We start from the raw sequence: 111,030 nt of genomic DNA on the forward strand, positions 1-111,030 counted from the left end.
ACTGACACCTTAAGCCTAGATTAGCTGTCACTTAAGCCCAGAATAGGTGCACCTAGATTTTAAACCTAAATTAGTTGGCACCTAAGCCCAAATTATCTGGCATCTAGATTTTAAGCCTAATAAAATTGGCACCAATTATGAAAAATGTTGTGATCAAGTTTTTTTCAAGGTTACTTAGTGGTGATATCTGAATTAATTTACATCTTTATTCAATGGTGATATATGAGTATTCATGCTTGTATATCATTAAAGTTTTTTTTGTGGTGATATCCAAGTAATCATATTTGATTATTATCTGTATATTCACTCGATGGTGATGACCAAGTTCCTTTCGATAATGATACTTGAAATTTAAAAAGTCTTAATAATTTGAATGTTTCTTTATTTTTTTAAGAAATAAACTTTCATGAAAGAATTTGTAAGTCCTCCAGGCAGTACATTTTAAATTTTAAAAGTTTCAGTGCCTCTTTTAAAAGGAGCATTTGTAGACATCAAGATTTGTAAGTTCTCTTAGCATAATATTTTAAATTTTAAAGTTCCAAGACCTTGGAGCATTTGTAGATGTCGAGATTCATAAGTCTTCCGAGGATAACATTTTAAATTTTAAAGTTTCAATACCTCTTTTTAAAGGAGCATTTGTAGATGTCAAGATTTGTATGACCTTCAAGTGTTATCTCTAAATTCTCTAGGAAAGATTTGTAAGTCCTCTGGATAAAATATTTTAAATTTTAAAGTTGTGAAGTCACTATCTAGAAGAGTATTCCTAAAATTAACGCAAAAGAAAAAAATAAAAACAAAACAAAACAAAATAAAACTTTTAAAGAATCCTCACGTTGGCTCTAGATAAAATTGTTATCTATGTCTTTGTCTGATTCCTGATTCTCAATAATGTGTAAAAATGAGTAGCTGTGGATACCTTATTTTATCCAAGTCAATTCAAGTTTAATCAATCTTTTGTATTTAGTTTAAACATTTCGATTCAGGTTAACTAAAGCGTTTTAATTGGATGGAACTCGTTCGAGTTTCTCTCAGATCAACCATTTTTGGATTATATTTCATAATTGAAAACCCAATAAAAATCCAAGTTTAGCTTAAGTTCATTTTAAAACTTAAATTTTATTAAAGTTAATTAATTAAAAAATTATTATTAATTAATAAAAGGAAAACAAAAAATGAAAAAATTAACAAAATGACAAAAACTGAAAGGATCAGGCAAGGCAGCCCTTTCTTTCCTTCACTCTCTTTTTCAACTTGTTTTTCCCAACTCTTTGATTTTTCACCTCTCACTTTACCTATTGACTTCTAGCATGTATCAATAAAAGATTCAATGTCCTAAAATGAGCATGCTTCACTGGTTTCAAAAGCCAGCAGCTCTTCGAACTAAGCTAACAAGAGTCCAAAAGAATAATCTTGAGGCTAAATCAAAACGGCTATTTCTAAGGGCACCAATTGACATCAGGGATTTTTTTTTTTTTCTTTCTAGTGTTTTTCTTCTAACCAAGTTATATAATTCCCACACTCCCAAGAATCAAAATCTACAACAAACACCAAAACTTTTGGCCAAGCAAAACAAACTATAAGGCTAGTAACCCTCCAGATTCCTGCTTCTAGATGAGTGCCCCAACATCTCCATGCCATAAGTCCCCTGACTATGCAAACAAAAGCTCTTACGTGTACGTTTCTGTACACCCAAACCTACCAACCATCAGGCCAATGGCTCCCAGCCCCTTTGCCAAACCACCCTAACCTTTTACAAATCATTTTCAACTAAAACCACCTCTACCATCCATTCCAGACCACCCCTGTGTCCAGCCCCTACTAGTGAGCATATGCCTACCAAACCTCACATTCACCAAAATCCCAAACACAAACACTACCCAAGGCCATATACTTTTATCTTTTTGAATACTACCCATCCTCGGTCCCTACACCCCACCCAACACAGTTCATGTATGCACCTGAACCACACCCTTAAACCAAGCAAACCTTAATCTAGTCGAGACCACCACTATTTATAGGCACCTACATTCTCGCTAACAATAAGAGGTAACCCAACCTATAGCCATAGACACCAAAAAAAAAAAACACAAACCTAAATCTACTTTCAGACCACCCAAACTTACAACATCTTAAAACAAAAAAATCACAACAAAAAACAAACCATTATCTTCATTAGATCAAAGAGAAACCTAGCACCAAGCTTCCACCTAGCAAAAAAAAAAAAGAGTTTGAGTCTCACATAAAAAATAAAAAGAAACAAAACATATTTAGCAAAAAAAAAAAAAGATGGAGAGAAAGGCTTAGGCCCCGATTGAAAAAAAATTAGCAATAAGATCTGATAGAGAAAAAGGAAAAAAAAAACCTATAACTGAAAGATTCGACAAGAAAAAAAGGGAAAAAATAAAAGAGAAAGGAAAAAAAAAAGGGAAGAAAAATGAAGAAAAAAATTGAGAAAAAAAATAAAAAGGAAAAAAAAAGAAAGAAGAAGAAAAAAAGAGAAAAGACGCCAACTAGTGGAGGCACCGATGATAAGAAGATGACGACAACAATGGCAGTCTTGGTCGAAATTTAGAAAGCTGAAAGACTTTTGAATTTTTTTTAAAAGAAAAGGTTTTTTGTAGAATTGAAGAATGAAATGAAATTTATAAAAATCTAGATATTTATGATAATTAAAAAAATTGAAAAAATTTGCTAGATGGGTTTACCTAACCCACACCCAACCCATTAGACTCCAATCAGTTAGCCCAACAACCTATTTACTCTCTTAGCCCAACCGACCTATTTACTCTTCTGGCCCAATTAACCTACTTGCTTCTGTGGCCCTTACCGAATTCATGATCTATTTATTGGAGTTGGGTTGCCAGGCTTGCCCCTCTTTGTTAGTTTTGGATCCAATTCTAAAAGCTCCTTTTAGGGTATATTTCTTCTCTTTTTTTTGTGTTTTTTGTTTGCTCATTTATTTTCATGAACTCTTGATTATTGGTTATGATTGTTAATTATTATTTTCACAAGTGTTTTAGCACTTGTGAAAATAATAATAATAGTGTTTATAGTAATAAATTAAAATGCCAATACGTTATTGAAGATTAATTTGCTTATGGATGATTAATAAATTAAAAAATGAATACTGAATAAAAAGTGAGAGATAGTAATTTAATGATTCAAAAATGATCTTCTTTAGAAAAATATTTTCTCATGGAAACAAAGATAAAAATGATATTTTAAATAAATAATAATAATAATTTTGAAAACCCTTCCTACATGTTGGGGAGAATTCAATATCGTGTTTTAAAATTTTAATTCTGCATAGATGTTGGAGAATTAAAAATTAAAAATTAAAAAATTTCCTTCACAAACCAAAAATTATAAATAAAATTTCTTGCATTTTTAATTTTTGTTTTCGAAAGGAAATTGTAAAAAGCAAATAGGAATAAAATATAAAAGATTCAATTAAATTGGTTGTTCTAATTTTTAACTTTTATATGCATAATTTATTTGTTTTGTGTTGCATCGATATAAAATTGTTAAAGAAAAGGGAAATTACAAAAACTAAACTTGCTTCGAAAATCCTCCTAAATGTGATAGGTAATTGATGGAGTGTGGGTTATCAATAATTCTTATTTTTCTCATAAAAAAAAAACCTAAAACCATAAAATCGAAAACCCCAAAAACATCATTCAAACCCTAAAACTTCAAAATTAAAATCCTAAAATCTAAAACCCTAGAATCGAAAACTCCAAAATCCAAAACCCTAAAACCTCGAAATTAAAACCTTAAAACCTGAGACCCTAAAATCAATACCCTAAAACTCTAAACTCTAAAACTTAAAACCTTGAAACCCTAAATTTAGCCAAACACTAAATTAACTTGCAACCCCGAATCATCACCCAAAATCATCAGTCAAACCCTAAAAACCTCGAACTAAATCCATACAAAAAAATCATTGTAAAATTCTAAGGATATGTATGAAAATCTCATATAAAATAGTTTGTTCCCAAGCACCACCTAGAGAATGGGGTATTTAGAAAATTTTATTTTATCAAGTTTTTTTTTTATGAGTCTTTAACCTGAAATAATAATGAGATTAAATAAAAAAATAAAAAATAAAATTTTAAATATAAATAGTCTCACATAAACTCTACCTAGAGGTTGAAAAGTCCAAATGGTCTCATTATATTTAAGAACCCAATTTCAAAATAGCATTTCATCCTTATACATGTCACCCATTGGTATATACACATTTATTTATTTATTTATTTATTATTACTTGCATTCATTTCGCATATTTATGCCTTTTACTATTGTTTCTTAATTAATTGTAGCATCATTAGTTTTTTTTTTTTTTTGGTATAAAATATTTTTTATGAAAAGTATTATTCAAAAACATAGATTTTTAAATAAAACTAAATTAACATTCTAAAGGAAATAATTTTTTGTACTTTGTCTAGATATTTGAGAGTCACCAACAATTGTAATCTACAAAAAATATTATTTTCATTTTGAAGAATGTTGTGACAAACCTTAGGTAAAAAGAATTATCCATAAATTATGCCTAAACATTGGATAATTTTAAAATAATTTTTTTAACTTAAAGATTTCCTTAATATTCCTAAATAAATAATTTTAATAAAATTATTTTCTTTTTCAAAAAAAATAAATGGAATTATTATTAAATTTCATATCAAAACTATTTTATCCAACATAAAAAATAATACATGATTAATTGGTATCAATTTTTATGGGCGTGATAGGGTGTTAATTTTTTTTCACGCGTAATTGACTCTCGAACTCAATTTCGTTTTCATAGATTGAAAATTATCTTTTTGATAAACGTTAAACTCATTTTATTATTTTATTAAAAAATAAACTTTTTGGATGGACAATTACATACTAAAAAAATTGGTAGTGACTCCCCTCATTTTCTTGATTTTAAAATTTTAAACGTCTAATGGTCTCAAAACTATTATAATATTATAAAAAAATGAATGACAAAACAATAAATAAATATAAATATAAATATAAAAAGTAGATATAAAAAACAAAAAAAATAAATATATAACGTAAAGATAAATGTATATAAAAAATGAAGATTAATTCAACAATAAAAATAAAATAAAAATAACAATCTAAAATTCAACAATATGAACTCGACAAAACTTGAACCTAATCAATTTGTACTCCAAACTAAATAGAACGTCTACCCAAATTATTCAAAAAATGACTGAATCACATCACTCCTTTTTTTTTTTTTCTAATTAAAGAAAAGTCAATAAATAATGATGATTTCAACATCACGTGATCCACGGAAGAGACTTTGATTAACTTTTATTACCATGTGATCAAGTGTATATATTATTTTAAATTTATGGGTTAGTCAAAAGCTTTCACAAGAGTTTGAATAATTTAAATTCTGCAGATAAACGACTCAATTTTAAATGGAAACTTTGAAGGACCAGCTTCAGTGAGGTATATAATAATATGGCCCGTTGACGAGTTTGTTAAACTACTTGATTATTACCCAATATTCAAAATCCTTTTTGTATTTAAATAGTCTTACTTTCCTTGTTCTTTCCCCCATTTTTTCAAAGTTTGGGTGGAAAACACCTTATAACTTTAATCTTAATTATTATTTGTTGGCACTTAAATTTTTTATAAAATTATAACTAAAAAATTATAATCATGATTAAGTATTACACATATGAAATATATAAAAAAACCATTAAATTAAATCAATTAAACAAACCATGACATAATTAAAAATATTAAATTAAAATCAAACCCACACACCATAAAATTTAAATCTAAAAATTTAGAATTTCATAAGATTTTCCTTGCCATTAAGTTACAGCTTAATAATTATGGGAAAATTTCCTTGTGGAAGAAAAGATAAGATTGATGTCATCTCATTTGATCAATTGCCCATTTGTATTTTTTTTTTTTTATTCAATCAATTACCCATTTCTGATTAATCGAGATTATTGACTTGCTGTTTTAAAAGTGAAATAAAAAGTATGAAATGACAAATTGATCATAAACGCCAATCTTCTAATTGGTAATTGAAAATTGGCTATTTGTCAGTTTATGAAGCTGTTAAAATATCACTGATCTCCCCTCTTCCCTCTCCTCCATTAAATATTGTGTGTACTCTAACAGTAATTAGACCGATCAGGGAATGTCGATGAAACCACTTTGGAAGAATATAATTATTCACTTGCAAAGAATGAGAATAATGCCACCAGTGGGCAGTGGCTGTGGCAGTGAGTGGCCCCCTCTGTGTGATCCACATGTTCCGCATCAAGACGTTCTTTTCCGCATTTTAAATTGCTTGTATATCTTTGCTTCTAGTCCTCTAAGTCATCATATATATATATATATATATATATATGTATATATATATATATACATATATATATATAGGTTTATGTATATATATATAGGTTTTAAACGGTGAGTTTGATCCAATATTGAGAGCCTTTTCGTGTCTATAGAGGGACATAATTAATATTATTGTAATATTGCGACAATTGAAAAATATAGATAATAATATAGTATGACTTGATTTTTATAGAAAAAATTGAAATTGCATTCGATTAACTTGTATCAGGGTTACAAAAAGGTATGGCAAATATTTCCACCAAACTCTTTGTGTTCCAACCTCACAAGATGAGTCCCTAGATGCTAACCTCAAAGCTGCCATTTTATCACCAGAATTATAGGCAGCGTCTACATTTATCTTTATTGTCCCCGTCGGAGGAGGTAACCCTGATCGATATGCCCCAGCTTGCTTATCCAATGGAATTCATCTACCATAAAAGATCTTCAGTAGTAGGTAGGATTCCACAAACTATGAAGAACAACCACAACCATCTCCAAGCAGGCAGCCTTTGATGAACCTTAAGCTTTTCCTTACCATGTAATCTCCAAGGCCCTAGCCACATAATACGCCTGCCTAACTGAAAATCGTAACTGAAAGTTTTAAATTCAAATCCTAAACAGGAATTAATGAAGATTTATAAGATTGGATTTCAAATATTGAACAGGAATTAATGAAATAGTAATTTCATTGTTGGTATGAATGTCGGAATACAACTCAAGGACTCTCTAACTTTCTCTATCTTATACGTTATTCGATTAAACTTGATAACAAATAGTTACTACTAAAGATTTTACCCTCAATAATTCCCAAAATATATTATGATTTTTTAAAATCACAAAACATAATATATGAATGATATATTCTAAGCAAATTGTGCTCAATGCATATTGATACTTATTGACATCAGTCAAGTCAAATAATATTTTATCAGAACCCAAGCTCTATTAATTCCACATTAAAAGAGGATTAGAGGAGGATCCTATTGAAATATAACTCAACCTGCTGATCTGTCATGAAGCAATTAAACTATGTTTGAGGGATCATTTAATTTCCTTGATAGAGAAAGAAATGCCAATGGAAATGTTGGGATGATGATCAGCAAAACTTTCAAGTACCCTTCAGTTAAAAACTACAAATGCAGCGATGAAGTGTAGAGCATGGCAATGCAATTATGTCATCCACACAAGTTTCACAATCACAGCAACTGCTGCACGTTTGATCATCTACGTCATTGATGGTAATGGGCAATAATTTAATTTGCTGGTGGTCCAAGTTGTACACTATGAGCTAGACTCGATATAATTTACCATAGTGGTAATGTAGAATCTTTATTGACATATATAATATTATTAATTAATAATAAATTTTAAAATTTATATTTGATACAATATCAGTATATAAATTTTATATACCGCCTGTGAATAAAATAATATCACTTCATTAATAAATAAATATCGACTCTTAAAATAAATAAATAAATAAAAATTAATATTTTTTAAAAAGTTTACTTATTAATGAAATGACCATAACAATATTTAAAATATATATACTAACAATACATTGAATATAAACTCTAAAATTTGCCAAAAAAATAATTAATGATAATTAAAGTCATGGATTACGGCTAATATTTCAACACGTAACTCAAGCTCATGTTACTAAGCACGAAATTGCACACCTTTGCTAGCTACATAGTACAGATATTAATCCTTTTATTTCTAGAAGGAAATTTTAGGTATTCTTTTATTTTTTGAAGACAAATTTTAGGTAAACTTAGATTATGGGTGCATTGGGAATTTCTCAAGAGAGAAATTAATTGATCGAGAGATGAACAAAGTCTCTACAAATAAACATCTTAACAGTTAGATCTGCTCGAAATTAAAATTTCATTTTAAAAATTTTCAATTTAAATCTTAAATATGAATGAGGTATGAAATTTATAAAAAATGTGAGTAAGTAAAGAATTATCTTCGATGATATAACTAATAGATTTTGTATGAACAAACACTCTAATTTAATAAAAATGAATTATCACATGATTGAGATGAACTTCAAAAGATTTTTCACTTGATTTTAATAGAGCTAGAAGTAAAAATTGATTGGTTCAATGATATTACCAAAAGGAAAAAGGTTGTATACCATATATATGTATTTTGTCTATCCTTTCCCTTTGTCTTTTTTTCTCGATGGGTCAGTTATCCTTTCATTTCTACCCTCAATCATGCATCCAACTTCAACTATTTTTCAAAAGCTTTGCCCTCTTTCTTACATATCATTGTAATGTCGTATTGTAAGGTTTATATGTCATGTGCAACTAGAATTCTCCATATTTCTATAAAAGGAAATCAAAGTTTTTTTCGTTACATCATAAAAGTTCAAGGTATCTATTATATACTTTTATATATATATATATATATATATATATATATATTTCATAAAAGGATCGAACTTTAAACATGGTTACTTTAACCTAAAAAAAAAACTCAAGTCTTAAAGCAAAGAGAAGAATTGAAAAATTAAAATGGGCAATGACAAAGATGAAAAGCAAGGCACTAATATTAGTAGTGTTGTGCATTGTTTAAAATGCTCATATATACCACACATGGAGAGAAAGGAATTGCAAATTATTCAAGAATGAAGAAAAAAAAAAAGGAAGAACAAATGTATGATCAAGTTAAAAAAGCTGTCAGTGCTCAATTACATGGATTATATTTGTTTGCTGTTGACTTAGTTAATAAAAATTTGTGTGATCTTAGAATATAAATTAAGCTATATTGCATAATAATTAAAATATAATTTGATTATATAAACAGTAAGCTGGATTAGTAGGATGAAGATTGTATGTTGTAATGTCCTATAGCAAATTACTAGTTCTTTGGATAAATAAAATACAACTTATCCAAAAAAAAAACTTAATGTACCTCTATGATTGATCCTTTTTTATATTTTTTAATTAAACCTATATTTAATTGTTTATTATCATTAATGAATAAGTTTTAAAAAAAATATTAATTTTTTATATATTTATTTTAAAAATTGATATTTATTCATTAATAAAATATTATAATCTAATTTACTAATAGTATATAAAATCTATATATTAATAATATATCATACATAAACCCTTGAAAAAACTTAAATGCAAATTTAAATGCAGAAAAATATTAGTACTTTTAAAAATAATTTTTTATTGATAAAAGATGCATGATTAATTTTTTGTACATGAATTCATTATATTAAAATCAGATACTTGTTGTCTTATATATATATATATATATATATATATATGTATATATTAAAATCGGTGCATTTATGATAGTTTAACAAAAATATATATTCGATCCATTCATATGATTTGTTCAGTGAATTTTCTTAGCAAAGGTAAATTATTGTCGGCCAAACAAGGCAATCACAAATTTACGAGGCTAAAAGTGAAGGGCAACCTATAGCTATATAGTCAAAATATTTTCCTTGTAGATTTTCAATTTAAAGACCATTGGAGACTTGCCGCTACCTCCTTTTGTAAACTCGTGGGCACAGTCAGCTAACCAATTTCTTTTCTAAATTTCTTTGGTAAAGAAGAAAAAAAAGTAGATATAAGATTAAATTTTTTTATTTAAAATGATGAATTTTATTATTATATTTCTTAATTTGTTTTAAAAATATAAAAAATTAAAAGTAACAGAATAAAGTCTATATATTCTTTTATTTCTTTATAAATTAGTTTTTACTGTTATTTTTCTATTTTTTAATCAATTAAAATAATACAATTAAGAGATTAGTAATAAATTTAACTCGCAGTTTACAAAGAGTAAATGAGAAATCAATTTGAATCTTATCTAAAAAAAGAATTAATCGGTACGGTTTAGAATAAAAGCACGTGGGTTGATTGTTCACAATTACATTAGTTGACGGCAAAGTACTGGCAGCAGCAGATGCCACTAGTAACTTTGTTCTTTAGCCCACGAGGGTTTTTTCATTATTTTATTTTTTTTAATTTCACCTTTTTCTTTTTTTTTAAATCTTTTTATTGCTTTTTCTTCGGAAGTGGATAATATTAAAGCGCCACTACTCCCTTGAAAACTATTTTTAACTACATAAAATTTTCTGAATCTGATTCGTAAGACCTTCAATTCCGCTACCTCTTGTCTCCCTCAGTCTCTCTCTCTTTTTCTTGTACCCTTAATCTCTTTTCTTTCTTTTTTTTAATTTGTCTAAAGTTGATTTTTCTCCTATGGAACTTGAAGCTTCCTGGTTCTTTCAACTCCTTCATGCGTCCTTTTGCTTTCTTTTCTTCACTTCTATTACAATCCTTTCTCTTATTTCTGTCGTGTTTTGCTTACTTAGACCAAAGCTGTGTTGCAACTGTGAGATTTGCAGTGCTTATCTCACTTTGAGTTGGTCGAAACAATTTGACAATCTTTGTGATTGGTACACTCACCTGCTAAAGAACTCGCCTGGCAAAACCATCCATATCCATGTTCTTGGCAACACAATCACAGCCAACCCTGACAACGTTGAGTACATGCTTAAAACTAGATTTGAGAATTTCCCAAAAGGGAAACCTTTCTCCATGATCTTGGGTGACTTTCTCGGTCGAGGCATATTCAACGTAGATGGTGATTCCTGGAGGTTTCAGAAGAAGATGGCAAGCCTGGAGCTTGGGAAGCTCTCGATAAGAGAATATGCTTTTGAGATTATCAACTGTGAGATCAAAGACAGGCTTATCCCGTTATTATCATCCGTTGCAGCTGCCAAAGAACAGCGCGTTTTGGATTTTCAAGACGTGTTTAGAAGGTTTTCATTTGATAGCATCTGCCGGTTCTCTTTTGGGTTAGACCCTAGATGCCTAGAGCTTTCCTTACCCATGTCAAAATTCGCAGCGGCCTTTGACTTAGCCTCGAAATTGTCAGCTGAGAGAGCTATGACTGCTTCCCCACTTGTATGGAAGATCAAACGGGTGTTGAATTTAGGCAGTGAGAAGCAATTGAAGAGGGCTATCGAGATTGTTAATATTTTAGCGAAAGAAGTCATAAGGCAAAGGCGTAAAATGGGCTTTTTAACCCATAATGATCTTCTCTCTCGTTTCATGCGTACCATAAACGATGAAACTTACTTAAGAGATATTGTCATAAGCTTTTTATTGGCTGGCCGTGACACGGTAGCATCAGGTTTAACAAGTTTGTTCTGGCTACTGGCAAAGCATCCAAACGTAGGGTCAGCGATTAGACGAGAGGCAGATCGAGTAATTGGAAAAAACCAGGACCTGACAAGCTTTGAGCAGTTGAAAGAACTAAATTTTTTACAAGCAGCAGTGTATGAGAGTATGAGACTCTACCCTCCTATTCAATTCGATTCAAAGTTTTGTCAAGACGAAGATACATTACCCGACGGGTCTTTCTTGAAGAGAGGAACTAGGGTTACTTATCATCCTTACGCTATGGGACGAATGGAAGAGATATGGGGTCCAGATTGCTTGGAATTCAAGCCTGAAAGGTGGTTGAAAGACGGCGGGGTTTTCTATCCTGAAAACCCTTTTAAGTATCCAGTTTTCCAAGCTGGATTTAGGGTGTGTTTGGGGAAAGAGATGGCTCTGGTGGAGCTGAAAAGCGTGGCACTTTCACTCGTCCGAAGGTTCCAAATCGAATTAGTGACACCACATCGGACACCACGATTCTCTCCTGGGCTCACCGCTACTTTTAGTGGTGGACTCCCTGTCCTGGTACGGGAAAGAAAACCTCGTTCATAAATCTCTCTCAAAGTCATAATTACTCATAGTATTATTGTACAATTGTGGCATTAATGCGATCAGGTAACCAAGTGTGTGGCCTTTACCACAGCATATAGACAGATTCATCGTCAGCGGGGTACCAAGTTGCAGGGCCTGACCTATGATACCCAAATTGACGTATGATTAAATAGCCAATAGGTGCTAAAGGAAAAGTGTTCCCTGTATTATTCGTCACTCATTACAATATCCATCTGATGATTTGTATCGATAGGACATTAGATCTTATTCTTGCGCAAAATTATTTGTGGCTGCTGTTTTTTGACTGTAAAACAGATGGATTTATCCAATTGGATGTAGCTTTATCTCTGTTTATCAGTTCAATCGCACACCACGAATCTATCGCAAGTACTCTATTTTTCACTTGTACAAGTTTGGGTTGGAACGTGAATATATATCTTGATATAATCTAATCCAAATTCTAAATATTTACTTTTTATTCCTCGCAATTGATCAAATGGATGCATGGTCTAGTTTCAAGTCTAAATATATATTACACTTTCAGTTCTGATTCTGGCTAGCTTCACTATCGATCAATATAAATATATAAATATATATAAAAATATATATACACAAATTATGCAGTGAATCCCATTAATAATGATTTTTTTTTTTTTTTTGGTGATTGAGAAAAGTTAGATGGAAGAGTGTAAATGAACAATTATCCATAATACCTGAAGAGAATTGCTTGCTGTTAAAAAGAGGATTAGACAGTTCATCAATACCTGGGATAAGCCAAAGAGACAGAAAGTGTGAGGTTTAGTTTGTTAACAAGAAAAAAGTCGGTAGTTGGGAAGCCCTAAACAGGTGAGGAAACCCAATGGAAAAGTAGAGAAAAATATGGTGCAAAATTAAAATAGAAAAAACACTTTTGCCTACAAGGTCTTCACGTGCGTCCTTTTATCAGTTTCCCACAAGGGGCTTTTTCTGTGACTGCCACGAGGGCTGCAGTCTTCGATGTCGGTCCTCTCACTTATATATGCACTGAGATGCTTACTAGGAGGACATGGGGGTATTTTACTTACGTGTGGTTGGTTCGAAAATTCTAAAGAAAAAGTGTTGTAAATTATCCCACATGCGAAAATTGCTTTCTAATAAAGACAAATTGATCGAACTGAAAATTAATATAGTATAATTTGAAGTTTCTTTTGATTGATTAATGCAGTTATACTTAAAAAAATTACATTTAATAAATTTGAAATTAAAATTTCAATATTTATAATTATTTTTTAATTTGATTAAACTCAAAATTTTGATATTTGTGGTTTAATTATGAAAATAAACATATGAAGCTAAAGCTTGAAACATCAAACCAAATAATGAAACATCGACAAAGTCGGTCCAATCGTTTTGAATCCACATTTCTTGGTTGGATTAAAATTTATCCTCTTTTTGAAGAAAATGAAAATTAGACTGTAAAATGAAATACCAACAAATAAAATTAATTGGTCGATGTGCGTGCATTATTTACATTATCTTCATGTATATAGTAATGGTATAGTGTTTCTTTTTCTTCAAGACCTTAAAACAAAGGACTAGTCCTTATAATAAGCTTTCCCATGCAAGCTCTTTCTTCAAAGCCAAAGAGACAATAACAGTGATAAAATCTATGGGCTATGGCGATTAGCAGTTGAGCTATTGGTGCAACCAAGCCATTGGATTATCAGAAGGATATGATAAGTAGTTTCCTCTTTAATATTTGTCGTTTTAATTATTTAATTATTGGGATAAAGTGCTATGTATAATGTATCTAAGTATATATATTAAGATTGCATATAAAATATTTTCTTTCTTTTTGGGAATGAGGAGATCAAGTGTCAAGTTCAAAAAGTTAATTAGTCATAAAACATTATACTTTTTTTATTGTTCTCAAATAGAAATGCCTTTTGTATTACGTGTTGGTTGCAAAGAAATTATATAACATAAAGATCGATATATATATATATAATAAAAAATAAAAGGCAATCTAAGTATTGCTGATAGGCGTTTTTAAATAATTCATTATCTAACATTTCCTAACGATTTACAAAGTCATTTTCAACTTTTAACTAATTGGTCTCCGATTCCGGCCTAAAATTCAGTGGGCCTATTTCTTCTATCCTTGAAGATTGACAATGGTGTAGTCCACTTTAGAGGTATATAACAAATTCCGCAGCCCATTCCTAGTTTGATTTTTGGGGTCTCTTTCCTGATAGATTGGTTGGGCCTAAAAGCCTTGTTTTAGGCTTTCTTTGTTATATCGATGAGCTTCGAAGCATTGTCAATGAGAAACGTACCGTCCTATTCCTCTTTTAACTTGGGGTATAACATAGCAGTAAGGTATAAAATAAGAATTCGATATTTAATTTAGATGATTTATGTAATTATTTTTAAAAATGATATTTAGTAGTTTTAGAATTCAAATCTTAACATTTATATTTTTATTTTTATTTTCATATTAAAATCTCATTTGTAAAAAAATGTATATAAAATAAAAAATGAGGAAGATACGATACCATATAAAAAAGAAAAAGAACTTCCAATATAGAATCAATTAATTTATAATAAGTAGAAAAAAATCAATTATAGAATTTGTGACAATATTCCTAAGCATATTTACCATTGCATTCGTTTATTTTCTTAATTACTACTACTTTTATTGCATGCCAAAGCCGGACATTGGAATATATCAGCCTTGCATCAAAATGAGTTGTAAGGGGAGGGGGGGGGGGGGGTAATAAGAATCATGTTTGGAATAAATCTATCACCGACTAATAGAGATCCCAAATAAAAGCCACTAAAATCTCACTTCCATACAAACCATGCAAAATTCCTTTTACTCATGATAATTAACGTAGTCAAATTTTGACTCTCATCACTCACCATTCTGTGCGGTGGGAACTGATCTGTTGCATGTGTGGAAATGGCACTATTACTACTATTCAAGCTCTCTCATGATATTTTGCCCATGATTGGTATCTATTTATAGCAAAAAAAAAGACACTCTTTTCACTTCGTACTTTGTATGCTTCGATATAGAGAAAATGCAAAACATTGCAGTACCAATGATACATTGTCTTCTGTCTTTTGCCTGTTGTTTTTTATGTCTTGCAGCTACCTTAGTCCAAGGATCAATTGAAAATGAAAGAAAGGTATATATCTCCTGCTGATCTCTTATACAGAGGAACTAAAGAAAACCCTGTTTCCATAACCAAAAGGACCATTTCACCATTTTTCTTCATAATTGTTTGGTTTCATTTGCTTTGAAACATTAATCTTGTTGTTAATTTGATATTATAATACTTTTTAACAACAGCCATCTATTGTGTACATGGGAGAAGTACCACGTCATGGAGCCAGGATTACTGTCATGAATGAACATAATAATCTGCTGCTGAAGGCAGTTGGAGAGTAATTTTCATTGTTTTCTTTTTTGCTAAACGTTTAATACCAATAAATTATCTGTCATTGAGATTGTTCTAAATGATGTTTACCAATATTTTTCTTGTAGTGAGAGCATAGCCAGAGGATCCAAAATATAGAATTATGGAAAAAGCATCAATGCGTTTGTTGCACGGCTTTTGCCAGACGAAGCAAAGAGAATTTCAGGTCTAAAAGAAATTTTAAAGAAGACTATTTTTCAGTTAGTAATGCTGGTTCTGTTATTCCCACTTCAACCATTGCTGTTCACATTGCTTTGCAGGTGAAGATGGGGTTGTATCAGTATTCGAAAACACGAAGCGCAAACTTCTTACAACAAGATCATGTGACTTTCTGGAAATGCCTGCAAGTTCAAAGAAAAGGGATTCCATCGTGGAAAGCAACATCATAGTTGGTGTATTGGACACTGGTAAACGGAACATGTTTTCTCATTCTTCAATTGGGAAGTTCTTTCTCAAATATTTATCTTTTTGCCCCCTTAAAGGACAAGTTTTTTGACGTTTGTTTTAGGTATTTGGCCTGGATCCCCCAGTTTTAATGATAATAAAGGCTATGGTCATCCACCGGCTAAATGGAAGGGTAAATGTTACAAACGAGCTAACTTCACTAGTTGCAACAAGTACTTTCTCTAACTTACAAGAAAACTACAGTCTTCTTGTAATCAGGAATCTGCCTGATCTTTAACTCTTGAACTATATTTGCTGAAAGATTGAGGAACATTGGACAAGGAAAAAGGTCTTGTTGTTTAGGAATTACAACTTTATTCAAATTGGTTTTCCCGGAATTGTATGAGCTATATATATTTTGAACATATTTCTGTCAGATTTTGACGTTGAACCTTTTCTATGATGGGCAGCAAAGTCATTGGTGCAAGATACTATCAACTAGACAGCACTGCTCCTATAATGGATGACCCAACGCCCGTAGACACTGACGGCCATGGCACCGACACTGCGTCCACTGCAGCTGGCATGCCTGTGAAGGGCTCCAGCCTGTATGGCATAGACAAAGGAACGGATCGTGGCGGCGTGCCATCTGCACGTATAGCCATGTACAAAGTTTGCTGGAGTAGTGGATGCAGTGACATGGATTTACTGGTTGCATTTGATGATGCCATCCATGATGGAGTGGACTTGATTTCCCTTTCAATAGGCGGTACCTCCAGGGAGTTTTTCCATGATCTAATTGATATATGAGCTTTCCATGCCATGAGAAAAGGAATTTTGACTTCTTGTGCTGGAGGAAACGAAGGGCCTATGATTGCAACAGTTCAAAATTTTGCACCTTGGATCTTGACCGTGGCTGCTAGTAGCATAGATAGGCAATTCACCTCAACTATTAAGCTTGGTTATGGCACGATAACTTCTATATGTTTTGAATTCTTTGTTTTGTGAATTTCTGCGCTTGATATTGCATAATAATCATTATAAATCTGATCTATTGCACCGCTCAATATAGGGCAATGGAATCAACACATTTAGGACGAAAAAGATGTACCCTTTTACAAACGGAGCCCATGCAGCCAATCTTACTGGAAATTACTACGGAAATATCAGGTATTTGCATTTTGCACAAGGCAAATTTGGCATTACCTGTTTTTTAAATTGCATTACGCTTCTAATTCAATTATGTTTAAACATGATTAAAGTGCTTGCGATTTTGGAACTCTGAGCAAAAACATGGTTAAGGGAAAGATTGTATATTGCCTCGGGGATGCTGGTCAGGACTCTACAATCAACATGCTGGGCGGGGCAGGAACCATAATGGCTGTCGATGCACCAACAGACTATTACTTCCTCACTCTAACTCTTGCAACCACTGTGGTTCGAAGCAAGACTGGTGTAAGCTTGATCGGTATATTAACTCTACAAAGTAAGTCTGCTTTTTGATTCATTCTTCTTTCACTTCAGACTCTTCGATTCAACAATGAGAAAGCTTATAGATAGTGTTGATGACACGAATTTGATAATGCCAGGAACCCTCAAGCTGTCATATAAAAGTCAAGAACTGTTCGTATGGCTGCCCCCTTTATTGCTTCTTTCTCTTCTAGAGGACCTCAATTATTAAGCCGCAACATTCTCAAGGTAAAATCTTGTCGCCAGCCTCGCCCTTGCTCTGTCTTTGTTATCTTTAATACTTTCTAACTTGAGACTTTCCATGGCAGCCCGATATTGCTGCTCCAGGACTAAACATATTGGCTGCGTACGCAAAACTGAATTCAATAACTGGAGAATCAAATGACCATCGCTATTCTGCGTTTTAACTTATTTCAGGGACATCTATGGCTTGCCCTCATGCTTCAGCTGCTGCAGTGTATGTCAAGTCTTTCCATCCAGTCTCGTAGCCAGCAGCAATCAAGTCTGCTCTCATGACTACTGGTAAAACTTCCAAACCACATATCAAGCAATGAGATAGAATCTCAATACTCGAATCTGTCAAATAACAGACAAAATAATAATTTTCTAATTCGATTACCATATCATTTCTTGCTTTAGCAACACCCATGACAATCAGAGACAAGTATGGGGAACTAAGCTCAGGATCAGGCCAGATAAATCCAGTTAGAGCTGTGCACCCTGGGCTCATCTATGACATTAACCAGAGTTCTTACATTAGCTTCCTTTGCAAACAAGGGTACAATAGCACCACCATTGGCCTACTCACTGGTGGCAAGCGAAAATATAATTGCCCAAGCTTTATACCCGCACGAGGCATTGACGGTCTCAACTATCCTTCCATTCTCATCCATCTTAATGGTACAGAATCTATAATTTCAGCAGTGTTTTACAGAACTGTGACATATGTTGTAGATGGAAATTCCGAGTTCAAGGCAAAAGTGACTTCTCCAAAGGAATTTTCTATCATAGTTATCCCAAAAACGTTGAAATTCAATAGGAAGCATCAAAAGCAATCTTTCAGAGTTTTGGTGAAGGGCGGTTCAATGAAGAATGGGACAGAGATCCTATCAGCTACCCTTGATTGGAGTAAAGAGGGGCACAGAGTTAAGAGCCCTCTTCTTATCTTTAAACAACAATCATTTTTTTTTTTTTTTATTTTGGCATTTGCTTAATACTTATAGCTAGAATTGAATAGTTTTTCAGTCGATTCCTTTACTCCTTTTTGGTATATCGTAACTAATTTTGTCTCTATTTCCCATTGTAAAAAGATCGCCGGTTATATATCTAAATCGCTATCCGAAAATCTTTTGAGAGGAATATTAGACATGGCAATGAAGGAAAAGTCTTGATGTAAGCAAGATTGTGTATCATTGTGCAAGAATGAAGATAAGAGAAAGAAAATGCAGGATAGAAAATCAACCAGAAATTTTCAACATCTCAATCACAGATTTGTACACGTCTTTTCCTGCAAGAGGGTGAAAAACTTGCAGCATATATGTTACAAAAACATCAGTTACATTGGTAACTAATATGCAAACTAATTCGCAGCCCTGTTCCAAGTTAAAGCCTATAAAATAGGGGGAGAAAAGGTATCCATCTCCAATCTAAACCAGCAGCTTAACCCAAAAAATTAAAAGAAAAAAAATCTTGGGAGATTATTAGTCTGTTAAGCTAAATGAAAACAACAAACAGGACAATGAATCTGTGTCTTTGTATCCTACCCCCAAAAAGGAAAACAAAAAGCCTGGAGAAAATGCCTGTAGCCTTGAAAATTGACTTGACAGATGTGCATGCAACCATAATTTAGGCTTTCTCCCATTGAAGGCCTTCTCTGCTTCCGTATTTGTATTTCTGCAGGGGTACAAGCTTCTAGGACTCCCTCTAGTTACAATGACCATCCAAATTTTTGCTAATAAGATCAACGGTGTACCCAGGATTGTCGGCCATAGAGGTTCTTTAGCTTTGTAAGTTCTTTCCTTCTCTTTCTTGCCTCAGCAGCAACCATTGCACCCAGTACTTTCTTACTCTTATAATTTGTTGACTCTTGATTCTGAGCCACTTCAGTATTGGCAACATGATCTAGTGCATTCCCCTGCTCAACACCAAATGTAGTCCCTGCAGAACAAAGAGGTGTAGGCACAAGGACCTCCTCTTTAATGTGGAATCTTTTACACTGAACACCTCCATCTGGAGGAAGCCTAACTGGAGTACAATTCAGGTTATTAGGGCTGACTTCAATTGAGCCATAAGCCTCTTTTTCAACTTCCATCTGTAAAGAGGAACTATATTCGTCCTCGTGTACAACAGATTTCAAAGAACACCCAGCACAAAATCCATTATTCACAGAAGTTGCATCTTTGATATTCTTTGGGCCACAAGAAGGTTGGGGATGCAGACCATTCCCATGATCAGGAAGGGAAAAGAACCAAGGGTAAGGCATTACATATATGGGAGTCTTGGGGCCATTGACATTTATGGGATTTTCTTGATCATGAGATGAATCAAGCCTACCATTAGTTGGTGTAGAAATGCTTGATGGAACAAAAATGGCATTTTGGTGTCCACATTGTGATTGTACCAAATGTGAAGACTGAACAATGGGAGGCCAACAAAACGGGGGGAAAGGGTGTTGGTTATAAAAGAAAAATGGATAGTTTCTAGATGGACCAGAAATCTGATGGGCTAACTTAACTTCTCCAGGAGCTTTCGCTTCCTCTGCTTTAACTGCTCTAGCCATCTGCAGAAAAATATAGCATGTTAAAGAGGTAAAGTATTTTCAGGATTAAAAGGTAGTGAAATAGGTAAAGTACTTTCAGGGTTAAATTGTTCATCGATGTTAATTCATGTTACCTCTGCCTTCAGGTTCTTATTGGTGCTCTCTTGAGACTGGTACTCTTTAAGGGCCAACTCCTTTGCCTTCTTAGTAGGAAGGTAATCAAAAGTGAATAAGCTAGCATACGATATTAAAATAAATTCAACAACAACCAAGAAACTCAAAAGGGTAGAGACCTAAAAACTTCTTTACTTATTTGTTTTAAATCTACTAGAACAGACATACCCTTCAATTTCGGAAGGTCAAGTAAAAATAAAAAAATAAATATAAGGCCTCATTGGAACTCAAGCTGATTAGATGGAAGAGGTGCCACTTACCCTCCTCAAATTTTCATTCTCTTGAGTTAAATCAGCAACTTTTAGGGTCAATTTTTCACAAAGAGCCTGAATGAAAGTACAGCATAAGTGCTCAACAGTGTTAAATATCTTCCAGACATTCTCATTAGACAGAAAATATTTACAGTCAAAGCAAGAAAAAGATACAGGTAAATCAACAAATGCAGACTGATAAACCATGTAAAATAAAATCCAAAAACAAACATAACTGAACATGCAATAAATCAATTACCTGCCTTCGGCGAATCGTCTGCCTAGCTGACTCCCTGTTTGCTAATATTCTACGTAATCTTCGTGCTTCCTTTTCAGTCTGATAGAAAAAACTTTCAGTTGAAATGTAAGGACCAATTATAAAGCAAGAAAATCAAATAAAAAGTCGTTCTACCTCAGTTAAATTCTGTCTTGACCTCCCCCCACAACCTGAAATGAATTTTTTGCCACATGTAGAACTTGATTTGACTGATTCAGCATTCTCCTCAACCTTTACTGATTTCATAAGTGTATTGTTGTCTGTCATTTGATCCTGCTGCCTATCCTCCCAAATATCTTTCTCAGGCATTTCCACTATGCTGAATAATATCTATAATTATAGGGAGCAACCAGTATAAGTAAATCAATAAAATCTGGAAATAAACATACATGCACTATATCAAGCAAACACAACCAACCTGCCTTTCACGAATCATCTAACAATCTGATTCCTTATTTGTTAATGTTCTATGCAATCTATGAGTTTCTTTTTCAGCCTTATCCTAAGAACATTCAGTCAAAAAATAGGAGCATTTACAAAGCATAACAGCAAACCAAAGAAGTTATCTACCTCAGTTACATTCTGTCTAGACCTCACCACCCCATTGGAAGTGTATCTTGCAGCACAAGGATGACTCTTGTTAAGCGACTCAGCATTCTGCTCATCTTCTACTGATTCAACAACTACAGTTGTGCTTGTCACTTGAATTTGCTGCTGGCCTACTGTAGCTCGACCCTGCTATAAACAAAAATAATTTTCAAGTCCTGCACAAAATAGTGTGACTTGGTGACAGATCACTAAATGAGGTCCTATTAAGACACAACACAAACAAAAACCCAACTGGTTTAGCCACTCACATTTGCCGCGTCAGTGATTATTACTTATGATCTAAAATTTCCTAACATTAGAAAACTTTCTATTTTCATCAGTTTCTCCCTAGTTTATCTATGTTCTCTTTTGCCCCATGTTTATCTATGTAATTCCTTCAAATCCCAAAAATAGAAAACTGAAACAAAAGCTGGAAAAAAAAAAAAAGCATACTTCAACATTAAGAAATTTGTTACTATTAACTTCAGATTCTTGTATCACATTTCACATATTAAGATCGATATATATGATTAAAAATTTAACAGGTTATAAGAAAATCAAAAAGTTATTTGAGTGGTTATATTTCATTAACAGAACTACCAGTAAAACAATTTCATTTTTTGAATTACATTCAAAATAAGACATTTCCAGCATTCACAATATAGAATCATTTTTATCAAATTAAATTCAAGCATTATGGGAATAAAAAAGTTTCAAAATATTAAATTTATATTTTTAGTTACAATAAAGAAATTTTTTGGCATTTATTATTTCTACATTTTCAATAATGTGTATTACTAATTACGGACGACACAATGAAAAGCGATTGAACCAAAAAGGAAAATCAGAACTGTTTTTTCTTCAAATGGAAAATAAATACATCAATAATCGAAAATATCAATTAAATTAGGGTGATCCACCAGTTAAAACCAACCTCGGCGAGATCCGAACCCGATTGAAGCGAGTGAACCGGGTTCAAACCGATGTCAGAAGGTGGTGACTCACTACTACTGACTCGTTTACTCACTCGCTTCCCCTTGCATCCCCATTTGGCTGCAAATTCCGTGGCGACACCAACCGCATCCTGCTTCTTCGAATGTGCCAACGCGGCCAATGTCTCCGCCGCCTCCATCTCCATCGGATCCGTCGTCACTGCCTCCGCATCCTCCGCCGCATCTCCCGGCGTCGAAGCCAACGAACTCGAAACAAAACCCCTCTCCAAATCCATCCGGAAGAAAAAAATAAAATAAAAACAGAAATTTTCAAAGTACAAAAGGAAAAAAAAATCGAAAGAGGGGAAGCAGAACACCGTTAACTTCTTTGAAAGGAAAGAAAAAAAGTTTCCTTTCAAGTCTCAGCGGCGCCTTGAGGATGTATCTCAGAGTGCCACGTATAACTATTTTGCCACCTAGACAATCTGTGACTCGTGTGTGGGGTATTGCACGTGGGAGGGAAGCGCAGCATGAAGCAGAGATTGGCATCTGACACATGGATAGGGTGACAAAACAGCACGTGGGATTTTGTCATTTCTCTCTCTTTTTAGTTCAACAGGTAGTCGACGTGTTCTCAAGTTGTTTGAGAGATTACGTGGAAATCGGAGGACCAGGTGATTGACGTTAAGGATTTTCTCTTTTTCTTTTGTCTTTTTTTTATTATTTCTTTTTGCTGTTGTTATTGTTTGTTGGGGTGAAAAGTGGATATTATTCATTATTATACGTAGTAAAACAGTAAAAAAGTGATTGAGTGAATACAGCTGTGTCCACTTAGTCCTAGCTGGCAAAACACTGGAGTGGGTCAGATTTCTTTGATTACCTCTTGCACGTGACCATTGTATGTATATTATTGTAAATGATTAAAATTAGGTATGTGAATTTTATTTATATGAAAATTTGATTTTTTATTTGAATGAGATAAAAATAAATATTATATTATAAATATAAGGATATATATGATTTTAAAATTCTTATTATATATAAAAATAGAGATAGATAATATAATATTTGTTTTATATTTATATTCATACTCCACATAAATATTTTGTATATATATTTTAATAAATATATTTTTAATTAAATAATGTAAATTATTATTTTATATTAATTAAAAGTAATATATTTTTATTTAAATATATATTAATATATTTTTAAAAAATTACTAAAATAAAATTTTAATATATTTTATTTTTTTAAGTTACAAATATAAAAATTACACATACCTATTAAATATCTATAAATATGAAAATGAGAATAAATTTAAAATACTTGTTGAATATGAATAAGACAATAAAATATAATATAAAAACCAAAAAATAAAAATGAAAAATATCCTACTCATTTCATATCATTTCCATTGACATCTTTAATTGAAATTAATTTTATAATAATTTGTCTTACTTTTAAAGTTTTTTTAAATTCAATATCATCTTCTCCTTTTATCTATCAAGGTTCTTAGAGTTTAAAATAAAATTTTCTATAAAATTTTTAAACAATTAAGAGTTGATGCAAAAATAGGGATACTCATTCAACTGAAAATTTTTAAATTTTATTATAATAGATCAAATTTAATTCAACGATAATTGAATTAAATTAAATTAATTCAATCAATAATTTGATTGATACTAAAATATGAGCTTCTTTAATGTGCAAATGTTCTCATCGCATTGGAGAATTGTTTTGGGATAGGATACTTTAAAGAACCGAGTCTAAATTTAATATAGTTTTCAAACTTTCAATGATAAAGCTATGGTAAAATGTTTAGATTTAAATTTAAAATTTGTCACATAAGTATTTGGTTCAATTTTATATGAATTTTAGAAATTATTTTAATTCGTTCATTTATTTCTTATATTGAATTAATAATATTTTTTATATTTTTTATCCCAATTAATTAAAAAGAAGAACATAAATCATATTTTATTGATTGTTGGGCTACTTGATGAGTAAGAATTTACAGGGCCTAACATTTTAAAGCTAGAAATCCAAATTTAGTTTTGTATTTTTGGACATATTGATTCAAAACTCCAAATTTAATTCAGCCCATATCTAACTTGCATCTCTATAAGAGAAGACAACAAGGCTTCTAACTTAAAGCCCATTTGGTTTTTTTTTCCTATTTACTTTGAGAGAAGGTACAGGTAATAATTTTTTGTTTGTAAAACGTTGACAATTAAATTCATATAAATATATATATATATATATAATATGCTAAAGATTCAAGTATTTATTTTATGAAAATGAAACGAAAAATGGAAATAATTAGGCCTTGTCATGGCGCACCACTGAGATTAAAAGGATCAAGTTGGAGGTCGGCAAGAAACATGAATGTAATATGAGGATATGGTTGGTGGTCTTATAAGATCTTTCATGACTGTAAAGTGTGGCATATGTAAAGAACCATGAAAATTGATTTAAAAAAAAAAAGGCCAACTTAATATGTAATTAGAGGCAGATGCATTGAACCGCATGTAAAATGTGCAACTATTTTATCAATACTTGAATTTTATGAGTAATAGAAATATCAAAATTCAGCTTTATTTATCAACAAAAATAATTCTCCCTAATTCCCCTTGAAAAGTATAAAGTTTAAATTTTGATTTTGTCTTAAATTTAAAGATTTTTTCTTCGAAATTCAGAGGTAATTAATCATTGTATTTAATGTAGGAATTCTTCCAAAAAAAGTATTTTGCCAAGTAGTTTCAACTATTGAAAAAAAACGTGTTTTTAGGATACTTCATTAAAAAATCCAATATTTTAATTGGTAATCCACTTTCGTGTTTAATTAAAATCAATCTACTAATCCCAAGAGGATTGTGACAAATTGATGAGATTAGGATCAATAAAAGTGACAATGACTTTGACAAATTTGATGGTGGGGTTGAGCATTATCAGATTCTGATGATGGATTTACACAACAATTATTGGAAAAGCAAAGCAAGATAAAGTTATTTTCTATTCTTTCATTGTTTAAAGAGTTGACTTTGAAATCTTTTGTCCCCAGTATAAAAAAAATATTTCTTTTTTTTTTCCTTTTTCATAGCACAAAGGTGAGTGCCTGAGTGGTGCGCCAATTTGCCACTCGCCAAAAGTGTTTAAAAAAATATATAGATGATTCACACAAGAGGGAAGGTGGGCAACTGCACTCACCAAATATTTTTGGAGAAACTGAACTGTTTGACTTTGACTTCTATACGACAAAAGAAAAGTGACTTAAAAAGTAAACAAGGCCGGGAAGATGGCTTTGTAGATATAATCAACCAACTTCCTTTCTCTTAAGAAATTACGAGTAGGGTTATATGACTCTAATCAAATGGCTTTAGCCGCACTCAAAACAGAGCTCAAGAATTTTGTTCAATCTATGTTTGAAGAGGTACCCATGTTTGATGATGTTCCCTTTCATTGTTCTTGTCCTAAAGCATCCTTATAATAGATTTTCATGTAAAAAAATAGTAATAAAAGATTTCATTTCTAGCAAAGAGTTATAGGATTTTATATCTCACTTTCAATTATCTTGCTGGAGAGTAAGCTTTAATTGCTAATACTTAATTCTTTAAGATCATTTGGAATCTGAAATTTATGTAGTAAAATATTTCGTATGCCATTCCATTTGGATTGAGGATTTTGCCAATTTTTTCAAGAAGAATTCCAAAATCGATATGGGTTATTATTGGAAATATTAAATATGGCTTATTTCCTTGTTGTTGAGATGTGTTATGACTTAGATTTTACTATTGAGCTTTTATAATTGTGTTGTTTTCCAGGGAGTGCTGGATAGCCAGTTCAGTCAAATTCAAGCTTTGCAGGATTCGAGTAATCCCAACTTTGTCGATGAAGTGATCACTTCGTTTTGCAGTGATGCAGAAAGGATCATAACCGAATTGAACAGATATTTGTAATCTCAAACCTGAGATGCTACTGTATGCTGTTACCATTAACCTTAGTTAGAATACTTTCTGACTCGATCTTGTATCCTCATCAAATTTCATGTCTGCAGGGGTTATCAAAATGTTGATTTTAGCAAGTTGGATTCTTATGTTCATCAACTTAAAGGAAGTAGCTCAAGGTAATATAGCTGTATCATTTGGCTTCTTAGAGATGATTTCTTTGTGCTTTTGCTAACCTTCCTGTAATTTACATGCACAATTGCTGATGGAAAACTTGTTCATTTTGTCCATTGCAATTGTATCAGATAAGAAATCATTTCCTTCCAAACTTTAAAACACCACTCTGTCAGTTTAAAACACCCCGTGATCGAAAATTTCTAAATGTTTGAAAGTTTTTGCTATAGTTTAAATTATGAGATTTTCTGCTTTTGAGCTATATTTTGGAGTAATTACAACTAATGGATGAGAAATAGCAAACCAGGGGAAGCACATGTTCATGGTAGCTTTTCTGTATTGTCTTTGTCATCCATGATTGAATTTCTTTGTTACAGAAGAAAACAACAGTTTATCTGGTGCCCTTTTTTCTGCCAATCTCAAAGTCTATGTTAGTATCTTACTCATTTGACGATAATTATCCATGGAGATCTAGTTTTTTAACTTTTCTGTATTTGCTCTTCCAGCATTGGTGCACATCGCTTGAAACTTGCTTGTGTTAACCTCCGTCAAGCTTCTGATGACCGGAACAAGGAAGGGTGAGAATGTGCATCCGTTTTTCATATTCGTTCTTCAATATTATAATTTAATACTATTATGCAATTGTTGGCATGTAGCCATGTAGAAACTGCTAGCACACAAGCAAAAACTTAAGACCACCATATCCTTTTCCTTTCCCCATGAAAACTAAACAAACCTTCACCCAATCAACTAGATATATAAATATCATCACTCCTCTTACCTATTTATGTATTATATCAAAACAAGTAATTCCAGAAGTAGATATCTACTGTGATGAATCATGATATTTTTTAGGGGATGTCTACTTATAATATAATATAATATATATAAATAAAACTTACTATAGATTTATCAATTTTATTACTGAAAAGGTATTCGGGGGGAAAATATTGAGAGTATCCAAAGAAAATTTTCCTTCAAATTTTTTTATTTTTCAATATTTGGAGATATATTTAACCTTATCAGACAAATGAGTTTAAGGCATGTAATTCCACTTGTATGATACTTTTGACTGTTAGTAAAATTTTTAATGGTTTTCTCCAATTTGATAAATTTGTCGTCTATGCAGGTGTGTGCGAGCTTTAAATTTAATCACACGCGAATACTGTCTTTTGCGCAGCAAATTCCAGATCGTTATTCAGGTAATGCATGGTTTTATGGTATTAAGAATAATTGGTTTCAGACACTCTGATCTGACAAAAATATAGCATCCATGGTAAAAATTCTGTAAATTTATATAGCAAAAATTAAACAGAATGATGTGCTGCTGTCTGATTTTAACTTTTGCTTGGAAATCAAGTACTTTTTTCTTGTAGTAAATTTACCTGTTCCAATAATTTCCACATTTCTGATGGTGCAGCTGGAGAGGAGTATCATTGCCCTTGAGACCAACCAACAATGAGTAGATAGCATTAAAATGCACTGCCGGTTGTCAACCTAAATTTTGGAGGAACAATTACCATTTATCTTGAAAAGGTCGACATTGTTTCTTCATTTTGGTTTAACTGAATTTATGGCTCTTTGATGTTGAGTTTAGCTTCTTTTTACAATAAGTCACCAAGGAATCAGTTGGTGTTTTATATTGTTATGTATTAGACTTATGGTACAGGTATGGTTAAGAATGTTTGCATGAAGATAGACAATAAAATGTGCTCTTTTTTGCCCTTTTTTTTTTTCTTTTATTGGATTATAGTTGTCAAATGGCCATGGGGTTTGGTTTGATAGGATCATTTATTGCAAATTTTTTTAATATTTTCACTTGCTGCACGTCTTTGTGGCATCCCCATAAAATATAAGCAAGACAGCAAGACTATCAAAGTTTGTAGAGAGCTGGAAAAAAATTTTATAGAACTGAAAAGGATTAAAATTGAACTCTTTGAACTAGACGATAATTGCATTCAGGGGCGACTATAGGGGCAAGCAGGGGCCATGACTTTACAAAAAATTTATAATATTATAGTTACTATTTTGACCCCGGAGCTTGGCCTCACCTTCCCAACTTGGTTTACTGCTCGCTTCGCCCCCTGCCTGCTCTTATAAAAACAAAATTTTAGATTAGAGAGACTTGGAAATGTAATCCAATGGCAAAACATGAGTATAGGGGCGTCAAGCGTGTGGACTGGTAGTTTAAAAGCAACAACGTAACGGGCAGGATATTTTGCAGATGTTAATGCTACAAGTGTCACCTCTTGTACTATGACTTTTCTAGCTTTCCAATCAAGACAAGCAATTTTGGAGTTCGGTCAATCTTTTTTGTGTAGTATCAATTGGTAATGGGGTCCATGGTGTAATTATTGGTACTCGAAACAATTACCAACAGGCTTAGTTGAGGAGTCCCTTTGTCACCTAGTTGAAGTCTCTGAGCTCTGAGATATTAGAAACGGCATGACTGATTTTGTTGATTCCTTGAATAGAGATTAATATTACCAGTTATCTCATTAAAAAAAAAAAAAGGAGCTGGTTTTAGCCTGTTCCGGTACCAGGAGGACTGCAGATAATTTTGTTGATTGATGCATCTCGTAATTATATGAAACATCCACCAAAGCCTGTCAGCATAATGCTATCAGAAAACATGGTGGAACATACAGCAAATGCATACTTATGAAACGCATTAGATGATACCTTGATAATGCTATTACCATTTCAAAAATGCGGAAGTGACATTAAAGCAGATGAGATATTTGCATTCACTAGGGCATCCATTATACTAGACGCACAAAACTTGATGATAAACTAATGGTATATTACAGTCGGATGAGAGAAGTCCTATCAGCATTAGATTCATTGGATGTCGGCTAAGATGCAGTTGGTGCAAGACCACCAAGACGCATGTATGCCGAAGGTGTAGTAGGGGCACGTGGCGTTCTTGGAGACGGGAATGGTGAAGGGGTGTGAGGAGTTCTTGGGGATAGGTTGACAAACTCTAATGCTTGTTGTCTCAGTTCTAGAGGGTAGTCAGCAACGCACCCAATTCGTGGCCCAGCCCCAGTTGACCATTTGAGTGACAGCTGATGTCCTAATTGGTATGATTTGGCTGCCTTCTTCGAGTTGATCCTCTGCAATATAGCATTTTTAGGCACATCAGCTCTAGGACTCTGAAGACCACCAGATAGAGTCCTTTTGTAATTAGTTGTGGTCTCCAGTTGATCAGAAGATTCTAATGACAAATTCTTCTCTTCATTGTCAATTTCAGGTTCAGCAGGAACTGAGCTTGTTGAAAATTCAACTGCAATCCCACCACTGCTGGATTTGCCTTCATCATAGCTATCAGAATCATCAATTGCCCGGCAAATCTGAACACGAGATAAATGTCAGTCATCACTTTTATTATGGGAATGGAAGAAGGAAATGGCATGATCCATTCAACTGAAAACGGAACCAGAGGTTCAAGGATCACAACCAACAAGTATAAGAAATAACCAAGCAGACATGTACTTGTTAAATCTTGCAATTTTTGCCAGAGTGCTAAACAACTGCCATTTTAGGCAACATTTGTATAACACAATTCCTTGATGCAACATTGAAGCATCAAATTTTCAGCTTGACAATTAGTGAAGAGAAAAAGGATAGATTGAAAGGTTACCTGAACTTCACTGAGGTTCACGCCATTCTCCCTCAGAAAGGATAGAAAACTCTCAAGACTATCATTCGTTGGCCGGTAATGTCCACTATATGCAGAGATGGACTGAAAAATGAAGAAAATAAGTTCTCAATACATCAGCCTATTGTATCAGAACCTTAAAAGATTGCCAACAAATAGAAGAAAGAAGACACCGATGAATTAATGATGTCAAATTGATGAACTATCCAGGCATTTAAATACTACCAACACAACGGCAGCAGGTAACATTCATGGTACACTACCAAATCCTAAATAAAAAAGAACCATACCTTTAGTATTCCCCGCTCGGCCACCAGCCTACCAGCTGCTAATGTCGCTCCTCCAGCCAAGAAGCTAGAATGATGAAACATTCCTTTCTTCTTCTGCAAGGTACAAAAGACATTTCAGGTTTTTAGATGTCTTCAAGCTATCAAACCTTGCTCTTCTGAGTCAGATGCTTACCTCGCCAGCATACAATTTCTTGGAGGTACTCATAACAAATATCCATTTACCCTCTTTCAATCCTTGGATTGTATCAAGGACACTTCTAGTTTGTTTATGGATAATCTTTCCTTCAACAACAATGTATTCATAATGCTCCCTCTCTTGCTGTTTCCCCACCAAAAGACAAAAAAAAGAAATCAGCTTTCAGGATTTTACAACAACTGGAATTAACAATTTCATACATCTCATTTCAAAATTTAAATCTAGCTTGAAATCTAACATATCAAGGCACACACAGGTCCAAGATACTTGATGCATTGTTGTCGAAGCTTCGATCTCGGACATTCTTTGAGATCAATTTCTTTCCCATCCCCTATATCTAACCTGTAAATAGCACAAATGAAAAACTCCATGAGCAATCAACTGCTTTTAACACCTACTAACTTAAGCAACCCTTTCCTTCAATAGGGAAATTTCAAGTTAATAGTAAATGAATTCATAGTGTAATTATAAAAGCAAAATTTTTGGGCTTACCAGTAGAAAAATGGCTGACCAGCATCATCTTTACACCACTCATCATAGTAAATATGCAAATTATGCCCATAGCGATGACGTGGATCAATCTACAATTTAAAAAAAAATGTTGGAGTCAATCAATAAAATTATCCAAAATATTTTGTTTCAAAAAGAAAATCTGAGAGTAAAATTACAGCTTCAATCCAATGTTGAAAAGCCAATTTTTGTGCTTTGGCGTCTTTGGACAATCCTTTCCCGACCTGCCAAAATTCCAAATTTGATTATTTATGCACATAAATTAATAAAACAATAATTTGTGAAAAATTACGAAAAAAAGGACAAAACAATGAAAAATCAAGAATAGCCGTCAAACCCAACTTCTAAAAAAACAAAATTTTTTTAATTAAATGATAAAGAAAAATGAAAAAAAAAAAAAACCTTGGAAGCATTTAAGCCAACACGATTCCACCTTGAAGCAGGAGTTTCTGGTTTCAAATAATTAAAAAAAGAAATTGTGCTGTGATTAAGCCTGGCATAATCTAAAACCAGCCACCTGAAAAAAAAAAAATCATACCCCAGAAAATATATTTTTAATTTAAGAAAACATAAATTTTAAATAATATAAAAAGAAAAAAAAAAAAAGACAAAGATTTTATGAACTTACCAGAGTTCTTCAGCGACAACAGCGGAGTCAGCTAACCTACGCCGTGTCCGATAACTCCTGTAAACTTTCTGGACCTTAACCGCCGCGTTGGAATGACAACAAGCACCACCAGGAGCGTGATTCGAACTCGAAAAATCTCGACCGTCGATCATCGACTCAACCGTCATTTCAAAACCACCGCCATTATCCTCCGACGGAGAATCCGATTTGCTTGCTTCTTTCGGACTATCCATAGACGAATAATCGGACGGTTTGGAGCCCCCACGAAACCCATTGTTCTGAAGGTCCGAAGAGGAAATGTTATAAAACGGAGAATTTGACTGGAGATCGAAATTTGAAAAAGCTGTTTGAGTTTCAATTACTTCCATAGTTTTTATTTTACTACAAAACTTATTCAAAATAGTTTAAACCAAACAAAGCCTTAGAATTTGCACGAATTTTCCAGAGAGAAAAGAAAAAAGAAAATCTTGGGGTCGCAGGTTTGGAGAGAAGCAGAGAGCAAACAATATAAATAGCAGAGCCGAAGGTTTTCGGAAAGCCCCCGGGAAACCTACCTGGCAATATTATTATATTCCACTGGGTTTTAGTGAAGTGCGTGTCTCACGCGCTAAGGTTGAGAGTCGGTTTTGCTGTACCTCGCTTGTTGTCGTGACAGAAACTAGAAACTAGGAGAGGGTAAGTCTGTGCATCACGTGGTTAAAATTTTTTATACATATATGATCGAAGTTTTCAGGGTTTCCAAGACACTTTCGGTTTTTTCCTGGAAGGAGAAGACTGGAAAATACTAAAGCATTTGCACCACCACCACCCCCCCCCCCTAAAAAAAAAAAGAAACAAAGAAGTGGAAGATTTTGATAGCGTCCCCTCTGATCACTCTGTTCTTGAATGTTTTTCTTTTTTCATCTGAAGAGAATATTGGAATCTTGAAAGTGTTTTAATTTAGTTTAACTTCTGATTTTTTTTTACTACTTTATTGTGTTTTTCCATTGTCAGATTCAAGGGATTATTTCTTGGTTACTAATATCAAATGTATACTAAACTTTTTTTTATATAATTGTAATGGCAATTATAAATATGCATTCCCAAAAGAAAATTACTGATGGGAAGTTATTGGATAAGCCCTTCCCATTCCAGAGTTAGGATGAAAATGTTTATTCGGTAGAATTAAACTTTAAATTTAATTTAATTAATTTGTATATTCGTTTAGTTTTAAAAAATAGAATCCAACAGATTTATAATTGAAATTTTAACATTTATAATTTTTTTAATTTTCAAACTAATGATATCTTTATACAAAAAAAAAAATATTTAGAATTTTCTTGTATTAGATAATTTGAAGGATCACATATAATCTATTTGAATTAATTATAAATGCAAGGACACTTCGTTCTTTCTTCGAATATGCCTTTTTTACTGTGTAAGTGTGCGCCTCTCCTCATTCGCAGGACATTTCAATATTTTCATAATTTCATGTAGAAGTTGATCACTTTGAGGCAATCATTTCAAAATTCAAATACATAAAATGCAATGTTTCATATATTTTCAACCTTAATTTTCTATATTATTATGTTTTTTTTCCTAATAATTCATACACGCCTCCACAGCAAGAAACTGCCCTTCAATTCCTTTTTTATGATTTATTTGCTAGAATTATTGGTACATGGGTTGTGCCAGTAAAGTCCATTTAACACCAAGAATTATAGTATGGACTGTAATTACAACAAGAATTTAGTAGCTTTTTTTTCTCTAAAATCTCCATTTTTTCCACATTGATATTTTATAGTAGTACTTATGTCTCTATGGGATAAATCCCACATTGAACACACTTTGACGTGCCTTAATCTTTGACTCTCTTGTATTATCTCTTCTCACTTTTTTTCTCATCTATAATCAAATAAAAAAAGATTAATTATTTTCAATAAATACGAATACATACATTTGGAAATTTGACCATGCATTATATTTAAATTAATAATAACTGTTAAATTTTAATAATTTATTTACTCATTTAGTAACATATATATGTGTGATTTTGGTTGATTCTTATTTGGTCATAATTTTGTAGAAAATTTATAGCAACAATTAAACAAATTGCTCAAGTAAATAACAAAAACATACTTACAAGCAAATCACGGCAAAAATATTTTACTATTATATATTTCAAAATGATAAAATAATTTATAACATGATTTCAATGTTTAGCATACGATCATAGTAGGTCAAAAAAATCGAATCCCAATGTGATTCAGTGTTGAATTTTTTGTTTTCTTTTCTTTTTGAAATTTGAATATGTAACATGCATATCTCTTAATAAAAACTAAGTTGACCAACATAGAGGATCTAATAAGGGTTTTTTTTTTCTTTTTTTTTTTTTTTATGGACGGTGCCATGCATCTAACCCTAATTAACCTTTTTTTCACTGGAAAAGGACTCTTCCATCACCAGTCCAACGCCCTCCAACAGACGAAAAAAAAGGGGTTGATTAAAGTGCAGTGTAACGAGGAATCCTTGCTACATTAATGTATTTTACAGTCCATCTAAATATAATTTAAATAAAGTTATATTCAAAAAATAATAATAATAAAGTGTGATTTTGTACACTATCATAATTTTTTTAATTTCACAAATTTGACTATGATGATATTACATGTCCTTTTTTTAATTGTTTTTTATTGTATCTTAATGGATGTATATCTTATTGTTAATTTTGAAGTTTAAAAACTTTACTTATAATTTCTTATCTAAATATACTTTCAATTTGTGGAACTAAAGCCAATGACCATCCTTTTCTTAAAAACCTAAATCCAACAGCCCTAATAAACATGAGAATAAATTCATCCAACGGCGACAATAATATTATATTGTTCAAATTTTATATATTTATATATACTCTAGATTTGATTATGCGATAGTTGTACAAAGAATTAGTATGAATATATTATCAATTTTATAAGTAATATTAAGATTTTTTTATTTTAAAATATATCATAAAAGATTTATGTTATTTTATTAATTTAATTTGTGAAATCTAAAAATTTCACTAGTAATAGATTAAATAAATTTTTTGATATTTTGATTTTACAAATCAAATTACAAAATGACAAAATTTTTTAATGTATATTAAAAATTAAAAAATAAAATATATGTCAACTTTTTATTTCATTTGTAAAATTAAAATTTTTTATTAATTTCAATGAAATTACGAATTAAAAAATTTATAAATATTATCAAATATTATATTTATATTAAAAATAATTAAATAATCAATCAATAAATTAAAAATATAATTAAATAAATTTAATATAAAATTAAACTAATTCCGCGTAATTTAAACCTAAATCATCAGGATTTTAGAAAAAAATTTTTTACTAATTGAAATAACATTTTCGATTGTAAAAAAGAAAACGTACTTAAAGATGTAAATTTCTTGTGGTTGGAGTGTTTTACAGTTTTACTGCTTTGGTGTGACATGCCAAGTCAGCACCACAGAAAGAAGAACTTGGATCAGACGCGCAGACGATAAGTGTGAAAAAGTGAAGGTGGGACAAAATGGCAATTACGTGGGACCTTTGCCTCTCATTGGCGTTTCTCCCACGCGCGAATCTGGCAATAGTTGTTTTAAAGTGTCAGCAAAAACTGAATTTGGCTTTGAAACCACGATGAGCTTTGATTAAACAGTAATTAATTAATTAAAATTAGAAAGACTTTTTGCTGCTTCAAAGTCCACAGCTACTTTGGGCCATAGTATTTTTACGTTTTGGTCAAGCCACGTGATATGGTTGGGTATTAATTAACCTTGGTTATGTATGTTATTACATTTGTGCCATCCACCGTGGATTTTAAAAAACCAATCAAAATCTGTCATTATCTTAAACTAGCAGTTTGCGTTTTGGTCAAGCCACGTGATATGGTTGGGTATTAATTAACCTTGGTTATGTATTTTATTACATTTGTGCCATCCACCGTGGATTTTAAAAAACCAACCAAAATCTTTGTCATTGTCTTAAACTAGCAGTAAAGAAATAGCGACGAGAGACCTAATTTTCCTTATATCATTACCATAGATGCTATCATTTTGATTTGATAATAAAAAATATATATATTCTTAGTTTTATTTTGATAACTTATTAGAACTTTATGTTCAATATATCGAAAAGTAAAAATTAATAATAATAATAATTAAAAAATAGATTCACTTATATTAATATAAGAATTGTATATTTTTTATTTTAAGTCAAAATAATTAAATATAAATATTTTAATTTTAATTTAAAAATAAAAAATTTTGAAAAGTCTTACAAAATTTTTACTCATAATAATAATAATAATAATAATTATTATTATTATTATTATTATATAACATCATAAATTAACATTGACTTAAATGCACAAGGTTCAACCATCATTGTACTACTAATCGACCGGATGTCCAATTAAAACTCAGCCAGTTTTGGGTACAATGTTGTCTACCCATCTTTATGATTGTGCCATATGAACCACATCTGTAGTTGGCTACATTAATATTTAACATTACAAATAGAAATGGAAAGACCAGTGCAGTCAAGGGACCCCATTCACTTAAAATATTAGGTGTGTGAATCACATTTCGTTCACTTTTTTTTTTTTGGTCTCATCAATAATTGATGCATTATTTATTTTTAGCATGCTAACTAATCCTGTAATTCTTTGATTTCTAGATTATGGTTAGGTTGCAGCTCATTAGAAAATGACCCCAAGGCCCCAACTCCCCAACGAAAAAAAAAAAGACAATATTAAAAAAATTTTAAAGGTGATTGTAGGATTAAAAATGATTTTTCGTATTTAAATACATATACATTGGTTAAGGATGGACATGCTACTGCAATAAATAAATATCAATGAAGGTTGAAAACAATCATTTTTTTATTTTCAAAACTCGATCTTGAGCAAAGGATTAGGGTTAGAGAATACATATTACTAATGAATTAAACGTTTTGATACATTTTTTTTTACTTGATGATGATGAAAATGTCTCCTAATTAAACCTTTTCTTATTGAGTGCCAGATTTTAAAGTTTATTTTGTATGTCTGGTCATGTTTCTTTGTCTGTTTACTATGGTGGGAGTCTCAGTCATCACTTTTTAGTTTTGGATGTTTGCAATGTTATTTTATTCCAATGTTTAGGAAACCCAAAACATTAGTATCATTTTAATTAATTTTAATTAAAAAAATAATGGAAAATTAAATTAAGAAATGCATGAGAAAAGATTAAATCTTTGTTTTTATTTCTTTTACCTCGTTTAATTTGGAAAATATTTCTTTTATTTCTTAATCTAATTCTATTATAGAAACTGCTTGGGATTAAAATTAAATTATTTCCATAAAAGAGTGAAAATAATTGGTAGAGCAAAGATGCTCAAGGAAAAAAAAAATAACTTCAAATTATTCAAGCTGGCATATGAACTTTTTTCAAACTTATCACTACAAAACAACCTCTAATAATACTTACTTAAGAACAAAACTATCAGTGACCAATATATTATCTTAATTATCTTTATAGTCTAGTTTAATAATAATAATTATTATATACTCTTAATTACTATAATAATCTAATACAATATAATTATTCCGACAAAGAATCTATGTTTCTGCTCACAAAACTTTTCAAGGTCTTAGTCTTTTGGCCTCATTCTCTTAACTCGCTTTCTTTCTTTAATTTATTTTTCCAACACGATAGAAACTCAATATCAACGAGAGCTTTCCTAGATATTTCATGCAAGTTGAATATGTGTTGTCTTAAGAATATATAATTTATTTATAAAACAAAGTGCACATTTTTATAAGTCATATATCCTTCGTTAACAAAGTACATACGAGCCCAATGTAACGTCCAAAAAACTTCAACGAGAATAATGTTTTTTTTGTTTGATTTTCGACTATTAATTAACTACTTACGAATATCAATATAAGTATAATAAATAGTGATCAAAGCAAGTACTGATGTTATTGACTATTGTTTTCGACTCTCATCATCGTAATAAGAGAAGGTCGGATCGGGTGGGGAAAAAGAAAAGAGAAGAAAACAAGAAAAAGATGGACTCTACTACCGAAAATCTAGGTCTTGAGGCCTGAAGATTTAACAGCTCAGTTTCCTAAATGGAATTGGGCCACTTCAATGGAGGGTGGCTGAGTCATTTTCTCGGACCCGATGGAGGTGGTTCCTCAACTCAGATAGATTTGTGGGCTTGACCCAAACACAATGCTTTTTGAGCGTACTATAGAAAAGAAAAAAGAAATGGAAAATTATCTTATTTTTTATAATTTATAAAATTCTAAATTACAAGGAAAACACGGTCTAATTTAACATTATTATTGCAATTAGATAATTTTTTGATTGAAAAAAGATATGGTACAAAAAATTATTAAAAAAATTTAAGTCTTTAGCATTGTGTTGAAAAACTATTAAAATGAATTAAAATTTCAAAAAATATGTATAAAATAATAAAAATTTTAAAAATACAAGGATAATAAAATTATCTTAACCACAAAAATTATGGTCGGTATAAAATCACATCTCTAGGAGTTTTTGGTTTGGTTTATAAATTAAGTTTTTAAATTGAAAAGTTTCTATTTTTATTATTTAATATTGAAATTAAATGAAAAGTAATTTTAAAATGCAAAAATCACTGTCAATTTTAATACTAAACTAATCCTAAATTTCTTCAAGGATAAACAAAAAGAATATTTTCACTTTGATAGTTTTTTTTAAAATCAATTTTATTAGTATATAAGTATTCACAAATATAATGCTATAACAAAGTACGCAAAACGGTGCGTTGTAGGAAGTATTCAACTGATCTAACATTGGGCTTAAAAAAACCTAAACCCGGATCCATTGTCGTATGACCCTCACTCTTTCTCCAACTGTAACCCTAGAACCTGGTTTTGCATGCGATATAAAGCTGCCAACAGCCATTTATATTCAAGGACTTCTTCCCTCACCGCTCCAGATCCATAGCATCTCTGGTTTTGCCACTCTCCTTTCTTCTTCTCTTGTATTCATTAATTTTCTTTGGTTTTCTCTTTTGAGTTTTTAATTTAACTGTTGTTTTTGTTTATCTCAGTTTACAGGGAAAAAAGAAAAAAGAAAAAGGGAGAGAGAATGAAGGTAGTTGCTGCATATTTGTTGGCAGTATTGGGAGGCAACACCTCCCCTTCTGCTGATGATCTTAAGGACATTCTTGGGTCTGGTACAATTTTTCCTCCCTTACTCTTTTCTTTTTTATTCATTTAATGTCACTTTAACTGTTTTATTTCCTTCATCTGTTTCAACATCTGCAATTGGTAATCCGTTCATTTTTAAATTGTAAACCATGTTTGTATATCTTCTAGATTGAACGTTTTTTTTTTTACCAGGTGGATCTGAAAGTTTATATTTGATGTGCTGAAATCTTTAGTTAATGAATGTCAATTTGATGATGAGGTGGCTTTCAATAAAAATATAAACTTGTATTTGTTTGTGTTTTGGTTTGAGATTTACGTAAATGTTAGAATCCTTTGTGCAAAATATGTTTGATGTATAGTGAATTTGTTGTTTATCTGTTTTTCTATTTTATTCATCAAACAGTGGTTTAACAATTTACTACTGTTGGAGGAAGAAAAGTTGACTTTGTTTCAAATAATTTTGTATACAGTTGGAGCTGAAGCTGAGGATGAAAGGATTCAACTTCTTTTATCTGAGGTCAAGGGAAAAGATATAACAGAGCTTATTGCATCTGGGAGGGAAAAGCTTGCCTCTGTTCCTTCTGGTGGTGGTGTTGCTGTTGCAGCTGCTGCACCAAGTGCTGGTGCTGCTGCCGCTCCAGCTGCTCCTGAGACTAAGAAGGAAGAGAAAGTTGAGGAGAAAGAGGAATCCGATGATGTAATAACTCCAAACCTTAATGTTTTCCTCGTTTGTTATCTTCTTAAGTGTTGTTGCAATCTTGGTATTGTGCATCTAGTACTGTCACAGATATAATTCATCAATTAATTTCTGTTTTATTCTATTTGTTGCAGGATATGGGCTTCAGCCTCTTTGATTAAAATGTTGATTGGTTTCTGCAGAGATTTTTTTTTTTAATTTAAGGCTGGCTTACATTTTAAAGTTTTGTTATCCAGTGTTATGTAGGTTTTTTTTTTTTTGGATTCATAGATTTGGTGGACTTTTTTTTTTTGCTGAAATCTAATGTTGCATGGAATTTTCAGAGTTGGTTATTATGATTTTCTTGAATCTCACGTCTAATGATGATGAAGATTGAAGAAAAGTATATGAATTCTCTGCAATATTATTGTGTAAGTTTTGAAAGAATCACAGTGACTATTCTGTTTTGTGAATTCATGTGCGCCTTATGGTTAAAAAACTGTGGTTGGCAAATAAATTCCAAAATTTGAGGAAACCGAGTAGTTGATGTCAATAATACTAAATGAATATTGAATCATTTGGATGGGGGTAATGTCTATGGTCGAGTGAGGTAAATTTGCCATCCACCAGCAGCAGAGATATTTGGGGTTTATTATCAGATGAGGCTAACGATTTGGAAAACGTTGGGAAAATTTGTAGGAAGCAAGCACTTATGACCAAATGGGTGAATAAAAGAATGCTAAATCACCAATGATATGATAAAGAAAACAAACTGAGTTTTAATAGTTAGCTGCTGCAGTTCGAAGTAAGATGATTTTTACGAAGCATTTGGTATTTATTTGGTACTGCACAGTCGGCAGTGATACCAACCAAAAACAATAGCCTATAGTAAACATGCTATCATATCATTCATCATTCAAAAGAAAATAAAGCAAACCCCAGAATTATGTACTCAATCCAAAGAGCACTAAAAGCACAATCCAATGAAAGACATATCCAAGTCTTTGTCTATATAGTCCTCTTGCAACAAGTAACAGTCATTTTGTTTTGTTTTTGGAAGGGCGCGGGAGCTACTAGTCTTCAAATCTTACAGGCAAAAGAAAGACCTTCATTTGTCAGGGCATCCAAATTCTCAACTGAAGGCTGAAGCTTGGCTACTTTAGCAATAGCCTGGTTTTCTTCTGCAGTGCCACCCTCTAGGAAAGCTCCAACCACCTTGCCATCTTTGATCCAGTAAGATCCGAACTTTGGCTTTGGCGATTGTGGGTTGTTATCTCCAAAAAGCACTGTATCCCCAACATTATCACCATAGAACTGCCATGCTAGATCAAAGGAACGAGAATAGAAGTATGGTAGGTAGTCATATTCATCAACTGATTTCCCCTCCTCACTTGCCTTGATGGCCTGCAAAAATTGTCAGAATGGTTTAACAATTATATACTTTTTTGGAAAGTAACATTTAGCCAATATCCGAGTATAAAGATCAGGCAATAAATATAAATATAGATGAACTAAGTGAGATAACACACCTTTACTGCCTGTTCAGCTGATTTCCGGGCATGATCAACATGTTCAACCCTTCTTAACTCATTGTATAACTTAAGAGGAAAAGTGGCTACATCACCCACAGCATATACATTGGGAACACTTGTTTTGAAAAAAGCATCAGTCTGCAATTAAACAAATTGTGTTATACAATCACATATTGAGCTTAATTACAGTTTATGCTTAATGTATAGTATTCAGAACTAGATGTACAAAAAAATACTTTAACTACTGCAGATTTATACAATATCAACAGAATACTTAAGGTGACCAATTATATGATAAAGTGCAATAAGGATTTCAAGTTGACATTATAGATGAAAAGGCATTTGATATTATGTCACTGATCAAGCCAACCTTTATTCCACCCTTCTCCTCTTCAACCTGCCCTTTAAATAATGTTGAAAGAGGCCTTCCACCGACACCAACAACAACAATGTCAGCTTCCAGAACTCTGCCATCCTTAAGTTTAACTTCCTTCACCTGAACAGTGGGCAAAAGTATCACCATTAAAATGATTTCAGTCGCATAAAAGATTAATAAATGTCAAGCCCTTTGAAAGATGATTGATTACCTCTCCATTTGAGTCAGAGGTGAATCCAACTGCAACTGTCCCCTTTATAATTTTGATCCCTTTATTAGCATAATAACCCTCATAGAAAGCAGCGATGCTAGAGGTGAAAAGCCGGGGCACTACAAGAACAATCTTCCACTTAGAAAAACAAGAAACCACCAGACATCAAGCTCAGTTCATTTATTACATGTCCTGATGGCATATTCAACAGTGCATTGAAAGGCCAACAGTAGGAATCTACTTACTGCACCATGGTTCAGGGTACACCATGCTGACATCAAAATTGTTAATTTTCATTGCTGCACCAAGCTCAAGACCAATATAGCCTCCTCCTACAATAACAGCCTTCCCATTCTTCTTTGCTTTGATTGCTTCTACCAACTTATCAGCATCATCAATTTCTCTTAAGTAGAAGATGTTTTTGGCATCAGCTCCTTGCACTCCGAAATCTGTCAATCTTATAACCTGCAAGAATAATGTGTCAAACTATGCAGGACACGCAAGACAAAGAATGTTTTATTTTTAGATCCCTAGAAACTGTAACTCACTGTGGAACCAGTTGCAATGATCAAAGTTTGATACTTAAATATTTCTCCAGCTGCGCTTACTAGAGTCTTGGCTGGAAGATCTGCTTTTACTATTTCCGTACTAAGGATCAATTCAATCCCTACAAGGATCAGAACACACAAAGTATATCAATGAGGCCATTTCCAGCTTCTAACACAGATATTGAATAAACAATGAATATTAGCTTCAATTCCTTTTAGCAGATCCATTTTCTATTATTTCTGCAATTCTCAAATTTCACATTGAACCTTATGACAAAAAAAAAAATCACATTAAACCAATCCAGGCAGACATATGTTGCAAACCTTTTTCCTTGTACCACTCAGGAAGCAATCTCTCTCCGCCACTTCCAACACAGACATGGAATCCAGGAAGTCTTGCAGCTCCTGCAAAGAACAGATCACCAAATTGGTCCAGGAAACAAACCAACCAGATGACCAACAGAATGATGTGGCAACTAAAAGCATAGTTAAGATTGCAGTTATAGGATTTTAGAATTTATTTGAATTTTGCAAATAGGTATATAAAAAGCATATTAGGCTTACCCTCAGGGAAGAGATATCCCTTACTGAGAGCGGGGCGTTCATATGGAGCAACCTACATGTATAAGAAAGCAAACATCAGGTAATATGCAATATAAATTTATATCTTCAGGGAACCAATAAATGACAACAGTAGCAGTTATAATGAGTGCTGTAACGTAAATACCACCGTTGCTGGCCTCTATTATAGAAGATTTCTACTTAGACAACGTCAGATTGCAAGAGGAGTATCCAGAGGGAGTATTCCCCATTAAGACAGCAGTTTCAAAAGCCAACCAGTGTGCCGAGCAATGAAATTATGTGATACAATATTTTGCCTTTTCTAAGCACATTTGACAAAAAAAAAAACCACCGTAGAGGATGAGAATAGAATAATACATATAGTGATCTAAAACATAAAATGCAATCAAAATAGATTCATGATGCCTAAGCCTAATAAAATGACAAATTTCTTTTGCATGCAATGATAAAAAAAGTTTCCTTAAATATAGTAAAAGGCATACCGCCTCCTTGGAAATAATTGCCAGCTCACCAGGCTGCACTCCTTGCTTGCCAAACTCCCTTGCTGCATATCCCTGTGAAGTCGGAAGATAAAATTTTTAGGAAAAGGGAGCAAAGAGTAAGTAAATCAATCAAAAGTAAATACAGCATAACCCTACTAACAGTGTGACTGTTATATAAAAATGAAAGAAGCTTCATTTTTTTCCATTAACGCATTCTACGTAATGCAAAATAAAACCAAACTATCATTTTGCAACTCACACAACACTCTACACGATTAAAAGCAGCAAAAGATGCATTCCATTGTGTAACAAATCGGCAACATGCTTGATTTCCTAAATATAAATCCATTTTCCAGTTAATAGATAAAATTAAAATTCATTTACCTATTATTTTTCACATAAAACTTTGACAAACATAAAATTTTCAGGGAACTCAATTCAGCAACTATAAATGACTTAAATCAGTCCGTAATTTCTCTTCATCCAGTGTACACATGAACACCAACAAACCTAAGGCTTCAATTTTGCATTTAATTGTTTTTCATTTTTTTGTTCGATTAATATTTGTTTGTCCTTTCCATTTTCGTAGCAACGCCAGATCCATTTTGCTTTAACAGATTAACCAATGAATGATAACACATTGAGAACAATAATTTCAAAAATACAAAAGCAAAGGCATCGATAAACATCATAAACTGAAACCAAAAAATTCAAGAAAAATAATAAATAAAAATTGAAATCGATAAGCCAGAAGTGATCGAGGGAACTTACAGCAGCAACACCACCGCCGAGGATCACGAACTTGAAACTCTTCTCCGCCATCGATTATCGAAGCTTAGCTTTGCTCTGCGACTTCTCTTTCTTCCCTTTCGGAAATGAATCGATTATTTTAAAGTATCATCGAGAATGTGGCCCACGCTCCTCATTGGCTGACCCCTATTGGTGAACATGATTTTGCCACGTGGCAGAAACATTGTCGTCCGTTTCTGCTGACTGTGATCCTTCCACGACCACGACCTACAGGGTTTTGATTTCTAATTTTAAACAGTCTGTTATTATTTTTTTAAAACAATTTTTAAGTTATTATTGTCTATGTCTTGCAAACCACCAGACTGATTGAAGTTAATCTCAAACCATTTTATTGGTTTAAATTATTTTTGTTAAGTTATTTTTGAGTTCGAAGGTGAGTTAATTTGATTGGATTACACGCTCAACCTGTCAAAATTTTTTTTTTTAAAAAAAGATATGCATGTGTTTAAGTAAGTTCAAGTAAATATTTGGCTGAGAAAAAAATTAAAAATTAATTTGAAATGTTAAAAATAAAAATGATCTTATCAATGATCTTTTATGGGAAGTTTTTTTTTTACATATTTTGGGAATAACACGAATCAAATGTTTCATTAAGACAAATAATGTAATTATCAAAATAAATAATACACAAGTGACATCTTAAAAAAATTGACACACAAGTAATATTCTCAAAATCTATTTAAACTAATATCTTTGTGAAATTTCTGAGCCTAAATATTTTTTTATCGAGTCGAAAAGTTTTTTTATTAGTTTTTTTATTGATATCAATAAAAACCTTTTTTTTTTTATTTGATGACTATCAAAAAATTTAAAAATAGATAAATTATTTAATTTTTTAAATTAAAATAAAATATATCGTATCTAATAATTTAAAATAAATAATTATAAATCATATATTTAAAATAATTTTAATAAATAATTATCAATAAAATTCAAATTCAATATCTTTTCGTAAAAAATATAAACTTTAATCAATTAAACCATAATTTTTTTTTACTTTTTTTTCTTACTTAAGTATGAACCGTTAAGTATGTACAGAATCTCATTTTACTAAATATTGAAATTTCTTCGGTCTTCCTTTGAACGTTGACTGCTTTATCTTCATGTGAACGAATATTTAAATTTAAGCTTTTTTTTCGTCTATAAATAACTTACTCAGAGGATTAAGGATTTTTCCAGAAAAAAAAAAAAAGGGGTTATTTTTGGAAGGCAAAGATAGAAGTTAACGTCATTGATGATGTGGCAAGAATCTTTGTCTTTTTCTGATATTCATCCGCGTCAATGATCCCACGCGACCGGTACCATGATTTTATCATCCCATTGGTCAAAACGAATCAACGTTCAAAATAAATAAAGGGCGAGACAGGACAACGTGGTTTGACTACATCGCCCAACAAACATCATGGGAGCCAATCCGCCTTTTTGGAAGCGGCGGGCTGCGAGGGAATTGGACTTGGTCATGGGTTTAAGCCCAAATTTAAAAGCAATAAATATTTTCATATTTTGGGTCTATGCTTTAAACTTGTTGAGAACATCAAGCCCAAATGGTATATTTTTCATTTAAATTTAACAATTCTATGTTTTCATAATATTCATATAAATATATATAATGCTATATAAGTTCAGGAATGGATCAACTTACATTAGCATATGATTTTTTAATTTTACATTTTTTTAAGTATTGAATTTAATAGATCTAACGGATGTAATTAAATCATTTTTTTATTTATCTTTTTCATCTCTTAAATATATTAAAATTAATATTTGAAAAATATAAATTTTTTTGCGTAATTTGATCCCTCTCCTATGATTTCATTCAAATTATACATATATTTAAGGTATTTATCCATACAAATTTTCATTTAATGTGAATTTTGCACAAGAATAAAATCGTTTTTGTAATATAACTATTTAAGATGTGTAAAACTTTTTTAAATCAATTTGTTTTTTTTTTTTCATGTTCATTATTGTTAAATTTATATTGTTTGATATTGAGTGTATGAAATTGTTTTATTTTTCAAACTCATGGCTTAATTAAATCGATTTATACAATTATTTTTAAAAATGATATTCTCATATTAAAAATTTTGTAAAAAAAATGTTATTTTAAAAAAACAAAACTTACCTTGCTTCCCATTTAGTGTGGCATTACAACTTTGCTTATATTCTCTATTATTGTTAGTAATTATTTTAATGTGAAATTTTTCATTTATAATTTTTTACCATGGTCAATTCTCTTAGACTACGAACCCTATTTCCTTAGGAAAAAAAAAAAAGGAAGCAATGCCAATAATTTCCTTGAAATTAATACATTGAAAGTAAACAAAAATGTAAGACTAAGGATAATTAAAATTACCAAAAAAGAAAAAGAAAGGCTAGACATTTGTGCCTCTTGTCAAGATTCAAAGGTTAATTTAATGTTTGACATTGATTTTAAAATATTATTTGCATGCCGGATTATGGAGAACAGGTTTAATTTTGTACTTGTTTAAGTTTGTGCATAACTTTATGAGCACGTCTTCTCACGTGCATGTTGGATTGACTAACACTGCTCTCCTTTAAAACTCTTTTTTTTTTTTTTTTATATTGATTTGTCGATTAGTTGATTTGATGTCTGGTAATTTAAGATAGTTGATTCAAAAATATTTATGTGACTAATTTTTTTACTTAAATAAGTACAAAATATATTAATTTAAAAGTTGATTAGAAATTTTACAAAGCAAATTTTATTAAGACACTTAATAGGAGAATCAAGCGTAAAATTTTTTAAGATATATTTATAATTAAGTATTATATTTATATACTTAATTAAATAATTAATTATTATATTATTAATTAATAAATTATAATATAATTAAATAATTAAATACAAATACATTAAAACTTAATTTTAAAATTTTATAATTTTAAAACTTCTTCTTTATCACAAAACCTAAAATTTCATTTACAAATATTCAAGCGCAGAATTTAAATGTTAAAACTTTAATTTTGCTAGGGTTTACACTTTATTTTAAAACATTTTTTGCGGGACACATTTTTCTTTTATATATATTATTATATGTGGCAAAATGTAAATAACATCTCCATTTCGCCTAATTTTCTGGTAAAAAGCATTAAAGTCGCAGCTTATCAATGTATTATATTTCTATGTACTTTCAAGGTAGTTATCATCAAGAGAATTGATTTGAAACCGACCCTAATTAGTTTTGATTTCATATAAAAAAAATGATGGGAACAGTCGATTGTTTTTCGCCCTTTATATCATAATTAATGATCTCGATAGTCTTTTCTTTGTGGACATCAAAGACAAAGTTGATTATCATTTTTGATATATAATTTTTTTTTTCTATAGTACATTGTAACATCAGTAGGCCTCATGTCGTGCACTGCTTTGCTTTATGTCTCATTTTTTTGGCATAGCATCATTTCTTGATTCCTAAATATTTTTTTAATTATTAATTTATATAATTATTTTTAAAATAGTATGAGATTTAACTTTAAAACTTAGGCATAAGATCGATAAGTTTTAATTCGATTTTATTTAATAAAATTAATTTATAAAAAATATTAAATTTTAAATCAAATCAAATATTATAAAAAAATTAAAATTAAATTTAATAGATATAAAATCAAATTAAATTAAAAAATAACAAAAATTTACTTCCATCCAACCCATTGCCAACCCTTTCCAATCAATCCCCCTACTCTCCCCAAATGACCCTAACAATCTATTCCACGTATAGGGTTGGCTCTTTGCCTCTTTCTTCTAAAGATCCGTACGTAAAAAAATGGGCCCCACACTTTCGAGATATTAAGGCATTAATATTTAGCTCAGTTTATTTTGGCACATTTCAAAATGAAAGTTCTTTAATGGCACATTGGAGGGTCAGAAAAGTGGGGTAAATTTGTCCTTGAGGGACAGAAGAAAACAAAGCTATAACTCCATGGTTTTTTCTTTTAGGACTTAGGGTGGCACCGTTTTAAAGGGGTTTCTTTTTTTTTATTTTTTTATTTTTAATGAAAGTATTGTATATGCCATGGCTTTAAGCCAAAGACAACCAACCATCCTTTTCTGGGGCGGTGGGCTTACCATGTGAGAATGATGGTTCTATTACTTTATGAAAATTTTAATGACATATTTATTTGTGATCCAATAGAATTTTATATTTTTATTTAATTGATTAAATAATATATTATATATAAAAATTCTTTCAAATTTATAAATTTTAAACATTAATTTTGATATCATATTAATTGATTTGAAGATCAATTGATCTAATTTTACTGTACTAAAATCTTAAAAGAATAAAAAAAAACTTAACTTTTTTCTTTTATATTTGCAAATTTTGCATAGCCAAATAAGAAAAACCTCTAAACTTTTTCCTCTCCTTTTATTGGCTTTTAAGGTTTGTACTTTTGTAAGGAGCGAAATAAGTTTGATTTGGTGATTGGTCCCGAGGCTTATTATTTTTTCTTTTTTTTTTTTTTAAGTTAAAATTATGAAAGAAGGCTTAATGGAAATTGATTTTTTGAGCATGAATATGTGTGCATTTGGAAAATTATTTAATATTTTATCGGTCAAATTTTTACATTTCATCAATGAAATTAGAAGATTGAGGTATAATCTATTAAATAAATTAATATAATAAAAATATATAAAATATTTTAATTTTACCTAAAAAATTTAAAATTTTCATTAATGATATATGAAAAAAATCCATGAATTCATCCACATTTGTTAAATTGTTAAAATCATAATTAATTATTACATCATAACTAAATTATAATTATTAAATAATTAATTAATAAATTACAATATAATAAATACCTAAACTCATATATTGTAAAATTTAAAATTAAAATCTTATGATTTTAAGATTTTTTTATCATTAAATCAATATCTTACGCTTTCTTTAAATAAAATGCCCAAGTGGTAACCAAATTTCTTGAATTCTAAAAATATTGTTTGAAATGACATACTTATAATTAAAAACTATAAGAAAAAAAAGAGAGAGAAAAAAAAAAAGAATATATTTGCGTAAATAATGAAAGGTATCGTTGAAAAGGATATAAAGCGAGGTGATGTGACAAAAAAAAAATAGACCAAAATTTGATCAGGAAAAGTCAGGGCATCAAATTCTTTTTTTTTTTTAATATTTCTTCCCCGTTTGCTTTAAATTTTTTAATTTTTAATTTTCCTTATTATATATTTATATTCTTCGGGCGCCGGCATGGGCCATGGAGGATAACGTGGGCATCATATCGTTTTTAGCAATCAAACTTTTTTTTTTTTAATTTTAAAAAATATTAATAATTGATTTCTACAAGAGCAAATTTATATTTTTTATTTTTTATTTTTTGTTGAAAGATGAAATTATGGAAACTAGCACCTATATATAAAAAAATCAGGAAGATGGAATCAAGGAAAGTAATTAATTGTTTATTTTCCTTCTTTTGAATGACTGATTTTTAGTTAAATTATTTACCATTCATTTTATTTAACTAAATTTAATACAAATTCCTTTTATTGTTTTTTTTTTCTAATTTGATATTGAAATTGAATAAATCGAATCAAATTATTTTTTATATTAATTGATTATAGGTTCCAATCGATTAATCTTCACATTTAATCAATATTAGATTTTTGTTTAGAAAAATAATAATTAATAAAGGTGTATTTATAATACCTGGTTGATTTGAATTTCGAAATAAAAATATTTTATTCATTAATTCTAATTCAATTATTAAAGACTTTGATTTTATGTGGTGCAGATAGAAAAAGCCAAAAATGAGTTTTTCACCAGAGTGGAGTGCATCCTAAAGCCGTGCCAGCTCTGACATTTTTTTTTTCCAGCAATTATTGAATGGGTAATTCCCTAGATTTATAACATATCTAATTTACTCATGGTTCATTGGCAAAGAAAAAAAAAATACCCCTGGTAATAACTTACCAACCCAATTTTTTTACTGTCAAATAGGACTGTAAATAAATTAAATATAAATGAATATATATATATATTTATTTTTAAAAATATTTATATTCAATTTATATTCATTAAAAAATTTACTCTATTTATTTATATTCGTTTATTTAAATAATAAAATATTTATATTTAATTTGTGTTCATTCAATTAAATTAAAAGAGTTCATTCATGAATATTAAATAAATATATTTATAAATATATATAAATGAATAATTTATGAAAAATAAATAAATTTAAATAAACAAATCTTAAACGAACATAAATGAACTCAAACAAATATAAACCAATCTTAAAATAAAATTTAAGTAAAAAATAAAAATATAATTTTATTAGTATTATTATATACGAATAACAAACTAACAACAAATGAACAATAAACAAATAAGTTTTCAACAAATAGTAAACGAATTTGTTTGTAAATATAAATTATTCAACAAACAGTTATTCGTATTCGGTTCGTTTAATAAACGAACACACAAATAATACTCAAAATTATTTGTTAAATTTAATAAACAAACAAAAATTAAATATGTTCACGAATGATTTATCGAAAACTCAATTCACTTACACTCTTACTATCAAAATTGAAATTAACTACTTGCATACAGTTAATAATAATAACATTAATTTCATAAAAAATCACTTTACCTTATATCATATAAGAAATTTTTGATAATTTACGTATTAATAAATAAAATGTCTTTGCTTTAATCAAGCATATTTGAATGCTTTAAGGTTTTGAATTAAATAAAAAAAATAATTGTGGGTATTAATAGTTACATATGCATGTATATATTATGTTACACCAATAGAATATATATTTATCTATTCATATATGTTAATACATATATATATGTGTATAAATAAAAAAAATGATTTACTAGAGATGTTTGTTGCAATTAATGAAGCAAAATTTTTTTTGGGTGACTTTTTCAAAATCTTTGACGGTCTAAGAAAGAAATTTATTGCAATCGAAGAAATGGTGTTAATGTCCCTAACAGTGACTCATTGTCCTTCCTTCCTCGTTAATTTGCCTTGTTGCCTTCCGTTAAGATTGACCTTGACAACTTGTTTAGTTGGTGGAAAATTAAAATAAATAAATAAATAAAATAGATAATTAATATGAATATATAGCCGTTTAAGATTATCAAAATTAACGGCACATGCTTCTTTACTAAGTCTTCATTAATCCTTAAAACCTAATCATTTTTAATATTTTTTTAGCTGCAAGTTGAGGATAAAATAATTACAAATATTAAAATTTAAAATTTAAACTCACTAAATTTAATATTTTAAAAATAATTATTTGAATTAAATAAACTAAATATCGGAGTCTAATCATTTTAGTACTTTAACCTTATATTACGGTAAGTTATCAAATTGGTATATTTATTCGAAGTTTCTTTTTTCTTTTGCTAAATAAATTATGAATATTTAAAATAATAATTATATAAAAACAAAAACAGGGGCATCCAAAGAAATCGAAGTAAAGTAAAAAAAAGATATTCTGTCACTATCTAATTATTTAAATAATAATAATAAAAAATAAAATATTCAATTGTTAAATCTAAGTAGCCAGTGTCCACATCTAGCCTGCCAAAAACTTTCCCCCTTCGCTGCTTCTACAGACTATGTGAAACACACTTCAAAATATGGTGGGTCCATTTTCATCCTTCAAAATAATCAGAGCCCAAAGAGTAAAAAGAAGAAAGAAACCAACGCAGTTTTTTTATTCTCTCTCCTTTTTTTGTTCTTCAATGGTTTTAGGGTTTCAATCCCTAAACATAGGTTTGTTAGCTTTCTCGTTCCTCACATTTTAGTCCCAGAATCTATTCCTCAATGCTTTCAGTTCTCTCGTCTTTCTTAAGGTACTGTTTCTTTCTCTTGATTCAAGTTTTGGCTTGTTCTTTTGGTTTCTTTGTTGTTGGGATTTTGGATCTTTGTTTTTTTGGGTTGGATTTGATACATGCAAGAAACATTAAGGATGTTTGAGCTTTCTCTTTTTGGGTTTGTTGTGATTTTTAGTTGTTCTTTTTTTTTTTTTTGGTGTTGGGGCTTTGTTTTTGGTATGTTTGCTGGATCTGTAGTTTAATTTTATTTTCCTTAAGCTGGAAATGGAACAAAATTTAGTTTGCAATTTGGATTTGGCTTTAGTTTTAATTTCTGATCCATTGCATCTGGAAGGGAAACAAAACTAATGTAAAAAAATGAAAAATGATTCAGAAAATTTTATTGGCAATTTTATTTTAATGTGATTTGCTTATATTTTGATATCAATTGATATACATATATCCTTACAATTTGTTTTGTGGCCTTTCTATATACTTCTGGTTTTAATGGTTTTGTAATTTGGTGACTTTGTTTAGGTACTTGGAATATATGAGCTTTAAAATTGTTTTGATGAAAGAAAGGTCACAAGTTGCTATGAATTCGGATCTTTGAAGTTGGTCCAAACGGAAACATGAATTAGTATAAATTTGGAGGGTGATATCATTACTTTTGTTTTAGGACACAGCTGAGAAAATTTAGTACTTTGTAACAGTTAGAATGGGTTCATATTCTGGTACTCGTGAAATAGTTGAAGTGGGCGAAGAACTTAAACCCGCACAACAATCTAGAGGGGCATACCGACCACATTATGGATTGGGTGTGGGTGAAAAAGATCGAAAGCCTCCTGTGCTGAAACTGGGATACAAGGATTCTCTAGAAGATGATATTAATCAGCTTTTTCAGGCTATCAATCTTAAAGGTCCCAAAGGTTTAAGTGTTTCTTACCAAGGAGGCGCAAGCTCAAGCTCTCCAAAGAAAAATGCTTTGAAGAAACCAATTACAGTGGGGATGCCCCAGTCCCCGAGAATTGGTGGTTCAGAGCCGTTGTCACTGAAGCAGGCTTTAAGGGATCTTTGCATTTCTAAGGCATCAGAAATGGCTGCTATGAAGCGGTTATCAATGTCAACTAGTTCTCCTGGGGTCTCTGAAGCCGGAAGGATAAAAAGTTTGTTCAATTCAGTTGTCGTTGAAACTGCCAGTGGATCTGGTCTTCCCAGAGATGAAGAAGATAAGAGGAGCATGGTTGAAATATCTTTGGTGCCTGAAGAAAGCAAATCAGCTTCTTCTCGGATGATGGCTGTGTCACATGAAGCTCTCAAGAATAAGTCATTGAGCCAAAGTGCTAATTCTTCACCTCAATTTGCCCTTGCAACCAGACAAATTAGCACTGGAAGTCCTTCATCAACTCAAACTGATGTTTCTGCCTCAAGAAAAGTTGGGAATCAAGCACCAAAAGCAGAGCTGCATCAGAAAGAGAAGCACACTTCTGCATCTTCTCCATCTTGTTCTTACGCTGATGATAATATGTTAGAAACGGACAATACAGTGCCTACTTCAAACAAGTTATTGAAAAAAATATCAACACCAAAGTTGGGAGGAAAGGGCAGGCTGCATGCTGTTGCTTCTTCTAGCTCAATAAATGGCAACAGAGTAAGTAGGGTAACAAGAAATGCACCGCGGGTGGCCAAAACAGTTGTCAGGAACAAAAGTTCTGTCAAGAAGAAAACAAAGCAGGATTCCTCTTCTGTGGCATGTGCTGCTAATGCTTTCAATGAAGTTAATAGCAGCTTGGATTCCACTGCGAGTCAGTTAGTTTGTCAGAGATGCCAGTGCTCTCTGAAGAGTTCAAGTAATGAATCTAATCAAGATTCTGTGAAGTCACAGTCAGCTGGGATTATTGCTGAAGTCAGCTCAAGGCATGTGAATTCTGATGTTCACAAACCAACCTTGGCTGAAAGTAACTCTAACAGAAGCCAAGCTGCTGGTCCAAGGGCTAAAAGGAGCGCTAAATCAAGAGAAAAGGGAGACTTCTCCCAAAGTTCAAGTAGCCTTGGTGATAGTAGTAGCACAAGCATCAGTGATGACAGCAATTTAAGTGGGTCTAGCTGCAGTAACAGACCTCACATGTCAAAGGATGTGAGGTGGGAAGCCATCCGCCACGCTGGGATGCAGGATGGAGTCTTGGGTTTGAGACATTTCAATCTTTTAAAGAAGCTTGGTTGTGGAGATATTGGCACGGTATATCTTGCTGAGCTTATTGGTACGAACTGCTTGTTTGCTATAAAGGTCATGGACAATAAATTTTTGGCAAGAAGGAAGAAAATGCCAAGGGCCCAAACAGAAAGAGAAATATTAAGGATGCTTGATCACCCTTTTCTCCCTACTTTATATATGCAATTCACATCAGATAACTTATCATGTTTAGTTATGGAGTACTGTCCAGGTGGAGACCTGCATGTCCTCCGGCAAAAGCAGCCTGGAAGATGTTTTCCTGAGCCAGCAGCTAGGTAAGATGCTTAGACTTTGACAAGTCAATTTAAATTAGGATTACCTTCTAATAGTTTGAAATATCTTCACAATTGAGAACCAAAAGGAACAAAGTAAGATACTTCAAATTTAAGTTCTGAAAACGTGTTTGGATTTGTCATGTTAACAGTCAGAACTTTGGTCTTGCATGTCGCTGGTCATTCGATCACTTTCAACATCTAAAGCACAATAAGTTGTGCATTGCATTGCTAGCATACATGGTTCAAGTTATGAAATGGTTCAGATGTGGCTATGATAGGTGCTTCCACCTAATTCACCTTGGAATTCCCCTTAAATCCAAATGAACGATTCCTTATCTTTACTTTAGGGTCATTCTATCTTTGAAAGTTTTACTTGTCTTAATTGACTTGCTTAACATCAGTTTTGAGTTGATTATGCTAATCTCAAGCTTGGGTGCTTTTACTACTTCTCTTTGTTGTGGTGACTGGTGTAGTATGACATAAGAGAACTAGTGTGTTGAATGAGAGTGTTCCATGCTTTAGTTCATTTTTTCATTCAATCTGACTTATTTATATCTCTGAACTGGTTATATATGTATTGTGCAGGTTTTATGTGGCTGAGGTACTTCTTGCTTTGGAGTACTTGCACATGCTTGGAATTGTTTACCGCGATTTGAAACCTGAAAACATTCTGGTTCGAGAAGATGGCCACATAATGCTCACAGATTTTGACCTTTCACTTAGATGCACAGTTAGTCCAACTCTCCTGAAATCTTCATCAAATTTGGATCCAGCAAGGATATCTGGTCCATGCACAGCTTCCAGCTGCGCAGAACCCTTTTGCATCGTACCATCTTGTCAAGTCCCATGCTTCAGTCCTAGGTTCTTGCCTGCTGCTGCAAAAGCAAAGAGAAAGGCTAAGGCAGACGTCGCTGCACAAGTTAGATCACTGCCACAGCTTGTGGCTGAGCCTACTGATGCAAGATCTAATTCCTTTGTTGGGACCCATGAGTACTTGGCTCCTGAGATCATTAAAGGAGAGGGTCATGGAGCCGCCGTTGATTGGTGGACCCTCGGTGTCTTTCTTTACGAGCTTCTCTATGGTAGGACACCCTTCAAAGGTGCAGGGAATGAAGAAACTTTGGCTAATGTTTTGCTACAGAGCCTTAAGTTCCCGGACAGTCCTTTTGTTAGTTTCCAGGCAAGGGATCTCATCAGAGGGCTGTTGGTAAAGGAGCCAGAGAATCGGCTGGGAACAGAAAAAGGGGCAGCTGAGATCAAGCAACATCCATTCTTTGAAGGCTTGAATTGGGCTTTGATTCGATGTGCTGTTCCACCAGAACTACCTCGGTTCTATGAATCTGAGGTTCCGAGCATGATATGCCCGGAAACAAAGAGCAACGATTTGGAATGTAAAGCTACAGGAGAGCACCTTGAATTTGAGCTGTTTTGATGAAAACATCTACTTTAAGAGAAAGTTTCCATAAGATACCACCCCATAATGAGACCTTGAGCCCTTTAATCAAAAGATCTCCCTCCCCTTGTTGTAATTATATATGAAGCTCATAATGTAAATTTAATTGAAAATATTTGAAGCCGTCACCACATTTTGTCATATCAGACGCCGAAATCTTTTCATTCAGCAATTAGTTACTATGAAGTTGTCCCACAAATTGAAGATGACGACCCATCTTTCTCCCCTCAATCCATACTTTCATCACTTTTTAGAAGTAATTAAAAGGACAATGTTTGTCAAGTAGGACTGATCTTTGAAGAGTTAATATATAATTTGGTTCTTGAATTATATTATTTTAAATAGTTTGATATTTATAAAAAATTTCACAATTAAGTACTCTAATTTATTTTTTGACAAACATTTTGCAATAGTTAAAATGTTGATGTGTCAAATATTGATTATTAAAAATATGACATGTCACAATATTATTTATGTTTTTTGGCCACATCTTTTTATCATTACTAGAATTAATATATGAAGTAAAATGTTTGACAAAAGTAAGGTTCGACATTTAATCATGAACTTTTCTGTAGATATCTAATTGTAAAAATGATTTAGGGCTTAAATCACACAAAAACCCATATTTAAAAGAACGAAAGAAACCAGAAATAAGAAAAAGGGTTGCCCTTCGGCCTTGGGCCTTAGGGCTTTGGAAAAGGGCAAGGGAAAATTTTGAAGCGCTGCTTTATGGGTAAGAAACTTCATTTTCTTTCATCTCCGTAAAATCAAGGAGCAGCTTATTTATTTATTAATTACCGTTGGAGCTCCTTGCCAAGTTCGTTCGCTTTTATGGCGTCAAGCTCCGACGACGATGAGTTCGTTATTCTCGTATGCACCGATCCCAATAACCAAATCGGAGCTGATATCTCCAATGAAGAAATCGTTATTTCCACTACGGATATCTCCCACTGGGATTTCCCTTCCATTCTCTCATTCCAAACATTCAAAATCCAGGCTCATCGCAATAGGCAAATCCAATTTTCTTCTCAATCATTTCATTCATTCTCACTGTTTTGGATGAATTGACCTTTAATTTAATGTTGAGTTTCATATTTTTGTAGGCTTATTGAAGAATCTTCATACTTCCGTGGCCTCCTCAGTGGAAGTTTCAGGTTTGTTAATTTTTTAAAGAAATTTTAATTTTGTTTATTCTTGGTAAATCCTTTGATACATAATTACTTAAGTATTTTTTTAACTGCAAATTTTTTGACTGAATAATGGAATTAAGGGTTAATGACCTTATTTGAATTTGAATTATTTGTTCACAACTCGTGCAGTGAGTCATGCTCGGACTGCATATCAATCGAGTGGCAATTGGAAACGTTTTTGAATGTTCTTAGATGTATGTTTCGCTGCCCCTTAGACATTACTTCTAGGAATTTCATCCCTCTTTTCGAGGTAAACATTTGGTTACTCCAAACATTTCTGCTAGTATTTTTCTTGGTGTTCACTCGGTGTACTGTTAGTATTATTATATGGAAGTGAAAGAACCAATAACTTTCTTCTTATCGATCTCCTATTTTGGAAATCAGAATTGTAACTTGTTAGTTGCTGAATTTATAGTATGTAAAGTGTTAAAGCTATTACATCTCAATGCATCATAGACAAAATAAGAATTTCTATTCATGGGGTACTCCAACGTTGAAATATCTAACGGGATCACCTGAAAATGTAGATGTAGTCCCATTGCAACATGAAAATATCCAAAAGAAAGAATACTTACATTGCTGTAAGTTTGAAGTATGAACTCACCATATCATATCTATTTGTAAAAATTAAGTTGGATGTCTCATGTCTTTAAATTTCTTGACTACCTTCCAGGCTGCACTTTATTTCGGAGTGGAGATGCTTCTGTTGCAGTTGAAATCTTGGTTTTCTGAGGTCTCCTTGTCCAAAGATCCTGGGCTACTTAAAATACAATTGGATGATCTGATTCGTATATGGAATTTTGGTTTAGAACATGGTAAGGACTTACTGTGTATTTAGAGATTACTAGCAATGAACGAAAATACATGGTGTTGGTATTACATTTGAAGTTAATATGATGTATCCACTTTAATAGATATGTTTTGAATATGTTGCAGCTAATGGTTTTGTTCAAGAATTATGTGCAAGCTACCTTGCAAGAAATTTTGTACGTGCTAAACTTCCATTCAGCTTTTGAGCAGTCACCATGTAGGGTCAGCTTGTGATCTTGCTACAAGTTTCTGATTGATCAAATCTTCTATCGAGGAGTCAAAATGTCGTTTGAAATTTTGATACTAACACACACACACATACACACACGCTGCATATCATTTGGCTAGTCCTTTCTCTGTAATAGAATGTTGCTTAATGAGTGGAACAACTTTGATTATTATGACAGTTGGGGGGAATTAGCTGGTCTTCGTAGTTGTTAGACTAAGCTTAGTCATTTCAACAGTCTCCTTGAGGATTCCAATTAGTTAGAAAAGGAATAAATATTAAAAAATTACACTCATTCAGTTTTGTTCTTAACTTATTATCTGTGCACTTTTCGAGAAAAAAAGGAAGGTTGCTTTAGCCTCTTAAGCTAGCATGATGGTGGCAAAGGACATTGCACTGGCAAGGGAGACATGTTTGCAAAGGATTAAATTAAAGATTTCATGTCAATTTAGATGAAGTTATAGGACATTCCTATGATTGATTCTTCATTTGAATTATTGTCTCTTTTGTAGGCTTTTTTTAAACTCAACTTGCTTCTGTTCTTTGGGGTTAAACCTAGGTTGGTGCATATGGCAAGGTCTAACGTGACTGTCTTATCATGATAAAATCCTCATCATCATATCATTTTTAATGGAAGTCTTTTATTGCATTGGCTTGGCTGTGCATTTGAGTTTTGTGATTCATTTGTTTCAACCTTAATAGAAGTTGATTAATTATGGTTCATTTCCTGCAGATGTGGACCATGTCTAGTAATTTTTTTGAAGATGTGCCATATGACTTATTGTTACTTTGCATTAAGCATCCCCATTTAACAGTAGACAGGTTAGTTATTACCTTTAAATTGTTGTAGTATTCACCTGTACAAAGTATTTTCTGAAGTTTGATGTTTTTGTGAACTTCCACAGTGAGAAGCACCTTTCCGATGCACTATTCATTTGGCTTGATTCTAATACAAAACAATTGGAAGGATCAAGTAAAACAGAAAATGAATTTTCTGACATTTTAAAACAGGTAGAGACTTATGTTTTCCATTTCCATGATTTAAAGTTTATCAAATTTCTGTGTTAGTAGATCCTAGTGTTGCAGAATGGATGGATATAAGATTTTTCCACTGGAGATGCAAAAGTTTTAATTATGAAGAGTTATTTTAAAATGAAAGATAAAATCTTGTTGTTTGAGTAAAATTTTCAATTGATTTTATTTGATTATGATATGTTGTGAAATTATTCATTATTGATGTTGGGCAGATCCGCATTAGCCTTTTGCCATTGTGGTTTGCTTCAGGTAATGCTCAGTTTTGTTGTTGCTTTATTTATTGCATGATAGGATTTGAATTTTCTTTTCATCAAATCTAATAAATATGTTACTCAAATTAATTCATATTTCAGGGAAAAGAAGTTCTGGCTGTTTTTCTGAGCTTGCAAATGAGAGTGTCAACTCAATTTTTAGACTTATGAAAGTTACAACCACAGGATCAATAAATGCATTAGGTGACAGTGACTTGAGTCATCTCAGGATTCGACTGACAGAATATTCCAAGGTCTTTACTACTCTATCTTTATGGATGTCTTGGCCCTTGATGCCATCTGTTGACTTGAGATTTACAAGAGGATTAATCCAAAAATATTGTCAGATTTCAAATTTAAGAGATATTGTCAGAACTTAGCTCTTCCAGGGCTTTCATTTGTATATGGTACTTATTACACATAATTTGCATAATTTTCTGCAATTACTACTTCTTGAAGCATTGATTTTTAATTCTGCATGCCTTGCTTTGGCTGCATAAATAATTGTTGTTGAGAGCATATGCATTTTTCTGGGTATTTAAACTGCCATTCTTTTGGAGCTGCGGAGGCACATAGCTTCGTGTACACCTTTGTTACTTAAAAAAGGAAAAAAGAGAGAAAAGGCAACAAAATGCTTGTGTTGGATTTTTTATAAGCGTCATTGAAATATTTTATCAGAGTGCACGTAAAATTTATTAGCTTTTGGAGTTTCCAGCACTTATGGAAAATGGAATTATGGATGCCTTGAATGAATTCTGCATGGTAGGGATCTCAAGTACTCTTAGATCATGCCATTAACTGGGATTGCCATCATCGCTTACCTTTATCTATGTCCAACCTGCTTGTTGTTACACGTCTTCTTTATTTTCAAAGAGTGTTCATTTATATTTTTTTCTCCATGCAGAGAATGGACCTTTCTGGTTGTCCACAGATAACACCAATGATTCTGCTCTTGTCTCTTCTTCCTAATACCCATAGTTTTGCTTTGGCATTGAGAAAAAGTATTAAAGAAGCTGTAAGTAACCTTGAACAGGCTGATGGAAGTAAATATCAAATCTCACAGGGATTGCTGCCAACTTTATCTTTTGAGGCAGTACAAGAGGTGGATATATCGGGTTGTCTGAAGCTACATCTTGAAGTTGCAATTGAGTGCTTTTCCAAGTCATTTCCATGTTTAAGAAAGGTGAAAGCTGCTTATCTTTTGAACTTCAGGACAACCACTTTGTATAAGTTGGTTCAGAAGTGTCCTTTGGTATCTGAAGTTGATATAACCATTGACATGAATCCACTTATTTCATCACAAGTCTCAGTTATATCCTCAACCTCAAGTTCACCTGTAATACCATTGGCACCAAATAGGCCATATATTGTTGATCATAGCTTTTCGATGACATATCCTTATCATTTGGGACCTTCACTAGCAAATATCACAAAGTTGACAATGGAGGGCAGAAGCGATGTCTGTGGTGAGATATTTTTCTGCTTCTTTGATGATAACAGTTTTGCCAAATTAAATATAAAAATGTTATAATTGCTCTGCTGAAGAAGACTTTGGCAATTTGGAGATTATTCTTGGCCTCAGCAAGTTCCATTAGCATACAGTTTTCTATTTTATAATTTTCCTTGGTAGAAAGACACTCCATACATACACCACTTCACTTATGGAGACCAGTGGATAAAATTCATTGTTGTCCAAATATGTTGGAAGTGTCTTTGTTATTGATATTTTCTTTAACAGTGAAACATTGACCGGGGAATCTTTTACACAGCCATAAAATGGTTTTGGGAATTTAAATCAACTTGTGATTCTGTTTGTTCCTCTTTTCCCTATTCATTTAGCATGTTCTGTTTTTCTTCATTGACAAGTGTTCTAATGTTTTCCCAAATGTTTGTTCCAGATTCAGATGTGCAGTATTTCTCAAAATTCTGTGTCTCCTTATGTTATTTGAATCTTAAAGGGTGTATCTCATTGACAGATGTCTGTATAGCAAATCTTATTCGAAGATGTACAAAGCTACACTCGATTCTAGTTTGTCATACTTCTTTTGGAATGAATTCAATTCTAGCTCTTTGCACTGCTAGTCGTAGTTTTAGTAATTCTCTGACTGCAAAGTTTGGAAAGATGCATTTGGATTCATTGGCCTCTAATCTTCAATTACTGCACATGGGTGGCTGCAAGTGTAAGCCATCATTTCCCCTTTAAATGAATTATGTATTGAACTGCTGTTAGTCTGTATTTTACCCCCTAGTTATTGGCCCTGAGTTATTTGTTTATGGTTTCTTACATTGCCCCTTCTCTGCCTTTTGCTGTCAATTGAAATTTTGATCCCCTTACATTTAATGTTAATATGAAGAACATCACTTGAGGTAGGATGTCATTGATTATGATTAAATGGATGATGCAGCCATATAGGGGTGCAATGCAATTAAATTGCTTGTGTAACTAATATCTAATAAAGCCATATTTTGGTGACTTAAGCTAGCCTATCATGTTCTTCTTTGTCTTTGATTAAATTTGAGGCTGTAACATGGGCTTCGTTCGCTGTTCAACCTCGCACACCTTACGGGGACATTGGCATCAAAGAAAACTCACTTGAGGAAAAATCTGATCGGCTAGGATCTAGCTTTAGATGTTGCACTGAAGTTAATGCATATTGTTAGAGGGGTTATGATTATCTAGCTGAGTTGATTTCTTTCTTTCATCTTTTCAATTAAAATTAGTTTAGCTATTTTGATGCCAATAAAGATATGAGTAGTCTGTTCTTCCACAGCTGCTGATGAAGCATCTCTACTAGAGCTTTTGTCTCAAACACAAATGCTGAAGAGCCTTTGCTTGAGGGACACCAACCTTGTTGACAATGCTCTTTGTAACTTCTCAGGTTCTCTCTTGGAGATGCTTGATGTTTCGAATACAATGGTTAGTTAGCAACTTACTGAGCCTGTTTTTCTCTCTTTTCTTTTTCTTATCAGTGTGTGACTGATTTTGCATTTAAAAATGGAAGAAGCATAGAATAAGTTACAAACTAACAAATTTTGTTTTTTGATACGCTTTTCCTTACCCTGATATGTGATTTATTATCAATAGATGTGCTCTCCATATAGAGTTTGAATTTCTATTTAGGTATCTAAGGCATTTGATGTCAATGCACTTAAACTTCATATGGAGTTTGTTGTGGGCTAATAGATATTTTTGGCATCTTATGCAACTAAGTCTAAAAGGCATAAAATGCAGTGTTGTTGGATTTTCCGCCAAAATAGATGCTGTAAAATGAAAACACAGTTGTCTTACCAAAGGAAATTGTCCTCTCAAAATTTCAGATTTCTGGTGCTGCTTTAAATCTTGTTGTCCGCGCAAATCCTGGCCTGAAGTGCTTGAACGCAAGAGGCTGTAAAAATTTGTTTTGGACAGAAAATAAGACAAAAGGGGCAAAATTTTCTTCCTCATATTCATGTGGAGAACTCTTAACAGACCTTGGAAAGACGTGCAGATTGGAAGAAATTGCTCTAGGATGGGGATTTTCTTACTTTTCTCTACAAGATCTAAAACCTGCAATTTTGTCGTTGAGGGCAATGACTGTGGGTTTGGGTGGAACATTACCTGAAGATGCACTGATATTACTACCTACCATATGTCCTTTGCTGGAGTCTTTAGTTCTTTATTTTCAGGTACCTATTAACTAATTTTGGCATATTACAGGGTGACATATTATATCCCTATTGGGTTTTGTGTGCAATAGTTCCAGGCTTTCAGTGTCTCAGTGATTAAAATCCACTCATGTTTCCTTTTTCTTGTTAGCCGCTTTGAGAATTTAACCATGCAATAATTTTTCGCGGCCTGTAGATTTAACTAAAAGACTATGTCATGTAGAGATTCTCTTTGAGGATGGTTAAACTGCCCTCTCTTGCATTTACTTTTTCCTATGTGTGGGAAAGAAAAGCCTCATTTTCTTTATATCCTGGGAAATTTGTTGACTGGGATAGTATTCTTATGCTTAAGATGTCTTCTAAAGGGTGGATTTTCTTTTCCATGTTAGGTCAAATCTTTTCCTTGCCTTTGCATGAAGAAATTAACATGTGATTTCTTAAATTTGTGATATAACAAGTACATTAATTTTGTTAAATTTGTTGAGGATGGGGCCAACAGTGTGTTGCACGTCAAACTTTAGCCTTTCTTGACTCTTGAGTGTACTCCATTGGCATCTGTTTTTTTCATTTTATATAATTGTTGAACCCACTTATATACAGATTTTTGTTTAATTTTAATCATTAAGGTCTTTGTAGGTAATATCTGATTGCACCATAATCAACATGATCACATCCTTGAGGCAATTGCGAACACTGTCTTTGTGCTACTGTCTTGGTGATATATCCATATCAAGCTTCAACTTGTCTATGCCAAGTCTGCGGAAATTGAGGCTTGAAAGAGTAACTCCTTGGATGACTAATAATGACTTGGTTCTTCTAACTCAGAACTGTACAAAATTGGTTGAGCTTGCATTGTTAGGATGCAAACTTCTTAATTCAGGTAAGTGTTGTTATTTCTAAAACATACATTTGACATGCTACTATTCTTTACGTGTAATGTTTAGACATTTTTTTCTCTTTTCTTGTTTCATGTGTTAGATTTTCAATATGATTCCAGAAAATAACGAGTTTTTGATGTGACTCTAAATATTGTGTTTGTATTTAACTCAGTATAACAAAGGTAAGTGATTGATGCAGTCACCAATATTATCTGTGTTATTATTTTGTTTCCTCAGATGCTCAATGTATCATCTCACGTGGATGGCCAGGCTTGATTTCTATCCATCTAGAGGTTTGTTATGATCTGTACTCTAGAATTTGGACAATATTTTCTTGGTTCTTCCGTTTTCTTCAAGAGGACACCGTGAAGGTTTGATGTACTTAATACATCAGTGTAAAATATGCTGTGCTATACTTACATGTTGGTTTTAAACAATCTCTGTTGTAAGTATAGAGATATAGAAACAGATGTAATACGTTAAGGACACTTTACCTTGGGCTTCTCTTGCTGGCTGAATGCGTGTTGAGGATGTCTTGTAATTTTTCATTTTTATGATATTTACTGGTACTTTATCACAAAAGATCAATGACCACTTTCCAAATGTTCAACCCAACTTACTTTAGCGTGAAGATCTTTTATTTGACAAAACTTTTGATGGTATAGGATGTTATAAAATTGAAATAATTGAGGCTAGACTGATGAGTTGAAATAGTATATGCTGAGCATGCATGGATGTCAGCAATGCTGCGGGACTTACTGGGAAGTATGGTCAAAATTGTTTCTATAATTCGGAGAGGTCTTTTTGCTGTAGTTGTCATTAAGCAATGATAAAAAATTTTATTTAAATGTGGCCTTGTACTTAAATGAATGAAGTTATGGCATCCGGAGTTAAATTCTCCAAGCCAGTATTAGCTTTTTTGTCAAGTGACAATTCATGGCTTCCTCTTTCTTTTTAAAGATATAAAATGATATTCTTCTGGCAATATGAGTACTTTCCTGATGCCAATTGATGGCTTCCTTATGTTCTCTTACTCTCATACCTAGAATTGAATGATCTAATTAAGTGCATAATCATTGTGCAAGGTATGGTATATGTTATGACTTGATCCTTTTGTCACATAGGACTGTGGTGAATTGACCAAAAAGGGCATTTCTTCTCTCTTCAACTGCACTGCACTTGAAGATCTCTTGCTGCGCCATAATGTGAGTATTTATCACTGCTCATTCTGTTGTAGTTTGCATGCACATTTACTGTTGTCAGATATGGGCCTATTTTGTACAGTAACTATGCTGCATATTTCTACTTGAGTCTTCAATGCAGACATTTTATTATCAAATGGTTGCTTTTATAATTTTTCTGATCTTAAGTGGAGGCTTGGATTATATGGCTCTAATGATATTATTCAAAATTTAAAAGAGCAATTGCTATTTAATGTCCTTGTAGAATATAGCGAAAATCCCCAATCTGTTTGCAATTCACTATGTATCCCCAAAATGGTTAGATGTTAGTCAGCAGTCTGTCTAATGTTCTGTGGTTGACAGACATGACCAGGTGCACAGATCTATACTGTTATTGGATGGTTTTTCACCCGCCTCATATGTATATGGTATTACCATAATTTCTGTTAGTGATATGTACTCTAATTGCATGTTAGCAGCAGGCAATTGTTCTTAAGATGGGAATCGGAAGCTGTATATTGTTCATTGAATTTTTCCAGATTTAATGTCACGGGATTCTTTAGCGTCAATAGCTGACCGCATTGCCTTTATTCAATCAGGGCCCTGGGGTACAAAGAAACTTCATCCTTGATGCTGCTTTAAAGGTAATCTCTTTAACAAAATAAACATGCTAGTTTGCATTTTCCTTTATTTAACTACTTTTTATATCATTTTAGTAAATAATACAGATTAACGTGCCTTACATGATAACTACAGTTACCGATGCTTCGGCAAGTATCGCTAGACTTGTGTGATGCAAGTGAAGGTGATTTTGACCTTCCTGATGTAAGTTAAAAGTCTACTTTTTTCTCAGTTATTACTTTGCAGGTGCTGAATAAGTTTGGACGTTGTATGTATAAAATTTACTTAATCCATAGTGTCAATGTCTCTGCTATTCTCTTTATTAAGTTTCATGACGCTTTGTTGATTTACTATGATCCTTTACAACTTTTAATCGGTTACTGACAGATATTGAAGCGAAACAAATGATCATGATTCTTTAGTTTGTTTGTTTGGGCAATTTAGTTCATCCTAGGCCAATGAACTTAACTTTGTATTGTGATTAAAGGTATAAATGACACATTAGTATTTGCAAGCTACTTAAATTCGATTGGAATAAAGCTCGAATTTGATTCGATTATTATTGAGTCGAGCTCGAATTCAAGTAGTTTGACTTATCGATTGAGTTAAATTTGAGCATTTTTATATCTGGCTTAAGTAATTCGCAAGCTTAATCAAATTTTTATATTTTAATATATTTTTGTTATTTCAATTAATAAAATTTTTCAAACTCTAGTTCAAGCTTAAACACAAATAATTGAGATTTTGTTAAATATAAGAATCGAGTTTATTTTTATATATTAATCGAATTTAATCAAGTGAGTTTGAGTAACTTGATTTCTAATTGAGCGAGTTTGAATAGTTTTATTTTTATTTTGAGTTGAACTCGAGCTTAATATTATATCGGTTCGAATTTAATTGATTACACCCCTAATTGTGATATTGTTAAATCTATCTCAGGATGAGGATGAGTCTGACAGGTATTCTTTAAGAAGTGTGAAAATAGCGAGATGCAAGTCTGGAAGATGCAATGCAGGCTCCCACTTTGCAGAGGTTCTTGCAAAGCCAGCGCATAGGGAGACATTAGTACTGGTATGGAACAGCAGAAATCTAGTTAGAACAGTGGTGAAGGAAAGACTATAGCCTTTGTCTACTTTTGGAATCAAACCCAATGCAAACTTTGAATCTCAACTCCTCAACACTGATTTTTTATTATTATTATTATTATTATTATTATTATTATTATTTGTGGATACTTTATTTTGTTACTAATATTTTATTCTTATAAATTTCTCTGAAATTATTAAAGTTGATGATAAGTTAGAATAGAAAAAAAATTCAGTGAAAGTCATTTTAACAGTTATTTATGAAACAATTTTTTAACAAAATAACTGTTCATAGAACAATTATTCAATGAACAATTCTTTCGTGAAACTACTTTACGAAATAGTTATTCTTGAAACAATTTCTTTAAGAAATAACATTGATATAATGAAAACTTTTACTAAAAGTTATTTCATAAAAAGTTATTTTATAAAAGACATCAAATGTTATTTCACTGAATGAAGAAATAAAAATAATTTTGTAATATGGTAGAGTTTTTGGGTTAATTTTATTATTGGGATGTTTGGGAAAGCCTAGCTTGGTGGATCATATATGAAGATAGTTAAAAAGTTTTTTCTTAACATTTTCTTGAAATATGAGTGTTTCTTGCTTTTTTTAAAAAAAAAAAAATAGATAGTGAACTTTTATATTTATTATACTTATCATTAAAAAGTTAATTAAACTCTTATTAAATAATATATTAATATCTTTTATAACAATTAATTATCTCATTATTTACCATTATTCATATTCAATTCTCATGTTATGTAACTCCTATTTTGAAGACCCATATATAAAACCTCCCACAACTCGTTTAGGGACTTTTGAGACTTTTGACAAATTTATTCAATTTTTTTTACGATTTTTTTTTTCTAAATCTTTTTTTTAGTCTTATTCTCTTTCCTAATCAATTTTGCTTCACCACTTATTACCACTTGTCGTTGTACTCAATATTTCAAGGTTTGTTTCAATCTTCCTCTCTATCGTCTCTCAGCATATTTTGTTTTACTTATTTGCAACACTTCTTCACCTTAACAAAAAACTCTTATACATTTTAGTGACTCCACTGAAAAAGCGATTGCTTAGGGTAGAACTTCACCAGAGATATGATATAAGCAAAAATCCTAATCTCATAAGAATACTCAATGGTAGAGAAATAATTTGGTTAGAATATTTATTCTTTTATATTAGAAGTTTAATTAGTTACAAATGTTTTAATTTTCACATTTTACTATTTTTCAACTATCTAAGATTTTTTTACTATTATTATTTAGTGCATACACATTTAAGAATTTCAATTAATTGATAAAAAGCTTAATGTGAAAATAATAAAAAAGCCAACAAATGTCTATTCTAATGCATGCTCTTGTTTTAAATATTACAAAAGTGATGAAAATGTTTACCTTTTTATAACTTTAAGAAAAAGTCATTAAGCGAAATTGTGTTGAGAGTTTTTTTTAGTTGTATATGAGATTAATTTTCAAAATCAAATTGAGATACAAAATTGATGTGATCCTTGTGTTGAATCAAGTTTTATTTGCCGTAATTTAACAATTCATGCTTTGAAATCAAATTAATCTCCTTGGTACTAAATGGAAAAAAAAAATTATCTCTTAATACATAGTAGACTTTGATCTCTTTCTTTTTGGGTTAAGAATTCACCTCCCTAGTATGAAATTGAGAATCAATTTTTGATCGTAGCTTTATCGCTCATTCTTTAGCCACTATTCTATTATTGATACTTGCTATTAAGTGAACCTTCTTAGTACCAAGTTAAGAATTATTTTCAAATTGAAAATTTTTCTTTGATCACAACTAGATCATTCATTCTTTGACTGTAACTTTATTGTTTATAGTTGCTATCAAGTGAGTTCCCTTGATATTAAGTTGAGAATTATCTCTCTCTTATGACTTGAAAATATAATTATTGGCAACAACTTTATCTTGTATTTCTTGGCCTCAATTTCTTAAGTACTAAGATGTAAATCATTTCTCTTGATGCTTTTGGCTGAACTTCATCGTTTTTATTTGAATTGAACATCTCCTTTGTATTGGGTTGAGAAATTATCTCTCAAATATGAAATCGAGAGTTCTCCTTGGCCATGCACACAATTACATCATTGTTAGTATTATACACCTTATCTACCTCATAAGTAAAGATATTAAAATTACAATGAAATGTTAATATTATCAAGACTTTTTGAATATCAAAGTTGAAAAATGTCATGAATACTACATCATGTGCATATTGTTATATCATATATTTTTTATATGCTAAGAAGTTCACCTTGCTATAGAAATAATCTGCATATGAAACGCTTAAAAACTCTTTGAAATATAGTGGAGCAAAAATGCATTGTGCATACATATGATGACACAAATTTCAAAGAATAGTTAATTCCAAACTTGAAATTTTTCCTAAAAAAAATCTTCTAAAAGAAGTGAAACATCTTAAATCTTACTATTTTATTCAATTTACGTACAAGTTCTTCCAATAAAAAGTCTTATGGTCTTGTACAAATTTTGTCACTATCACATATTAAATATTTTAAAGAGAAAATTTTGTAGTATTGCATCACTCTCGTTTCGAAGCTCTTCCCAATAAACAAAAGTTTGATGTTGTGATCTATTAAGTTTCTTCTATCACTCTTCTAAAAAGAGAAAGTTACATGCTACTCTCATATGCAACTTTTTCTTGAAATGAAATTGATTGATAAAGTATTTTCTACTACTACATTACCTTATATACAAGTACTTCAAAAAAATTGATTATTAAAGTCTTCTATATTACTTTCTTATTGTTACTACTTTACTCTTATATAAAAAAAAAAATTCCAAAATAAATCAATTGAGAATTGAAATCTCTTGCATACTTTTTATTGTGAAAATTTTTTTATGCAATAGCTCAAAAAACATCATCATTATCTTAAAAAAATGTTTCACTCATACTTGTGTGTCACTTCAAGAATTTTTTAATAAAAATGCATTTCTTGCATTATTCCAATAAATGCTTTAAAAAAAAAAGCTTTTTGTTTAATACCTTAAGATAGCTTTTATGTGTTATTTTTAAAAATTGCTTATTTTATGCACAACATCATAAAAAATTATTTTTGCCATTACTTGTCTAAGAAACACCTAGCCAATAATTGTGTTTCATTTTAAAAGGTATTTCTTAAGAAGAGAATTTCATGCATAACTTTAAAAGTTCTTTTCATAATAAATTTTCATGAATTATCTTATAATATATTTTCATTGCATTACTCAAAAAAGCAATTCTCATTTAAAAAAAAAATTCTTTTGATATACTCTCTTGATATCTTAACAAGTATTTCACATTTATTTATATAAAAGCTATTTTTTATTATTCAAAAGTATTCTTAAAATATTAATGCATATTTTTAGGAGATGCTTCTCATGAAATACTTCTCATTACTTATCATTTTTTTAAAAGGTATATCTCATTCATACTTCCATATTGAAATGCTTTTTTACATCTAAAAGATGATTCCTAAAAACAAATTTGTTAGGTGTTGTTTCAAAAAATTTTCGATTATAATTTTTGAGAAGTACATCTCTTACATTCTTATAAGGAATGTTTCTTACATTTCAAGGGGTGATTGTCATGAAATATTTATTTATGTATAATTTAAATAAAATCTACCTAAGAAACATTTGTTACCTAGCATTATTAAAAAAAAAAAGAAAGTTTTAACATGCTACTTCAAAAACCACTTCTTATGCACTCTCTAAAATATATTTTTAAAAAATTATTATGTACTTGCATTTTTTCTCAGAGGAACTCTTTCTATATTGTTTTACAAAGAGTTTCCTAGTATTCAAAATAAATATTTTTCTTTACAAAGTATTCCTTGAACACACTTTCAAGAAATGTTTTGCATAAAGAATTTTTCATTTATCATTCTTTAAAGAGTTATTCTCATACATTACTTTGCAAAGCTTTTTTCATTAAAAAAAAAAAATCTCAAACTACTAGCATATCATCTTAAGAAACAGTTCATGAGTAGAACCATTCTTAAAAAAAAAAAAAGTGATTCAATTTGTCATGTGCTTTTAGCTATCTTGATTTATTTTAAAAAAATAAAGCTAATGTTCATTGCTTGTTCTCTTAAACAATACTTGATTTACAATATTTGTTCTTTATTTCTTTTAGAGAAGTATTCTCATGACTTATTCTTTTATTTTTTTAGGAAAATATTTTTATTATTTGTTCTACTATTTTTAAGAAAGTATTCATTTTACTTGTTCTGTTAAGTATACATTCTTATTACTTATTTTTCTATTTTTAAGGGAAACATTCTTATTAATTGTTTTCTTATATATTTCTTACTTATTCTACTATTTTTTAAGGAAAAACTTTGTTTACTTATTCTCCTATTTTCCCATTTTTTTTAAGGAAATATATTTCTTACTTATTCTACTATTTTTTAAGGAAAAACTTTGTTTACTTATTCTCTTATTTTCCTATTTTTTTTAAGGAAAAACTTTCATTACTTATTCTCCTATTTTTTTAAGGAAACACTCTTATTACTTGTTCTCTTATTTTTTGAAAAATATTCATATTACTTGTTTTCTTAATTTTTCAGATAAACACTCTTATTACTTGTTCTTCTATTTTTTAGAGAAACACTCGCATTACTTATTCTCTTATTTTTCTTAAGGGAACCACTCTTATTACTAATTTTCTAATTTTTTAGAGAAATTCTTTCTATTTTTTGAGAAAACACTCACATTACTTGTTCTTCTATTTTCTTAAAAAAAAAAACACTTTCATTACTTGTTCTCTTTGTTTTATGGAAACACTCCCATTATTTGTTGTATTTGACAATTCTTTTATTTTTTAGAGAAACACTAATGTTATGGCTTACACTTTTATACATTACCTATCTCACAAGTAATTCTTTCATTTATAACATTAAAGTTTATTTATTTTATACATGGAACATTCTTTGATCTTTATCAAAGAAATTCCATGTTGGGGCAATGGACCCTCCTATGCACAATGCACAATCAAAATATACATATTTTTGAATGAGGCATACATTATTCATCATTTACTCTTTCATTACACTAGTACATGAAAACTTCTTATATTAAGAATTCTCATGCAAGGGGCAAACTTATATCATTCATCTTTAAAATTATGAGAATAAATATATCTTATATATTAATTTTACTCTTTAATTGTATTGGTGCATGAAAATTTCTTGTTTTAAGAATTCTCAAGTAGGGGCAAAATATAGATACTTGATTTTAGTTACTAATATTTTATTCTTATAAAATTTTCTAAAATTGTTAAATTAGGGATAAATCAGAATTGATGATAAGATTGTTTTAGTGAAAGTTATTTTACGGAACAATTATTTATGAAACAATTTTTTCACAGAATAATTATTCATAAAACAACTATTTAAGGAACAATTTCTTCCAAGAATAATACCTTTATGGAACAGTTGTTTTCAAAATAATTTCCTTAAGAAATAACATCAACACCTTTATCGAAAACTTTCATCAAAAGTTGCTTCGTTAAGAGTTATTCTACAAAAGACACTTTACCAAATGTTACTTCACTAGATGAAAAAGTAAAAATAACCTCGAAATATAACAAAATTCTTGAGTTAATTCCACTATTGGGATATTCGGGAGAGCTTGGTGTGGTGAATCGGAGATGAAAATAATTAAGAGGTTTTCTCTTAACTTTTTCCTAAAATATGAGTGCTCCTCCTTTTTTTTTTTAGAACAGATAATAAATTTCTATATTCATTATGCCTATCACTAAAAAAATAATTAAACTCTCATTAAATAATACATTAATATTTTTTGCAACGGTTAATTCTCAAATTATTCACCATTATTCATATTCAATACTCATGTTATATAACTTCCATTTTGAAGACCTATATATAAAACATCTTACAACTCAATTGGAGACTTTTGAAACTTTTGATAAATTTACTCAGTTCTCTCTGTAATTTTCTCTTCTTAAATCTTTTTCTTAACCTTATTCTTTTTTCTATTCAGTTTTGCTTCATCACTTACTATCATCTATAGTTGCACTTAATACCTCATAATTTGCTCTAATTTTCTTCTCTGTTGTTTTCCAACATATCTTGTTTTACTTATTTACAATACTTTCTCATTTCAACAAAAAGTCCTTTTACATTATTCATCCTTGGAATTTTTTCTTAGATTTTGGTGTAAATCCCTTTTTTGTTCAATGTTTTAAGATTTTTATTTTTCCATATGATTTTGAACTATACAATGAAAGGTAAGTTTCTCTTATCGTTAAATCTTAGCGTCATTTATTTCATGATTCCGACCCGAAACCTTTAAGATAAAATCTGAAGTTTTGTTTGAGGTGCAATGGCTGCTGTAAATCACTTTGACTATTGAGAACCACAACAAGAAGAAAGTAAGAGAGTGGCGTGAGCGTGACTTGCATGACCTTATCATGGAGATGGCATGGCATTCACGGGACCATGTTAAAGCAAAGGGTCAACACCGGCGTCTTGAGTGCAATGTCGAGTGTCGTACTGGCATTAAATAAATACCATGTCCCACTTTTGTTTGGACATGTTCAAAATTTGGAGCCTGGACTTATAACGTTGTTGGGTCAATTTTTGGTGGCTCCCATCCTTACATTTTTAATCTTTACTGAGACTTCTTTTTCAACTTCTTTTTCTTATTAAAAAAAATTCAAACTTCCTTTGATATCAGGGTGGGAGATACTTTTATTGCGTAATATTTGTGTTTTATATTTAGACTTTTGAAGGTTAAATTATAAAAGGATATTAAGGAATATGAGAATCTTTTTAACTACACTACAAAAAAAGTCTTAATCTCCTTGGAGTTTAACAAGCTAATATCTTACTTATATATATTTTTTTCTTTCTCTAATTCTGATATTGTGTCACCTGGACACTCTGATATAAGCATCACTCATTGCCATGTCAGATATTATTTTTATTTTTGCCAAAAATATCATTTATTTATCATGTCATATGCTAATCTTCTTTGATTATAGATGAATGTATTTGACTATTCATAAACTTAGATATTCATGAATCTGTGATATTTATAAATTTAATTAGTTGTGAATAAATTAACTTCATTTTTGCTATTATTTAAATTTTGAATCTAGATTTATATTTACTATTAATTAATTATGAATGAAATCCAAATTGAGTTAATCTAATTATTTATAAACTTAATTATTCATAAATTTATAATATTCATAAATTCAAATAATTGTGTATGAATACATTTAATGTTTAATATAATTTAATATTAACATATTTATTAAATAATATAAATACACGTGAATCAAATAATTACATTAGATCCATAACAACACATGAAATATGATCTATTACATATATATATATATATATATATACATATATAATTACACTAATTTATGTGGATCTCTCTTTTACATATATACTTTCTATTGGCCAGGCAGTTGGTTAGAAATAATGGAGACGTTTACTTTGTTTAAAGAATTTTTTTAATGAAATATGTTGATAAAACTCTAAGAAATAAAAGGCAATTTGTTCTAAAAAACGTGGACTGGGAACTAAGGAGTGGGAAACAGGATGAATGCTAGGGGAAAATATCATGTATAATAAAAGTCATTTCATTTACTTAGAAATTTGATATTCACCAAACACCTTTTTTTAATCAAACAAATTTCAATTCAACTGTTTTTGCTTTGTTATGGCAGATAAATCGTTGAGCTTAGGCCAATTATTCTGGCCGACTCTAATCTAGTTTGACATTAGTAGTAATTATTATTAGTATTTCTTTTCAATTTTACTAATCAGCTGGATGGACCAAAAATTTTACCATATCTCCTCAAATTTGCATACAGTTATTTTCTTATATGGTAGGTTGTTTCAGGTAGATTTGACTTGAGTATATACTAATGAATTCTTAAAGATGGTCAGGGTTGTTGTTTTTTTAAGATGAATTTGTTTAGAATAAATTTCATTGCTAATTACCAAAATATTCTAAATTAAAACAGTCCCTTTAGACATGTTCCAGTTATTGTCCAATTCCAAGTAGAGTAACGTAACGACAATATTCCATGAATCAACGGATTTTAAAGTTAGGAGGGCTCTTCCTATATTCCACGGCAATGATAATGAAAAGTTAAGTGATTCATTTAATTGGTAAAAATTTTTTTTTTTTTAATATAGAGATTTTAGATTTGAATTTAATTATTGATTGTATGTTGAAATTATTTTAAATATATAATTTTTTATAATATATTTTATATTATTAAATATATATATTTTATTTTAACATGAATGATTGAATAATTTATTTATTTAATTTTTTTTAAATAATGAAAAGAATTAAATAATGCTAAAGCGTTACGATGTCTTTAATAATTGCTTATTGAATTTTGTTACAACTTGGCTAATAATTCTATCTCAGAAATATAGACCTCACACCCATTTTCAATCCTAGTAAGTGGTAACCACGATGACAAGACAACTTTTTCAGATTTCACCGGTTTCTGTCCCCTAATTTCTTTTTATAATTTGTTAATAAAATATTAAAATTTTAATTTTAATGATAAAAATTTTATTTTATAATTTTTTAAAACGTTTTAATCAATAAAGTTTTATGTCATCAAACAGTGAAAATGGATAATTAAAAACCGAATATAGAATCTGCTTGCGTAATTAGGACAACAAAGAATCCATTTCTACAGTAAAATTTTAGATGGTAAACTATATATTATTAATTCAAGCATCAGATAGGATTGAAACTCGAAATATTCAAAACTCAGATTAAAAATCTGAATTCTTAAGAAATAGACAAGACCTTTGCTCTTCCTTGCTTGTGAAAGGAAGCAATCACCGAACTACCGAGAAAATACTATAATAGTTGTGTTGTTGAAATGTTAGGCGGGCAAGTTGAACCAGAAGCAAAAAAGTAATAATTATTATTATTATAATAAAACTACCTAATTTTTTTTCAATCTTTGAGTGCTAATTGACTCATTGTCATGTAGAATAACCCCCCAAAAAAGTAATCTTTCCTACTGAACTTGAAGCTACTTGTCCAACTTGCAGCTCTTAAAGTCATCGTTCAGTCATTTTCTAGTCATTTTTTTCCAATACTCGCAGCCCAAGGAGCCTAACCAACCCTCTCAACACAGGTTTTATATATTTAATTTATTATAGATATTCGTTACATTAAAATGACATGATCTCATTTTTAGGTCTTTATTATATAGATTATATTTTTAAGATGAAAAAAATTGACAAACATCAGCTTTTTTATTAATTATGTATTATCGTTTTCAATTATGGCATCCATCTATTACCCGTTACTGTTACTTTCAATGTTGGTTAGAATAGTAGTACTGCTATTGTAGCATCTTTCTTTGTGAAAATATTTTTTTTATTGAGCATTGAATATATTTTGTTGTTGGACCAATCAATGGCAGTCGTCTCATGACTTTTCTGTTAAATACTTGTATTTTTTTTAATTACATATAATTATTGGTCTGATTCCAATATGTCATTTACAGCCTTTTTATGAATCGTTGGATTAGTTTTGAATTTACCAAATAACTAATTTTAAATTTGTGCGATACATGAAAATATATTTATATATTAATAAATTTTTAAATAATAATATAAATTATAAAATTTATGAATAATTCATAATTTATATAATTATTTTTATTTAAATTTATATATTTTAATATAATAAAATAAATTACTTACATATAGAATGTACTTATACAATTATCATTAATTCTAAAAAAACTCAAACTATAATTTATTAAATCTAAATAATCTCTAAATAAAAAGTAATAATATTTTTGATTTTAAAAAAATTAAAAATTTTATCCTTAAAATCAATCTTGCATAAAAGCTTTTTTCATTGGATATTCTTGCATAAATTATTGTTGAAGCGAATATTCAATGATTGATTCTCTTGTATTTCTTACAATCTTTAAAATATGTGTCATTTTACTTGATGAGCTAATAAATTTTATAAATAAAAATGAAGAGATAGATAAAATAGTATTTTATAATTTAACAACAGTTGAATTATAATATAGATTATATAACTTTATAACAAATATAATCATTATAATAAGCTTATACATACTTCTTCTAATAATTTTTGACATTCAAGCTTAAGATCAAAATTATACACTTTATTCACTGTAAGTTTGATATTACTTGTCTTAAGATTATACTTTGTTGCCCTTATCTCCAACACATAAATTTTACTTTTAAGATCTTCGAATATCTATTGAATTTTATAATCTTCATTTTTCTAAATCATAAGTATAAATATATCATTCAATTAATTTGAATATTAAATAATATTAAATAATTTTAAACTAAATACCTTAACAAATATTTCATAAAGATCGTCAACATTTCTATTAATTAAATCTTTTACTTCTGTATTAAACAATATGAACATCGCCCTTTCAAAATTATCATATATCTCAATATTCAACTTATATCTATAAAAAAAATGTAAATTTTTATAATTATAAATATAATATAATAATTTAAAATACTTTTATTATCATCATGGAATAATAATTTTCTTATGTATCAAATATAAAAAATATAAATGCTAATTACTTTTGAGTTAGATTAAGGACATCAACATTGCAAGAATAACATTGAAAATTTACATCGACTTTCAGATAGCTTCTTATTACACCCACATGACATATTGTTTCAACCAAAAGTGGTATTAACTTTTATGATAATGATTCTATTGATGAAAGACTTTCCTTGTATATACCAAATCATCTTTAAATCAGTTATTAACAAAAAAAATTTTTTTAAATAAAGCTAATATTATAGTTAAAGAAATATAAAGTATAAGTATAAAAAGAGAATAACATTTGAATATCACAGACCAATAAACGATACAAAGTAAAAATTAGAGAGAAAATTGAAATAGAGTTGAATAGTGATAAAAAAATATAAAATTAGTGACAAGTGGTTAAAGGTACATTATGCTTAACTTAGAGTTACTTATACAAAAAGGTATGTTATAGACTAATTAATAAGATAATTTTAAATTATGAAAGTTAATATTGAAATAATAAAAATTGTGAGAGAATAACGGTCTAAATAAGTTTATTGATATTGAAATATTTTATTATACCATTAACATTTGCATATCTTTTAATTTAGAATACTAAAACAAATTTAATTTATTGTATTTAATAATGGTAATAAAAGAAATTAAATTTTAATTAAATAAACATACATTAATATCTAGATTTTAAAATTATAAAACATTATAGATGAAATTAAATGAAATCCACGTGCATTAATATTTTATCAAATGAAATCAAACGTGTATTAATATTTTATCAAATAAAATCATATTTAATGAAATATAAATCTATCAATCAAATATAAATTAATAAAATATTTTATTTCATTAATTTAATTATGGAGAAGTAATTGGATATATTTGCTTTCTATATTTACATATAAAATACATCAATTACTTAAAATGGATACTATTTTTAATCAAATATAAATGTATCAAATAATTAATTAAAGAATCAATTATTTTATAATTGTAATTACTGTATTTATTAAATTATTAATTATATATTGATTGATTTAATTTGTCAAATTAAAAAAATTTTAAAATTTTAATACTTTTAAGATGAATTGAAATGAGAGTGATTTAAAGTTAATAGTAAAAACATAAATATAGTCAATTAATAAGATAATTTTAAATTATGAAAACTAATATTGAAATAATAAAAATTATTAATGAATAATGGTATAATAATGGCAAGTTGATTGATATTGAAATATTTTTTCTGCCATTAATATTTAAAGATCCCTTAATTTAGAACAATAAAATAAAATAAATTTATTGTATTTAATATTGATAATAAAACAAATTAAATTGTAATTAAATTAACGTGCATTAATATCAAATAATAAAATTAAAAATGTTACAAATAAAAATAAATAAAATCAACGTGCATTAATATTTTATCAAATTAAATAAAATGAAATCATATTTAATGAAATATAAATATATCGATCAAATATAAATTAATAAAATATTTTATTCAATTAACTTAATTATGGAGAATTAATTTGATATATTTGCTTTATATATTTATACATGAAATATATCATGAAATACATCAATTACTCAAATGGATATTATATTTAATCAAATATAAATGTATCAAATAATTAATTAAAGAATCAACTATTTTATAATTGTAATTATAATATTTATAATTTATTAATTATATATTGATTGATTTAATTTGTCAAAATAAAAAGTTTTAAAATTTTAATATGAATTAAATTGAAAGTGATTTAAAATCAATAATAAAAATATAAATATAATCAATTTCGTGTTTTGAATTATATTCGCTTTATATATTTATATATGAAATACATCAATTATTGAATACTATATTTAATCAAATATAAATGTATCAAATGATTGATTAGAGAATCAACTATTTTATAATTATAATTGTAGTATTTATTGATTTATTAATTCTACATTGATTGATTTAATTTGTCATATTAAGAAAATTTAAAAATTTTAATACTTTTAATATGAGTTGAATTGACAATGATTTAATGTTAATAATAAAAACATAAATATAATCAATTTATTTTTTTGAATTATTTTTAAATTAAAAATATATCAAATAAAATAAAATGCATTTTTTAAATTTCATGTGGAGATTTTTTAAAATCGTCTGCATGTCAACATTTTAAACTTTTAAATTTTTTTATTTTTGACAAAAATTTTAATTTTTATATATTTATACGAGATATTATTTTATATTATACACAAATTTACAACAAAATTCATGCAATAAATAATATCAAAAGTAGGCCTTCGATTTGGCATGTGCAATAGAATTATCATGCATCTTAGTCAAAAAAATTTTCACAAAAAAAAAAAATAAAAATTTTACTGAATATTATATTTTAAAAACAATTATATAAATTAATTGAATGAAATTTTATATTATGGTCAAATACCTTTAGATCTTAGTCTGAAAGATTATCTTCCCAATTATGTTGTTTCTTCGGAGCAGACTCTTTTCCATGTGCTTACTTCCAGCAACCAACAGCTTTACTCTAAAAAATTGCAGAAAAAAGACGCTTCATTTTCTTATTTAGTAGGCTTGTTTGACTGGTACTTTTTTTTTTTATTTGTTCCTTATTTTTAGTTATTTATTTTTGTATTATAAATAAATTTAAGATCATAAAAATTAAAATACATATACTAATTACTCCATTAATTAAAAAAAATAATGATGATAATGTAATTAAACTCGAATTTATTGATTCAAAAAGTATATTGATTGTCATCTTTGAAATGACCTAACTCAAATCCATAACCAAATTCAATATTTCTTAAAATTTCTTTTTTTTTTTTTTAATAAAAGTTGTTGCTGTTTGGAGATATAAAAATAGACAGCAGGTAATAAGATTTAAATTCTAATTTTATTGAATGTCAAAAGTAATTATATAAAATAATTGAGTTAAATATCATATTTTTAATATTTTGTTTTTGATCTTATAGTCAGTGGCCTTTTTTTTTTTAAGCTCAAGATATATATATATATATATATATAGTAAAATTAATTTAAAATTATTAAAATTTTATCAATAAAATATCAAATTTGCTCCATTGAAATATTTTAGCCTTTTGAGTAATATTTATTTATAAATTAAGAATTAAGATTTGGTTACTATAATTAAATTATGTCAAATACCGGTGATAATTCTCACAAAACCAAAGCCTTGAAATTAGAACTCATGTTTGAAGTACATAGTTGCACCCTTCAAAATAACAATGTTTGAAGCTAGCTTTTCCTATTTTAATTAGAGCTACGAGCTATTAATTTAATGTTAATAAAAGGTTGGTATAAGTTTAGGCACTATAATAAATTCGTAAAAGGATCAATTTAAAAGATAGAGAACCATTGTTTAACTTTATATAATAAATAATTATATACTCGTATTAAAAAACCTTAATTAAGTCCAACTGTATTTAGACATCACTACAAGTCCACAAGAGAAAATCGTATTAGCTACAAAACTTTTCTGACGGAATTAAATTTTGTCAATAATTTTTATATGTTTACGTGCCATGTAATTATTTTTTATACGTGACGTGAATTTTCGACGAAAATTTACCATAATTCTTTTGATAAAATAATTAAAATTTTTTATCATTAAAACAATATTGACGAAAAAAAATTCATCAAAGAATATGTCATTGATATACTTTTTTAAGACGGAATTAAGATAAAAATTTCATCAAAAATAGTCTTGATTTTTTATTTAATTTTTTTTACATCTATTAAAGTTTAGCAACAATAAATTTTAATTAAAAAAAACCAAATTATGATTAATAAGTAATAATCGAAGCAGGCAAATTGAATAAAAACAAATGCTTTCTAGATGGAGCATGTATAGCTTGTTTATTTTGAATATTGACTTGGCTATAATAAATGATAAACTTGAGTACCTAGAAAATGACGGGCTCACCCGCATGCATGTGTCCGGTCTATAAATTTGATTTTGATTTTTGTTTTTATTCATTTTATCTATTTGATTCCGTATTCCACAGTAAGTAGACTTAATTATTGATGGCTATCAAAGTCTAATGTTAATGTGAATATCAAATATTTCGGTTCGTCCACCCAAAGTTGTGTTTTCATATGATGGTACCTAGTTACGGGCCCTTGATTTCTTGTTCACAAAGTCAAAAGGATTCTGCCATCCTATTTGATTTTATGTATCACAAATGAGAAAAACGTCTATTCTAATAATAAATTGCTTTCATCACCTCTCAAATTTGAGTTAAATATATCAATTTTTTATATTTAAGATTATTATATAATAAAATAATTTAACATTCTGTTAATGCTGTTGACAATTTACATGTATCATTTTTATTAGTTGGCAAAACACATGTCTATCAAGTATCCACTATTGAGTTAGTGGTTTAATTGGTTTTTTTTTTTACAAATTAAAGAGATCAAGATTTATGAGAAATAAAAAAAAAATTGTAAGGTTTGATGATGAAATTTTAATTTTATGAAAATTTATGAAAGATGAATAAATTATTTGAGTTACACCCAGATTCAATAGTTAGGGTTTTGATGATATAAATTGAAAATATAAAAATAAAAAATTGATATATTTGAAACATGAAATCGAATCTGATATTTGATCAAATTAAAAAAATAAATTAAAATTTTCTCTAACTTTTATTTCATAAAATGTAACTCAAAAGCAAAAAAAAAATTATTATTAATGTGTATAAAAAAATATAATAAAAATGTGTATAATAAAAGTTATAAAATAGAAAAAGAGGCTGTGGTTGAGCAGTGCCAGAAACAGCTTTGGCTGCGTTTGGATTCTACCTTATTTCTGATGGAGGTGGGATTTCTATGCAAAGGTTTGCTAACTGTGTTGAAGTTATCCAACGGCATTAGTAGCGCGATTTTGAATTTTGCCGTTTGTTCAATGCATTACTTCGATTCAGCTTGTTTTTCTTTATTTATCTTTAAAGTTAAGTTTTGGAAACAAAATATCCCTGCAACTTAAATTTATTTTTTTAATTAATTATTTATTATTTAATTTTTTATTTAAAAATTATGAAACAATAAATAAGTTTTAATTATTTATTAACAAAACTATTATTTGATATGAAAAATAATTTAATATTTTAAATAATTTATTAAATTTATAAATATTAAAAAAATAAAATTTTTTATTATATATAACTTTTAATTAATAATTTTAATAATTATTTGATATTTTTATTATAATTCATCTCATCATTATTTTTCATCAAAAATTTAAAATATATATTTTATTATTAATTTTAAAATTTTTATTATAATAATCAATCTACCATTAATGTTAATTTCATCAAAATTAAACTCATTGCGAATCCAAATATAGCATTAATGTGGGTTAAAGAAACGTGTTCTTTTATCAACGTTCATCAGGTTTTGACCTTCTGGATGAACCCAAATTTGTAAATATTGGACTTTCTAGAAGACCCGTCGATAATCCTATACGACGCTAACCACTATAAAGACAACAAAATCCAGCCAATTAAATTCATTATTATAAAAGCCTAAAAGAATCTTTATTTTATCCGCAAATCGTGATTTCCATTCTTTTAGTTGTTAAAATTTTCCGCATGCGTCTGGCTTGTTTACACTTCCCGACATAATTAAAAACAGAAAAAAAAAAAATTACAGATCCAGATTTGCCTTTAGGTTCATCACCGTTGAAGTTTCCTAGTTATACTGTTATTCAAATATCCGACTCAAAGCATTTTTCTTCCTTCTTTGTCTATCATTTTCCACGCCCTTTTTAAGTACCCCTCCATTTCTCTCTCTTTTTTCCACCCAACAAGAAAAGAACCCACAGTTTCTTTCTCATTTCAAAGGTGTTTTTGCGAGAAGCAAAGAAGAAATCATGTTATAAATCTTTATTCAGATCATTATAACCGGGAGGCATTTTTTTTTTTTTTTTGGTTTATAGTAATTGATTAACGAAGCTAAGCTGTAGCCTGAATCAAGAATAACATATCATGGCGTCAGCTTTAGCTGGAGATGATCTAGCAAGGTCGTTGAGCAGCAGAAGGAGCTGGGCGGCATCGAGCAGCCATAGGAGCTGGGCATCAGCGAGCTTCAGGGAGGTTTGGCAACCTCCACCCGAAGTGTTTAACAGGAGTGGACGTCAAGATGACGAGGAGGAGCTACGTTGGGCTGCTATCGAGAGGTTACCAACGTATGATCGGTTGAAAAAAGGGATGTTGAGACAAGTTCTTGATAATGGGAGAGTTGTTCATGATGAAGTTGATGTTACTGAGCTTGGGATGCAAGACAAGAAGCAGTTGATGGATAGTATGTTGAAAGTTGTTGAAGAAGATAATGAAAACTTTTTGAGGAGATTAAGGGACAGAACAGATAGGTAAGTTAAAAAAAAAAACAAAAAATAGTCGTTTTTTTTTTTTTTAGATTTGATTTGATTCATTTCTGGGTTCTGATTGGTGTAGAGTGGGGATTGAGATTCCAAAGATTGAAGTTCGGTTTGAGCATTTGGAAGTTGAAGGAGACGTGTATGTTGGAAGCAGAGCTCTTCCTACTCTCCTTAATGTTACCTTGAACACAATAGAGGTATTGTTTTTCTTATTCTTTTTGAGCTATCAAAACTCATTTTTTTAAATTTATTTATTTTTAAATCATGAAGCTTTAGAAATACATGATGGAGAACTCTTTGGATTTATTAATTTTCAAAAGTTTTTTGTATTTCTGATTTTCAGAATCAAACGAAAAATGTTTATTCAAAACAGACGTGGCCTCTGTTTTTCAGATTTTACTATTCTTAAAACTAAAACTCTGTTTAATTGGTTCACCTTTTAAATTTTGTTTTTGTGTTTTTAATTCTTTTCATGAACAACAGAGCATTCTCGGATTGGTCCGGCTTGCACCATCTAAGAAGAGAAAAATTCAGATACTTAAAGATGTTAGCGGCATAATCAAACCCTCGAGGTAATTCAATGGAATTCTCACTTTTTTTTTTTTCACTCTTTGGATCTGAAAGAACTAATGGACAAGCCAAATCTCACTGCCTATCCTCAAGCAGACGGTAACATTTGTAATACATATATATTCTTTGGCGATGAAAGTTTGTTTTCATTCACAATTGCCTGGACAGAAAGTAGTCATGATTTCCAATCGATAAAGCTGAAGTGTTTCATTTGATGAAATAGATAGTTTTGTTTTGGTTTTTTAAGAACTATGTATGGATTAATAGTTGAATGAAAATTTTCAGGATGACCCTACTTCTTGGTCCTCCAGGAGCTGGAAAAACAACATTGTTAATGGCACTTGCTGGAAAGCTTGATCATGATCTAAGGGTGAGTTTCCAACTCCTTTAAACAGTTTTTTTTTTTTATCAGGCAACTCTTTCTTTCACCTATTTTTCTTCACTTTTTTTTTTCTTTTCATCCATTTTTTCTCTTCCACCTACATAGTTGAAGTTGTGCCAAAACCCAGTGCATATTAAGCATATGCAAATATTAGAATGAAAGTTGCTTTCTAGTATGAATTTAGATGATGAAATTGCATAGATTCTACAATTTGCTTATTTCGAGTAATCTCCTGATAATTTGGATTTGCGAACAGTCATCTGGAAAAGTGACTTACTGCGGTCATGAATTGGATGAGTTTGTTCCTCAAAGGACATGTGCTTATATCGGTCAACATGATCTTCACTACGGTGAAATGACAGTGCGGGAGACATTGGATTTTTCGGGGCGTTGTTTGGGTGTTGGTACAAGATATGAAATGCTTACAGAGCTGTCAAGAAGAGAGAAAGAAGCTGGAATTAAGCCAGATTCTGAGATTGATGCATTCATGAAAGCCACAGCAGTGGCAGGCCAAGAAACAAGCTTGGTGACAGATTATATTCTAAAGGTTAGTCTTCTGTGTTTCAAGTTGTTTCATCTTTTGACTTATCAAGTTAGACAGTCTAATTATAAAGGAACTGACTTTTGTAACAATTTCTGACAGATACTTGGATTGGATATTTGTGCGGATATCATGGTAGGAGATGAGATGCGTAGGGGTATTTCTGGTGGCCAAAAGAAGCGTGTGACCACAGGTATGTTTTCCAGAACAAGTTTAAGCATACCAATTTTGCTTTGTCTTAATTACTTCACTTCTTGTATACGAGCATTTGTGCTTACTTACGAATTGCTGGTGTAATAGTTTTTGTTTTACTTGATTGCAGGAGAAATGTTGGTTGGACCAGCAAAGGCTCTATTTATGGATGAAATATCAACAGGATTGGACAGTTCTACTACTTTCCAGATTTGCAAGTTCATGAGGCAAATGGTTCATATCATGGATGTAACCATGGTCATTTCTCTTCTACAGCCGGCACCAGAGACATATGATCTTTTCGATGACATTATCGTTCTTTCAGAGGGTCAAATTGTTTACCAGGGTCCACGTGAGAATGTCTTGGATTTCTTTGAATACATGGGCTTCAAGTGCCCTGAGAGAAAAGGAGTTGCTGACTTTTTGCAAGAAGTAACTTCCAAGAAGGACCAAGGACAATATTGGTTCAAAAAGAACCAACCTTACAGATATGTTTCAGTTTCTGATTTTGTGCATGGATTCGATTCCTTCCACATTGGCCAACAGCTTGCATCAGACCTTAGGGTTCCCTATAATAAGTCCAAAACCCATCCTGCTGCCTTAGTTACAGAAAAATATGGCATTTCCAATTGGGAACTGTTCAGGGCATGTTTTGCAAGGGAATGGCTGCTAATGAAGCGAAACTCTTTTGTGTATATATTCAAGACTGTTCAGATAACAATCATGTCAGTGATTGCCTTGACTGTTTACCTAAGAACAGAAATGCCCGTGGGCACTTTGGAAAATGGTCAAAAATTTTTTGGAGCCCTATTTTTCAGTTTAATCAATGTGATGTTCAATGGAATGGCGGAACTTGCAATGACCGTTTTCAGGCTTCCTGTATTCTATAAACAAAGAGACTTCTTGTTTTATCCTGCATGGGCTTTTGGCCTACCAATCTGGGTCCTAAGAATCCCACTATCACTTATGGAATCAGGGATATGGATTGCCCTGACATACTACACAATTGGCTTTGCTCCATCTGCTGCCAGGTAAGCAATATTGAAGCATTCCCTTTTTCTACTGATCATGATCACCTTGTTATTTTAGTGATGACTCCATCTCAATGACATTATAGTTTTCATAGTTTCTTTTACTAGACACCTCTTTTTCTTTTAATCTCCAGGTTCTTCCGACAGTTCTTGGCATTCTTTGGCATCCATCAGATGGCTTTGTCCCTCTTCAGGTTCATTGCTGCAGTAGGAAGGACACAAGTGGTTGCAAACACCCTGGGTACCTTCACCTTGCTATTGGTTTTTGTACTTGGAGGCTTTATCGTTGCCAAAAGTAAGTAGTTGATCTCTATTTATTGTTAAAAGATCTTTATGGTTAAAGCACTAAAACAAGTTTGTATCCCTAATGTCAGATATTAACCACTAGTATTAGATGATATTGATCAGTTTCTACCTTAATAGTTTTCTAACACATTTTTTACTTGTAGATGACATTGAACCATGGATGATCTGGGGCTACTATGTGTCTCCTATGATGTACGGACAAAATGCCATAGTCATGAACGAATTCCTCGACAAAAGATGGGGAGCGGTAAGATCTTCTGAAGTTCAATTGCCTTCATGTTTTGTTTTTTTTTTCTATTCACCATGGGCCATAATTAATATTTTACACATAATTATCCAATGCAGAAGAACACAGACACCAGATTTGGTGCACTAACAGTGGGAAAAGTTCTTCTCAACACCAGAGGCTTCTTTACAGAAGAATATTGGTTTTGGATTTGTGTTGGAGCACTCTTTGGCTTCTCCCTTCTCTTCAACATTTTATTTGTTGGAGCATTGACTTTCCTGAATCGTTAGTGTCATTCTCTGATTTACAGTTACAATTGATTGTATTTGAATAAATTTTCAATATTGACTGACTGCTTATATGTGGATTAATTTATTTTCAGCCCTTGGTGATTCCAAAGCTGTAGTTGTCAATGAAGATGAAAATAAGAAGACTAAAAACCCATCCTCTGCTGGAAGGCAACCAGAAGGTAAGTGAACGTTTTGTGAGCTTTGAGTTAAAATCTAATGTAATTTTGTCATCAAAACCTGCATTTACTCAACTTATGCCATCTTTTCACAAGTACTTAGCTTTTCTGAATGATTACAGGTATTAATATGCAAGTAAGAAACTCTTCAGATATCGTGAATGCTTCAGGAAGCGCACCTAGAAAAGGAATGGTTTTGCCTTTCCAACCCCTTTCACTTGCATTCAACCATATTAACTACTATGTGGATATGCCTGCAGTAAGTTACTTATCATCTTAAACATTTTACTTTCAGTTGATAACTGACATTTTGTTCAAGACATATTTAGTTTAATGAGGAAACATTGAGGTGAAATTTTGGTTTTCTACCAGGAAATGAAGACCCAAGGAGTTGAAGAAGATCGTCTTCAGCTGCTACGAGATGTTAGTGGTGCTTTCAGGCCAGGAATATTGACAGCATTAGTGGGAGTAAGTGGTGCTGGGAAGACTACCTTGATGGACGTTTTAGCAGGAAGGAAAACAGGCGGATACATTGAGGGAAGTATCAGCATCTCAGGTTACACGAAGAACCAAGCAACCTTTGCTCGTGTGAGCGGTTACTGTGAGCAGAATGACATTCACTCCCCAAATGTTACAGTTTATGAATCACTCTTGTACTCAGCTTGGCTCCGTCTTGCTTCTGACATAGACACCAAGACTAGAAAGGTTGGTAAAGCCATCTTAGAAGTATCTTTTTCTGTTCTCATCCGCAAAGTTCCTATCATAACCTACATCTTGAATTTTTGTTTTTGAATAGATGTTTGTTGATGAAGTTATGTAACCTACATCTTGAATTTTTGTTTTTGAATAGATGTTTGTTGATGAAGTTATGGAGTTGGTTGAGCTCAAACCACTAAGGAATGCCTTAGTTGGACTTCCAGGAGTTGATGGTCTTTCAACAGAACAAAGGAAGAGGTTGACAATTGCAGTAGAGTTGGTTGCCAATCCCTCTATCATCTTTATGGATGAGCCAACTTCTGGACTTGATGCCAGAGCAGCTGCAATTGTTATGCGTACTGTGAGAAACACTGTGGACACAGGGAGAACTGTTGTGTGCACAATTCACCAACCTAGCATTGACATCTTTGAAGCTTTTGATGAGGTAAAATTCAATTGGATAGATTCCGTTTTGGGAATTTGCCACTTTTGGTTTTATTCATTTTTTCCCATTCTATTACCTGCATCCAACTTTGTATTGTGCTTGTTGCAGTTACTCTTGATGAAAAGAGGAGGGCAAGTCATTTATGCTGGACCTCTTGGTCGCCAATCTCAGAATCTTATAGAATATTTTGAGGTGAGAATTTCTAAGTTTTCTGCACTAATTAATGTTGGCTCTCTACATTATCTTATCGCATGAACAATGTATTGCCTCTTTAGCAAATACAATGTAGGTACTACAGAAAACGTGGCAAAAGCTAACATGCATCTTCTACCACAGGCTGTCCAAGGGGTTCCAAAGATCAGGGATGGATACAATCCTGCAACATGGATGCTTGAGGTCAGCGCTCCACCAGTTGAGGCTCAATTGAATGTAGATTTTGCAGATATTTATGCCAACTCTTCACTTTATCAGTAAGTTTAACTGCAATGTCACAGTTTAGGCAGTAACTTCTTTCGCTCGCCTGACACTTATAGATATATTGTGCTCAATTTCTATTTTTCACAAACTTTCAGGAGGAATCAGGAACTTATAAAAGAGCTTAGTACACCAACTCCTGGCTCCAAAGATCTGTTCTTCCCAACCAGATATTCTCAGCCATTCCTTACACAGTGCAAGGCCTGCTTCTGGAAACAACACTGGTCTTATTGGAGGAACCCTCAATACAATGCAATTAGGTTTTTCATGACTGCAATTATCGGAATCTTATTTGGTCTTATCTTCTGGAACAAAGGACAACAAACGTAAGTCGTTGATTATGAAACGATGTGTGTGCGCGCACGCGTTAATCTTTTATTTTGCGTCTGGATGCAGTTATCTTTTACTAGCGAGTGAAATTTTGGCATTAACCAAAAATATTTTGATCACCAGAACAAAACAACAAGATCTGATGAATCTTCTCGGAGCAATGTACTCTGCCGTGCTTTTCCTTGGAGCAACCAATGCCTCTGCTGTGCAATCTGTTGTTGCAATAGAGAGAACTGTCTTCTATCGTGAAAGAGCAGCTGGAATGTATTCTGAATTGCCTTATGCATTTGCTCAGGTAAAAGTTTTTAGCCGTACAAGAGAACTTGATTGGTTTTCTTCCCTTTCTCTTCAAAATGAGCTTACCACTGAATTGTGGACTTAAGAACCATCCTTTATTCTTCAGGTGGCGATAGAGACAATCTATACTGCAATTCAAACTTTCATTTATACTTTACTTCTATACTCGATGATTGGATTTGAGTGGACGGCTGGAAAATTCTTATTGTTCTACTACTTCATATTAACATGCTTTGTCTACTTCACTCTGTATGGGATGATGGTTGTTGCTCTAACACCGGGTCATCAAATTGCCGCAATTGTCATGTCCTTCTTCCTTAGTTTTTGGAACTTGTTCTCTGGTTTTCTCATTCCTAGGACGGTAAGTCATTTCAAAGTCATTAACTACCGATCTATCCACTTGAAGAAAATGAGAAATAAGCTAAAATTTGCATTATTCATTTATGGCAGCAAATCCCTATATGGTGGAGGTGGTACTATTGGGCTTCTCCTGTGGCTTGGACATTATATGGCCTTGTGACTTCTCAAGTGGGTGATAAAAATGCTCCTCTTGAGGTTCCTGGACGGCAAAATATGACAGTAAAGGGCTTCCTCAAAGAAGACTTGGGTTTTGATTATGGCTTTCTCCCTGCTGTTGCTGTGGCTCATATTGGCTGGTGTCTCCTCTTTTTCTTCGTATTTGCCTATGGTATCAGGTTCCTCAACTTCCAAAGGAGATAACTAGTTTCTTCTACGCATGTTATATGTTTTAGGATTGTAGAAAATCTTTAAAGGGTATTGGGGAAAACAAAAGTGTTATAACCTTTTTTTTTTTCATTTTCATTGTGTATTTATATTCTTTTCTCATAGTTTTTCATAAATGCCGCACCTATTTGTGCTGCTGCAAAAGACATGTGAGAGTCTTTAAGAATTGCCTTGTCATAAACAGAATTTTTGTAACTTTCTTTTTTCACGTTGTGTAAATTATTCACCCTCAAAATCAAATGGAACATCACTGTTGAACAAAAATTTTCAACCATATTAAATCAAGGATTTCGAGCTTAGTACTAATCTAATTGGTTTTCAAGCATTTCACATGGTCCTTATTTTTTCTCCTTTTGGTACCGAATAAAGGATATGGCATTTGTAGACCGATTTCAGCTTCAAAGTTGCCTCTTAACCATGTACGAAGGTTAGTTTCTAAATGAAGATTTCTTAATTCTGAATCTTCTTTTAATATTGGCAACAAACTTTCTAAATCCATCGTAACCTGACTTGATGGAGCATTTTGTGTAAAAATGTGAAGGGGATAATGTCAAACTCAACGTTATACTGAAACAGAAATTAAGGCAGGAGATGGAGTAAAGTAGAAAGGCATAACTTACTAGAAAAAGGATAGAATGAAACGGCTAATCCACGTTTATATATATCATTCAATCAAAATATAATCTTTTACAGAAATCTTAAAATTACTGCATTTCATATTTTTACTTTTCAGAAACCATATCTTACCAGTAAAAGGATTGAATGAAGTGGCTACTCTACGTTAATATATATCCTTCAATCAAAACAGTCTCTTACAAAAATTTTAAAAACATTGCATTTCACATTTTTTACATTTTAAAAACCATAACTTAAAAATCTTAAAAACATTCCATTTCACATTTTTATTTTTTCGAAATCATAACTTATCAAAAAAAAAGATTGAATGAAGTGACTACTCCACGTTAATATGTATCCTTCACTAAAAACATAGTCTCCTACAGAAATTTTAATATCACTACATTTCACAGTTTTACTTGTTAGAAACCATAATTTATTAAAAAAATATTGAATGAAACAGCTACTCCATGTTAATATATATCCTTCCATCAAAACAGTCTCCTACAGAAATCTTAAAATCACTACATTTCACGGTTTTACTTGTACGATTTCAGGTGGCATTTTGGAATCCTTTTGCTCTACCATATTTCCTTCTCCTCTTAGATGACTCAAATTAACTTTCTCGTCACAAACCTAGCTAAATTATTATTGCTAGAATTTTGTTTTGTTTGGGAAACAAGCCAAAAAGGTTTAGAAAGTTTTTGTGCTTCGGTCATTTTAGGTTTAAAAAAATCACAATTCCCTAGTACCATAGACATATGGGAAAACGAAGTTGCAGAAATAGAAACTGAAAGAAAAGAAGTAATTTTAACAATATCTCTATTTAGATATGGATCCACATTTTTTTTGGTATTTAAATTTTTTAGTGTGTACTGTGCCATTTAATTCTTAAATTATATAATTTTCATGATTTGATATCTGTAAAAAACAATTAAATACTCAAACTTTATTTTGATAAAATATTTTACCTAACACATTAATTTTATTAACGATAAATTAATGTGATTAAAAAACAACTAATAATATTATGACTCATTATTTTTTTTATTATTAACCAATATTTATCATGTCAGCGTTTTAATTAATGATAATTCTAATACTTAACCAAAATAAAATTCGGATTCCTTATATAATTTTTTACAAGTATTTTTAATAGAAATTTTTATGTTTTGAATAGAAGAAATTTTTTTTATAAATATTAAAAGGTTAAATATAAAAATGGCTTTTATCTTATATATTTTTTGTCGGTACATAAAAAAATAAAATTTTTACTTTGATATTCAAACTTTCATTCCGTCAAACATTTCGATACTTTAAATTAAGAATGTAATCAAGTCGAATATAATTAATACAATGAGAAGCTCGAGCTTAACTTGAAATTCGTTACTTAAAATTCTATTCGAGCTAGAATGAATTTTAATTTTTAAGTTCAAGCTTAACTCAAGATAAAAATCAAGATACTCATCTATGCTCAATTAAGCTCGTTTAACAATTAAGCTCGTTTAATAAAAATGAGTCTAATTCTTGTATTCGATTTCAAACTTGATTATGTGTTTGAATTCGAGTGTGAGCTCGAATTGATATATAAAAATAAAATAATAATTTTTAATTAAAATAATAAAAATAAATTAAAATTTAAAAACTTGATTAAGTTTGAATGTGACTTGAATTGGGTATTAAGATACTCAAATTTGACTTGCTTGATAAATTGAGTTGTTTAAACTCAAACTTAACTCAATAATTATTGAAGCAAATTCGAGTTTTGTCTGAGTCGAGCCTAAATAGTTTATGAGTATTGATGTATCATTTACATCCCTATTTTAGACTAATATTATTAGTTAAATTGCTTACATGACATTAATACTCAATAAAATTATAACATCATATAAAATATCTAATCATTGCCATATTATCTATTTTTTACATCATCATTTTTTATTTTTTTAAAAAAGTAGATCTTATATTTTAAAAGTTTTTTTAATGTAATAATAACTGATATGGTAATAATTAAATATTTTATGATACATGACTTGATTTTTATTGAAAATTCATATCACGCAAGCTATTTACTTGATGGTAACAATGTAATGTAATAAATTGCTTGATGAAATAAAAATTGAAATACCAAAATAAAAATTTTATTTTTGTAAATAGTAAACTGATAGAAAATAAATAGTACAGAAACCATTTTACATATTAAATCATTACAAGTATTATAATTTTGAGGATGAAATTATGTATTAACCCTACTTTTTACGTAGCTGAAGAAGGTGTACGTATGGCTTATATATGTTGAACTGTTCAGTCCTAAACAAAATCATTTACGAAACTTATAACTTCTCAAGCTCTCGACCAAACCTTTAAAAAAAAGACTAGAGTTTTTTTCCAGCAATGGATTTCTTTAAAATCGTTATTCCTTGAAATGAAATGCTGAGCATAACTTTGATGCTTGAATGAAACGTTATTATTTTTCTAGAAAAAAATAGATAGCCTTACTTAGCGTTATCTTCTTGCCAACAAGATGTAGATATTTTTTGGCAAGCAAAATCCAAACCGTAATGCATCTGTTTGACCATGACTGAAAAAAAAAAAAAAAGGAAAAAAACACACAAATGTAGTTGCAGGGAGGAAAGAAGAAAGAAGATTGAAAAAAAAAAAATGTTGACACGGAATAGAAAGCTGACTTGGATTTTATTTTTAATGATCATTTTATTTTTTTTTATTATAATAATGTTGACACGGAATAGAAAGCTGACTTGGATTTTATTTTTAATGATCATTTTATTTTTTTTTATTATAATTTATCTTATCATCATTATTTTTATATCAAAACATATATGTTATTAATTATTTTAATTTTATTACTATAATAATTAATTTATAATTATTTTTAATTTCACCGAAATAAAACTTACTGCAAATCCAAAAATAGAGCATTAACGTAGCTTAAAGAAACGCCTTTTCTTATCAATGTTTATCAGGCTTTGACCTTCTAGATGAAGCCAAATTTGTAAATAATAGTTTTCGTGACACGTGCATAGCACGTGATTTTAAACCTAATTATAATTTAATATAATTAAATAATTTTAATATTTTTTTGTAGTAATAAAATTGAAATAATCATCATAATATTAAATTAAATTGAAAATGTAAATTTAAATTCAAAAACAAATAAATATAACAAAAAATTTAAAGTGAAGTTTTAATAAAAATAGATATATCTAATTTTTTTCTATTTTGATTTTTTTATTTAAAAGCTTTTTTCAAGTATTTTAGTATTAGATCATCATCTTCATTCATTTTATATGTTTTTAAGTTTTCAACTCTAGAGGATCATCACAATCAATGGAATTTTACACTATCTTTTTTTTTACTTTATACTTTTTCTCAAGTTAATGTAGACATCAAATTTTATTTGAGTTTATCGGATGAAATCTCTTTTTTAGTTTTTGTTTAGTAATATTAAAATTATTAATTAATTATAATAGAAAAAATAATCAAAGTAAAAAATAATAATAACAAAAAATAAAATAATAACATTGGTTTAATAAAAAAAAAAGATAGAGATGGGACGGGGATAGGTATGGTGCCGTGCACAGCACCAACCTATCTATCTACCCTTGCCACCACCATTCCAAGCCCCATCAAACCATAAGCCAATCCCCGACTATACCCTACTAGCCTATCCACCTCCCCCGACACAGCACCATATCCTTGGAACCTATACTTAAAACCTTTGCACCTCACCTGCCCAAACTACCCAAAGCAATCGGCCTTACTCTATCGTGGCACCCATACTTTGCCAAGCACATATTCCACCCACCATCCTATGTGTCAAGTCCAATAAAGCATGCAGCTTCCTCTCTTTCCAAGGTTCTTGTACGCATATCGTCACCCATGCACATACCAACACTCGTACGCCCCTAACCCTCAAAGATCCAGTTCCAAAAACCCACGGTTTGACCTTTTTATAGCCTCATCCTTAGCCCGCGCAACACCTATTGTACCTTCACAATGCCCTAAACTAAACCAAGCCTTATCTTTTTCCCACAAATCACACCCCTTAGCTCAATCCCCTTCCAAATTGTCAACCACCAAAAAAAAACACACACACACACACACAATCCTCACCGATTAGGAGAGGAACCATCATCACTAAGCTACTTGCAAAAAAAAAAAAAAAAATCAATTTTCGTTTATATAAAAAAGGGGAAAATTGAAACTTTAATTTTCGATTTACGTCGATTGGACCTATTTTCGATGAAAGAAAGATCGGGTTTAGAAATATTGTGTTAAGGAGAGCTTTTGGAAGCTTTTTAGTGTTTTTCGACAATCGACAGCAAGGCAGACAACACGATAGCTTCTCGTTGAGCTTCGACAAAGCTTGAGAGGTTTTTTTTTGCTGAGAGAAGTTTTTTTTTTTTTTGAAAAAAGGGTTGAAATGAAATAATAGAAAAAAGTTTATATATATAGAAAAAAATCAGAAATCAAAACGACGTCATTTTAAGCCAATGAAGGATCCGTGCATGCCTGTGACTTAACTCAAGATCCATCAAACCGACTTGTTGACCCACCTCCTTCAACAGCCCTAAACCAATTCAATTGAACCATTCGTCGAACTACCCCTTTATTGGTCCAGTTGAACTAGAGTTGATCAGACCGTTGATTGATTCGATTCAAGTAATTTTTTTAATTTTTAATTTATATATATTATTTATATCATTTTTAACTTTATTATTGTTGTTTATACATGTTTAAAAACTTTTAGAATTTATTAGAACAAATATTTGTTGTTTTATAATAATAAAATAAAATAAAATAAATAAAACAAAATAATAACAAAAAGTGCTAAAAAAATCTTTAAAAAAATGATAATAATAATAAAGTGATAAAATATTTTTTTCTACCTAGATGATAGAGGGAATAAAAATCGTCTTTTAAAAAAATAATTTTGTCTAGATGTTAGAAAATTATTGAATAATAACAATAATAATAATAATAATAATAATAATAATAATAATAATAATAAAATTAATAATTAATAATAAATTGTTATAAAATAAAAATACACAAAAAATTTTAAATTAATTTTTGAAAAATTATAAGAACCAAACTTACTTTAAAAATTCGTTTAGATGTTGGAGATTTTTAGAGATATTCGCATTCTAACCCTTAAAATTAAAACCCTAAATCTTTAAAACTTTAAAATTAAAACCGTAAACCTTTAACACCCTAAACCTTCTAAACCCTAAAATTAAACTCTCCAAACCTTAAAATCAAAATCTTAAACCCTCAAAATCTTAAAACTAAAAGCCTAAATCCGTTGAACCTTAAAATCAAAACCCTAAACCGTAAACCCTAAAACTAAAACCCTAAATCTTAAAATTGAAACCCTAAAACCCTAAGCCCTTTAAACCCTAAAATCAAAATCTTAAACCCTTTTAGCCCTAAAAAATTGAAAACCCTAAAATCTTAACCCCCAACTTGAAACCTTAAAATCCCAAATCCAAAAAGAGTAAAAACTTTTAAACCCTTAAAACTCTAAACCCAATACCATAAACTTTCAAAACCCTAAAATTTTAAAACCCTAAAATCCAAAACCTAAAACTTTAAATTTTAAAATGCAAAACCTAAAACCCCAAAATTGGTATGCAATCCCAAATCATCACCCAAAAGTCACTAAACTTTAAAACCTCGACCCATATCTATGTTCAAAACCATTTTGAAATTCTAAAGATACGTGAAAAAATATCAAGTAAAATAATTTGTTCTCGAATGCCACCTAGATGATGGGGTATTCAGGAAACTTTATTCCATTAGATTTTTCATGCGAGTCCTTAATTCGTTTTAACAATGAGATGATAACTAATAAAAAAATATAATAATAAAATTGAATCTTAAATATAAATAGTCATACTTCAGCTCTACCTAGATGTTGAAAAGTCAAAGTGATCTCATTATATGTAAGAATCTATTTTTAAATTGCATTTCATCACCTTGCATAACATCTAGTGGCATACATATGTCATCAAGTTATTGTTGGTAGTCGTTTTGCATTTCTATGTCTTTAATTTTTATTTGCTACCTGATAATACCATCATTTACTTTTTCATATAAAATGTTTAAAAAAAAAAAGAGAAATACGTATTTTGAAATTGTGATATTATAAAATAAAATAAAAATAATATTTCGAAAGAAATAATTCTTGGTTTCTACCTAGATGTTGGAGAGTTACCAATAATTATTTTCTATAAATCGTGTTATTTTTATTTAAAGAATATTGTGTTAAATCTCAAGTGAAAAGAGTTACTTTAAATTTTGTCTATATGTTGAAGAATTTTAAGATAATTATTTAACTTAAAGATTTTCTCAGTATTCATAAATAAAAAGTTTAAGCAAATTTTTTTTTAAAATGAATGGAGTTAGTATTAAATTTTGAATTAAAACCATTTCATCCAATACCGAAATAACACATGATTAATTGGTATCAATTTATGAGAATTATGAGTGTGCTAATCTTTCCCCACATGTAACCGACTACCGAGTCTAACCTGATTTTTCATAAATCAAAATTTATCTTTTAGATAAACTTTAAATCCACTTTTATAATTTTATTAAAAAGATAAACTTTTGGGTGGCCAATCACACTTTAAAAAAGATCGGTGACGACTCCCCTCATTTTTCTCTGACGATCTTAAAACTGTTACGACAATTAACACTTATCATTAATTTACTATTAAGTTATTAATCATTTAATAATAATGATTTACTACTAAATTAATAGTGATTAATACTAAGTTATCATTAATTTCTGTTATCTTTGATTTTCAATTAAGTTATAATTGATTTAGCATTGAGTTATTGATAATTTACCACTAGAGGTGTAAATGGTACTTAGTACTCGTAAGTTATTCGGGTTCGATTTGAATAAAACTCGAATTTGACTTGATTGTTATTGAGTCAAGCTTGAACTCGAGTAGTTCAACTCATTGATTGAGATAAGTTCGAGCATTTTTATATCTGATTCGAGTAGCTCGCGAGCCTAATCAAGTTTTTATGTTTAAATATATTTTTATTATTTTAATTAATAAAATATCTTGAACTCGAGCTTAAGCTTAAGTACAAATAATCGAGCTTTTGAAGAATATAAGAATCAAATTTATTTTTATATGTTAATTGAGTCTAATCGAGTGAGCTCGAGTAGTTCAATTGCTATCTCGAATTGAGCTTGATCTAGAAAAATAAAACTCGATCAAGTTTGAGCCAAGTTTCGAGTATCGAATTTTGAATCAAGCTTAATACTGTATTGACTCGAATTCAATCGATTACACCTTTATTTACCACCAAGTTTATACTAATTTATTATTATCACATATTTGTTGCTAAGTTAACTCATAATGTATTGTTATCCCATGCCCGCCCCTTCCACTTTTAAAATCTCAATTCACCCTTAATCTTTTATATCTAATTTTTCCATTTTGGTGCTTTTAAAATTTATAATTTATTTGTTTCTCAATTGTATGATAAATTTAATGAGTTGTTAACACTTTTAATTTTTAATTTATATTCGTAATTTGACTAGTTTTAAACGTAAAAATTTTTAGCTCCTTAAATATCTTTACCCAAATCGAAACTATATCAAAGTTTACTAAAATTCTATCAAAAGATCTCTAAACTATACCCAACGTTACCAAAATGCTATGAAAAGTTACCAAAATTATATCAATGATTACCAAAAGTATATCATAAATTATTAAAATTGTATAAAATGTTACAAAAATTATATCAATAGGTTATCAATGTTTTATCAAAAGATACCAAAATTGTATTAGTGGTTACTAAAACTATATCATTTTACTAAATTAATATCTAATGTTACCAATATTTTATTGATGCTTACAAAATTTTATCAAGATTTATCAAATTTCTAACAAAAATTACCAAAATGTATAAAAGGTTACAAAAATGAAAATTATATAAAGGTTATCAAAATTATATTAAAACTTACCAAAATTGTACTAAAATTTACCAACATTATATTAAAGTTACTAAAATTTTATCAAAGGTTACCAAAATTATATAAGTGGTTACTCAAATTATATCATAAATTACCAAAATAGTAGTAAAGGTTACCAAAATTATATTAAAACTTACTAAAATTTTATGAAATGCTATAAAACTCCTAATAAAGGTTACCACAATATATCATTTGTTATCAAAATCAAAATTATCTAAAAGGTTATCAAGTTATATTAAGGGTTACCAAAATAACATTAAACGTTACCAAATTTTATCAACCGCTATCAAATTTTTAATAAAGGTCGTCATAATATATAAAAGGTTTGTATCTCAAATTACTAAAATTGTATTAAAAGTTATCAAAATTATATCAAACTTACTAAAATTTTATCAAAGGTTACCAAAATTATATAAGTGGTTACTTAAATTATATCATAAGTTACTAAAATAGTATTAAAGGTTACTAAATTATATTAAAGGTTATCAAACTTTTAACAAATGCTACCACAATAAAAATTTAAAATAAAAATCTAAATTTAGTATAAATAAAATTAATACCGATTGATAACCAAATTATCATTGATTTACTATTATTTTATTGATAATTTACTATTGAGTTATCAAGAGTTTACTACTAAATTATCAATAATTTATTACTAAATTATCACTCATTTACTACTAATTTATGAATGATTTATCGCTAAATTATGAATAATTTACAACTACATTAGTGATGATTTCAAAAAATTAGTAATGATTTATTATTATTATTGATTATTTACTATAAAGTTATCATTAATTTATTACTAAATTACTGACAATTTACTATAAATTTATCGATGATTAACTAATTTACTATTAAATTAGCATTGATTCATAATTAAATTATCACTAATTTACAGTTAAGTTATCAGTAATTTACTATTAAGTTATTAGTGATTTACTATTAAATTATCAATAATGATTTACTATTAAATTATCAATAATTTATTATTATGTTATTATGCATTTACAACAATGTTATTATTAATTTACTACTAAATTTTTAATTATTTACTACAAAATTCTCATTGATTTATTACTAAATCATCTATGATTCACTACCAAATTATTATTGATTTACTTTTAAGTTATCTATCATTTACTATTAAACTATCAATGATTTACTATTAAGTTCCATTGATTTATTTTTAAGTTTTTAATAATTAATTTTTAAGTTATAAATTATTTAATATTAAGTTATCATTAATTTACTATTAAATTATTTATAATTTACGACTAAATTTATCATTTGATTACTGTTAAATTGAAACTAATTTAGTATTAAATTATCACTAATTTGCTACTAAGTTATTATTGATTTGTTATTAAATTATCAATTAATTTTCATTTAGGTATACTTGATTTAATAATATATTATTATATATTTACAATTATGATATAATTGATTTACTACTAAGTTATTATACATTTATTATTATGTTATCACTTATTACTAATAAATAATCAATTATGTATTACTAAATTATCATTGATTTACTATTAAATTATCAATGATTAATTATTAAGTTATGAATAATTACAACTTATTTATATTGATTTGTTTTTAAATTTTCAATGGTTACCTACTAAATTATTAATTATTTATTATTAAGTTATAATTGATTTACTTTATGTATTTTTTAAAATATTTATACACTAATACGATAAATTTATTAACCATCTTACTTACCCCATTAATAATTTGTTTCTCTTTTAATTCTTTATTTGATCAAACATTATTCTAGTATACATAATTTACTTTCTTAAATTAACAAATTTTCTTCTCATTCAATCAAATTAATACATGACATCAATCATGGTATGCTAGCTTCTTGTAAGGATGCATGGGTTATAAAATCAAATAAATCAAATAAATATAATATTTCATTTTAGAAGTCAACTAAGAACGTCAAATAATTAAGAGTGTCAATATAATATTTTCTTTCTGCATTAATAATAAAAAATATTAAAATAAGTTAAATGTCAATATAATTAACTATTATAATCTTTATAGAAATTTAATTGTGCATTATATTATTTTTTTCCCCTTTCATTTTTAAACCTTCTAAGTTTTTTTTATGAGAGTTACATTCATAAGTTGAAATTATATCTTATACGCTATTTTTATTTTTACATTAGTCACGGATAGATTGATTGGGAGGCCCAAAGTAAAAAAATTGCTGGTTTCGACATTGATAACAGTGTTATAATTCTAAACAATCACGTAAAATAGCCAAATTAAAATAAAAAATGAAAGTATATATCATGAACCATAATAACTTTCCAAGAGGTGACCCTAAACTAACACTTATCCATTTGATTGACCATTTAAGCTCCCACACTTTGTATATTACTTGTTCTGAAAAAGAGATTCAAATAACATGAAAATTAAATAATTTAATTTAAATAATTTTAAAGATTAAAATATAAAAATTAAACTTAAGCCACTATCAAGAAATTAAAAACAACATAAAGTAGCAAAATTTATTCCTACCAAAATTTGATTACTACACATGCACAATTAACAAATATGAGTACCAAGGTTTTTTTTTTGTGTATAAGAAGCGTAATTGTAGTTCTCATGTAGAATGACTTTGAATAATAATGTTATTATTCAAGTTTGGGAATAGGAAATATTCCTCAAAATTAAGAGAATTAAACATAATTTATAATAAAAACCTGAACGTGAAATAATTTATATGTGCATATGCGCTATTTAGTTAATTATAAATAAATAAGTTACTATTAAATTATTAAATAAGTTAACATATATGATTAAAGAAACATGTAAATATAAAATACAATTTTAAAATAGTAAAATCAAACTAATAGGTGACTCAACCATGACCAACAAATATAAATTTTTGTGGGTATATATTGGAATTACTTATCAATTCGGTGAACATTAAGTAAGCTTTTGTCATATACATATCTTAACATGTAAATAAATATTACAAGTTTTTAATTAAAACTTTTTATGTATTTTAATAATGAAAAAAACGATAATATTATTGAGGTTGAACTAAAATGAAAAGAATTAAAAATATTAAAATATTTTATTAACAATTTTAAGTTAAGTAAAGAAAATTTCAAAAATCACCAAATAAGCTGAATATTTGGATTGATCATATAAAAAAATTCATTAGTAGCTCAATTTGGTTGCAAGTTCTTGTATTTTATTGATATTAATTATAGTAACAAACTATTTTTAGACAAGAAATGTGTATCTATTCTGTTTTTTTTTTTAATAATTCACTATTTTTATAACAACTAAAGAAACAAAACATCATGTAATTGTTTCATCTTAAAAGACATCAGTAGCTAAAAAAATAAGGAGGCTAAAGCATGCAATCAAACTGTAAGAATATGAATCGAGACAATTAATATTGGTTTTGCTTTAACTTATAACATTGAATTTACCTTGGTCTTAATTTTTTAAGTGTAATTTTTTTTTTTTTGCATTTAACTTGAAGAAGAGAAAAATAGTGTTATTCACCGTTGAAATTTAAAACACATGAAGCTTTTGACTCATCTTATGTTATTATTTCATTTATAAAATTAGGTCCCAAGTATTTTGTTTTTTTTTTTTTGGTTTGATCTATGTATAATGTAAGTTGGTTAACATTAATGAAAAAAATGAGTAAAAATATTTGTGCAAACGTGCATACCATGGATTTTCACATTATTATCTAAGTTAATAATAATTTTTTGTCAGATTGTTTGACATATTATCCAAGGTAATGATAATTCTATTTTATTTACAATTAGTTGTGTTTACATAGAAATCTATCAAAAATATTTTAGCCATCTTAATCAATTAATACATTAATTAATTCTACAATGACTATCACTTAAAAATTACTTTTAATAATGAATAAATTTTGTAAAGATATAAATTGTTAGTTCAATAAATTTTAAAAGATATTTTAGCTAATCACTTTAAACACTTTTGAAGTCTAGTTTTTGGCACAAGCATGTGTAATTCCTATTTTTAAAAATTTGTTTCAATAAATAATTTTTTTTGATACTATTATAATAATGATAAATACTAATAATTTAATTTTGATTTTGGTATATATAAGTAAAATTTGATAACTTTTGATGTAATTTTGATTTTGATAACATCTTGATAAAATTTTGGTAACCTTCGATATAATTTTGATAATCTTTGGTATTAGTTTGGTAACTTATAATATAATTTTGGTAACCATTGATATAATTTTAATAATTTTTGATAAAATTTTGATAATAATTTTAATAATCTTTTGGTAACGTATGATATATATTTGGTATCATTGATAAAATTTACATAATCATATATTTAATAATAGATTATCGTAAGAAAATGTGGGTTAAATTCTACTATAAGATAATTTTATTTTTATATAATAATATTATCGTCTTATTCAAATTTATAATTTTTCACAATTTTTTTATTAAATAGGCTTATGGTAGATTTATCCTAGCCTCACAATATGAATTTTTTAGCTTTGTTTCTACTAGTAATTAAAATTCAATTCTTGACAACTAGTAAAACAAATTTATCGATGATTGACAATTAAATTATCATTGATTTATTATTATGTTATTAATAATTTACTATTAAGTTATCAATGATATATAATTAAATTAACAATGATTTACTACTAAATTAGCATTGATTTACTTTTAAGTTATGAATGATTTACTATTAAATTGTTGATAATTTACTATTAAGTTATTAATAATTTAGTGTAATTGATTTACTATTAATTTATCAATAATTTACTACAAAGTTATAAATAATTAACTAATTTACTACTAAATTATCACAAATTTACAACTAAGTTATTAGTGATTTACTACTAAGTTATCAATATTTTATATATAAATTATCATTGATATACTATTATATTATTATAAATTTATTACTATGTTATCATTGATTTACTATTTAGTTTTCAATTGTTTACTAAAAACTCATTATAGATTTATTACTAAATTAACCATGATTTATTATCAACTTGTCACTGATTTATATGAAATTATTCATGATTTACTATTAAGTTATCATTGATTAACTATTATGTTATTGATGATTAACTACTATTAAGTTATAATAATTTACTTTTAACTTTAAAATGATTAATTGCTAAATTATCACTAATTTACTACTAAGTTATTCATGATTTACTATTAAGCTTATCAATTAATTACTATTAAATTGAAATTAATTTATTATTAAGTTATCATTAATTTACTATTAAGTTATCATTGATTTATTATTAAAATATTAGTGATTAACTATTAAGTTATCATTTTTTTATTACCCTATCATTGATTTATTAATATGTTGTAATGCATTTAAAATTATGAAACATGAAATTTAAAATTTTCACTAATAATATATCAAGCAATTTTTTTTATATATAATAACATTATTATTTTATTTGACTTTAGATTTTTTTCACTAATTTTTTTATTGAATAGGTTAATGGTAGATTTCTCATGGCCCCAAAATTAAAGTTTTGACTTTGTTTTTACTAAGAGCTAGGATTCATTTCTTGACAACTTTAAGTATAAAAAAAGTTATCAATGATTGATAGTTAAATTATCCATTATTTATTACTAAGTTATAATTAATTTACTATTAAATTATTAATTATTAATACTAATGTATAAATGATTTGCTATTAAGTTGTGAATGATTTATCATTAGGTTATGAATGATTTTTATTAAATTATTGATGATTTATTACTAAGTTATTGATGATTTATTATAAAGTTATAACTAATTTACTACTAATTAACCGATAATTTATTAAAAAATTACCAATGATTAACTAATTTACTATTATGTTATTAGTTATTTACTATTAAGTTATCAATTTGCTATTAAATTATCAATTTTTATTATATTTTTATAGATTTACTATCTTATTATCATTGATTTACTACTTAATTTTTTATTATTTATTACAAAATTATTACTGATTTACCACTAAATTATCTATGATTCAGTACCCAGTTATTAGTGATTTACATTAAATTATAATGATTTACTATTAAGTTATCATTGATTAAATATTTTGTTATAGATGATTTACTATTAAGTTATATTGATTTACTTTTAAATTTTTAATGATTAACTAATAAATTGTCAATTCTTTACTACTAGTTTACCATTGATTTACTAATAAGTTATTTATGATTTACTACTATCACTTAATTACTATTAAATTGAAATTGATCTATTGTTAAATTATTACTAATTTACTATTAAGTTATCTTTGATTTATTGCAAAATTATCAATAATTAATTATTAAGTTATCACTTATTTTTTGTTAAGTTATCCTTATTTAGTAATATATTGTTATGCATTTACAATTATAATATAATTGATTTACCATTAAAATATTATGCATTTATTATTATATTATTACTAATTTACTAAAAGTTATCAACTATTGACTAATAAATTATCATTCATTTACTATTAAGTTATCTTTAATTTACTACTAAATTATACTAATTACATTTAAATTTTTAATGATTAATTATTAAGTTATTAATTTTCTACTACTATGTTAATGTTGATTTGTGTATATCAAAAAAGAAAGTAACCATAAAATCTACTAGATGATCTAATTTGTAAGGTTGAGAAAAAAAAAAAGAAAAAAAATTAAAGTGTAAATGACTTATAAAGTATGAGTAAATCCTTTTAATTTACTATATGAAATTTAACATGTAATAATAAGTTAAAATCATAACTTTTTAGAGTAATGCAAGTATTAAAACTAAATTAAATAAATATATATAATATATATTAAGTCAATATTTCTAAAATATTTTTCAAATTTTTTAGTTTATGGTAAAATAGTACATATTAAGATAAACTTTATTGATGATTTGATTAAATTATTAGTTTATATATTTTCATACAAGACAACAAACTACAATTACATATAAAAAAATTAAAAAATTTGAAGCGTTTTGTCACTAAAAGAAATAATAAACTTTGCCTTATATTTCTATCTTTAAATGTATAATTTTAGGTAAAATTTTTGTTTTGTATATGAAAAAGTAATGAGAACAAATTTACTAAATAAAATTTATAAAAATTAAATAGACAATAACTTTAAAAAATATTAAAATCACAATAACTACTTTTACATTTTTCATAAAAATGTCTTCCACTAAATGAAAATATAATATATTTTTATTTATTACTTTAATCTTATTATTATTAGTCAAAATTACTTCTTTTGATATTTTGATACCAATAAACTTTTTCTTTTGGAAAGAGTAAAAAATATTTTAAAGGGTTATAATAGCTCAAATAATAAAAAATATTTTAAAGGGTTATAATAGTTCAAATAATATTTAACTCTATTTTGTCTTTCTAAATGAGTATAAATTATGATATCTCTTTCAAACGAAATATTTGAATTATTTCCCTCAACCCATATAATAACAACTTGATCAACAAATAAACGATTATAAACTCGTTAATCTAAATTAACATTTTTGCAATATGAGTTTCAAAATTCTTAAAAGAAAATATCTTTTTTAATCTCTGCAAGACTTAGACATAAGGATTTTCTTCTAAAATTATTAGTAGCATCTCCACCATTTTTGCATTTAAATTTTTATTGTATTATGTTCTCATTCTATTTTAAAATTTACTACCGATATCATAAAAATGTAACTATAATAGCATAAATTAATCAACTTAAATTTGAAACAATTCAAAACTTAAATTAAGTATAAATAAATTTTTTACTTATTTTAAATTTTAATTTAATTAAAAATAATATAATACACATAATTATAAAAATGAGCTAACTTAATTATATTTTAATTGATTTTAAAAAGTCAACAACTTAATAATATTTCAATAAAAAATACATAAATATATTGATTTTAAATTTCTTTAGGATTAATATGAAACTCTTTTGTTTGGAAAAATATTGTATATTCCTTAATTTTCTCTTTTATATCAATTCAAAAAATTCACTATTGTATAAAAATTTTTAAGGTTGATATATTAGGTAATGTTTATCCAAAATAATTAAAATTTATCAAATTAATTATCACTATTATATTTAATATAAAAATATTATTATAAATTATAAATTAACTAAACTTAAAAGTGATTTAAGGACATTCATTAGCAAAATTTATATGATAAATTTTTATTTAATTATATATTTAGTAATTAAATTATTTTGAACTTTGACTTTTTATAATTTTGAGTTAGATTTTAGATTTAGGATATGTGATTAATTAGGTTAAGTCAAGTTTTATCATTTACTTCTATTCATAATATACTCAATTATTCACTTATGCACCTAGGCAAATTTGATTTAATAATTTGTGCATTTTTTTTATTTAAAAAGCTAAATTCAAATCATCTTAAATCCAAATAAAAAAAGTATACTCAGTAATTTCACTTAGAAATACTTTTAAAGTTAATTAATTAATTAATTAATTCAATTACAACGACAATCAAAATAAGACATTGAAGATGAAGGGGAAAAAATTTAAAAAAAAACTTTTAAATTGTTATAGAAGATTATTTCATTTTTCTACTTAAATTAACCTTTCATTGGTGCTTCCATTAATTAAATGTAAATGTACATTCTATCAATTGAAAGTTTAATTTTTTTATTTAAAAAAATTTACTATACGTAAATTTTTATTATATAAAATATTAAAATGCATAATTTTTGAAAATAAAATAAAATAAAATGCTAACTTTGGTATTTGCCCTATTTTCTTAAGAAAATTCTAATTCTAAGAATAACAAACTTGTTATGTAGTATTATATAATTTATAATAATTTTATTTTCAGCATTAACAACATAAATTTTCATAAATGAATGTAACTTTAATATAATCATATTCAAAAGATAATTCTAATAAATGTTGTCATACCTTCAAAGATTTCACCAAAATAATTAATTTTACTTCACTTAGATAATTTTTTACTTAGAATAACTCATGTTAAATTGTTTAACCACTTGGATGACAAAAAAATGAGCATTTTAATAAAATTAAGAAAGATTAAATAATATTGAGATATAAATGAATCACATATGCATATTAAAATAAAAGTTGAAAGAAGTTATGTTAATTATTGTTTCAATCAATGAAACAATTCTTATGACAATTTAATGGGATCCAATCCTGAGATACTGGTAACCCTAACATCTCTTAAATCCTCTAATTTAACAGGTAAAATATTCAATTAAAGTGTTAAATGAATCACATAGTACTAATTGTTGGTGGAGGGAGTGCAATGGATTTGCATTTAATTTGATATTAATTTTTGTTTATGAGAATACTAATTATAAAATCCTAGAGAAAAAATACAAAACAAAAATTAATTATAAAAGTCAAACTAAATTGTAAGAATAATATATTTAAAAATTATTTCAAGACACTAAAAAAATTAATTATGTTGTCAATGATCAAATGATCAACACATAAAATATACAAATAATAAAATCATTAATAAACATATATAGTTAAGATATTATAAAAAATTGTAAGGCAAAAAATTTTAAAAAATAAAATATGTTTCAATGATTTAATTATGATTATCTTTAATGAATTTATTTTTCAACATAAATAACATGAACAATTGTTTTTATAACAACCAAAGAACAAACTCCATATAATTGTTTTATTTCTATGCACACTAAGTTTTGATATTGTTTTATTTGCATATTCATTTATGTAAAAAATCATTTCACTTATAAAAAAGAGTCTAATAATAAAAAAATTTTAAAAATAAAATTTATAAAAAAATTACTAATGATATTTTAATTAATCACTTTTAACATTTTTAGGATTAAAATTTTATTAAGGGTATTTTAGTCAAATAGTTTTAGCACCTTTTAGTCTAATTATAAAAGAATCTAATAATAAAAAATTCATTTAAATTTAATTTTGTAAAAATATTTCTAAATGTATTTTAGTCAATTACTTTAACACCTTTGGAATTAAAATTTAAAAATTAAACTTATATAAATTAATAAAAATTGTATTTTCATTTGATGTGAAAAATTATTTTACTTATAAGAATAATAAAAGTCATTTAAATTAAAATTTATAAAAAAATTTTAATAATATTTTAATCAATCACTTTAATATTTTTTATACTAATTTTCTTAACAATATTTTTGTCAATCATGTTTAACATTTTTTTAGTTTAATTATAAAAAAAGACTGATAATAAAATTTTTATTTAAATTAAAATTTATAAAAAATTTACTAAAAATATTTTAACCAATCACTTTTGACACTTTTAAAATTAAAATTTTAAACGTTTAAGTAATTTAATTTACGTAAACTTTATTTTTAATTTTAATTGATTTTAATTAAATTTAAATAAATTAATAAAATTATATATAATTAAAAATAAATTTATTAATTTTAAAATTTATAAAAATATTTAAATCGATCCCTTATAACAGTTTTAGAGTTCAATATATAAAGTATATATATGACTTTCTGGAAGACGCGGCGATAATCCTACACTCGCTAACAACTATAAGCAACAAAATCCAGCCAATTACATGCATTATTATATATTCCTTAAAAACCTAAAAGAATCTTTCTATTAGCCGCAAATTGTGATTTCCTTTAGTTTTTAAAATTTTCCACTTTTGGCTTACTTGTTTGCACTTCTCGACATCATTAAAAACAGCAAAAAAAAAAAAAAAAAATCACAGAATCAGATTTGCTTTTATTTTGCTAGTTATAGTGTTATTCAAATATCAGGAAATTTTACTTAAATCATTTTTTTTTCGGTCTTTGACTCCGTTTGTTTTACAGAAATTAATTTTTAAAAAATATTTATATTTTTGAAAATGAAAAAAAATTTTATTGTTTGGATAAGTTAATAAAAATATATTTTTTATTATTTAATAATTTTTTGAAAAATCTGTTTATTTTTTCAAATAATATTAATATAACTATTAAAATATTAAAAATTATTTATTATTAAAGTATATTAAAATTATTAATATTCATGAATAATTAAATTTTAATAAGAATATTTAATATTAAAACATTATATTAATATAAAAAATACCTAAAATAAAACTATTTATTATTCTATATATTAATATATTAAAATATTTAAAATAGTATTACTATTCTTAAAATATTATTTTTATTAATATTAAAATAGTAATATTTAATATTAAAATATTTATATTTTATATTAAAAGTGTCTATTATTAAATCATAACAAAAATCTTTTTTATTTATATTTATTGTTAAAATAGTAAAATAAATACGTTAATAAATAAAATATAAAATCATATATTTTAAACTAAAAATAATAAGAAATTAATAAAAATATTCATATTAAGAAAATAATATTGTTATATTATTTAACCTTAATTATTAAAATAATAAAAATATTATTATATATGTTATTATTTATTATTAAAATAATAATATAATACTATTTATTATTGAAATATTGAAAATATATATGTTTACTATGTACAAAAAAAATATTTAAAATTGAAATATCAACAAATTTTTAGTTTTAATATTATAATTTTTTAAATTAAGTTAAATAAAATTAAAATTTTTAAAATTTAAGTAATTGAATTGACATAAACTCAATTTTTAATTTTAGTTAATTTTAATTAAATTTAAATAAATTAATAAAAATATATA

The 111,030-nt window shown here is 29.1% G+C and overlaps 9 protein-coding genes and 1 pseudogene across 29 annotated transcripts; 7 read left to right on the forward strand and 3 right to left on the reverse strand.

Annotated features, from left to right (window-relative positions):
* Nucleotides 1-10,489: 10,489 nt before the first annotated feature.
* Nucleotides 10,490-12,479, forward strand: LOC111310986 (cytochrome P450 94C1-like). Of its 2 annotated transcripts, XM_022910366.2 has the most exons (2): nucleotides 10,490-12,098; nucleotides 12,189-12,479. In XM_022910366.2, exons 1-2 carry the CDS (start codon nucleotides 10,611-10,613, stop codon nucleotides 12,288-12,290), a joined length of 1,590 nt encoding a protein of 529 aa, XP_022766101.1. In that variant the 5' UTR covers nucleotides 10,490-10,610; the 3' UTR covers nucleotides 12,291-12,479. The 2 variants fall into 2 exon arrangements, with proteins under 2 accessions (XP_022766101.1, XP_089614324.1); XM_089758198.1 differs by having other exon boundaries at nucleotides 10,490-12,258.
* A 2,587-nt stretch (nucleotides 12,480-15,066) lies between these two features.
* Nucleotides 15,067-18,759, forward strand: LOC111311739 (subtilisin-like protease SBT4.15; annotated as a pseudogene).
* A 131-nt stretch (nucleotides 18,760-18,890) lies between these two features.
* LOC111311740 (uncharacterized) lies at nucleotides 18,891-22,898 on the reverse strand. 4 transcript variants are annotated; one of them, XM_022911390.2, is made up of 7 exons: nucleotides 22,423-22,896; nucleotides 21,471-21,638; nucleotides 21,036-21,230; nucleotides 20,883-20,960; nucleotides 20,633-20,698; nucleotides 20,333-20,398; nucleotides 18,891-20,219 (listed from the first exon to the last, which is right to left on the reverse strand). In XM_022911390.2, exons 1-7 carry the CDS (start codon nucleotides 22,714-22,716, stop codon nucleotides 19,401-19,403), a joined length of 1,686 nt encoding a protein of 561 aa, XP_022767125.1. In that variant the 5' UTR covers nucleotides 22,717-22,896; the 3' UTR covers nucleotides 18,891-19,400. The 4 variants fall into 4 exon arrangements, with proteins under 4 accessions (XP_022767125.1, XP_022767126.1, XP_022767128.1 ...); XM_022911391.2 differs by having other exon boundaries at nucleotides 21,471-21,635; nucleotides 22,423-22,891; XM_022911393.2 differs by lacking the exon at nucleotides 20,633-20,698 and having other exon boundaries at nucleotides 22,423-22,898.
* A 2,802-nt stretch (nucleotides 22,899-25,700) lies between these two features.
* Nucleotides 25,701-28,268, forward strand: LOC111311742 (histidine-containing phosphotransfer protein 1-like). The gene is made up of 6 exons (XM_022911395.2): nucleotides 25,701-25,853; nucleotides 26,245-26,375; nucleotides 26,478-26,546; nucleotides 27,048-27,119; nucleotides 27,671-27,743; nucleotides 27,962-28,268. The coding sequence occupies exons 1-6, from the start codon at nucleotides 25,794-25,796 to the stop codon at nucleotides 28,001-28,003; spliced, it is 447 nt and encodes a 148-aa protein (XP_022767130.1). The 5' UTR covers nucleotides 25,701-25,793; the 3' UTR covers nucleotides 28,004-28,268.
* A 974-nt stretch (nucleotides 28,269-29,242) lies between these two features.
* Nucleotides 29,243-32,369, reverse strand: LOC111311741 (IQ domain-containing protein IQM3-like). The gene is made up of 9 exons (XM_022911394.2): nucleotides 31,827-32,369; nucleotides 31,601-31,715; nucleotides 31,357-31,422; nucleotides 31,181-31,269; nucleotides 30,943-31,030; nucleotides 30,665-30,811; nucleotides 30,493-30,585; nucleotides 30,185-30,286; nucleotides 29,243-29,894 (listed from the first exon to the last, which is right to left on the reverse strand). Exons 1-9 carry the CDS (start codon nucleotides 32,192-32,194, stop codon nucleotides 29,397-29,399), a joined length of 1,566 nt encoding a protein of 521 aa, XP_022767129.1. The 5' UTR covers nucleotides 32,195-32,369; the 3' UTR covers nucleotides 29,243-29,396.
* A 6,307-nt stretch (nucleotides 32,370-38,676) lies between these two features.
* Nucleotides 38,677-40,178, forward strand: LOC111311744 (large ribosomal subunit protein P2B-like). The gene is made up of 4 exons (XM_022911397.2): nucleotides 38,677-38,831; nucleotides 38,930-39,055; nucleotides 39,500-39,726; nucleotides 39,861-40,178. Exons 1-4 carry the CDS (start codon nucleotides 38,708-38,710, stop codon nucleotides 39,885-39,887), a joined length of 504 nt encoding a protein of 167 aa, XP_022767132.1. The 5' UTR covers nucleotides 38,677-38,707; the 3' UTR covers nucleotides 39,888-40,178.
* A 413-nt stretch (nucleotides 40,179-40,591) lies between these two features.
* Nucleotides 40,592-44,298, reverse strand: LOC111311743 (monodehydroascorbate reductase, seedling isozyme). The gene is made up of 10 exons (XM_022911396.2): nucleotides 44,208-44,298; nucleotides 43,437-43,508; nucleotides 42,937-42,988; nucleotides 42,697-42,777; nucleotides 42,373-42,491; nucleotides 42,070-42,289; nucleotides 41,825-41,943; nucleotides 41,608-41,733; nucleotides 41,235-41,375; nucleotides 40,592-41,109 (listed from the first exon to the last, which is right to left on the reverse strand). The coding sequence occupies exons 1-10, from the start codon at nucleotides 44,256-44,258 to the stop codon at nucleotides 40,786-40,788; spliced, it is 1,305 nt and encodes a 434-aa protein (XP_022767131.1). The 5' UTR covers nucleotides 44,259-44,298; the 3' UTR covers nucleotides 40,592-40,785.
* Nucleotides 44,299-51,935: 7,637 nt separating this feature from the next.
* LOC111311745 (serine/threonine-protein kinase D6PKL1-like) lies at nucleotides 51,936-56,162 on the forward strand. The gene is made up of 3 exons (XM_022911398.2): nucleotides 51,936-52,099; nucleotides 52,598-54,568; nucleotides 55,154-56,162. The coding sequence occupies exons 2-3, from the start codon at nucleotides 52,779-52,781 to the stop codon at nucleotides 55,998-56,000; spliced, it is 2,637 nt and encodes an 878-aa protein (XP_022767133.1). The 5' UTR covers nucleotides 51,936-52,099; nucleotides 52,598-52,778; the 3' UTR covers nucleotides 56,001-56,162.
* Nucleotides 56,163-56,628: 466 nt separating this feature from the next.
* On the forward strand, nucleotides 56,629-67,092 carry LOC111311746 (ubiquitin-protein ligase). 16 transcript variants are annotated; one of them, XM_022911403.2, is made up of 19 exons: nucleotides 56,636-57,031; nucleotides 57,125-57,175; nucleotides 57,341-57,461; nucleotides 57,885-58,026; nucleotides 58,148-58,197; nucleotides 58,981-59,069; nucleotides 59,153-59,258; nucleotides 59,495-59,531; nucleotides 59,636-59,787; nucleotides 60,438-60,999; nucleotides 61,432-61,713; nucleotides 62,413-62,450; nucleotides 62,852-63,199; nucleotides 63,815-64,058; nucleotides 64,294-64,349; nucleotides 65,181-65,261; nucleotides 65,837-65,881; nucleotides 65,994-66,062; nucleotides 66,798-67,092. In XM_022911403.2, exons 1-19 carry the CDS (start codon nucleotides 56,853-56,855, stop codon nucleotides 66,978-66,980), a joined length of 2,835 nt encoding a protein of 944 aa, XP_022767138.1. In that variant the 5' UTR covers nucleotides 56,636-56,852; the 3' UTR covers nucleotides 66,981-67,092. The 16 variants fall into 16 exon arrangements, 10 of the variants coding, with proteins under 10 accessions (XP_089615577.1, XP_022767144.1, XP_022767138.1 ...); XM_089759425.1 differs by having other exon boundaries at nucleotides 56,638-57,031; nucleotides 61,510-61,713; nucleotides 62,305-62,450; XM_022911401.2 differs by having other exon boundaries at nucleotides 56,639-57,031; nucleotides 62,305-62,450.
* Nucleotides 67,093-83,392: 16,300 nt separating this feature from the next.
* Nucleotides 83,393-90,977, forward strand: LOC149520286 (pleiotropic drug resistance protein 2-like). Of its 2 annotated transcripts, XM_089759509.1 has the most exons (20): nucleotides 83,393-83,962; nucleotides 84,048-84,168; nucleotides 84,455-84,543; nucleotides 84,827-84,911; nucleotides 85,180-85,470; nucleotides 85,567-85,657; nucleotides 85,787-86,687; nucleotides 86,822-86,982; nucleotides 87,137-87,240; nucleotides 87,339-87,504; nucleotides 87,602-87,688; nucleotides 87,808-87,944; nucleotides 88,058-88,390; nucleotides 88,536-88,826; nucleotides 88,935-89,018; nucleotides 89,163-89,296; nucleotides 89,399-89,626; nucleotides 89,754-89,925; nucleotides 90,034-90,288; nucleotides 90,378-90,977. In XM_089759509.1, the coding sequence occupies exons 1-20, from the start codon at nucleotides 83,580-83,582 to the stop codon at nucleotides 90,645-90,647; spliced, it is 4,383 nt and encodes a 1,460-aa protein (XP_089615635.1). In that variant the 5' UTR covers nucleotides 83,393-83,579; the 3' UTR covers nucleotides 90,648-90,977. The 2 variants fall into 2 exon arrangements, with proteins under 2 accessions (XP_089615635.1, XP_089615634.1); XM_089759508.1 differs by having other exon boundaries at nucleotides 88,536-89,018.
* The last annotated feature ends 20,053 nt before the right edge of the window (nucleotides 90,978-111,030 follow it).

This window comes from Durio zibethinus, chromosome 1 (assembly GCF_047325235.1).
Source record: "Durio zibethinus cultivar Kanyao isolate XHJ-2024 chromosome 1, ASM4732523v1, whole genome shotgun sequence".
Lineage (NCBI taxonomy): Eukaryota > Viridiplantae > Streptophyta > Magnoliopsida > Malvales > Malvaceae > Durio > Durio zibethinus.

Coding starts and splice junctions, on each gene's coding strand:
- LOC111310986 (XM_022910366.2), top strand. CDS start 10,611: ATGGAACTTGAAGCTTCCTGGTTCTTTCAACTCCTTCATGCGTCCTTT. Junction 12,099..12,188: donor GTGGTGGACTCCCTGTCCTG/GTACGGGAAAGA, acceptor TAATGCGATCAG/GTAACCAAGTGTGTGGCCTT.
- LOC111311740 (XM_022911390.2), bottom strand. CDS start 22,716: ATGGATTTGGAGAGGGGTTTTGTTTCGAGTTCGTTGGCTTCGACGCCG. Junction 21,231..21,470: donor CTAGACAGAATGTAACTGAG/GTAGATAACTTC, acceptor CTATAATTATAG/ATATTATTCAGCATAGTGGA. Junction 20,961..21,035: donor CAAGACAGAATTTAACTGAG/GTAGAACGACTT, acceptor TTTTTCTATCAG/ACTGAAAAGGAAGCACGAAG.
- LOC111311742 (XM_022911395.2), top strand. CDS start 25,794: ATGGCTTTAGCCGCACTCAAAACAGAGCTCAAGAATTTTGTTCAATCT. Junction 25,854..26,244: donor TTCAATCTATGTTTGAAGAG/GTACCCATGTTT, acceptor GTTGTTTTCCAG/GGAGTGCTGGATAGCCAGTT. Junction 26,376..26,477: donor ACCGAATTGAACAGATATTT/GTAATCTCAAAC, acceptor TCATGTCTGCAG/GGGTTATCAAAATGTTGATT.
- LOC111311741 (XM_022911394.2), bottom strand. CDS start 32,194: ATGGAAGTAATTGAAACTCAAACAGCTTTTTCAAATTTCGATCTCCAG. Junction 30,586..30,664: donor AGAAATTGTATGCTGGCGAG/GTAAGCATCTGA, acceptor TGTACCTTGCAG/AAGAAGAAAGGAATGTTTCA. Junction 30,287..30,492: donor CCGAGCGGGGAATACTAAAG/GTATGGTTCTTT, acceptor TTCATTTTTCAG/TCCATCTCTGCATATAGTGG.
- LOC111311744 (XM_022911397.2), top strand. CDS start 38,708: ATGACCCTCACTCTTTCTCCAACTGTAACCCTAGAACCTGGTTTTGCA. Junction 38,832..38,929: donor CCAGATCCATAGCATCTCTG/GTTTTGCCACTC, acceptor TGTTTATCTCAG/TTTACAGGGAAAAAAGAAAA. Junction 39,056..39,499: donor TAAGGACATTCTTGGGTCTG/GTACAATTTTTC, acceptor TTTTGTATACAG/TTGGAGCTGAAGCTGAGGAT.
- LOC111311743 (XM_022911396.2), bottom strand. CDS start 44,258: ATGGCGGAGAAGAGTTTCAAGTTCGTGATCCTCGGCGGTGGTGTTGCT. Junction 41,734..41,824: donor CCTCTGACTCAAATGGAGAG/GTAATCAATCAT, acceptor CCCACTGTTCAG/GTGAAGGAAGTTAAACTTAA. Junction 41,376..41,607: donor AGGAGAAGGGTGGAATAAAG/GTTGGCTTGATC, acceptor GTTTAATTGCAG/ACTGATGCTTTTTTCAAAAC.
- LOC111311745 (XM_022911398.2), top strand. CDS start 52,779: ATGGGTTCATATTCTGGTACTCGTGAAATAGTTGAAGTGGGCGAAGAA. Junction 54,569..55,153: donor TTTCCTGAGCCAGCAGCTAG/GTAAGATGCTTA, acceptor TGTATTGTGCAG/GTTTTATGTGGCTGAGGTAC.
- LOC111311746 (XM_022911401.2), top strand. CDS start 56,853: ATGGCGTCAAGCTCCGACGACGATGAGTTCGTTATTCTCGTATGCACC. Junction 65,262..65,836: donor ATCTCTTGCTGCGCCATAAT/GTGAGTATTTAT, acceptor TTATTCAATCAG/GGCCCTGGGGTACAAAGAAA. Junction 66,063..66,797: donor GTGATTTTGACCTTCCTGAT/GTAAGTTAAAAG, acceptor AATCTATCTCAG/GATGAGGATGAGTCTGACAG.
- LOC149520286 (XM_089759508.1), top strand. CDS start 83,580: ATGGCGTCAGCTTTAGCTGGAGATGATCTAGCAAGGTCGTTGAGCAGC. Junction 86,983..87,136: donor AGGCTTTATCGTTGCCAAAA/GTAAGTAGTTGA, acceptor TTTTACTTGTAG/ATGACATTGAACCATGGATG. Junction 87,689..87,807: donor TGCTGGAAGGCAACCAGAAG/GTAAGTGAACGT, acceptor GAATGATTACAG/GTATTAATATGCAAGTAAGA.